Source organism: Podarcis raffonei, chromosome 13 (genome assembly GCF_027172205.1).
Source record: "Podarcis raffonei isolate rPodRaf1 chromosome 13, rPodRaf1.pri, whole genome shotgun sequence".
Lineage (NCBI taxonomy): Eukaryota > Metazoa > Chordata > Lepidosauria > Squamata > Lacertidae > Podarcis > Podarcis raffonei.
In genome coordinates this window covers 3,768,993-3,911,491 of record NC_070614.1, presented here as the reverse complement: position 1 = coordinate 3,911,491, position 142,499 = coordinate 3,768,993, and the positions used below count along the sequence as shown (strand labels likewise).

The 142,499-nt window shown below is 42.7% G+C and overlaps 3 protein-coding genes and 1 long non-coding RNA gene across 12 annotated transcripts; 3 read left to right on the top strand and 1 right to left on the bottom strand.

Annotated features, from left to right (window-relative positions):
• The first annotated feature begins 45,857 nt into the window (after window positions 1-45,857).
• LOC128399432 (uncharacterized) lies at window positions 45,858-46,798 on the top strand. The gene is made up of 2 exons (XR_008327227.1): window positions 45,858-45,998; window positions 46,293-46,798. It is a non-coding gene; the product is annotated as an uncharacterized LOC128399432 (long non-coding RNA).
• A 20,840-nt stretch (window positions 46,799-67,638) lies between these two features.
• On the bottom strand, window positions 67,639-83,131 carry TRIP13 (thyroid hormone receptor interactor 13). 2 transcript variants are annotated; one of them, XM_053360955.1, is made up of 14 exons: window positions 83,017-83,131; window positions 82,117-82,219; window positions 81,242-81,407; window positions 80,468-80,597; window positions 79,381-79,436; window positions 76,253-76,343; window positions 75,783-75,855; window positions 74,942-75,005; window positions 72,884-72,970; window positions 72,424-72,530; window positions 71,744-71,897; window positions 70,024-70,136; window positions 68,436-68,505; window positions 67,639-68,128 (listed from the first exon to the last, which is right to left on the bottom strand). In XM_053360955.1, the coding sequence occupies exons 1-14, from the start codon at window positions 83,108-83,110 to the stop codon at window positions 68,033-68,035; spliced, it is 1,404 nt and encodes a 467-aa protein (XP_053216930.1). In that variant the 5' UTR covers window positions 83,111-83,131; the 3' UTR covers window positions 67,639-68,032. The 2 variants fall into 2 exon arrangements, with proteins under 2 accessions (XP_053216930.1, XP_053216931.1); XM_053360956.1 differs by having other exon boundaries at window positions 82,117-82,223; window positions 83,017-83,125.
• A 110-nt stretch (window positions 83,132-83,241) lies between these two features.
• Window positions 83,242-102,030, top strand: BRD9 (bromodomain containing 9). Of its 5 annotated transcripts, none has more exons than XM_053360949.1 (17): window positions 83,242-83,429; window positions 84,423-84,643; window positions 85,956-86,088; window positions 86,451-86,508; window positions 87,099-87,243; window positions 88,308-88,418; window positions 89,586-89,761; window positions 92,612-92,744; window positions 94,205-94,280; window positions 95,333-95,428; window positions 96,068-96,200; window positions 96,558-96,669; window positions 97,730-97,768; window positions 98,225-98,296; window positions 100,094-100,196; window positions 100,387-100,554; window positions 101,197-102,030. In XM_053360949.1, the coding sequence occupies exons 1-17, from the start codon at window positions 83,315-83,317 to the stop codon at window positions 101,292-101,294; spliced, it is 1,989 nt and encodes a 662-aa protein (XP_053216924.1). In that variant the 5' UTR covers window positions 83,242-83,314; the 3' UTR covers window positions 101,295-102,030. The 5 variants fall into 5 exon arrangements, with proteins under 5 accessions (XP_053216924.1, XP_053216923.1, XP_053216929.1 ...); XM_053360948.1 differs by having other exon boundaries at window positions 86,448-86,508; XM_053360954.1 differs by having other exon boundaries at window positions 83,243-83,429; window positions 89,649-89,761.
• Window positions 102,031-105,326: 3,296 nt separating this feature from the next.
• On the top strand, window positions 105,327-137,270 carry LOC128399774 (palmitoyltransferase ZDHHC11-like). 4 transcript variants are annotated; one of them, XM_053361499.1, is made up of 11 exons: window positions 112,944-113,011; window positions 113,581-113,704; window positions 115,203-115,312; window positions 122,071-122,283; window positions 124,938-125,116; window positions 128,950-129,051; window positions 133,184-133,308; window positions 134,394-134,549; window positions 134,802-134,923; window positions 135,761-135,813; window positions 137,233-137,270. In XM_053361499.1, the coding sequence occupies exons 3-11, from the start codon at window positions 115,295-115,297 to the stop codon at window positions 137,246-137,248; spliced, it is 984 nt and encodes a 327-aa protein (XP_053217474.1). In that variant the 5' UTR covers window positions 112,944-113,011; window positions 113,581-113,704; window positions 115,203-115,294; the 3' UTR covers window positions 137,249-137,270. The 4 variants fall into 4 exon arrangements, with proteins under 4 accessions (XP_053217475.1, XP_053217473.1, XP_053217474.1 ...); XM_053361500.1 differs by lacking the exons at window positions 112,944-113,011; window positions 113,581-113,704 and adding an exon at window positions 105,327-105,919; XM_053361498.1 differs by lacking the exon at window positions 113,581-113,704 and having other exon boundaries at window positions 112,742-113,011.
• Window positions 137,271-142,499: the final 5,229 nt, after the last annotated feature.

Genomic DNA, 142,499 nt, shown 5'->3' with positions numbered 1-142,499 from the left:
GAGTGCCCCAGTAGAGGCTTCAGCTGCAAAGGGGCTTTCACAACGGTTGGGAATGGCTTATGTATAGTCAAAGCTTTAACTGATGTTGCTACCTGGCTTGTTTTAAATTTAGCCTGACCTTTTCTAACACCCACACAGGTTAATCTTTTAGCTCTGCTTCAGAGCTAGGTCATCTATATTTCAAATATGTATGTATTTCAGTGAATTTACGTATGCAACCATTCCCCTTCACAGACAACCACAGCTTTTGCTCATATCAATCATACATTAATCATACATATAACCCATATATTCTGCAAAAAAAAAAAAACCCAACACCTGGTTTTTCTGCTACTAGTGCCTGTGATGCTCTAGTATCACAATGCAATGGAAATCTCAAGAAGCACCGTAAAAATGACTTAGTATAGCAAAATATGGGACATTGTCCCTGCAGAACACCTTTTGCAGCAGCATCGAGTGAGCAGGGGAGAAACTAAGACTTATAATTTGCTTTATGGTTTATGATTTTAATGAAGGGTGTGGCTTCAGTTGTACTCCTACATCTCATTCCTCTCTATGGCTTAGTTATCTAAATATAATTTGATATGTATTGTGGTTTGGTCCTGTTTTCTAGACAGGATACGTGCTGTCTATCTATTCCTGCAGGTCTGTATTGTTACTTTCATTATTCAGTTGTTTTGATTCTATGCCACATCAGGTTTTTTAAAAAATGGAAACAACAATATAATAATATTAATAACTTTATTATTTATTCCTCCCCAAAATCTATAGTCTTTACTTTGCCACCCCCTCCTCACACCTCTCAGAGATTTAATTTCTGGAAATCCCAGGGAACAGAAATTGAAATCTGATGAATGGGAATTCCAGTAACTCACTGCACCAAACCGCTTAAAAGAGGAAGCTGCATCACTAAAAAAAAAGGAGGTCAAAAGATCACATGGATTTGCATAAAATTTGTGTGTGTCAATTTATATGCATAGATGCAAGTTTTAAAACAAATACCATAATTTGAATGGAAAAAGTATGTCACATCATAGTAAAGGGACTGTGGCCAGGTGACCTTCTGCGGTATGTACCTGCTGAGACTGTTGCACAGGTGCTGTCCACTGATGGCCAACACCAGGGCCCCCTTTCCCATCTCAGGGCTATCTTTAAACTGGGCTTGGCTAGCTCAATAAAGAGAGGATTCCTTCAAATATAGAACTGTCCTCTGGCCTCCCTCCCAATATAGGTCTGCCCTCTTTAAAGTCGAGCACGCAGCCACTCTGAGGGACAAAGAGGCTTTTCTAGCCTGCGGAAATGGATATTGCTGAAGGATTTCAATAGCACAAAACCCTTTTAATGATTAAGTAGCAGACGGCAGGGTGAGATCATATTTGGGTCAACCTTTCCTTGAGTATCTACTGTACTTCCTAACATTTGTTGCTTAAGGCATCCCTCATTCTTCTTCTGTCCTCTGCTGGACAGAAAAATAGTTTACACAGCAAAATTGCGGCTCTTTTAACTACGTTGTTCAAAACCTCCTTCCTTATTTGAAAGTCTCGTGGTGACCAAATGCATACCCTCCAACATTCCTCAGATGAAAATAGGGACATTTCTCACTTCCCCTCCTGAGACACCCCCTCCCCCATTTTTTGTCCCTCCTCCGTAGAGAAGGCTACACCAATGAGACACGGCACACACATCTTCCGCCATCCTGAAAAAACATCTTAATCCTGATTTAATTAAGATGCTTAATTTTTATATCAATCTCATTCCAGAAGTATCAGCAGCAACCATTTTGAAGTAAATACTTTTTCAGAGATCAGCTGATTCTCTGACACCCATTATAAAAAGGTATGGGACAAAAATCAGGAAAGACTCTTTAGAAAAAGTCAAGTAGTCTTGAAAACGTGCATCTGGAAACTATTCCATTAGCTATATAAACAGCTCAATGAAACAAAATTTATTGGAAAATTAATTTTGCAAAACAGGAGACAGTGGAATGGGGAAAATGAATTCAGAAAGCTATTAGCCTAACCATTAAACAAAGAGCAAAAATATAAATTCCTTTCATAAGGAATGGAACAGATTTAACCAAGTCCCCAGAAGAGCTATCTCAAGTATTTTTAAATTGTTAATTAAAAGTATATAAACTAGACAACCCCAGTACAGACAAGTACTTTCCCATCTAGGATACCAGACTCTAAAATTATCTTGTGACGTTCATATTGCATTAGCTGAAGTGGTTTTGTTAGAAGACACAGCTGACGCGGAGCTAGCTAACCCCAATGGAAGCTGTTTTGCTCTCTGGATCCTCCACAGCAAAGACGCCATTGTCCTTGGAATAGAGGAGATGGATCTGAGGTTTAGCTGCAGGGCCACTTTAGGGCAGACTGGGACCCAGTGAGCTGCCTGAGTAAAACCAGTGAGCCACTGGGGAAAAGCTGGGATGGGAGCTAGCTAGAGGAAGCTTGGGTCCACACCCCCAGTCCCCCATGGAAGCTGTGAAGCCCTTTGGATCCTCTGCAACAAGGATGTGCCTGGAATAAGCTGCTTCCCCCACTGGAAGGACGAGGAAAAAGAGGAGGCGGCCAAAGCTATAATGCTCGGGGCTTTCCAAGCAGCCCCACTGATCACACCGGTTCTATTTTTTAAATATATTTTTTATTAACAGGCCAATCAAATCACATTAATTCCAAATCACATCAGTTCCAAATTATACAGCCAGATTTTTAAATTTTTTGTTGGGGGTACCCATACTCCAAGCTCCGAAAGGGGACCAAACACCCCTCCTGCTGCTGCTTTGATTAAACAGTTCTATCCAGTTCTGTCCAGATAGTCTTTTTATTATTTTCTTCATCTTCTTGTTGTTATTATCATATATTCCTTTCTTTATGATCTCTGATAATCTTCACAAGCGGGTGAAAGACAAACATCTCCTGCGTGGGTTTTACACTCTCCAAAAGTCATATCACGTAGAGGACAGACGCCATTTCCACACCTCCGTTAGAAACATTCCCACAGTCTGTCCGCTGATTCACAGGCTTGCCAATCTATAATTCAGAGGGTTCTGCCAGGTCCAGATAACGTTCCGATAACCATACATTCGCATTCCAATGACCCTGGTCCTCCTCCCTCTCATGCTCTCGTCCTCCTTAGGCAAGCCTGTCTTCTCGAGACTCGATTTATAACTGCGTCATAAAGTTTTCCTTCCATCCACCAGTCCTTTCTTTAGTCAATAATTATTTCCCACACAGTTCTTAGTCTCCTGCTTGTGATTAGTAATGACAACGATTCTTCTCTCTAGAGGGGAGGATTATTGGTACTCACATAAGGCAAAAAAAAAGAAAAGTTCCGTTTGACTCCAACATACCAATCTTTTGATGATGATTCTTCACTTGATTTATTGTCCCGCCCGTTGCTCCGCTCACAGAGATCACATTATTCAGCAGTCTTTACTCCCGATCTTCGCTTGATGTATGTGCATTAGCTTCTTTCCAATTATAAATTTCCAATTATATGTTTCGAGCTAATGCGAACCAGTGCACTGATTGGAGATAGCGTCAGGAAGAGCCGACTTCACTCAAGGGCTTTTTGCCAAGTGTCCACACCCCCTTCTTTCGAATCCGGGGGTGAATTATGGACACCACTGGCAAGGCAGTTCCCCCCATCCCCTTGGGGGGCAGTGAAGGCTGCATACTTCCCATAGCAGCCTCTTAATTACCTCGTGTGGGTCGGAGAAATGTTATTGTCGGCCATCTTCCAATGCACCCCCTGGTGGCCCCCCTGATCACACCGGTTCTAATAGCAGTGGCAGTCTAGGTGAGATGCCCCCCGCAATACAATAGAGAAGATTTTTATTTTTTTAAAGAGAAGCACGAGAACTTAAGGTGAAGGTGTAGAGCACCTGAGTGTGTCAGGCCCTCTGGTCACCTAACTGGCCAATTTGAAATTCTAGGGGATGGTGGACTATCCTGTTTTCCTTTGTGGCCGGCTGGGGGAATCCCCCAACTGCTGGCCACACAATGGGGAGGCCTTTGCTCTGTGGAGCTGTGGGCCTGCCATGACGGGCCTCCACTGCCACCCACCCAGGCACTAGGTTAGTTGCCATTTTCACCCATCCTGGGCGATTGCAGGGAAAATATTCGTGCCAAAAAGCTGCTCTGTAAAAGCCCTTCTCTGGGACCTTTTCCATAGTTCCTTGTGTTTGGGATGCTGGGCAGAGGATAAAACCTGGCTGTGATTCAGTCCAGGAAAGTCCACATATTTATCTCGAGATCCTTGGAGAAGGGATGGGATAAAAGCAAAGTATAGAAGGCAGCCACAAGAAAAAGAACGATCCGTCCTGTGAGTCAAACCCCATTTCCTTCCCAAGGGACTTCTCTTCTTATTGGCCTCCGTCTGCCATGCTATGAAAAATCAGCTCCTCCTTGATAGGAATGCTCACGGATTAAAAACTCTGGGTTACAGATATTTCAGGAAATGGAACAAATTACATCTCAGTCAATTACTTTAGATCCCAAAATGACACTACTTATAGTTGCAGCACCCCTTCCTGCTGTTACGCACTGGAGGGCATTGAATACGAACTTATATGGCGTTTGTTATGCTGCTTATGTTTGGGACTTGTTCTTGATGGGAAAGTTGACAGAAAAGGTATGAGAAAGACAATGTAAGCATCTACAAAACTTTTACAAAACACGGTCCACTTTTATTTCACTTGCAGCAAAGAAAGAACATGTCGTGTAAACCACCCAAGACACACAGGAACCTGTGGAACGACACTTTTTAAATTGGCAGCTATTGAATTAATGTTTTATTTTAGACAGCAGGACATAGTTGGGGTTGCTGAGGGAGAGCACAGGGGGGAAACTGCAACTGATTGTATGTTTGTTCCTATATGCAAAATTAAAAAAGAAAGAAAGAAAAGATTTCCCTCCTTCCCCAGCTTGCCGACATCACAGATTTAACTGCTAGTTGACTTTGGCATGGGATTTTTCATCTTGTTTCCCTGAATGTGTGTTCTGAGCAGCCGCTCTGACTTCTTCAAGAAGGCGGCTTTGCTCCAAACAGACCGAGCTGTGAGCTTCCCTGCCCCCCTCCGCTGCCTCACTTAGCTGACAGATGCGGCCAGGCAGTCCACAGCTGTGCATCATGTGCTATCTCTCGTCTGCAGAATGAGCAATAGCCAGCAGGAGCCCCAGTGCCAACAGCAGGAGATTGCCAGCTGATTAAGTTATAGGAACGTTTCTGTTAGCCAGAGCTACATCTTGTGACAGCCGTGCTCAAAGATAAAGCTTGCAGATAAGATTTCCTACTGCAAAGAAAACATTTTATCAGTATATCTACTATTTAGCTATTCAGTGCAGCTATTTTTATAATGTCATCTAATAAAAGTAATCCCCAGGTGGTTTACATAAGAAAGAAAGAAATACAAAAATACACACACACAAAATGACATACAGATCTAAACAACCGAAACAAGAACCCAGGTTCACCTCCACCCTGGTCTGGTCTGACTTTAGCTGACCTCAGGTGGGCAGCCATAAGTGAGGGGTGCCTGGAGCTGGTGGGCTTAGTCTATTGAGTGAGTGGGAGAAGAGAAACGGGGTGCTTAACCCTTTCCCAACTGCTGTTCTCCACTCCAAATCCCCACTCACAGAGCCCCAATCCATGGAAATGTCATATGGGGGGAATTTGGGGGTGGTGACACATTCTCCTCACCCTAAATCTGCTTTTAAAATATAGGGAGCATCAGCCTAGAGATGCATGGTGCAGAGTTTGGCCCTAACAAATGTCACAGTCTAACCCTCCCAACTGGCAGCAATAGTAATCTGGATGCAGAATGCCTGATGGAAAATGCATCGCTGGGATGGAATCCTAGCCTGAAAGAAGAGGATGCCACCACTGTTACCGTGACAACAGACATAGGACTAAAGTACCATGGAAATGGACAAAGTGATTGCTGAGATGATGCAACCAAATTGGATAAAGCGATGGGCTGCACCTCACAACGGTTGGTAGGAATGTTTTTGCAAAAAATCTCAGAAACCTCATCAGGAGGGCTTTAAACTGACTAATGTGGGGGAGGGAGACAGTGCTCCTGAAGGTAGGAGTCTATCAATTGATGAAGATGATCATCCAAATGTCATAGACCGAATGGAGCAAACAGCACGCAGACCTAGCGGTGGGAGGAAAAAATCCTTAAATAAGAGACACGGGGGAATGATTAATGGACTTCAATGTCTGTACACTAATGCGCAAAGTATGGGAAATAAACAAGATGAGCTTGAGCTCTTGGTACAGCAAACTAAATATGACATAATAGGCATCACTGAAACCTGGTGGGATAAGTCCCACGATTGGAATGTAATAATGGAGGGATACAATCTATTTCAGAGAAACAGACCAGACAAGAAAGGAGGAGGAGTGGCGTTATATGTCAGGGATGTGTATACCTGTGAAGAGATCCAAGATTTAGAACCTCAAAGCCAAAGTGAGAGCATTTGGGTCAAAATTAAGGGAGAGAAGAATAACAGTGACCTCATTGTGGGAGTTTACTATAGATCCCCAAGCCAAACGGAGGACATAGATGATGCCTTCCTGGAACAGATGGCCAAGCATGCAAAAGGAAGGGAGATAGTAGTAATGGGGGACTTCAATTACCCGGATATTTGTTGGATGTCAAACTCAGCCAAGAGCATAAGGTCAAACAGATTCCTCACTGGCCTTGCAGACAACTTCATTGTCCAGAAAGTGGGAGAAGCTACAAGAGGAACAGCCATTTTAGATCTGGTCCTAACCAATGTTGATGACCTGGTTAGTGGGGTAGAAGTGGAAGGATCATTAGGCGCGAGTGATCATGCTCTTCTGAAGTTTACTATACAGCGGAAAGGAGCAGCCAAGCATACTAGGACTCAATTTCTCGACTTTAAGAAAGCCGACTTCATAAAACTTAGGGAAGTGCTGGGTGAGATCCCATGGACAGTAATACTAAAAGGAAAGGGAGTTCATGATGGCTGGGAGTTTGTTAAGAGGGAGATAGTAAAAGCACAACTTCAGGCAATACCAATGAGACGGAAACATGGAAGGTGCCTAAAGAAGCCAGGGTGGCTATCTAAAGAACTTTTAACTGAGTTAAGATTAAAAAAGGATGTGTACAAAAAATGGAAAAGGGGGGAAACCACCAAAGAGGAATTCAAACAAATAGCCAGCACGTGTAGACACAAAGTCAGAAAAGCTAAAGCACAGAATGAACTCAGGCTTGCTAGAGAGGTTAAAAGCAACAAAAAAGGCTTTTATGGGTATGTTCGTAGCAAAAGGAAGAACAAAGAAACAGTGGGGTCACTCAGAGGAGAAGATGGTGAAATGCAAACAGGGGACACAGAAAGGGCTGAACTCCTCAATGCCTTCTTTGCCTCAGTCTTCTCCGATAAAGAAAACAATGCCCGACCTGAAGAATTTGGAGCAAATGATTCAGCAGAGGAAACACAGCCCAGAATAACTAAGGAGATAGTACAAGAATACTTGGCTAGTCTAGATGTATTCAAGTCTCCAGGGCCAGATGAACTGCATCCAAGAGTATTAAAAGAACTGGCAGATGTGATTTCAGAACCACTGGCAGTCATCTTTGAGAATTCCTGGAGAACAGGCGAAGTCCCGGCAGACTGGAGGAGGGCAAATGTTGTCCCTATTTTCAAAAAGGGGAAAAGAGAGGACCCAAATAATTACCGCCCAGTCAGTCTGACATCAATACCAGGGAAGATTCTGGAGCAGATCATTAAGCAAACAGTCTGTGAGCACCTGGAAAGGAATGCTGTGATCACCAATAGTCAGCATGGATGTCTGAAAAATAAGTCATGTCAGACTAACCTGATCTCGTTTTTTGACAGAATTACAAGCCTGGTAGATGAAGGGAACGCAGTGGATGTAGCCTACCTTGATTTCAGCAAGGCATTTGACAAGGTGCCCCATGATATTCTTGTAAAGAAGCTGGTAAAATGCGGTCTTGACTATGCTACCACTCAGTGGATTTGTAACTGGCTGACTGACCGAACCCAAAGGGTGCTCATCAATGGTTCCTCTTCATCCTGGAGAAGAGTGACTAGTGGGGTGCCACAGGGTTCTGTCTTGGGCCCGGTCTTATTCAACATCTTTATCAACGACTTGGATGATGGACTCAAGGGCATCCTGATCAAATTTGCAGATGACACCAAACTGGGAGGGGTGGCTAACACCCCAGAGGACAGGAACACACTTCAAAACGACCTTGACAGATTAGAGAACTGGGCCAAAACAAACAAGATGAATTTTAACAGGGAGAAATGTAAAGTATTGCACTTGGGCAAAAAAAATGAGAGGCACAAATACAAGATGGGTGACACCTGGCTTGAGAGCACTACATGTGAAAAGGATCTAGGAGTCTTGGTTGACCACAAACTTGACATGAGCCAACAGTGTGACGCGGCAGCTAAAAAAGCCAATGCAATTCTGGGCTGCATCAATAGGAGTATCGCATCTAGATCAAGGGAAGTAATAGTGCCACTGTATTCTGCTCTGGTCAGACCTCACCTGGAGTACTGTGTCCAGTTCTGGGCACCACAGTTCAAGAAGGACATTGACAAACTGGAACGTGTCCAGAGGAGGGCAACCAAAATGGTCAAAGGCCTGGAAACGATGCCTTATGAGGAACGGCTAAGGGAGCTGGGCATGTTTAGCCTGGAGAAGAGGAGGTTAAGGGGTGATATGATAGCCATGTTCAAATATATAAAAGGATGTCACATAGAGGAGGGAGAAAGGTTGTTTTCTGCTGCTCCAGAGAAGCGGACACGGAGCAATGGATCCAAACTACAAGAAAGAAGATTCCACCTAAACATTAGGAAGAACTTCCTGACAGTAAGAGCTGTTCGACAGTGGAATTTGCTGCCAAGGAGTGTGGTGGAGTCTCCTTCTTTGGAGGTCTTTAAGCAGAGGCTTGACAACCATATGTCAGGAGTGCTCTGATGGTGTTTCCTGCTTGGCAGGGGGTTGGACTCGATGGCCCTTGTGGTCTCTTCCAACTCTATGATTCTATGATTCTATGATTCTAATGTCTGCTGGAACAAACTTGTATTCATGTGTGTGTGTGTGTGTGTGTGTGTGTGTGTGTGTGTGTGTGTTTCTTCTGAGTTAGAAAATACGTTGTGAGCAACTTTTCTTGCTGATTCAAGGTAGGTAGCCATGTTGGTCTGACGCAGTCGAAATATATAAAAAAATTGTCCAGTAGCACCTTAGAGACCAACTAAGCTTGTTCTTGGTATAAGCTTTCGTGTGCATGCACACTTCAAACCTTCTTGCTGATTTTAGTTATAGCTTGCTTAATTAAAATATTGCAAAAGTGGGTTTTAATAAACAAAGCATGATTTGGGACATGTGGTGTACAAGTGTTGTACTGACCATTCAGTATCTGGCCAGGCTGATTCTTCTTTTGCGACTTTCAGGCTACGCATCACAGTGGACTTGCAAGATGATATCTATTCACACAAATTTCCACCCACACTGTTCCCACTCATGCCTTTTCCAGCTGACAGCTGGGAAAGGAGGATAGACTGAAGTCCAACAAACACATCAGCTAAGATAGCCTCCGGCGCAAGCCAGAGATCTGACAAGAGCACAGATACGCTCCTCCGTTGACTGCGCCCAGCTTTGGAGGGACAGGGACACAAGAAAGGAAGTCATGCAGTTGTGAGAGTGTAACGAAGCAGAATGAAAATGTAATTAAAGGCAATAACTAAATAAGAAGCAGACAGGATACAGTTGTCTGTAATTGAAAAGAAAGTACCATTGAATCAGGGTGTTTACACTTTTCAGAGCTGTTGCTGGTAATGCAGTCATGCATCTTTACAGACATATTTTTATGGTGCTATAAGCATCCAACCTGTGTGGTCATGAAGTGCTTTTTCCAAGACAGGAGCATGATGAGGGAGATCTCATGGGGCATTATAATACGGTTATCATCAGGTACTATCTAGGCTTGCCATATTTCAAACAGTGAAAATCCAGACAGAAAAATTGTTGCGCTGACATGGGTTGCCATACGTCCGGATTTTCCCAGACATTTTAAGAGATTTTTGCCTGGAAACTGCTTCCGACTGCAGTACAGTAGTACCTTGGTTTGCATACGTCTTGGATTACAAACACATCAAACCTGGAAGTGTGTGTCCTAGTTTGCAAACTTTTTTGGATTACAACCCTTTTTGGGGGGGGGAATTACGAACAAATTTTTTTTGGAGGCCCCATTGGCGAAAGTGCACCTTGGGTTACAACCTGTTTTGGTTAACAAACGGACCTCTGGAACAGATTATGGTTGTAAACCAAGGTACCACTGTATTCCATATGTCTGGGAAATTCCAGGCGTATGGTCTTTAAAGTGTTATTTTGCTTACATCTCTCTGTCCGAACAAACCAACCACAGACTATAGAGGAGCTGTGGTTTCCAATATCCCCAAACATCAATTTTTGTTGAATCAGTCTTAATTTTAAATGTGAATAAGCCCTTCGTGTGGATGCTAAAGCAACTTCCATGGACTGAACATAATGGACCCCATTTGGTTCTGGATGTTCTGTTGCCATTACATGCCCTCAATTTTTCAGCAGCTGGAGTTTTGCACAAAACCAGATAGCAGGAATTTACACAAACAGCAGGAGAAACAAAAAGCCAAAAATGAAAATGCAACCCTGACAAAAATGATTTTATTTATTGCATTTACAGTATATCCCATACCTTATCTAAGCAGGCACACCCACACTTATGCCCTCACAAAAATCCTGTGAGGAAGGTCAAGTTGAGAAATAGTGAATGACCCAAAGTCATCAAGCCAGTTTCATGGTGGAGTGTGGATTGGACCTCTAGCCACTGCCTTTGTGTATCAAAAATCCAGTCTTCCTTCTCTCTGTCCCTTTCATAGAATTTAACTGCCCCATAAACTTTTTACACCATTAACTAGGAGATAGCAAGTCATGGCCAAAGTATCTCCCACACAGGAAAGCTCTCAGCTTACAGGAAATGCCAGGAGGAGATTGGCTCCATTCCCATCTCTTGTCGCAGCTTTGCTGGGTTGTTGGCAAATGTGGCTGGTCAAATCCCCCTCTGTGTAGAGGATAAATCTCAAGGATATGATGCCCAAGGGATATGGCCAGCTCTTACCTGGCCAGCCCCCCACCTTTCAGTTCACAGAGATGAAAAAAGATTTACGTTTTCTGGGTTCTGGCTCTCTCCCTTGAATCGCCTCGGATGACCCAGGATGCTTCGGAGATCCGCTGAAGATAATTTGGAAATTGCTTAGATGGGGAACATGTGTTTTCTTTCTTTTCAAGCCACTTCCACTTTCTTCCACTCTTATGCAAATTTAAATAAATACGTTCTTGTAATTTGGACTCTGGAATTGGTTACGTGCTGCCTAGCAACCAGAACTAGTCTGTTTACATTGACAGTCCACTTGCTCGCGCTCTGAGATTTCAAGGAGAGGTTCCGGGAAATGCAGTTTGGATTCTGCCTGCCTGGCACATGGCAGGAGTCTGGAAAATCATCCTGCCCCCCCCCAGATCACTTTAAGGACTGCAGGTCTAGACAGTGGAACGGTCGCCCTTGGGAGGAAGTAGGAACCAATTGGTGGTTTTGCAGCAGAGGTTGGATGGCCATCTGTCCGGGTTTCTTTAGCTGAGATTCCTGCATTGCAGGGGGTTGGACTAGATGACCCTTGGGGTCCCAACTCTACAATTCTATGATTCTATGATCTCGTTCCCATCCAGACCTAGGGAGGTTACAGTGGCAGGTGGTGACCACTGGACCTGGTGGGTGTCCTGAACGCACCTGGACCAACGAGAACAAGCTGCTAGATCTTTAATTCTTTACTGGCAAAGCACTCAGTTACATTGGTTCCTAAAGTGCAGGTGATATACAATGACATTCCCTACTAGTTCTCTAGGCAGCCTATGGCTGCAGACCTCTGCCCCCCTTTCAGACAGCTGGAGCAACAGCATAGAGCCCCACCCCTGCCTCTTTAACCCCCCCCCCCTTGTCTGATGCATCCAGACACCCAACTCCTCCTCAATGGCAGCCCCTCCTTGAGTGTGGAAAGAATTGGGGGGGGGGAAATGACCCAGGGGATTCCAAAGGAGCGTACGGGTGGGTGGGTGGGCTCCTATCCACTCCAAGCCAGAGTAGAGAGGCATGATATTGTGCCCCCCCATACATTATGAAAACCTATATTCCCATACATAATGGCACATCTATAAAGCACGTTCTAATTCAGTGATCTGCAGGTTATTCTAAACCTTTGGAACTTGCGTTTTTGTGAATGAAATAAAGTTCCACTTTCCTCCATGAAAGGTGTCTTTGCACTTCGCTTCGCTTGTCAGTCTCAATTACTGCATCAATTTTGGGTATTCCTAGACAACGCTTAAACAAGACTGCCCACTTAGCCTGTCTCACAGGGTAGTAGTAAATATGGAAAGTGATTTAATTAACAATTTTTTTGGGGGGGGGGACTTGTGGAGACACACAATATTGTTTAGTAGCCAGCATGAGAAATCTACTATGGGAAGGAGGTGGACTGTGGCAATATAGTCATTGGCCAATCGGCACTGAGCCCTCCAACTTCTGCTGTGAAAATCCATGGAAACAGATTAACTGTGAAAAGGAAGAGGCAGCCTGATCAGAAGGCAGTGAGCGATGTTCCAGCATGGAACAACTGTTGTATTTTTGTCTGTATTATGTCTGCACAAGGATTTTTTTAAAAAATATATAAATTCTCATTGAAGTAATTCCTTTACCCTTTGGAATAAACAGCATGTTTATTATGCTTTACACTTTGCTTCAGAATACAGTAAAGGTTTTGTTGGTGTCCGTTTGTGACAACTATTGATTTCTCTCGCATACACACGAGTGCTTGGTTATAACCATCAATGCAAAGGGCTGAAAGTTTGCAAGCTTGAACATCCTTATACAGTAACATGGTTTTTAGGATTATGGAGCTTTTAATATTGGCTCAGCAGGCAGAAGTTCAGTGGCTGCATTTCCCCCCACCATAAATGTATGGCGATGGGAGAACGTAACACCTTCTGAATCCCTGCATGTTGTGCAATTGTTAGAGGAACAGAACTGGAACTCCTGTAACACCGTCCTCTCCATTCCCATCCCAGAGAGCCAGCCAAGGAGGATACCACATCGTTGAAGAAGAAGAAAAGTTTGGATTTGATATCCGACTTTATCACTACCCAAAGGAGTCTCAAAGCAGCTAACATTCTCCTTTCCCTTCCTCCCCCACAACAAACACTCTGTGAGGTGAGTGGGGCTGAGAGACTTCAGAGAAGTGTGACTGGCCCAAGGTCACCCAGCAGTTGCATGTGGAGGAGCGGGGAATCGAACCCGGTTCACCAGATTACGAGACTACCGCTCTTAACCACTACACCACATTGGCTCTCACACTGGTACCAAAAGCTGCCCAAAGGTCAAGAAGCAGGCGCAAGGGGACTTCCAGGGGAGGGCAGACCAGCGGCAGAGCTAGCTGCTCGGGCACCCGGAGTGGCACACATGCCGTGTGATCTGCCAGGGGGCCGGGTAATCTGCCCGGGGGGGGGGGCCGATCAGTGATCCACCGGGGGGGGGGGGGCAATCAGCACGCATGGCAGCAATCTGCCCAAGGAGACCTTTGTCACTCACCTTCAGGGATGACACCCAGGGCAGACTGCTCCCACCGCCCCGCCTTCCAACGCCCCTGGGACAGACTGCCTTGGTGGGGGTTATTAATGGTAGTCAGACAGAAGGTTTGGCTATCAAATCATTCTGGGAAGAAGAGTGATCAAGGGAATAACCTCAAATGCTCTGATCAAAGCTGTTTTCTGCTGCCTGCGCCTGGGGCCAGCTAAAACGAGGAACTGACACTGTGTCCAGGGTTGAGTCCAGATGGGAATGTGACTAGATGTCATCTAAGAATGCCTTCAGCTACCCCACCACAACCCTCTCCAGCACCTTCCCTATGAAGGAAGTTTATTTGGTTGAGAGGTATTCTGAACCAAAGGGTTCAAGGCCAGTTTCTTTAGAAGTCATGGTACCACAAGGACTCCCCCCTCACACGATGAAGCATAGCGTTGTAAGCACCTTGTCCACAGCTGCATGAACTGAAACCGAGTCCACAGCCCGTCCCAGACTGTGGCAATGGGTGCTTGGACTCCAACAAATGTGGAGCAGAGCTCCCTCCAAAGTCAAACAAATTTATTTTCAAAATGTGCAGCCAGCTGGTCACATCAGGTTCTCCCACAATGGGAATCCATAACCTTTGGACCATCCAAATTAACTGTGCTCGCAGGCTACTAGAGGATGCAATGCCTACTGCAAAATGACCCTCCTTTGCTGTTGGTTCTGCCACTAGGTCAGCATGATTACGTACACTAGCGAGCACCTAGTCAGCTTCAGAGAACCTTGTGCAACTTAAGCTCTAGCTCTCAGCTGGCAGGCTTCCTGGCACACAGCTCTCCAGAATAACAAGAAGCTACTCAGACTCTGCAACCCTGGAGAGGACGCTTGGCAGTAGTCATGCCAACCACCCATGTCCTCTCTGATGACACTGAGCTCTGTTTCTCTATCACACCTGAATCAGGTGTGCCGTGAAAGACCTAAAACTGTTTCTTGGATTGGGAGAGGGATGGAACAATAAGCTGAAGCTAGATTCCAACAAGGCCCTAGCCCTGTGAGTGAGTGAGTGGCTGGGTCCAGGAATTGGAACGGCGAAATGTCCCTGCTTTTAAGGGAGATGCCTCACTCAGTTTAAATTATTCAAGGAAGCAAAGGGCTGTTTCTTTTTGTACTAGCTGTGACCTCCTTTTAAATGGTACTTGAAAATAATATCAAATTACACCTTTATAATGCTAAGATAATAAAAGCTTTCCTGAAAGGCTTCCTAACAAAAGCCTTGAAAGTCTGCAAAGGAAGCCAGCTTCCTAAATGGTTATTTGTTAAATAGACAGACAAAGAATCTTTGTATAAAGGGTTACTGGGTGAAAGACCCTTCTTGAAGACTGGTCTGTCTAGTCCTGCAATAATAATCAGAACAGCTAACAATTTCTTACAGACATTTTTTTGTCTGGAGTCATTGTGCTTCAACACAGAGTCCACTATATCCGCTCTAAACGCTGCACATGCATTGTTGCGGGAGCTCATCCATTACAGAATGCTACATTATCATCGCCAGTGTTGTGATATCATGTCTAACAAGCAAAAGGTTTAAGGTTTTGGATTTGACTCACAAGGCTGTAAACAACTCGGGTCTAAGCCACCTGAGGGAATATCTGCTCAATCACCAGGGTACTCCAAGGAGGCCTTACTGGTTGTGTTGCCCATAATCTGTGGAGACCTGTTTGGCAGCAACTGGCGGGGGGGGGGGAGAGACCCTTTTGACAGCAGGAATCACCTTTCCTCTGATTTAAGGCAGGCACCAGTATTGATGGCTTTGGGGCATCTGCTGAAAACTCTCATTCTCTCTGTTGCTGAATAATTTTACTGTAATAAGTTGATATTTCTGTTGTGACCCCCTGTTGGGTGCTACTTTAATGTAGTCTTTAATGTGGTGCCTTCATGAAAACTTTTTTATGGAATGCAAGGAATATTTGGAAAGGAAACTCTCCTCTTTGTACATATGTTCCTGCAGCCTGGAGAGTGACTCTTGTACATGCAGTTTCAGAGCCAGAAATGGGAAAGAAAGAAGGAAGGAAGGAAAGAAAGAAAGAAAGAAAGAAAGAAAGAAAGAAAGAAAGAAAGAAAGAAAGACTGCAAGGTCTGTGCATTTCTGACACAGAGGTGATGGCGTGGTTGAACTTGATGAGAATTTGGGAATTTATTTATTTATATCTTTCATAACTCCAGGCAACAGAGAATCTCCTCCTGCCTTTGAAAAAGAGTTGCAGTGTTGAATCGTGTATCTTGGAAGAACATATGTCTTCAAAATAAGATGGTAGCCTCCTTCAACTTCAACTTCCGACTAGAAGAACTTACTGCACTTATGCTTACAAAGCAGTTTCATTTTTTGTTATCGGATTTTCCTTGCGCAAATGTATCTAGAGTGATGAAAGCCAGGGCATGATCTTCTGGGAAGTTTGCCTGTGCAAGCCCCAATTGGAGCATGGGGCTCTTGTGCAGCTGCCACTCAAATTAATGGGCTGTGCGTGTGGAGAAGAACCTTCCAGAGGGTTGTCCTCTGTCCTCATCTCTTCAGTGAGTTTAAACAAATAATTCAATTTTTCCACAATGATTTTAGCCTTCTTACTGACACCTCTAAATATCTTGCTGACGTTTCCTTAATGTCCTCAAGGAACTGTAGAATCATCCTGTATCTTCCTTTCCACAAGACAGACTTGCAGTTCAAGACAAGAAGCAAAAGCAAGTGGTTTATCAAATCACCATACATGACTGGCAGGAGGCACTGGGCACGTTGAGTTCACAAACTGTGCAGGGTGTCATTTTGGTTATAGGCTTCTGAGCTCAATTCGAAATGCCAGTTATTAGTTTAACTGGAAGTAATAGGGCTAAGGGACGCAGGTGGCGCTGTGGGTTAAACCACAGAGCCTAGGACTTGCCGATCAGAAGGTCGGCAGTTCGAATCCCCACGACGGGGTGAGCTCCCGTTGCTCGGTCCCTGCTCCTGCCCACCTAGCAGTTCAAAAGCACAAAGTGCAAGTAGATAAATAGGTACCGCTCCGGCGGGAAGGTAAATGACGTTTCCGTGCGCTGCTCTGGTTCGCCAGAAGCTGCTTAGTTATGCTGGCCACATGACCAAGCCGGAAGCTGTACGCCAGCTCCCTCGGCCAGTAAAGCGAGATGAGCACCTCAACCCCAGAGTCATTCGTGACTGGACTTAACTGTCAGGGGTCCTTTTACCTTTACCCTAATAGGGCTAAATAATTTGGTCCTGGGCTGTTAGAAGGAACAACTTCTCCCCTGTGAGCCTGCCCATGCACCATGTTCCATGTCCTGCTCTCATTGGTGTGTTTGTTTGTTTGTTTGTTTGTTTGTTTGTTTGTTTGTTTGGGGTGCTAGATGAGTTTCCTAGATGACTTTTCAGTATATTGTAAAGTTTTTATTTTGCCAGGTCCTTGCCTTGATTTGACCTGTTAATTCCCTTTCAATGAGTGGTTTTAGATAGCAACACTGCTAGCTCTCTTTTACTACTTTATTATGTTTTTAGAGCTAGAGTTTTGCTTTTATGTTTCAAGTAAAATATGTTGCCCTGAAGTCTAAAAGGCAGGCTAAAAAATTTTGGATAAATAATAAATTGGTAAGCTCCCAAACTTGCAATGCTTCAAAACTTTCCCTCCTGCCAATACACAATTCAAAATTTAGAAGCTGAGTTCAGAAGAAATCTCAGTTTTAATTATTTGTAACCATCTCACCCGCATTGACATAGCTCAAAAGCATAGAATGAGAAGTCAATAACATGAGAAATTAGTTTGCATAATGGTTGCACTGAAGGGTGGGAGTTGAAATATCATTTTTTGCTGCCTGGATCTGCAGAAATGAGAGCATTTCAACACTTACCCAGCAGTTCCCAGGCATCAGTGGGGCTTTGTGAAGGCCTAGTAACATTGCTGCAATAAAATGAAATAAATTCCAGGCTTGGAAACTGCAAGTATGGTTAGGTTTTGTCAAGATAGTTATTTTCTCCTGCTGTGCCAATCTCTTATGCAGCAAAAACAGGATGAAAAAGAAGCCATTTGTTAAACTACATTTACAAAACTAGAAAGCAGAATCCCTGAAATAATTTTGGACTTCACTAAAAGTTGCCAAAAGTCCTTCTTAAAACACACACACACACACATACTTTTCCATATATCTCTTTTGTGTTTGTTTGTTTTTTAAATCAGGACTTCCAGCTGTGAGCAGAGGGACTGTAATCCAGTGAGGAAAGTTGATGCAATGGAATTCCATGCCCTAATTAGATTCAAACTGTATGCTGAAAATCTCACAAGAAAAGCCTCTTTTGGAAAGTGCCCCCCTCCCAGCTCAGTCTTATGACACAGAAAAGAGCTAGCTGGGGCGATGTGAACAGAAATTAGTTCCATATTTCTTGGGAAGGGTTCATGCATCAAAGGGGAAACGATTCCTCTGGGAGAGGCAGGGGAAAGCGCTCAAAACGACAAATCCTTAGTTCAGCATTGCCCCAACTTATTTGTCATTTGGCTGTTTGGGAAGAACAGCGTTGTTTGGAAGACACAGAAATATGGCTCATTTCTTGCAGATGGGGATTTACTAATCTGAGCCTTGACAACCTTCTCAGGGGCCTTGTATGAACTAGATATTTATATATGTGACGCCAGTTAATTTTGCATTTCAGTGTTTGCCTTCACCATGATGTTTCCAATTCCACATGCCAAGCAATCCAAGTAAATATTGTATCTTCTTCTTGAATCCCATGCAGAAGACAAGGGAATCAATTCTATCAAATGTATATTATGTGCAATACTGATGCATACATGGTGGACGCACAACTAGAGGGGAGGTGTAGCTCATCCATTATATATTTTGGAAAGTTGTTTGTCTGCTATGCATTTGGATACCAGATCCAAATTCTACCTGATGGTTCCTGAAATCAAGGAGCAGATTTTCATGTATGTTGGGATACAACTGGACACCATTTTGAATCAAGATGGCAAACTGCACTGATTTTTTTTGTTTTCTTAGAATTTCTGAGCAACGCAGGGCACAGGGTGGCTGGCAATTCTCAGACGAAGATCCTCTGAAAACAGGACAGCTTTTTCATTGTTTTGGTATGCCACAAGCTTCAGGAACATGATTATGAAAATGCTGATTCAGTATTATTTAGAAGCACAGAATAAAGGAAACATAATACTGAAAATGTAATCTGGCAGAACATAAGATATCTAGAAATCTCTCTGCTCTGACATTATGGTGCAGAGATAAATGCTTATATGCTACAAGCACTTTTGAATCCCAACCATTTTTGTATAGGTATATAGACGGCTAGAAGTTGTCTTGTAAGCCTCCTTCCGGCACCTCCTGCAGCCAAACTGGTGCCAAATGTATCGCTCTGCTTTCCTTTGGACAACATCAGCAAGACTGAGAGGTGGGTCTTGTTGCCTGGGCAGCCCAGGACCTCCATACACGCTGCTGAGGCCTGTGCTCCAGAGAGGTCACTTCAGTGCTGCTAACATAGCAAAAGCAACGTGGGAGCCAGCAGTTACGAGTTACCATTCTCTGCAGCCACAGCAAGCGCTGTGATTCTCCAGCGGTTTCACTTCACCTCTCGAGGTGAACTCCATTGTCTCTTGAGACAGATGAATGTCAACAACAAATGTGTATAGCAGAGAAAAGTTTAGCCCTACATTTACTAGCTGATGATTTTGTTATTTCTTTGGTGCTGATATTTAGAAAAGGCTCCAGAGATGCTACAGTTTGTTTACAGATGTCTATTCCAGCATTTACCAGACTTGGGAAGAAACTACAAGCTTGTGATTAATCACCTTATATATTAAAACAATCCAAGAGAGGAACAAAAGAGATTTCAAGATAAAAGCTCAAAAGAGCTTTGGTAAATATTGGAAATGTTTAAAATGTTGTACAAGCAAGACAACTAACCGGCAAACAATCTTCATCTCTAAGTGCCAGCTTTGCTTGCTTGTCTCCTTCCTCTCTTAATTCAGTTCCCGACATTCAATCATATGTCAAAATACAGATAATCTAGTTGCAATGCAGCAAGGCAATGGTGATGAAACCTCTGGCATTGAATTGTTCAATTGTCAATCTCTTGTGGAGGGGCTGGGTTGTCAGAAAGACCTCTGCCTGCCCCTGGCAGATCTGTTCCTTGTCTAAGAGAGCAGTCTCTTGAAGCTAAGCAGATTTGGCCCTGGAAGCTGCCTGAATGGACACCATTTGTGCTTGGGTACCATATGCAGGGCCGGATTTATGTATAGGCTAAGTAGGCTGAAGCCTAGGGCCTCTAGATCTAGGGGGCCTCACCAGCCTGCCTGCTCCCCAGCACTGCAGTCTCCCCTCTCCCAAAATTGCAAAGACTTCATGCGAGGGCATTTCTCCCCCATTTCAATGACATTTTGCTTCAAAAGGAAAGGAGGACTTGGACATCATCTTCCTCCATAATCCTCTAAAAGAGAGGTAATGTACTCAACTTGGATACCACCCTCCCCCATGATCCTTGGGATATACAGTCAAGTACACAATGAACATCCATTGATGGGTTTCCTGAGGCCAGGTGCTCCCACAGCCCATCCTCGGGAAGGCCAGGAGGCAAGGATCTGTGATCCACTCTGAGGTTCTTAGAGGAAGGGTGATTTACCAGTATGAAAGACAGAGAAACAGACAAGGTCAACAGGAAAAAAGGGACGGGGTCCTGCTTTACATTGGCTAAGCTGCTGTCATCCTAAATCCCCCCTACCATTGCTAGAGCTCAACAGATCCTGAAAGGGATGGGATGGGAGGAAGCTATGCAAGGAGGACTGGAACAAGGTCAGAAAGAATTGCAAAGAATCTGAGGTGAGGGTGGGAGAGAGAAAACGAGGACAGAGCAGGGGGCAGGGAGGACAGATAAAGGTCGAAGCTAACATGTTGATAACAAAAAAGCAGGCAGACCAAGGCTGTAGGCCTTTAGTCTCAGTATCAATAAATATTCTTGATATTTATCACCAGAGGCATTCTTATTCTGAGACAGCCAAGGATTCATGCCAGGTTTCCTCATGGTGCACATATTATTTACCCATTAAGGGTAAATTAAGGTTGGTAAGTCAAGCTTCTCTGAAGTGAAAGCTTTGCAAACTAATGAAGTTACCTGACCTACCATCTTCCTTCTCTTGCAACTAACTTGAGAACTTGAAGCCAGCTATCTGCATAATTGAGGGCAGGGTTGGCTAACATGTGGCCCTCCAGGTGTTACTTGGCTGCAACTCCCATCAGCCCCAGTCCCCACGGACCCTGGTCATGGAGAAGGAGAGCTCTGGTCCAGCAACATCTCAAGGGGGTTGACCTCACTTGGCTTAGGGGAACACGTCCCTAAGGTCACACGTCCATTGGAATATAATGAATCTCACTAAATCTGCCAAGCAGAGAGCAAAGCCATGCATGACTCATTGTATTAAGTCCAAAGGATTGCTGACTAGTGGGATATTTTTCAACTCAAATGCCTGGAAACTAAGTAGAACTCATCCTACGCTTTAAGACAGGGGCAGGCAACCTAAGGCCTGGGGGCCAGATGTAACCCAATCGCCTTCTAAATCTGGCCCGTGGACAGTCCAGGAATCAGCGTGTTTTTACATGAGTAGAATGTGTGCTTTTATTTAAAATGCATCTCTGGGTTAATTGCGGGGCATAGGAATTTGTTCATTTTTTTTCTTTTCAAAATATAGTCCAGCCCACCACATGGTCTAAGGGACAGTGGACCGGCCCCCTGCTGAAAAAGTTTGCTGACCCCTGCTTTAGGAGAACTGAAACTGAGTTTCTCAATACTCCCCAGCCTGGCAGTCAACAATTACACATGTGCCTGTGTATATATCAAGCTAGTCAAAACTAGAAGAGCACTGCTATGAACAGTGTGTAAAAAGCATAACCAGTGTGTTTCTACCTCATACATTCAGAGGTAGCAATCTTAAACTGTTGCAAGAAAGACAATTGAGCCCTCCTAGGGACAATATTATTATGAGTTGTTGTTGTTGTTGTTGTTGACCCACCCTTTACCCTAACCTTCCATTGTGGATTGCAACTTTAAAAAACAATGTTAGATACAGTTAAAAACAATTTACAATGACAAAAATAAGATGAGTCATAAAAATATATAGGATTGCACCCTAACGGATGGATTGTAGCATAAGCTTTTGAGGGTGAGAGTCTACTTTGTCAAATGAATGAAATGGTAACCTCAGTAGTTTATGTGATTGAGCCTGCAGATAAGAAAGAGATTTACTTATTTTTAAAAAGTGAGGCCACAAGGCAAGCAATGCAAAAAACAACTATGCAGAAAAGGAATAGAAAACGACAGCACCAGTTCTAATAAGATTGGATGTGACTATGATCCATCACTAGCAGATGATGGGCTGGCAAAGCAATATTAGTTAGTTAGTTAGTTAGTTAGTTAGTTAGTTAGTTAGTTAGTTAGTTAGCTAGCTTGTAGCCTGCCTTCCCATCAAGTGAAGCAATACAGTGGTACCTCAGGTTACATACGCTTCAGATTACAGACTCCGCTAACCCAAAAATAGTGCTTCAGGTTAAGAACTTTGCTTCAGGATAAGAACAGAAATCGTGCTCTGGTGGCACGGCAGCAGCAGGAGGCCCCATTAGCTAAAGTGGTGCTTCAATTAAGAACAGTTTCAGGTTAAGAATTGACCTCCGGAACGAATTAAGTACTTAACCCGAGGTACCACTGTAATGGAAATGCAGTTGAAGAGGTGAATATCGCTTTCAGCCAAGGACTAGATATGAACATTGCCGACGTTTTGAGACTGCATTCCAGTGGTGGGTGTCACCAAATGTAAAAGTAGGTTGGGCCAATGATAATGAAATGAAATGCTTATGAATGAGGGGTTCTCCTCCAAAACACCCACCATTTCACTCCCAAGTCTATTGGGATAGACTTGGCTATCCCAATACAGGAATGTTTCAAAGTCATGACCCAGTCAGAGTTGTGCATAGGTTGTCCCTGCCCACTTGGGCCTCCTGCTGCGACTTGAGATAAGTGAGCAACCCAAGATAGACACCTGCTCTCTCAGGGGGAGTGCTAACCCATCCAGAACATCTCCTTAATTCCTGCACCTGAGGACCATGAAATCACACCACCGCCATCTTCTAAATTCAGCTGCAGTTTTGAAATATACTCAGAGTCGCAAAGTGATTTCATGCTCTTTATTCAGCTCATAGTGGTGAGGAGGAATGAATGAATGTCCCCTCAAAGTATCTGCTTTATATACATTATTTACACAATGGGCTGCACATGACTGGCTAATTCCGGAATTCTACTGTAAGCCAATCAGGTTGTGGATTCACTTCTATCTGGAGCATGATTGGGTGGTTCCTGCCAACCAATCATACTGCTGCATTGTTCTAGGACCAATCAGACTGCTGCCTTTTGGATCCTATTGTTCTAGGACCAATCAGACTGCTGCAGTTTGGATCCTATTCAACTCAGTACATAACAAGTTTATTGGCCCTAATCCAGCCCGCTGCCAGCTCCAGACCCTGGTCCAACACCTGCCCAGCCTCTCTAGAGTCTGCAGTTCCGGCGTGAGGTCACTGGCAGAGGATGAGGAGTGGGGGGGGGGCGCACTGCCCCTGGCAGCGCAATCCCGGTGGCGCAATCCCATCATGGCTGCCTGCCTGCCTGCGCTGGGTGCCACACCCCCAGGATGCGTGCCAGCCTCGCCTCCACCTGCTCTCCGCCCCCTGGCGCTGGAGCACGAAGCTCCGCCACTGAGTGAGGTGACTTCAGCTTCTATCAGCTCCAGTCAGTATGGCCTGTGGTCAAGGATTATAAGAACTGGACTCCAGCAGCATATTGGAGAGGGGTGCATACTCTGCACTGCTGAGAAATGATTTTCAAATGTTCTAGCCTCATGGAACCATTTCAACATGTTCTTCTCTGCAAGGGACCCCAGCTCACAGCTTATGATCCTGAAGCATGTACATGGGTGCACCCTGCATGAACAGAGAGCTCACGCTGTAGAATGCACTTGCATCTGCAAATTACAGGGAAAGGTCAGCAGTGGTGTGCAGGGTGGCGCTGTGGGTTAAACCACTGAGCCTAGGACTTGCCAATCAGAAGGTTGGCTGTTCAAATCCCTGCAACAGGGTGAGCTCCCGTTGCTCAGTCCCTGCTCTTGCCAACCTAGCAGTTCAAAAGCACGTCAAAGTTCAAGTAGATCAATAGGTACCGCTCTGGCGGGAAGGTAAACGGCGTTTCCGTTCACTGCTCTGGTTCGTCAGAAGTGGCTCAGTCATGCTGGCCACGTGACCCGGAAGCTGTACGCCTGCTCCCTTAGCCAATAAAGTGAGATGAGCGCCACAACCCCAGCGTCAGTCACGACTGGACCTAACGGTCAGGGGTCCCTTTACCTTTACTTACTGATCTTCTCACTGAGGAGCCCCTGATAAGACATCCGCAGGCCCCAGAGTTCCCTGGAATACAGTTTCCACCATACAGTGCACCCACCAAAGCCATGGAGACTACTGAAAAAATAATACACTCCAGATCAGATCTTTTAAATTATTTGTGCTACACTTTTCTCCTTCTGGCAGATATCATTCTCAACTGTGATAGCATTTTTAATACTGTACACATACTCTCACACACATTGCTTTTAAAATATTTTCTTTGGAGAAGCTTCAAAAAAGGTCCCAAGAGTCATTTGCAGTTCAGCTGAGGAACTTAGCAAATACATTTTGTTTGTGTGCTTCAAGCATTGCTACACAAAGGCCAGCACGCAAACATAATCGATTTTGAAAACAGTATGTAATACGTTGAGTCTGCTTTACTAAATTTGTTCCACAGGTGTTATCAGAAACCCTCTGTTGCCCCCGATGCAGATTACACTTGGACCCTTTTCACCCCCAGATAATTGGCTCTCCTTTGATTAAGGGAAAGCATTTTAACGGCTATAAAACCAGGACAGGCTGTACAAGAAGCAGCAGCCAGCACAGCTGGGAACACCCTTGAAGATGTTCTGTAAAGATACAAAGGCCCTTGTTTTAATGTGGATGGCTGGGCACAAGTACAATATTCTATACGGAAAGGCAGCGGAATTAAAGGGCTTATCCCGTGCGTTTTAGTGTCAAAACATAATTGTACTCATTGTTTACTTTCTTGGAGCAGAACTGGAGATACTGGGCCCTTCCTTTCCACATCTGCTTCAACATATTTATGGATGGATGCCTGTTCACATTCAGAAAACGACGGCTTGAGTGCATTCTTATTTACACCCACTGCATTGGCACTGTGAAGCAAAAAAATAAAAAATAAAACGGCTCCACAATCAATCTGCTGCTCACCCACAGAATTCCATGAAGGTGACCAACGGATGTCAAGGCGCAGAGATGCAGGCTCCCTTTGGAGCAACTGCTGCTTCTGTCAGATAACTGAAGGAATGAGGCTATAAAGATAATGTGCGATTGGCGGAGCAAGCCAGGATCCGGCTGGGAGAAGAAAGGGGGTCTGGAAGAGCAGGTGGGTGAGTGGTCAGAGCGTTCTGCAGGGGGGAGAACAAAATAGCTTTGAGGAACTCTTAGGGCAGAGACTATTCTAATGCCATTCTGGATCCTTCCCTTCCAGCGCAGGCCTCAGCAGTGCAAAGTTTAAGTCAACACTCTACTGACCATTGCTGCATGTGCGCTTGGAAAAGACAAATATTTACTCTCCAAGACTGTTGCTGAGCTCTTTATTTACAGCAGGCTGCACAGGTTTGCTAATAATACAGCACAGATGTTAATGGGAAAGGATTTAAGGTCTTTGAAGAGAAAAGGGATTCATCTTATGGTGTGACACATCCTACAAATTAATACTTAACCGTCTTTTATTCTGAGCTGTGGAAGTGTATTAGCTTTGCGAGTGTGACTGTTTAGCATTGTTAAAGAAAATTCTGGGTTGAGAGACCACTCAACAGCCCAGCTCATCAGGGTACAAGTCCCCCGCGGGTCCGTGCGGTCAGTAAAAGAAGGAAATTCCAGCCAAATAATTTGGAACAAAACAGCAGTCAGTAGACATAGATCCTTTATTGTTGCGCAACAGGTTCAAACAGCAGTAAGTGAACCCAGAGCATGGGGCGACATTGACTTTTAAAACTTCTCACAATATCCCAGTATACAGTTCGTACAGCATCATTGTTACATCATTTTTACATCACTGACATGTCACAGAAGGGAAGGAGTAGACAGGAGTTACACTAGTTCAACATTGGTCAACATGTCCAGACAAGTCCTCGGTACAAGCTTAAAAGGTAAAGGTAAAGGGAACCTTACCATTAAGTCCCGGATGGCTCTAGGGTTGTGGTGCTCATCTCGCTTTACTGGCTGAGGGAGCCGACGTTTGTCCGGACAGTTTTTCTGGGTCATGTGGCTAGCATGACTACGCCGCTTCTGGTGAACCAGAGCAGCGCATGGAAACGTCATTGACCTTCCCGCCGGAGCAGTACCTATTTATCTACTTGCACTTTTGGGTGTGCTTTCGAACTGCTAGGTTGGCAGGAGCAAGGACCGAGCAACGGGAGCTCACCCCGTTGCGGGGATTTGAACCGCTGACCTTCTGATTGGCAAGACCAAAAGGCTCAGTGGTTTAGACCACAGCGCCACCCACGTCCCTTTTTGGTACAAGATTAGCACAGGCAAAACATGTCCAGGAACCTCTCAAGTACCCACCATCAAAGGACAATAGAGCTCCCTTTGCACATCCATAACCTGGGGCAAGTCCAGTGATGGGCTTTTGGAAACTAACTGCTCAGCAATTGTCACCCCTGGGCACTTCCCTGGGTGGGGTGGGTGTACATGTGGCAGGGAAGAGTCCTTTTTCCATGGGCAAAATGGCGTTGGAATGGAGGAACTTGGCAAAGGGGTTGCTTTTATATGATTTATAAAGCTAGGTATCTTCCCTGAGCTGTCAAGTCAAAAGGATACATTCAGGCATAATATTTGTAGCATTTAACAACTTTAAAGATGTGCCACACCCCCGTAATTTCCGTAACAGCATGTACTTGATTTACTTGGGGGGTTGTTTTTTTGATGGAGATTGAGGCCAAAAAAACTGTCTTTCCCATTTACTCATGTTTACAGTCCAATGGTTCAGATTCGACTGTGAGGCCAAGTAATAGATGTGTCCAACATTATGTTCTCTGTTTTTATTTTATTTTAAGCTATGAGAAACTGCACATCTTACAAGTTTATTTACTATTTCATCACTAATTAAAACACAAAATACAATAAGTCTATTGAAAAGTGGGCTTCATTTATAAACAATTAGAATAAGATTCAATATAATATACAATTGTATATTCTTTTTAAAAAAACCCATTATGAATTCACCTTCCTTCATCAATGAAATCCCACCCTTAACAGATAATCATCAACCTTCTGAATAACCATAATGTTATGATTATATCAGATAGACTAAGGAAATGGCCCTTATTTTGTACTATTTGAATTTCATTCAATATACTGAAGCTATCACTCTACATATACTTTATGCTTTTATGCTTTATACATTGTTTTAAACTTACTGTTGTGCTTATATTTTATAAATGTATATTTTAAAGAAGGCAATTAAAAGACATCCCAAAGGAGCACTGGAAGAAAACATGTTTTCACTGACCCCCCGAAAGGCAAAGAGAAGTGGAGCCTGGTGGACCTCTTTCAAGAGAGCAGTACAATTTTGGTGCCAAAGAAGAAAAGTATTTCATGTACAGTAGTTCTGTTGATGGAAGAACACAGAGCATGGTCCTCAATGATTGCTTCAGCCCTGAGCAGAGTCAAGGCAAACTATCCTGGCCCCAGGCTATCTGAGGCGCAGGTAGGAAGCCTGAACCCTCCAGGTGAGGCTGGACTTCCAGCTGCCCCCAGCTCCAGCCAGCAGGATCAGTGGTCAGAGGTGGAAGGAGTCCAGCAATGTATGGTGGTAAAGGTAAAGGTACCCCTGCCCGTACGGGCCAGTCGTGTCCGACTCTAGGGTTGTGCGCCCATCTCGCTTAAGAGGCCAGGGGCCAGCGCTGTCCGGAGACACTTCCGGGTCACGTGGCCAGCGTGACGAAGCTGCATCTGGCGAGCCAGCGCAGCACACGGAAACGCCGTTTACCTTCCCGCTATAAAGCGGTCCCTATTTATCTACTTGCACCCGGGGGTGCTTTCGAACTGCTAGGTTGGCAGGCGCTGGGACCGAAAGACGGGAGCTCACCCCGCTGTGGGGATTCGAACCGCCGACCATGCGATCAGCAAGCCCTAGGCACTGAGGTTTTACCCACAGCGCCACCCGTGTCCCTAATGTATGGCGGTACTGATAGTCAAAGAAGGCAACGTTTTTATTTATCAAATATTTATATTTTTCATATGCTCAGAGTGGTTTACAAGTCAATAATAAAAAATACAATAAATAAATGCACATAAAAACCAATATGAGTTAAATCCAATAATCAGCTGCCTGAGAAAGATTTAACCAAAAGGCAAACTAAATAAAAAAGCCTTCCATCCTTTCTGAAAAGGAAACAAAGAATATGCTTTGCATTTTGCTTGTGCCTTCCAAGATCTGTCAAAAAGCTCATAGCAACACTCTGCACCAAGTGAATCTTTCAGGGCATCTTTGAAGGCAGCCCCACATAAAACATTTGCTATTTTACTGCCCATTCACTCAGTTTTGAGAGGTCCTTTTGGAGCTCTTTGCAGTCTATTTTTGTTTTAACGATCCTGAAAAAAATGGTATCACAGACAAACTTGGCCACCTCACTGCTCACTCCCAACTCTAGATAGTTTATGAACAAATTAAACAGCACAGGTCCCAATACTGATCCTTAGGAGACTCCATTTATCTCTATTTGGAGAACTTCTATTTCAGGGGTAGTCAACCTTTTTATACCTACCACCCACTAATGCATCTTTCTTGATGGTAAAATTTCCTTACCGCCCACCAGTGCTTGATGGAAGGAGGATTCAGCTTGTGCCATAGAACCCCCTACCGCCCACCCTGAATCCTGAAACGCCCACTAGTTGCCGGTAGAGACCAGGCTGACAACCCCTAGTCTATTTAATCCTACTCTTTGCTTCCTGCAACCAATTCCTGATTCACAAGAGGACCTCTCCTCTTACTCCTTGATGGCTAAGCTTACTCAGGAGTCTTTGGTGAGGTACTTTGTCACAAGTTTTTCAAAGTCCAACTTGTTGTTGTTTAGTCGTTTAGTCATGTCCGACTCTTCGTGACCCCAAGGACCAGAGCACGCCAGGCACTCCTGTCTTCCACTGCCTCCCGCACTTTGGTCAAACTCATGCTGGTAGCTTCAAGAACACTGTCCCACCATCTCATCCTCTGTCGTCCCCTTCTCCTTGCGCCCTCAATCTTTCCCAACATCAGGGTCTTTTCCAGGGAGTCTTCTCTTCTCATGAAGTGGCCAAAGTATTGGAGCCTCAGCTTCAGTATCTGTCCTTCCAGTGAGCACTCGGGGATGATTTCCTTCAGAATGGATAGGTTTGATCTTCTTGCAGTCCATGGGACTCTCCAGAGTCTCCTCCAGCACCATAATTCAAAAGCATCAATTCTTTGGCAATCAGCCTTCTTTATGGTCCAGCTCTCACTTCCATACATCACTACTGGGAAAACCATAGCTTTTACTATACGGACCTTTGTTGGCAAGGTGGTGTCTCTACTGCAGTATGCCAATTACTCTGCCTGCTTCTTAAAAGGAGTGTAGGATCCAGGGTTGGCACTCACTACCAATAGAGCTCCTATCTGGCACAATTGCAATTTTAACCTATTCTCCCTCACCCACCTGACCATGACAACCAAATCCTAAAGAAGGACTGAGATAGCTGCTCCTGTATTAAAGATATGTAGAACTTATTTTCAAATGAAAAAAAGTGATCTCCTCTGGTACCTGTGGGTTTCATCTGTGCTCCTCAGTTAAAGCCCTAGCATCTATGTTACAGTGAGGAGAACCAGCTTTTGGGAAGACCTGGACTTAACTGTCAGGGGTCCTTGACCTTGACCTCCAATGACTCCTTAACTGTGTGGTAGGAAGTGGGGGCACAGCCACTGAGGGTAGAAGGAATGGCTCTGAGTGAGGACCTAGGAACTGCTCCAGAGTTCAAGGATTCAACTCTGGAAGTCCTCCTGTTTTGCCAGAGACTGAACATGTCAAAGACTGTGCACACTGCCTCTTATTGGTCTGGATCCATTCCTGGGAGAGAGTCAGTTTGGCAGCTGGTGGGCTGGAGCATCTGACTGAAAAGGCCTGGTAGTCTGTAAAGAGGTGCTTGCAGTTTCACCAAAACATTTTCACATAGGTTGAAAGTTACAGTGGTACCTCGCAAGACGAATGCCTCGCAAGACGAAAAACGCGCAAGACGAAAGAGTTTTCCGTTTTTTGAGTCGTTCCGCAAGACGAATTTCGCTATGGGCTTGCTTCACAAGACGAAAACGTCGTGCGAGTTCTTGCGAGTTTGTTTCCTTTTTCTTAAAGCCGCTAAGCCGTTAATAGCCGCTAAGCCGTTGAGCCGTTAATAGCCGTGCTTCACAAGACGAAAAATCCGCAAGACGAAGAAACTCTCAGAACGGATTAATTTCGTCTTGCGAGGCACCACTGTAACTTATTTTAGACTTGATGAAGGTTAGCTACTCTGTAATGCTCTGGGGGATTTTGCAACAGTCATGAAGCCTCTCAGCCGACAGGTTGAGCAATGCTGATGTCATAAAGTCAAAGCAGCAGTGATGTCACAGACAGACGGAACACCAGAGATGCTGAGGAAGGCCAGACTCAAGGTTGCTAATGGAAGAGAGCAGACTGGTGTATAGGCTGAGGATCAGGGCCTGGGTGAAAGAAGTGGGAGGAGGAATGGAACGAAAAGGGAGCATTTAGGAAGGGGGCAGGTGAAGCAAGAGGCCCTACAAAAGTAGCTGAAGACAAAAAGAAGGGGCAGAGAAAGGAAAGGAAGACTGGAGCAGGTCGAGGAGAAGAGAGTAAGATTGGAAATGTAAAGAAAAAGAAGGTAGCTTTTATCATATGTGGTGGACCTGCCCCACGGTGAAAGACTTCTGGGAGAAGATTTATAATGAATTGGGGGAAAATGTTGAAATATACATTTATTAAGAAACCAGAGGCCTTCCTTCTTGGAATAATAGATGCTGGATTGTTTTTGTATGCCACAACAGCTGCTAGGATTTTGTTAGCTAAGAAATGGAAAACACAAGAAGTGCCAACAGTGGAGGAATGGCAGATGAAGATGATGGACTTTTGGGAGCTAGCCAACCTGACTGGAAGAGTCCGCAACCAGAAGGAGGAGGAGTACCAGGAGGAATGGATGAAATTCAAAGACTATTTAGCTAAATATGCTAAGATAACTTAAATAGAAATACTTGCAAGTACCAGATTGGCTTAGGATTTAAATATGTGATGTTATAGAATAATATGTTTAAAGTTAATATGAAAAAATGAGAAATTAGTTTTTGAAATCCATTACAATGATATACATTGAAACTCAGCCAGGGGGATTTGAGGAAGTCACCTAACAATGTTAATAATAGTGGAGTAATTACAGTTAGGATTTGTGTGTGTTTGTTTGTTTATAAATTTGGAAAATCAATTAAAAAAGAGAGAAGAAGAGAGCAAGGAAGAAGGCGGCTTCAGAAAGGAGGCTTAGAACATGGTAAAGGAGATTTTCTGGATGCCAGGATCCAAGCAAGTACTCTTTTGTGAGAGAACCCCAGCAGAGATTTAAAATAACAAAATGTGCAACAAAGTAAAACATGGAAATATAGGCTTTTAGACCTTTACAATAGACCAAGTTCCTTCCAAAACTTCCCTATTCCCCTAGCATAGATTACTTACAAACTCTCAAAAGGTCAGATTCATGTGTTTTCCATATAGCATTAAGAAAAGTTGCACAGGCAGTGAAACTTGACTTAGTTACAGTGCTGAAAGTTCCTAAATCACTGGTACAGGAACTCAAAGAGTGACTTCTTAGAGCCCTGCGGCTAAGCTGTAGCAACCAGCTTAACCTCTTCACAGACTAAGCTCAGGTGGACTAAAGGGGAACAAAGACTTGATTACCTAGTTGCTCCCAAGGTGAGCTAAGCCTGGCAGGCAGCTTACTCTATGGTCTTAATCCTTTCGTGCAGTAATTAGACTTAAGCATGTTGGTTATGAGAGGCTGATTATCCCACAGTAACTAAGGCAAGCAAGAGAGAAGGAAAGGGGAAATCAGTTTGAAAAGGTGTATTTAGATCTGCTTCCATAAAAACGTAAAGGACCCCTGACAGTTAAGTCCAGTCACAGATGACTCTGGGGTTGCGGCGCTCATCTCGCTTTCCAGTTTTCCATGTGCCTCACTAAATATAAAATGTTAGTTATTAGCCATGATTACTTAATCTGACTGTTAAATTGATAAATTCAAGCTAGACTTTAAAAGGCAAGAGGTTTTCCTACCACCAGCTGCCCAGAGGAAGACAGCATTTTGGTGGTTTAACTTATCCAGTTGCTTGAAAGTTTGTGGTACTGAATCCTCTACAAGTTATTTTTATTTTGATGCTCAACCTTCCACAGACAACATCCTTAGCTACCGCTACTTAGCACCTTGCAAAACCTTGCTACTGTTTTACTGTATGGCTCACACAAGTTATCCTCATTGCCAAAAGCAACACAGAACTATTGGTTGAGCTAAGTGTTACAAACCATCATAACCAACTCCACACCCTCCCTATTTTCCCCCACTCAGGCATCCTCATGATGGGTAGAGTTCTTTTGAGCCAATAACCACCCAAGTTTTGTCTCCTTTCAAGTTAAGAGCTCTATTAACCTCCCTACACATCAAACCATTTTGTATTTATTATCTCAATAACCCTTACAGCAACACCATAAAGAAGGTCAGCATGAGAGTTCCGTCTATTTCAAATGTGGGAATGAGAGACTCCTGCATGCCCAAGGCTATCCACTGAGTTCACAGCTTAAGTGGGGTTCACCTCACCTGATTCTCTTAACTACTATGTTCTAATCCTATTTTGGGTGTGCAATTAAGCAAGTCAGGCTATCTCTATTAAGAGGCAGTTTCCAGAAACTCATAGCAAAACACATTTAACAAAAGTGTTGATGATGAATAAAAATGCACCAAGTGTTTAGCACAAATTAAAAAGAACACATAACTAACATTTCTATTTTCTGAATCTGACTTGCTGAGGTGGCAAGATGGCCAAAGAGGTGAAAACCTAGAAGATGCTAAGAAAATGTTTATTAGGAAGAACTGCATGTCAGCTTCGCCTTTGAGCCAGTGCCAATGACTGGGCTCAACCTCTTCAGCCCCGACTGGGCCAGGCAAGCTGGAAAAGCACTCCCAGAGACCTTCCACTGCAGGGAGCAGGTCTAAGTGCTGTGGACTCACAACTTAGAGCTGTGAGCACCAAACTCAGTTCCAAAAGTCAGCGGAGCACAGCAGAGCATGAACCACACGAACGACAGCTCTGAAGTATAACTTCTTTTATTCTCTACAGCTACTGCATAAAATAACTAAAGACTAATCGGAGTCGCTGGATTGCATGAGTGTTACAGCTGCTTGAGCAGTCACCTTACCTATATACAGATGGAGGGGTGAAACATCCTCACTGCATGTGACTTTAACATATGAGAGTGCTGGAGGTGAAATAGTTAAACAGGTTACCCAATCAGGACCCAGGGGGTGGAGTCAGAGGGACTATAAAACCAGCTCTGGGAGGGGCGGAAGGAGTTCGTTGGGAGTTGGGTGGTTGGTTGGAGTGGGAGTGAATTGGGATAGAGTCTGTGGGGAGGTTGAGTTAGTGTAGCGAAATAAGCTGAGTCAGGAACAGTTAGGGGCCAGAAAGACAAGTAAATATCTGAGAGGTGGTTCAGTGAGTGAGAGCAAGTAGCAGAAGTTATAGGTCTGGATAGGCACCCAATGAATGTAATGGACTGATACCGTTTATGAATCCACACACTTGTTAAACTGCCATAATAAACAGAAGTTTATGTTCCAATTTAACCCTGACTGGACTCAGTATTTTCCCAGGTAGGGCCTGGGTGGTGGCAGCGAGAAATAAAGTGGTGGCACAGGGATCAATAGATGGTGAAACGTCCAGGGACCCTGTGTGATCGCCACACTGCAAACAGTGGTACCTCTGGTTACGTACTTAATTTATTCCGGAGGTCCGTACTTAACCTGAAACTGTTCTTAACCTGAAGCACCACTTTAGCTAATGGGGCCTCCCGCTGCCGCCGCACAATTTCTGTTCTCATCCTGAAGCAAAGTTCTTAACCCGAGGTACTATTTCTGGGTTAGCGGAGTCTGTAACCTGAAGCATATGTACTTACTTATTACTTATTCAAACCTTTATTAGGCATTATACAAATAAAACGATAAAAGAGAAAGAAACATATAAAAGCCTTGAGATATAAACAGAAAGGCAGCAGTTGGCTACATACATATATATATATATACATATAAAATCAGTGGTTTTCCTTGTTAACCTGCTCCTTGGAGGACTGCTACCAAAAACTCGGCTACCCCCGCCGTTACCCTTTGGTCAACGTCGGATAGGCAGAATCCCACACATTCACCTTGTTGGGGCTCCAGACCACCCAGAAGAGGGGACAGCACGCGTTGACGGAGCGTACTGTACAATGGGCACTGAAAGAGAATGTGCTCTACCGTGTCCGGGACATTCATAGAACATCTGCAGAATCTCTTATTTCTAGGGATGTTTTGATATCTTCCCCTGACAAATGCTGAGGGAAAAACATTCAAACGGGCCAGCATAAAAGCCCTACGTTGGGCTGGAATTATTAATTTGGTGACGTAATTGGCTCTGCTATCTAAGATATTTAAATCATAGAATATGGGCGAACAAATTTTGTTTACAGCTGCCATAATATTTTGCCTCTCGACATCCTTTAGTCTAGTTAGGATATTATGGAAAATGTATTGCTCATTAGAATTGTACAGGGGCTCCAGCTCGATGCCTAAAGATTCAATCTTTTTTTCGAGGTACTGATACCATCTTGATTTGTAGGAGTCTTTGAGCAAATCAGCGAGCAGACTTGATGGAGGGCAGCGAAAATGGCAGCGTAACCAGTACTTTATTGAGGTGGACCAGGCCCAATATTCCATTGTGTGTATGCCTATTTCTGCACACATTGTTTCATATTTGATCACAGCTGGGAGTCCAAGAATACGTCTCAGAAAGCTGGAGTGAATCTTTTTTAGATCACTATTATATGCTTGGACCCATAGCGGGATTCCATAGAGTATCTGGGATTGCACTTTTGTTTGGAATATCTGATTGGCCGCAGGAATAAATTGATTGCCTTTCTGATAATAAAAACGGGCAACAGCTGATGAGGTGCACTTTGCCTGTTTTATGGCATTTGTGCAATGATTTGCCCACCCTAAATTGCTCTGGAATAAGATTCCCAGATACCTATAGATTTTCACTTGTTGAATTTCCTGCCCTCTTATTTTCCATTTCTCTAATTTCCAACCATTCGAGAAGACCAAAATTTTTGTCTTCTCGTAATTTATAGAGAGCTTGTTACATTCGCAGTAAAGGATCAGAGAAGATATAAGGCGTTTCAGACCCAAGCTCGTTAATGATAGTAGAACAGCATCGTCTGCGTATAATAATAGAGAAACTGGTTTCTGATTAAGTTTAGGGGCATGTGATTCTATTTTTTGAAGGTGATCTGGCAAATCTGATAAAAATAAATTAAATAGGAAGGGGGCAAGAATACACCCTTGTTTTACCCCTTTCGAGTTTGGGATGTCTGATGAAAGGTGACCTTTGGTGTTAAGTTTGACTTGACAGATATTGGAAGAGTATAAATTTTTTATTAGGATCAATAAGCGCTGATCAATTTTTAATTCTGCGAGTTTCCTCCACAGCTTTGGGCGGTCAATTGAGTCAAATGCACCACGAAAATCTACAAAAGCAGCATATATCTTAGATTGCCTTTGAGATCTGTATTTTTCAACCAAATGCATAAGTATAAGGCAATGGTCTAATGTAGAGCAACCTTTGGAGAAACCTATTTGTTCTTTCCCTGGTAAATTTAGATTTTTCATCCAGGTAAGGAGTTTAGATAAAAGGTGCTTAGCGTAGATTTTCCCTATCACTGATAATAGGCTTATCGGTCTATAATTCCTTGGTTCTTTTGGGTCGCCATTTTTAAAGATTGGGATAATTATTGATCTTAACCATATCTCAGGTATGATCCCATATTTATCTATGAGAGTAAACAATTGAGCTAAGGGTTCTGCCCACCAATCTATATAGGTCTTAAATAATTCTATTGGTAGACCGTCTGGCCCAGGAGATTTCCCCGATTTGAAATTTTTAACTATCTCTCTAATTTCCTCTTCTTCTACCCTTGGCCACTCCTGGAGTTTATTGATTTTATTTTTAGTGGTTTCATTTCCTTTAAGTTCACTGTGTAGATTGTTAAATACCGATGTAAAATATTGGGACCATTTGGATTCTGCAATTGGTGGTAGAGTTAGTTGATTTTCGGGTTTCAATCCTCCGTACACTAGGTTCCAGAACGCTTTGTTATTTTTACTCTGAATTGAGTCGAGTAATTGTAGCCATTTTTGGGTTGCATATTTCTGTTTCTTTTCGGCCAGAATGTAATGATATTTTCTTTTTTCATCAAGATAAGAGGGCTCTAGTTTAGTGCGATTATTTTTAAATGTTTGGCGCAGTTTTCTTTTTAGCTGGAAACATTCATCGTCAAACCAAGGGCTAGCGCTATGTTTAAGTACCCAAACTTTAGGTGGGGTACTAAGTTCTACGAACATTTGGAAGATCTCATTATAAATTTTCGGAATGTCGCTGTAGGAATTAGTGGTCTTTAAGTTGGATAATACTTGTTTTCTCAGGTTGGCTGTAAGTTTTTGCCCCACTACTGCACTCATTTCCTGGGACCATTTTAATTGGGTCATTTGTTTGTATTGAGAGGGTTCTATAATATTGTGCTTAGTTATCTTGGTTTCATCCTTTAAGTTAATAGACAACAATAATGGCTGATGGTCGCTTTCAGTACGCGTTCCAATTTTGAGGTCCATGATCGAATTTATAATATTATAAGGGACAAGAATATAGTCGATGACACTGCATCCTCGGGGGGAGAAGTATGTAAACTCCCCGCTTCTATCGCCTTTTGTTGAACCGTTCACAATCTGCAAATTAAAGTTGTTACATAATTCAAGTAGGCGTAAGCCTTCGTTGTTTACAACCCTATCTCTGGAGAATCGTCCTATTTTCAAGGCATGTGCGATATCATTATCAGTATTCCAATTTAGTTTGCTACATAGTTGTTCATTGTTGGTTCCCACTCTGGCATTAAAATCACCTGCTATTATCAATGAGGCATTTGGGTATTTATCGGTCAAATTTTCTATATAAAAGGTTAGTTGTGACCAATTTTCACTGTTGCTGTTGTTTTTGGATGGGGGGATATAGACATTTACAAGTAGCAAAGTATCGTCTTTTTGGGTTAAAAGTAGGGCTTGTGCAAGTGGCAAGCATTTTTCTAACTGCTTGATTTCAAACCCTAAGTTGTCTTTGATCATACAACAGAACCCTGCTTTCGGCCGGCCCTTCGTGTTTATTTTCAATGCGGGTTTCGTATAGGAGGAGAAACCATTGATTTTAATATCTCTAGTTGACCATGTTTCTTGTAGAAGTATTAATTCAAAATCTTTAAAGAAGTTCATTAGGTCTGGGTCTCCGTCTTTGTTTCCCCACCCTGCAATATTCCAGGACAGCAAGCGTAGGATCCGTTTTTGAGTTGGTGGCTGGTTGACAGCATTTAGTCATTCTAATTCTGTTATTGAGTCCAGCGAGGGATTTTGTCTTGTGCCGATACAGCCATTTGTCGCTACTTTCGGTGGGGAACATAATGGTGGATCTTTTAGATTCTTTTTTAAAGTGCGGGAAATTAGAATTTCCTCCCTTTCTTGATTTTCTTCCTTAGCTGTTCCTTGTTCCTGAGAGATTTCTGTGGTTGGTGGGCTATTATGGACAGTAGGATTGTTTTCGGTCTCTACTTCCATTTCTTTGGTTTCATTTGGTGTTGAGCTCAGTGTGTCAGGTCTGTTGGAGGTCATCTTTTGTTCGGCAATGTTAGAATCCTTTGTAGTACTTAAATAAGGGGTACCTATTTCGTTTGGAGCTAGTATTTGATATCTCAGCCAGGAATTTGTGGTCTCATTGCTGGAGTTTTTCCTTGTCATTTCATATTTTAAAGGAGGCTGGATTTGAAGCTCTGCATCTATACATTTGAAAGTTCCATTAGTAGCTCTCTTTTTGACTATGCATTTTGGGGAGAGGGCTGGTAGGTGTGAGGTTTGATTGTGTATTGTCTCTACTGCATTTTGTTGGCCTTGTTGGTGAATTTCGGTCAATCTGGCCTGTAGTTTCGTCAGTTTACTGAGTATGCTTGTTTGTTCTTTATCTGGTAAGTTGGTAAAGTTATTCAGCAGATCTTCTTCTTCTGGGACTGTCCAGTCTGTTGTGTCAAGGGCGAGGCTGTTAATTGATGCTACAATCGCATGATTTGGGAGCTTAGATTTTTCTTGCGTGATTTCTCGGGTAGCTGGCAGCGGTTTCTCCCATCTACTGGGTTCTTCCACGGGAGTAGGGCAGATATCGGCTTCTGTTGGAATGGCCTTGTTCAACTTGTTCTGTCTTTTAGATGCAATCAATGGTCTGAGCGATATATCTTCAAAGTGTCGACGTGGAATAATTCCTTTCTGGGCTAAATGAGCCTTTTCCCTTAAGATTTTGGTTGGGATTCTATGACTACCAAATCTTAGTAGTACTTTTTTGGAATATCCATCGTTAGTGAGCCTCTTGACTGCTTTTAAGTCAATCCTTCCCCCCTCAGGGCCTAGGAGCAGATTTAGATGATGTCTGGCCCAGGAGGATGACTCCCAGTAAGGTAGGGGCCCTCTGTATGGAAAAATGTGGAGAACAATCTCACATGGCCTCAGTATCAAGTTGACTGAGTGAGGGGGGCTTCCTCTGATTTTTGGTTGGTTTAGAGGTATAAATTTGTATTTGTTCTGTTTATCTCCAGGGCTTGTTAAGGATGGCAAAAAGGGAGTGAGTTGCCTCCTTTCATCTGGGTTATCCAGCTTCTTGAAGATGTTTTGTAATTGTTCAAAGATTTTTTGAACTGTTTGAGCAGTCAGTAGGCAGCATTCCTCCAGCAGCTCCACCTTTCTATCAATTAGTACTTGTGCCTCGGTTATGGGAGTAGTAGCCTTGTCCTCGTTTATTCCTAGGGATATCTCTTCAACTGTCTTTCCATGTAAAGAGTTGAGAGAGTTTTTGGGAGGAGATATGTGCTGTTTTTGAAGTAGCAGATACTTATCTAGATTACTCTGTTTGAAACCAGAGGGCTCTGCGTCAGTTTCTGTGTCAAGACACCTGAGTCTTTTGGCTCTTCTCATTGCAGATTCTTCTTAAATCAATGAGATCAGACTTCTAAATAGAGTGATAAAGTATTAAAGTTCTCAGGTCGCAATCTCGTTCAATTTTCATTCCCATGTAAATATCATAAATATCATAAATAACATAAGGGGAACATGGGAGGAAAGAGAGAGAGTGGGAGGAGAAAAGAAGCCAGAGGTTTATGAGCAGGACATAAATCCTCCGTAGTAAATTCCAGAGTTCAAGGGGTCCTAGTGTTCTTCAGATTAAAGTTCAAATAAACAGTCGTAAAATAAGTCCCAGAAACGTCAATAAGTTCCCAAAGTTAGGGAAAGTTAGAAAAAGTTCTTTTTCCGAATATTTCTTTAATTTCTTTGGGTCGTATTTCCAACTTGGTATTCACTCAGTCAGGCAAAGAGATACATTCCTTCCTCCACCTTGCGACTTTGTAGCCTGCGCCATTTTAGTCCTCTACCGAGGTGAACTCCTAAATTAAATCGTCTAACATCCGACGTTCTCTTAGTGTATTTTTAAATTTTGTAGCATTAAATGAGTCTACTCACACTAAGGGTTCCGTTCTTATAGTTTTGGAGGTCCGTCGCATTCTTCAGTGGGAGTCAGAGGCATCGTAATACAGGGTCTTTACTTTCCCTTTTGTGCTGCGGTTTCCAGCTGCTACTCCCCAGACTTAACTTCCAAAACAATAAAACAATAAAAGAATAAACTAATTAAAACGAGGCGACAAGGCAGACAGCCAATAGTCTTTAAGGTCCTTAAGGTGCAGTTTTGAGGTCTTGAGGAGGCTAAAACTAATAAAAAACTAGTAAAAAACGCTTAGTTGAAGTCGGAGGCTCTGATTAGGCTGCTACCTCCGTCGCCATCTTGGCCATCAATCGTGAAGCATATGTAACCCGAGGTACCACTGTATGTAGAAGTTCAACGCCTAATTTTTTTTGTGTGGTCCCCCCCCCCAAAGGCAATGTGGAGAAGAGGTGAATCTCTGACAACTGGTCATGGCAGCTAAATGGACCTTACAAGTTAACAGGCCATGTACCACTCTGAGCACCACTTGGTGATGAACAAACAGAAGGGGGTGCCAAATGATTCCATGTTCTGCTTCCAGAAACTTCTGTCTCTGGCTCTTGCTTGCACCAAAATAATGGACTACATGAACCCTTGGTCTGATCCAGCAAATCAATTCTTAGGTCAATTCTTTATGCTTCCCATGTAAGTGACCCAATCTAGTCCCATAAAAAATACTCAACTACAGCCCATCACAAGGAATCATTTCATTTGTTTCATGCTTCATATCTGTATTCCTCTTTTGCAGCAGTGTGCCTTTTCTGTGGCATGCAACATGCATTGAAACATTCAGCTGCCAGGGAGGCCATCTCTGTTATGATGTAGCTGACAAGGTGAAGGATTGTCCTTCACTAAACACTTTCTCTTGGGCCTGCAACTCCTGGCTCAAGAAACCATAGAACCACACCCTATCCACCACTCATCCACTTCAATAAATACAGAATTAGCAAGGTTGTCACCTGGAAAAAATGAACTATGTGAAATAGAATTTATACAGGAGTGACTAATCCCATGCTTTGGCTGACAAAAGAAAATAAACTCTTATATTCTCGGCTGTTTTAAAAATAGTCTGTAGAATATTGGGAGCACATACAGACCTTTAGGAAGGGTGTAGAGTAAGAACATTCTTCTATAGCAATGCTGTACACAGTTCCATGGATTCAAAATAAAATGAATGTTGCATTACCCTGGGTAATGCATGTTCCTTTTCTGAGGCCATCAGAATCTGCTAGCTAATGCATTTGAAGGATTTTAATTCCCAGTGTTTATGGCATGCCTTATAGCAGGGGTCAGCAAACTTTTTCAGCAGGGGGCAGGTCCACTGTCCCTCAGACCTTGTGGGGGGCCGGACTATATTTTGAAGAAAAAAATGAATGAATTCCTATGCCCCACAAATAACCTAGAGATGCATTTTAAATAAAATAAGACATTCTACTCATGTAAAAACACACTGATTCCTGGACTGGATTTAGAAGGTGATTGGGCCAGATCTGGACCCCAGGCCTTAGTTTGCCCACCCATGCCCTATAGGGTGTCTCCACCAACTGGCCAATGGGATTCTAATTTTGTTCTACAGCAGGTTGGGGGAAAGGTCAGAAAGGATATGACCATGGCAGGAAAAGGAGGTGATGTTCAAGCACAAATCAGGGCAATCTACTCTAAAACCACCTTTGTCCTTTGCTTATTCCATAGACTTATTCTCCCTGTAAATTATCTGAACAGTGTAAGTGATGTACATAATAGAATTGGCACAATTAAATCCACCCCCCGCAAGGGTAGAAGAAGAAGAAGAAGAGTTTGGATTTGATATCCCGCCTTTCACTCCCTTTAAGGAGTCTCAAAGCGGCTAACATTCTCCTTTCCCTTCCTCCCCCACAACAAACACTCTGTGGGGTGAGTGGGGCTGAGAGAAGTGTGACTGGCCCAAGGTCACCCAGCAGCTGCATGTGGAGGAGCGGAGACATCTTTAGGGTATCTAAAGATGGCATCTGTTACCCAATATACCGGTGATATGTGAAGCTTGGTGGACTAAAAAATAAAAGAGTATCCATGTTTTTGCAGAAAATTGCACAAACATTATCTTGCAGCTCAAACAATTAGCAGGATCAAGCAATACCAATACAATTTTTGTACCAGTTGTTGTGTTCATTGCGGGCATTAATGTTTAGTATTTGTCTTGTGGTCGTAAGCAAATGTTTGATGCTACAGCCAGTCACAAGCTCTGTCATTTGTAAAGGTAAAGGTAAAGGTAAAGGACCCTGCAAAGTTAAGTCCAGTCGCGAACGACTCTGGGGTTGTGGCGCTCATCTCACTTTACTGACCAAGGGAGCTGACGTTTGTCCACAGACAGTTTTTCCAGGTCATGTGGCCAGCATGACTAAGCTGCTTCTGGTGAAACCAGAGCAGCGCACGAAAACGCCATTTACCTTCCCGCCGGAGTGGTACCTATTTATCTACTTGCACTTTGACGTGCTTTCAAACTGCTAGCTTGGCAGGAGCTGGGACTGAACAACGGGAGCTCACCCCGTCGTGAGGATTTGAACCACCAACCTTCCGATTGGCAAGCCCAAGGCTCAGTGGTTTACACCACAGCGCCACCCGTGTCCCATATCTGTAAAGTTAGATGTAATGAAAAAGAAAGCACATAAACAAGAGTTCCTAGGAATTATGGAATCACACAGGGACGCGGGTGGCGCTGTGGGTAAAAGCCTCAGCGCCTAGGGCTTGCCGATCGAAAGGTCGGCGGTTCGAATCCCCGTGGCGGGGTGCGCTCCCACTGCTCGGTCCCAGCGCCTGCCAACCTAGCAGTTCGAAAGCACGTCAAAGTGCAAGTAGATAAATAGGGACCGCTTACTGGCGGGAAGGTAAACGGCGTTTCCGTGTGCTGCGCTGGCTCGCCAGATGCAGCTTTGTCACGCTGGCCACGTGACCCGGAAGTGTCTCCGGACAGCGCTGGCCCCCGGCCTCTTGAGTGAGATGGGCGCACAACCCCAGAGTCTGTCAAGACTGGCCCGTACGGGCAGGGGTACCTTTACCTTTACCTATGGAATCACACAGGGAAACAAGCGAGGAGACCTTTAGCGCAATAACAGAGAAGTGCAAAAAACTGGCAGATGAAGGGGATGTAGAACTTAAAGCATGTAGAGAAACCATTCAACAGAAATAACATGCCAATCATCACAACTAATCCACAAAAGAGCTCAACCAGTGGTCCATCTGCAGCCCCTACCTGGATGTACTTATTACCTCACTGAATATAAAAACCAACCTGCTTACAGTTTGTTTAGACTACCATCCCACACTGAAGAAAAATGCTTTCAAGCCCCTGTCAGCTCCGTTCTGGTACTTTTTAAATCTGAAAACTTTGTGGATGAATCAGTTTAGTATGAGCTGCGAGCAAAGAGATATACCAGATAAATACCCCCATCACTGTGTAATATTTACGACTTGAGCCTTACTGAACTATGGGAACCTGCTATTAAAATGGTCATCCTTTTAGTACTTTTCCTCCCAGTCACAACATGCACATCTGAATAATCCTTTAACACTTTGTGTAGGATGAAGACTACTGCTGGAAGGAAGATCGCTCCCTGCTGCAAGGCCCATTTCCACCTGGCCCAGGGGGCGGGGCCCAGACTCACCTTGAGCAGCTAAAAGAGGCTCCTGGGAGGCCAGAGGGACATTGCGGGAACAACTCTTGGGTTGGGGCAACTGGCTAAAAAGTTTTAAAATCTTTTAAATGGTTCTAATTTTGGTTCCCCTGTTTCATTTTTGTCAGGCTGGTGTTGGTTAAATGTTTAGCTGGGGTTGGCGGTTCTTTTAATTTGGGTATAACTGTAAACTGTTTGTTATTATTATTGTTGTTGTTGTGGTTATAATTATTATTGGTTTTTATTAATTTATTGGTTTGTTTATTGCTTGTATAGGATTTTTTTTTTTATGTTTGATGTTTCGTTGTGTTTTTATATATGTTGTAAGCCGTCAAGAGAGGCTGGGGAAACCCAGCCAGATGGGCAGGATATAAATTTTTAAAAATATTATTATTGCATTATGAAGACATGAGTGAAGTTCAACAATGAGTGAAGATAGTTGGACTGACTTAGTTTGTTTGGTCTCTCCCTCCCCGCCCCCCGCTAACTCTAACCCTGACTTGTGTTTGTTGAGCGTCTATATAAAAAGTTCATATAGAAGTTACTGACCATTTTGGCCAGGATCCATTTTTTTTCAATGAATGATCCACTTTGCATTACAGTGGCGCCTTGGTTCTCAAACACCTTGGTACTCAAACAATTTGGAACCCAAACACTGCAAGCCTGGAAGTGTTCCAGTTTGTGGACTTTTTTGTGGAAGCTGAACATGCTCTGTTTTGAGTGTTACGCTTCCGTTTTGATTGTTACACTGAGGTTTGTCTGTTTTTGCTATTTATTTTGTGTTTTGTTTTTGCGGCTCTTTTCGTGTGACTGTGTGGAACCCAGTTCAGCTACTGATTGATTGATTGATTGATTGTGTGACTGCAGTACATTGTTTATTGCTTTCATTTTATGGATCAATGGTCTCATTAAAATTCATGTTCAATTGCTGTTTTAGGGGTTGTTTTTAAAAGTCTGGAACGTATTAATCCATTTTGCATTACTTTCCATGGGAAAGCACACCTTGGTTTTGGAACGCTTTGGTTTTGGAATGGACTTCTGGAACAGATTAAGTTTGAGAACCAAGGTACCACTGTGTATGTTTCTTTATGGTATAGATAGACCAACCAAAAAAAGAGTATGACTGGTTTTGGACCTTATGTCTGGTATTTAGAGCAGCAAAGGCACCTTCCATGTAAAAGGTGTGAAATTCAGCCTTAGCAGGTATAGGTGTAGAGTCCTAGAGTATTGTTCAGTGGAGAGATTGAAACTGTATATATTTAGAGTGCCTTGCCCTGTTATTGTAAAATGGACAAAAAAAACCCATATAAAGACTGCAAATAGTAAAGTCAGCAATCTGTAGCCACAAGTTATAGACCTTTGCCTTCCGTGAATTATTTTTGTGGACACCCACGCTTGCCTCCCTGAGAAGGCCCAAGTCCACAGATGATTCACATTTGCAGCCTTAGCCTATAGTCTAAATGCCCTAAGGCTGGTTTAGTACACAACTTGTGTTGATTACTGTTGTGAAATACCTGGTTAATGTGACCTTGAATGTGACCTAATTTGCTTTGGGCTAGTCAGGGTGGCCAACCTGTGGTTCTCCAGATGTTGCTGGCGTCCAACGCCCTGCCAGGGGGCGGGGATGATGGGAGGTGCAGCCCACATCTGGAGGGCCACAGGTTTCCTAGACTTGCTCTAAGACTTAGTTCACTGCCTGTGAAATGGGAACAGTGGCTTCACTTAAAAAGTTGTTGCAAGAATGGATAAGAATTGTAAAGAGCCCGTGACAGGTAGCAGTTTAATGGGAACTGGGAATAGGGAGAGCCAGATTTAAAACTTTTATCAGCAGGGAAACAGCTGGCAATGCTGAGGCAGTTTCTCTTTCTTTTTGTCCAGCCTACCTTGATTACTGTGAGGATGAAGAGAAATAGCCTTCCCTCCTCCCCATAAGCTTCCCTAAAAGTCCAAGTGATATGCACAGTAATTTTTAAGGTGATTAGAGAATAAATGCAGGGCATATTCTGCCTGCCTACCCTTATTTATTTATTAGGATGACAGCCTGCCCCATCCTAAAATGCTGGGTTTGGCACACACACAGGAAATAAAATACCCATTAAGTATTTAAAACTCCACATCACCATGCCCCTAAAGGTCACTGACACTTTGAAAAATTCTTTACACCAAAGTGTTATACCATTTCAGGCGTACTTTTGGAATGTTCTGCATTCTCCGAGCCATGCAGAGCAACCCTTCCTGCTTTTCTGACACCAGAATGAAGGTTAAACGAGTTTTTCTGTTTAGCGAGCAGTTCTGCGGTAATCCTTCAAGTGCCAGAATGAATGACAGCTGTATGTTTCTGACATTCCAAAGACTTGATAAAGTTCTCTGGCAGAAGCCCTCAGCATCCCGTTTCCAAGCCTGTGCACATTTCCTGCTCACATCGCTGGTAAAAAGACAGATTTCAGAATGTCCCCTCTCCCCAGAACTAGGAAAGGGAAAAGAGGAGGTTCTTACCTTCTATGACCTGAGCTGGTAGACCGGCAGGGAGCAATGAACCCAAAAGCAGCAGGAGCAAATTGCAGGGCACCCTGGAGTGACTGGAGAAAATTGGGAAAGAGGGAGAGGAAGGAAGCCAGAGGTGAGGTGAAACAATTCAGTGCCTCCATGTGAGGGTTGCGAGGGTGAAGTTGGTGCTTCTTACCTGGGAAGCATTTTGCAAAAGCCCTTCTTCAGCCAAAGACAAGTTCAGCTGCTTGCATGGAGTTGGGGAAGAGAGAGGCGGCTGCTGAGCTGCTTTCTTCCCCACCAGCGCTCAGCCCAAGTGGAACAAAGGCAGCTCTCTCTCAGGCTGGCTCTCAGTGAGTCACTGCAAGCCTCCAAGCCGGGCTCCCAGCACTGAAATACGACTCCTTCTGCTATGTTTTCCTTACAGAACCCACCATCTTCCAGCTCCTCTTCTTCTACCTCACAGCTAAGTCCAGGACCTCATGCTCCTCCTATATTTTTGTCTGTCCTCAGATTTCCCATCAAATGACAGCAATACAATCACCACGACCCGGGAAGCTTCCTCAGCAACTCATTCTCCCTCTGAGGGCTGCATTCCCTTTGTGGTTAACATCCTCTGATAAAAAGCAATGATTCTTTTTAATGTTCACGGCTGTTTTGGGAAATTGCGGCAGCTCCTGTCTCAGCGGGGCTGACACAGGAGGAACTTCCCAAAAGGAATAGCAGTTTCACAAAAGAGCATTAAATCAAGTGTTTAAGTTGGGCTGACATGAGGGAGAGCTTTCCCACAGGATCAGACTCTTCATTCTCACTTGCATTTCTTGGTTTTAAGGATGCCTTCTGGTTTACTGAACATTGTCTAAAGTTGTGTATGTTAATAGGCAAATCATAAATGATTTTCTAAAAATTAAGTAAAGATTTATTCTAGCCTAAGTATTTTTGTGGGTAACGCTTGTTAAAGGTGGATGAGGGCAGATGCAAAATCTAACCGAGTTTTAATGTACTTGAAGCAATTGCCAACTCTGCTAGGAGAGTAAGACTCTCTCTTCCAAATCTTTCTCTCCAACACCACCCCACCACCAACCCAGGGGGTCTTTTGCTGTTGCATAAGGGGAAAGTATTCTAAAGGTGAAGCACCTCATGCTTCATCACTGTATCATACCACAAAAAGTTTCAGCCACTAAATTTATAGTTGAATATTGAGATTAAAAGCACAGAAATATTACTCCCTTCCAAAGATGTCAACCCAAGTCGCTTCTGGATATCACACTGAAATTGCACTTGATGCTTAGAACAACCGCCCAACTTTAAATTCACAAACACGGCTAAGTGGTATTAGCAGAATTATACACTTGCTGCTGGCGAGTTCTCTAGGGCTACTTCTGGTCCTTCCCCTCCCTCAAAGAATTGTCTTGATCTGGCTGAACTGTGTGTATATGTCAGAGTCTATGCATGTTTTAAATATCACTGCAACAGTGGCACCATTGATAAGCCTCAGAATTGTTTCCATGAGAAATATGGTTTTTTTTACCCCACCCTAAAGCATTCTGAATAGAGCTTTTTCCTCCCCCATCTCCCCCACATATAGCTGATTGTGTGCAACCCCTGCTCAAAATAAGTTGTTTTTAAAGTCTGGACCTAATCTGACGTCTTTGCTGATGTACATGACTTTGTACGAAAGGTATGTACCCACCCCCATTTTTGGAAAGAGGAGGAGGAGGAGGAGAAGGAGCTGACACACTGAGCACCAAAGAGAGTGAAAGGGGCCTGGGGCACAGAGGGGGGCTGGTTCCTCAAGTGCAGAATGATGCTGTGACCCTGCAGAGTGAAAATACGAGCTTTTCAATATATAAAAAGGTAAAGGGACCCCTGACCGTTAAGTCCAGTCACGGACAACTCTGGGGTTGCGGTGCTCATCTCGCTTTACCAGCCGAGGGAGCCCGGGTCATGTTGCCAGCATGACTAAGCCGCTTCTGGCTAACCAGCGCAGCGCACAGAAACACCATTTACCTTCCCGCCGGAGCGGTACCTATTTATCTACTTGCACTTTGATGTGCTTTCGAAGTGCTAGGTTGGCAGGAGCAGGGACCGAACAACAGGAGCTCACCCCGTCGCGGGGATTCAAACCGCCGACCTTCTGACCGGCAAGCCCTAGGCTCTGTGGTTTAGACCACAGCACCACCCGTACCCAATATAGTTGGGTACAATTCTATACTCAAGGGGTGGCATTCAAATAAGTCTTGGAGTAGATCCATTGAAATGAACAAACCTGTTAGTTGTGCCAATCTATTTCAATATGTCTACTCTTGAGCAGAACTAGTGTTCTAGGGCAGTGTCAGGGAACTGCCATCGGAGCCTAGAGTGGAGATAAGGCTCCCCAACAATGCAGGAGAAGGGACCAGCAGGGAGAGAGAGCCAGCTTCCTTTGAGGAAGGAAATAGGAGTGACACCAGGAAGCAAGGGGGGACTGCGGAGAGAGGGCTCCAAGACTCTTCCACAGAGACCAGCGGGGAGAACCCAGGACCCCCGTTGGGCACGCCCACTCTGCGCAGGAGACTTCCGCGCAGGGAGGCTAGGAGGAGACTTGGGGTCAAAGAGCTTCTATGTTGGAAGAAGTTCAGAAAACGCCCACTGACGGATTCTGCCAGCGACTGACACAGCCATGGAGAAAGGGCTGTCCAGCCAGGGAAAGGTTTAGCCAGGCATTGTTGCCTAGAGCTGCAGCACCCTTTACGCACAAGCAACCCCCAATTCCCTTTACAGGCAGGCATGTCCAACTTCCAAGAGACTGCGATCTACTCCCACTATAAATAAACTAGCAGTGATCTACCCATTGGATAGACCTGAATTGTTAAGCTTTTTGGGCGGAGGATGAGCCAAAGTTGTTGAACTTTTTTTGGGGGGGAATAAGCTTAGTTGTTGACCTTTGGGGGGGGAGGACGATTGATCAGGATGACGCAATCGACCACAGACACCCACAGACATCGACCAGTTGGACATGCCTGGTCTAGGGGTTGTAGGGCCCGCAGAACAGGGGATGGCTTGGGTTACATTTGACTGGCAACCTGGACTTTCAAAACATGCAAATGTTTATTGATAGGGATAATCTACAACTTATGAGTCAACTTCTCAGGGAGTGTCTAGGTGACTCAGTTTTGGAGGGTGCACACAGTTATCAAGAAACTAAAAGGGGGCAAAGCTCCATGTCTTCAGAGTGAGTTTTGTAAAACATGCTCACTGGTCCCACAATTTACTAAGCATTTAATTAATGTTATCATGGAAGGAGAACAGACACCACCTTCGTGGAAAGACACAAGACTGGTGGTTTTGGCCAAACTGGGGAAAGATCCTTGCCAACTGGGATCTCATCACCCCAAGATGCAAAGATATTGTCAGCCCTCCTGGCAGCTCGCTTGAACAACTTTGTAGGCCGGTATATTCAAAATGAGCTTTGAATGTTATACATAATAATATTTTAAAAATTAAAAAAAAATTCAGTCACACTGATCTCATTGACTATTTTGAAGATGGTTTAACCATGTAGAACGGCCATTTCTGCTGAATGTATCGAGGAAATTTAATTAATTTGAAAATTTATTAACTGTGATATGCCTATTCATTCATTCATTTATTTAATCTAGCAAAAGCAATTACAAGCAATAAAATAAATAAAGCAGAATAAAATACTGTTGTGAGTTGGGAGGGTGTTAGGCTTTATTACTGAGCCCAGTGCTTTTTTTCTTTAAAAAATGTGTTTAGGGGTACTCTCATTTTGACTCAAGAAAATCACCATTTTATAGTTCAAATCAGGGAAAATAAATACAGTAAATGGACAAAAGTACAAAGATTCACGAAATGTTTAGGGATATGCATACCCCAGGAAAAAAGCACCCTTCTGGTTCCTGGATCCAGCAAGGATTCAATTGCTAGTCTAGCCAGAACAGCTTCTTGGTAATGGCCCTCAACAGGCTGGTAGTTAAAAGGACAAAGACATGAGCTGAAGTGTGTGAGAGCTGGGCTAGACGCAGACTGCAGGCAGAAGCCTGTGGGGGGGGGGGGGAGATGTGCTTGATTTCTGCTGGAATTCAAGATGACTGTCAGGAATGAGCCAGCTCCAAGCGAAGGTTTGCAAACAACTGCAGAAAGCAGCCAGGAACAGAGAGGCTTAGATGTTAGTCAGGCAGGGGAGAGCAGGCAGCTGCAGACTTCTGCTCTTCCTTACCTTGACGGGCAGGCTGATAAGGCAGTAGCTGAGAGCAGGCTAGAACACAGCAAAAGCTCGCAGGAAGCACAAAAAGGTGCAAACAGTCTCAGAGACAGCCTCTCAGAACAGAAAGAGGTTGGAGCTGATCCACTAAGTCTGAAGAGTCAGCGAATGGGAGGGGTGCTAGATAGGAAGCAAAACAAGAGACGTAAGGGTCGTAAATTCAATAACTTCTGTCAACCCCGGAAGGAGTCTTCAGAAGGGTCATCTTGATTCCTTACAGAACCTGACAACGACGCCCCATGTAGTATGGATGGGACCTGAGAACAAAAGTTACATTCCTCTTTGGAAAGAGTGACTTAGGGCCAACCCAGACTTCCTTTTGTGCTGCGCTTTCCATGCACAGATCTGTACTTTAAATCGGTCTTGGGTTTTTTTGTCCCAGCACTTTTCCCAGGAAAACCCATGTCTTACCACTGAATCAGAGCAAACAGCAATCTGAGGAGAGCAGTGGTAAAATGCGGGTTTTCCTGGGGAAAGCGCCAGGACCGAAAGAGCAACATGCTTGGAGATGGAGCTTTAAAACCTGGACCTGTGCCTAGAAGCATGGCTCAAAAGGAAGTTTGGGATTTGGCTATAATGGCAAAAAGAACAAGAATGGCAAGTGAATATTGATATAAATTCTGGAGAAACCACTTGCCCTGTATACATTGCTGTAAAGAAAATAATTCATCCTGCAAAAGCATATTAAAGTAGGTTTAGAATTTTTTAGCAGAAATATTGGAATTTTACATTAATTTACATTGATTTTTATGGTTCTGTGATATGAAGTAATTTTTCCAGAGCAGAGGATTGTGTTTAACCTTAAAGCTGAAGTAACTATGCAGACTGTAAACAAGAACCTGGGCTTACAGAATTTTGTGGCATAAATTTCAAATGCTTAAAAAGTTCTTGCAAATTCTTTTCTTGTGAAAGTGTTAAGATCATCTTCCTCTTCTCTTCTCTTTTTCTTGCCACGTGGTATTATTACATAGGTTTGTTTAGTTGGAGAGTGAAAGACTAAACTAGGATAAAAACACATTTTTTAAAAACCTGCTGAAATACATTCTCATTTCATTGCCATGATTCTAACTGTAGCATTTGAAGATGTAGAATGTTACTGGGGGCTTTTTAACTGTTTACAAATAGAGTGTGATTGTTAAATGTACAGTTTCTCCAGATATTAATAAATCAAGACATTTTTGGGCTGCTTTCCATAAAAAGATTGTTACAGTATATGGTTTTTAAAAAATTAAATGCATGTGCATGCACAAAATTTCCCAGATTTATTTAGGGGAAGTCATGGCTGTTAAAGTGATCTTATTAACTAGCAACATTTAAAAATACCTCTGGCAATAGATGTTGACTATTATAAGGCCATATATTTCATTGAAAGACTCCATTCAGATTAAATGTCACATATACATTCCAACAGACCAAATAAAATGGGAGAGCACTATGAACGCCAAACATTGTTCTGCATACTTGACGAAATAAGGGATCTCCTTGTTTGCAAATGTGACACTGGCCACTTTTAGGAGTGGCTTTGCTATGGCTTTCCTCCTGGAAAAGCGAAGTCTATTGTCAGCCCGACATTGAAGGTGCAACAGCCCTGCCCTCCTGCCCAGCTGCACAGATGGCAGATGTTGTTGGTGCAACTCACAAACTCTGAACGGGGTGCCTGAAAGCTGCCTCTGCCCAGCGCTGTGTCTCTTTTAGAGCCAGAGTGGCAAAAATAACTTTTCCTTTTTTATGTTCCAACAATATTTTTTTTTAGTGCTCCTCCCTTCCTTTCCACGCGATGTTCTCCTGCCAAACTTCAGGCTCCCTCCCTAGTTTTTGTTCCATCCCCACCACTCAGTTTCCAGGTGAGGGCTGGAATGCCTGTCCCTGTGGAATCTAGTGCAGGAAACTAAAGAAACGTACAGCAAAATACGGTGAACAAAGCAACCCCAGTAACTTTGGTCAATGGTTTCTCATATTCCATTGTTTTATTGTTTTATTATTTATTAAATTTGTATACCTCCCGTCATCCGTAGATCTCAGGGTGGTTCACAAAATTCACGAGAACAAACTATTTGCAAATCATCTTGAGTCTTAACTGCCTGCTACCAGACAAAATATCTGTTTTGTACAACCTTTCACCAGCAGGAGAATGAAACAGCAATTAATATTAATATAAAGCATCTGTGGCCCAAGTGGAGAGTGGCTCACGCAAAGCACAATAGGCAGTTTTGGAGCAATAAACCTTCTAAGGAGGTTTCTTCGGTCAAGTCACACTTAGATTCCACTGAGCCTGCAATACATTCTGTGGAAACTAGAAATCATTGCTTCCATTGCAGCAGGAGAGAAAAAAATAGTTGTGGAAAACTGAAGTGTCCAGCTCATAGGTGTCAGTCAGTCTCTAGTTCAAACTATTAAAGTGCTCATCATCAGAATACAGAGCCGGCCTATCCATGAGTCAGCAGCTGCCTCAGGCAATGGAGTCCAAGGGTCCCCTCTGCAGGCGCCCCCAATGCCACAGCTGCTGGAGAAGCAAAAAGTGGCTGTGGCTGCTTCTGGGTTTGGACGAGATCTTGAGAGCACCCCGTGAGGTCACGGGAGAGCCCCATGAGATTGCATGGAGGGCTGTGTGCAAGTTCTTGTAGGGTTCTAGTGAGATCTCGCCAGGTCCTGGAAGCCACAGCTGCGCGATCCCAGTAAGTGAGGCTTCGGCAGGGATGACAAGGGTTGACGGACAGGGAGGCACTTTCCCTGTTAGAATGCATGCTTTGTGGACAGGCTTGTGTGCTGCACAGACCACTTGGGTGCAAATCCAGCCTCAGGGACAATAGCAGGCTTTGCTCTCATCACAAAGTGCAGCGCTGATTTTTCTTACATAGGAGACTTACTTCTTTGACTTGCTTCTTTGGAGGAAAGTCCAGACATGTTCTGGAGGACATCAACGGGGAAGAGGGACCAAGGGGCTCCCTGAGCCTGGGACTTCCAGTGGTGGAGACTCAGACATTACACACTCTTATCTCTGTGGCCTCATTCTGGAGGGATGTGATCTCATTATTTTTTAGTTTTAATCTAGTGTAATTCTGGATATTTGTCTACTGTACAGGAGGTCTCTGCTGCTTAGATGCAGCACTTTGTCCTGAAAGAAACTGGAATGTTTCCTTTGCTATGGCATTTGTGGTTAGACAACACACCCATCCCTGATCTCAGACTTCCCACAACAGCAACAGCTCATGAAAAAGCAAAAGCATAACTAGATATTGCATATTGGAACCACAGAGATGGACAAATCCTAAACGACAATTTCTAACTACATGAGATAAATATATTCATGTACAGGCTATGATTTCTGAGGCACCAGTAGCAGATGAACAAACATGTTTTTTTATGAGCTTGCAGGGAGTCAATCAAGTTTCCACTTCAGGCCTACCAGTTTTCTGAATTTCAGCTGGAACATATAAAACACTGGCTTCTGTTAATTTTACAGTCATTACTACCTGGTGAGGGATGCTGGAGCCACTTCTTCTTGGCATTTTGGTTTAAAAAAATAACAGTGATTCCATGTAAAAAGTAAAGGTAAAAGACCCCTGGACAGTTAAGTCCAGTCACATGTGACCATGGTGTACAGCGCTCATCCCCCTTTTCAGGCCAAGGGAGCCGGCGTTTGTCCAGAGACAGATTTCTGGGTCATGTGGTCAGCATGAGCACATTTTTAGTGTATCATGTGGCTGTCTGGGAATGAAGAATTTATTTTTCAGGCTGGAGTTACTGTTGTGGAATCATCTAATTTCTGAAGTTAGTACCATTGTTGATAATGTAAGCTACCCTGAGACGTTAGGGTATAAGTGCAGGTAATGAATAATAATAATAATAATATGTTTCTTGTCTATATTTAAACGGCCAACTTCGGTTGTTTTGAAGCCTCTTGTCGCTGCTCAACTTGCAATTGCCCAAAATTAGAAAGATATCTTAAATGTCGCAGAGGACAGTTGGCTTAAGAAAGTTCTACCCTTTGCTACCCTGGAAAAACTCACCCGCCCCTTGAAAGCATTAAGTGAAAACACAGATCTGACCTAAGAACCGTTTCGATGACTATTATGACACATGTGAAACAAAATTTTAAAAAATCCTTCCTGTAGCACCTTAGAGACCAACTAAGTTTGTTATTGGTATGAGATTTCGTGTGCATGCACACTTCTTCAGATACCACTTCTTCAGATGACACATATGAACAATCGTTTCCATTTGAAGATTGTACCTGCTAAACGTGACTTTATATGGAACTATTCATGACATCTACATATGTATTCACGTATAAATAGTTTGCAAAGTCCACAGTGTCTTTGGGTCTTCAGTCTTATCACATGGTGACCACTTGCCACCCATGTCCAGACGCTCCCTTTTCTTCCTTTCCTCCCCTTTCTTTTTCCACCCCTTCCTCAAATGGCAATGGAAAAGCCAGTAGTTTGCTTCCCCTATTTAATTACTTATCTAGAATTTAAACATGGTTATATATGGTATTTACAAATTGCTGCTGCACATTGTTAAGAGACCATGCCCCTTTTTTACCAAGTACAGTGGTACATCTGGTTACAAACTTAATTCTTTCCAGAGGTCTGTTCTTAACCTGAAACTGTTCTTAACCTGAGGTACCACTTTAGCTAATGGGGCCTCCCACTGCTGCCGCCGCACGATTTCTGTTCTCATCCTGAAGCAAAGTTCTTAACCCGAGGTACTATTTCTGGGTTAGCGGAGTCTGTAATCCAAAGTGTTTGTAACCTGAAGCATCTGTAACCCGAGGTACCACTGTACTTATATTCCATCCAAGTCAAGCAGTATTTTCTCCGTGATGGATTTACATTTTTTTTTCATTTAAATTTCTGCATTTTCTTTCTTGTTTTAAGATGCAAAACTATATTCTATGCATGTCTGTGAATTACTGTAAGTGAGCTCTCAGCCTTTGTACAGCATAAGACTTCTAAACTGAATAAAACTTAAAAACTGAAATAAATGAAGCTTTCTGCCAGTTCTCCTGGTTAGACGTTAAGCTAACCACTCTGTAATTTCCAGAATCTCTTTTTCAAAAAAACGATGTTATGTTGGCCACCTTCCAGCCCTCAGCTATGGAGACTGACCTTAGGGGTATGTATTTTTGTTGGGAGACCAGCAGTTTCTCACTTCTTTGTGAACTCTCAGGTGTACCTGCCGTTTGATTCATTTGCCTCAGTTCCTCAGACCCCCTTCCTGAGAAAGTTGGTTCAGGCACAGGGATTCATTCCCTACATTTTCTGCAATGAAGACAAATGCAAATAATTCATTCAGCTTCTCTGCAGTTAGTAAACTCTGCTACTTTGAATAGTGTTCAACATCAGAATTATTTTAACCAATTATTTTAACCATCACCTAGAGGGGGAAAATTTTGCTACATTTGAACGTTTGTTTTAAACTCAGAATCTTTATTCTACCACTCTAAAATTTCAGTCTTTTGAAAGGAATACAGTCAAGCGGAGAGATAATGAACGTCTGAGAAAATATTGTTGACAAAAGGAAGTGCTCAAAACAAAGTTGGAAAGAGCAGGAGGAAAATAATAAAGAGAAACATCTGTATAAGATTATGATACCACAGGGAAGAAGAAAGCACAAGAACTGCTATTCCTCTAAAGCTCAATGCTTTGCTTCCTGCAAGAATCATGCCCATCTCTGTCTCTCCTAATGACTGCTCCAGTAGCCAGTGAGCTTGTCTAGGCCAAGGGTTCTAACTGTAGCCACAGATCTGGTGAATTAGGATAGTACCTGCGTCAAGAAACCAAAATAACACTCCTCTCCCCTGTACGGAGAGACACTTTCTCTCTGGTTTGGTTTTGCTGCTGTAGTGCTTGGACAATGGGTTTGATTTGCCCCTCTTGAATCTGAGATTATTGCAGCCTATGGGAAGGCAAAACCTTGAATGCATTTTGGCATTTCTTTCCCAAGAAGCCACCACAGCCTGCTTCCCCTCCCCATTATCCTCATGTAATAAGACTAAATAATAAGCACTCAGCTTTCCCTTTGTGCAGCACCACAAATTCCAAAATAATGTGGTCTGATTTACCCAAAATATGCATTGCTTCACGTCATCAACCAGCAAAGTAAAGCGTGGATAATATAGGTTGTTACATCTTTAAAATATGCCCTTCTAAGTTCCTTCCAAAGTTTCCCTCATCCCCTAGCATAGAAAAAGACCACATTTGGCAAGTTAAAAATGGTTTACGTACAAACTCTCCAAAGGTCAAATTCATGTGCTTTTCCATGCAGTTTCGGAAACAGTTGCACAGGCAGTAAAACTCGGCTTCATTACAAAGTAGTGAAAGTTCCGAAATTATTGGTATAGGAAGTCAAGCGAGGTTTGTGAGAGCCATTTTGTAGCTAAGCTGCAGCAACCAGTAGAGCTTCTTCAAATGCTGAGCTTCTCGGGTAGACTGAAGGGGAGCAAAGGTTTGATTACCCAGTCCCTCCCAAGGTGAGCTGATCCTCTGGTGACTTCTTCCACCTTCTGGGAGATGACATTGCAGGTTTTCCACAGGCATCTGGTTGGCCACTGTGAGAACAGGAAGCTAGATTATATGGGCTTGATCCAGCAGGCTCTTCTTGTGTTTTTATGAAATAGCAGGGCAAGAACATAAGAACATAAGGAGCATAAGAAGAGCCTGTTGGGTCAGGCCAGTGGTCCGTCTGGTCCAGCATCCTGTTCCAGTGGCCAACTAGATGCCTGTGGGAAACCAGCGAGGAGAACATGAGCACAAAAGCACTCTCACCTCCCATCGTTTCCCGCAACTGGTTTTTACTGCCTCCAGCTGCAGGCATCGCTAGCCCTCTCCTCCTCTTTTAAATCCTCTTTAATCCTCTTTTAAAGACATCCAAGTTGGTTACCATCATGGTGAAGAAGCACTTCTTAAAAATCTGTCTTGAATCTTCCAACATTCAGCTTTCTTGGCTGCCCGTGAGTTCAAGTGTTGCGACAGAGTCCTTATATTCTAGACATGAATGCCACCCCACCATGTTTCAGTTATGCCTCTTAAATCATGCTTGCCTTCTTGCATGAGTCAAGATATCATCTTCTTCCTGTTTATTTCCCATTCTCTGCACACTGGTGTAGAGACAATGGGATTTACATCCTGACTTCTCCTTTATTGGTTTTTCCATGCATATTGTAATGTTAGGGTTGCCATATGACTTGCCTAAGATCCAGGACAAAGCGCCACCTTTCAAATGCTCTCCCCTGGACATCAATTCCGCCTTTGAAATCCTGGGCATATGGCAGCCATAGTAGTGCACTCTCTCCTGGCTTCACTCACTGGCCCCTGTATATATAGTATCATTCTCTCTTCTAGGATTTCATTGGTCTCCCCATGCAGGATTTAAAGTCCTCCCATCCAGGTGTGCAAAACACCTGCCAAGCATATTCCTCTTTGTCCTTGTGAGATACATTCAATCTCTTGCTGGAAGCCCTGCATCACAGCAGTGCAGAACTTGCTTCAAGACACACGCCGGCATATTTTGGCGATGAGAAAACTTACCTGTTCAACTGAAGTAAGCAGAGGGAAAATTACTCCAGCTGATGTGTTAATGATTTTGTCAGCTTTCCTGGAATATACTGAAGTTCCCAATATGCCAGGTTTGGCATGCTTCTGATCTGCATTTCTGTACATATATTTTTTATCATGTTATATGAAAGGGAACGGTTATTGTGTTCAAGTATTTGTTTGGCCCTTTATAATATTTTATTACTGTGCAATATTGAGTGTTTGTTGTGAGATGAATTCTCCTCAGGCGGGCATGGGTTTACTTGTTTTTGTAGCATCCACATGACGTGTTAAAAAAACCTGTTGCCAACAGACTGTTTGTGACATTTTAAAAAACCCTTTACAATATTAAGCCCCATCTAGAAGCAAATCCACACACCCAGACCCCGAAAAGGCTCAATCCAGATTAAACTGGGGGGAGAGGGCGGAAGTAAGAGCTGGCATTTTGATGCCCACTTTGTTGTGTGGGCACCATGAGAAGCGTGCATGAGGAGCACACATCCCACAACAAATGGGTCTGGAAGCAGCCATTGTTATTTCGTATTTGAAAAATAAAAATAAAGTTTTAAAAATACACAACTGTTTCACAGAAGGAAAACGGATGCCTGGGTAATTGCAGCAGTCTCTAACCTTTAATTTGAGCACTAACCACTTTGGGAAAGGCCACTCTCTGAAGCAACTAATTTAGAATCATTCAGAACCACCCTTTCCCTATCTATAAGCAAGAACTAGCTACTTACCAGGCTGCCACTTGAAAATTTCCCGACTGCTGGTTGCAAGAGATTTCTAAGAGCATTCAACCAAACACAGGTAGAATAGATAAACAAGAAAGAAAGGGCAATATCCAATGTTAGATATACACAGAGCAGATCCATTGACAGCAATGAACATACTTCCATTAATCCCAATGTCTGTTGTTGTGTGTAATATCTGGAAAAAATGTTTTCCAGAAATAAACTTTTTGTTTAGGAAATGTCTGCAGGGTTCTTCAATTCCAAGAATATCATTACTAAAAATTCAAGTACAAATTAAAGAAGGAGGATTTGGTATTTTGAATTTGGAACTACGTACATTACCAAGCTTATTTAATGTCACATGCTAAATATTTGAAACCAAAATCTGGGGTAAACTTTCTGACCTTGGCAAACTTAAAATATACATATATTGCTCCCCTCCTCTCCAGGGAAGAAAGGGTAGGTGAGGATCTACATAAGGAACAAAGGGGGAATAAAGATCTACATTGGGATCTGCTGCCCCTGTAGATGTTGCCACCAGAGGCAGTCCCTCACCTTGCCTCACGGGTGGGCTGGCCCTGTATGAATCGAACTTTTATTCAGCCGAGCTTATTCAACTGTTCACAGTGGAATGATTCCTAACTAAGGAGTGATTCTATGCCTGTAGCCACTGGCACGGGGGACTGTGGAAAACGGAGTGAATTGCTTTCATTTTTAAAATTAATGATTATTTTTTACTTCTTTTACTTTCACAGGTCAAATAGTGCGGAAATGTTTGCAGTTAGTGTCTTTCCTAAGTGAAAAATAAAACCAACAGCAAAATCACAGAGGTAATTAACAGGGTTTTAAAATGTTATAGAATAATTTTATCCATAATAATTTCGTTGTGTTAAAATTGATTTTATAACCCTATTTCATTTTATAGAATAACACATCTCCAGCTAATGTCCATATTTTATACCAAACTTAGGTTCCTCTGGCTGTAAGAAAACTCAAACAGCTGCATTAACTTCAAGCTCCCAAAAGTGAATTGTTTGTGCGTGTGAAATCTTTGTTTAGTGAGTGTTAAATTTCGGAGGTATTAATGCATATCACACATAATTTGTGCATCTGCAAACAAAAACCCAGTAATAACTGGCAACAGGTTAAGGCTGCTGGCTGTCTTTTTGGGGCATGGCTGCTGCCGTGGTTCTCATGGGCACTAACCCAACATTTCAAAGTTTTGCATCCCTGAGAGAGCAGAGGGAGGCAGAACCAATGTTACCACTCCTACACAAAGCCCCTTGGAGTAATAAACATCATCCCTCTATTAAGTCGCTACCCCTCTTGCCAGGCTAGATTTCCTAACACTTTTTTTTTCATCCAGAAAGTGTTCTCATCATCAAAGAATTAACTCATATTCTTGTTCATCAGACCAAGTAACTGGATACTTGCTGCTCACCGAAAAAGCTTTTGGCATTTGAATTCCTAGATGTGGAATCAGAAATTGCTACCTCTACTCTCAAAGACTATGCTTGCAGCCACAACAGTAGCATTTTGGGGTGCCATTCTCATACCCTCCAACATTTCTCCGATGGAAATGGGGACGTCCCATTCCACAATGATAATTTTACTATTTATACCCCACACATCCGACTGGGTTGCCCCAGCCACTCTGGGCAGCTTCCAACATATAAAAAAACATAATAAAACATTGAACATTAAAAAAAAACACCTTTCCTATACAGCATTGCCTTCAGATGGCTCAGGAATTGAATAACTCCATACCCTCCAACATTTCTCCAATGAAAATAGGGACATCCTAAGGAAAAGCGGGACATTCTGGGATCAAATCAGAAACTATAGGGACACTTGCATTCTAAGAGTGTTCAGAAAGTGTTTCATGTTCATTCTCTTAGTCGCCATGAGCAGAGCCCAGCTGGATCAGACTAAGGAACCTTCTTGCAAACCCTGACCAGACATTCAGAGGTGTAATGCCCCAGGGTTCAAGGTCTATTGGGCTGTTGTGGCTAATAGCTATTGAGAGATCTACTCTGTGAAGTTGTCTAATACCCCACATGAATACATCTATGTTGGTGGGCAATTAGGACATCCTATAGCAGAGAATTCCACAACCGCAGTTCAAAGAGGCTCCGTGGTGAATTTGCATTGACCCAGTTAGAGCTTCTTAGTATTTTCAGTTCTGCAACGTTAGATGGAAATATTTACTTTTATAGTTTCCACTTCTTACAGCTGAATCTTTTTTTTTTAAAATCCAGTACAAATGTAAGAAGCAAACAGTACTCCCTTTGTACCCCTACCCAAAGAAGAAGAAAATCTGTTAACTGGAAGGAAGCATTTTAAAACTAGGGGTGTGAGCCAACCACAAGAATTGGTTCAGACCCCTCTTCAGAATTTCAGAAAAGTGCAAGATTCAGTCTGAGTTCAGTTCAGGGTTCAAATCTACACCCTGTTTTGGAAAAATGAAGAGTGATTTCATTTCAGCTCAGACAAGCCCACAATCTCTCAAAGTGACCCACATTGGGGGTTTTCATTCCAGGATTTGTCCAAATCTGTGACACACCCCTAAATAAAATGTTCAGGGTTGCTTTACTTATTCCCTTCATCCCCCTCTCAACCGCTAGGAAAAAAATCGCATATACAAATCTAAACAAAAATGTAGTGAGGGGAGAAGAACTTTGCTGACTAGGAATGGAGGAATTATGACTACAATACACAGGGGAGAAGGTTTTCAGGAAGTCCAGGGTCAAAGGTCAGGAAAAGACATTAAAAAAATAAAGATCCTAACATATCTTCAATGCAGAGAAAGAGCCAACTTATTTTTTTATTTTCCTGTTTCAAGCACTGAATATTTCTTTTGGACAGGAAAGTTGCCAAGTTGCAACCCAGAAAGAGTTTCTTCATGTTTAAATCCTCCTAGTGGAAAAGGGAAATTTTACATTATACAATTCCTTTAAACACTGAGAGGCATTTGACACCCTTGACGGTTATTTAACAAAATGCATCTGTTTTTAATTTGCTATTTAACAGAATTAATCTGGAGGTCTGATCAGAGCTTGGGTTGTTTAGCCCTCCTTGAAATGCACATTCACACACAATTACTTATTGCCTTTATATATCACCTTTTCCTTGAAGGAGCTCAAGATGGCATGTACATGGTCCTCCCCCTCCTCATTTAATCCCCACAACAACCCTGTGAGGTAGGTCAGGCTGAGAACCAAATTCCTGCACTGCAGGGGGTTGGACTAGATGACCCTCAGGGTCCCTCCCAACTCTACAATTCCATGATTCAATGACTGGCCCAAGGTCACCCAGGGAGCTTCATGGCAGCTGAGTGGGGATTTGAACCCTGGTCTCCCAGGTCCTAATCCAGCACTTTTAACCACTACATCACAGCAGCTCTCAACACAAAGAGCATGGTCCCAAGCAAATCCTCCTATGGATCATGGCCCCAGAAGAGGGTTCCCACAGTAGCATCTCTCTTGGGACAAATATCCATCTTGGCATGTAAGGTGTGCGTGGGTGAGAGCTGGGTGGAGTCCTGGGCGAGAGCCAGGAGACTGCAAGGTGCTGAATGGGGAAGTGTGTCAGAAGAAGGGATTCATATTAGCATTGATTAATAACGTGCATGAATGGCTGTGTTGTATTTCTGCTAACATTTGTTGTTTTACTTTGCTAAGCAACCCTTAAAGAGATATTTCTTTATCTTAAGCAGTATAGAAATTGCCTAAATAGCAAGAGGCAGGAAAGTAGCAGAGAGGGTCAGCTCAGTGGAACTGAATTTTAACACAGGAATAATTGTGCCACCCACAATGCTAACCCAAATCACCAATTTGAGCCGAGCAGAAGATGTCCGGATGACGTCAATTTCAGCTGTTCCCTTTGGTTTTTATGGTTGTCCTGAGTTGATATAATCCAAAGCATTTCTGCCCCCCCCCCCGCCTCCCCTTATCCTGCAGAGGCTCAAACTCTGCATAGGCCGACATTAATCCATTATTTTGGCTCAAGCAGCTGGTGGAGTTCACTTTCCAAAAATTTCACTGAATCCGTAGTACTTGTTGAAGTAACAACCGACCGCGTCCTGCAGCCTGCTTCTTCACAACCTGAAAAGGCAAATGCTTCTCTTGTTATCCTTCTGTCTATCCACTATAGTATTGAAAATGTGGGCTTGCTTATAAATCAACCTCAGCCAGCACAGACAATATTCAGGAACGGGGGCTGGGGGCTGGATCCCAACATCTGGAAGACAATGCACCTTCTGCATTGTGGGGGGTTGGACTAGATGTCCCTCAGGACCCCTTCCAAATCTTTGATTCTATGTTCTCCTAGGGTGCCACCCAGCAATATTGCTAGTGGGTTCAACATGAATTTCAAGGGGTGTTGCCCTTGCACTGCTCTCACTCTCGGGGGTTTTCGGTGGGAATGCAGAGACTTCTGATGTTCTGCCTTGTCCCATCTTTTAAAGGAAATCCTTCCATTCTTAATGATTTGGGTGAACTTTGGTTTTTACTGCTTCTTGTGGCTTATCTTTCTGGGTTCTTCTTCTTCTAAGTAATGATGTTTTAGTCTTGACTGTATCTTTATTGTGTTTTTATCCATCTTGCAGTTATAGCTTTTACTGATGCTTTTAGCTGCCTCCGACTTATTGGAAAGGCAGGCTGGACACATTTTAATGACATAGATATAGCTAGTTTTCAGCAAGTTATCGGTATGAAGAAGGATAAGGTGTGTTTGTAAAAACGAGGCTTTGCATAATGAGGAGTGCTTTGCTTTTTAAAAGTGTGAAGCGGGTTTCTTGAACCCCAAATAATGAAACATTAAGTGCATCTTGGCCAGACAGTGTTCAAAATGTCGAAGGAATGAGTGGTGCAGTGCAATAACTGAGTCACTTCACAGCAGACAGCAAAAAACAAAGCCTCAACATTCTCAGTTTCCAACAGACTTCACATTCTCTGGCAATTGTCTCTTATTCAGTGGGCACCTGCCACCTAGTGGCTACAAGCAGGGAAAAATATTTTTCCGTAAGTGGAAAATAAGTGAGCAATGTGTTTGGGCTGCCAACGCTTCAGCCTCCCTTACTGCATGGATGGAAAAAACAGGTTTAACTATTAATGTGCTGTGTACTCTTTGGTAGCAGAGGAATCTGGAAATTACCTAAGTGTGTCTGAACATTTACAGCGGGCAGGGGACAGCTGCCTTGTACAAAAGAAGGCTATAACTTGTGGCAATAAAAGGAGAATTCAGGAACTTTGGGTTTGTGTATATTAGGGTTATAACTTTTTGACTCTTTTTAAAAAAGATTTCCCGTATCATAAAGGGATGAACTTTTGCTTAGAAAAAGGGAACTAATACTTCTCAGTTGTGAAGAAAGGTCACTGCAAAATGAAAAGTTGGAATCACTGTATATGTAATGTTACTCATAAGTATTAGCACTTTTAAAAACTTTATGGAACTGTTTAGAACTTTTACAGCTGTCTGGAACTTCATAAAACTATTTAGAATGTTCTAGAAGAATCCAAATATTGGTCTATAGAAAGAATGCGCAATCAAAGCGATGCGGGAACTTTATGGTGCTTGCAGCAGAAACAGAGGCAAACTGCAACCTCAATTTATTCTAAGCAATAAGAAGTGATGGACAATGTACAAAACAAGTACTGTATTAGAAAATTTGCAATATCTATTTTTCCTATATTATAATACGTACTGTACTATGCATATTACATTATACAGTTACATATGGTATACAAAAATTGATTTATTGATTTCGAGGTGACTTTTTTGAAAGCTTTGGAAATGACAGTTCATTCCTTTGTTTTTAGGCAAAAGTTCATCTAACTAAGCTACAGGAACATGAGGGTGAAAAGTTATAACCTAGTGTATATACCAAATTTCAGCACACACGAACTCAGTTTCCACATTCTTCATAGACAAAACCAGCTCATTATTTAAAGAGTTTGTTGGATCCTTACCCAATAGTTGTCCACTTAATCAGTGCTTTTTTCTAAAAAAATGTTTAGGGGTACTCTCATTCCGTCTGAGACTCAGGAAACACCGTGACAGGAAATGAGGCTGCCATTGGGGGTAGCAATGGAATTGACAAATCACCGTGCTAGAGAAGAAACTAAACAAAAATTAAATTTTTAGTTTCTTCTCCCGTTAGATTCACAAAATATTTAGGGGCATGCGTACCCCTGCGTCCCGTCCCGTCCCCCCCGAAAAAAAGCACTGCTCTTCATCATATCATGACCATGGTTTTCAAAACTAGGTCACACACTCTTTTTGTGAGTTGTGTCTCTTGTGTGTGTCCCCCCCCCCCACTTTCTCTCTTGTATTTAAACTGTAATCCTTTGGGTCCAGGCGGGCTGGTTGGGGTGGCACCTCAGATTACCCAAAAAACAACTGAGAGGTAAGGAGCCAAGCTGGCTGTTCTCAAGAGTACCACGCCAAACGACTGGAACATAGAATAACAGTCCAGGCCGCCCACCCTCCTCAATTTTGAGGGATAACTATCAAGAAGTTGTTGGAAAAGCAGCCATCTGGGAAAGGTTTGTTCTGGAGGCATCTCTTTATTAAAGGTTTTCCGACGGGGCCCTGAACTGCAGCACTCATGTTGTAGAGATGATAGTTAAGAGAAAGTGACTCATCGATAACGAATAGAGTTTATCACTTAGATTCCAATTTCGAGAGGGCAAGCTTTATATTACTGCAGGTCGGTGCTATTTTTCTAGAAATAGAGGAACTCACCACAAATACCTTCCTTGTTCTCTTATAATGGCAATGGAGCCCACCTGAGGTTTTTTCAGTTCCTGCTTTAAAAAAGCCCTGCTGCAGGTGAGGTTATGTTGCCCTCAGAAAATTCACAATCAGGAGCAAATGACTCGTCTCTTCAGCGCATTTGAAGTAAGTCCTTTGATAGACCTCCTTGAAGGAAACTTAATGTACTTTTGATTTGCTGGAATAAAAATGTATAGAGCTGACATCATGCCACAGACGTTATCCACACACTTGTTGGCATCTGTCTGTCTCAAGAGACAATGGAGTGCACCTTCAGGGGTGAAGTCAAACTGCTGTGCTAATAGCACAGAACTGTCCTCCTTGGGGTGCAAGTCTGGCAGTGTGTATGGAGGTCCTAGGCTGCCCAGACATCAAGACCTCCCTCTCAGCCTCGCTAATGTGGTCCAAAGAAAAAGCAGAGCAATACATTTGGCCCCAGCTTGGCTGTGGGAGTTGAGGGAAGGTGTACAAGGCGCCATCCCACCATCTTAGGGACTCTGCTGTTTTTGTGTCGGGTTTACTCCTGAGCCTTTTCTTCTCCCGAAGATATCCCACAAGGCAGGGGAAGATGAGGGTGGTTTTCCTTCTCCTAGATGGGCTCCCTGTTGCAGCATACCCTTCATTAACTTCCAGGATACATTGTCAAAGGCTTTCTCCGAGTCCACTGCCATTAAAACAGCCGGCTTATCTATTCTTAAATCCAGGTATTCCAGCAGATTTATAATATTTCTTGTATTACTCTGAATATGTCTACTGGGGATGTAATATGACAATGTTTACGGATGTAATATAAGAATGTTAAGAAATAAATAAAATGCAAATTCAAAAAAAATTAAATAGATGGGCTCCTTTCCCAGGTAGATGAACCTCACCTGCCCTTTATTTCCCTCTACAGCACGTACAGAAACCGTCTTCTTGACCGTTGGACCCTGAATTAGTCTCTTCCACTCCACCCACTGGAGTTTGTCTTCGCATCCCGGGGAACTCACCTAACTCCACACACTATAGCGCATCTTATTCTACCTACTGGGTAGTTATGATTGTTCCCGAATTACCTAAATGAGCACACTGCCTATTCTGATTCCTTAACACCACATAGTCACGACTCAGAAAGTGTGGATTGGGATAGAGGATCAGGCCTTGTGATGGAGTCTCTACTTGTGGAGCAATGTGAAGGGGACCAGGAGCCTCGAGAAGAGTAGCTGCACGTGACTATTACAAAGCTGTTGGGATGAGCTGTGCTTCTTCTGCCTCAATGCTAAGAAACTCATACAGGATTGGAAGCTGGGAGAAGGGACAAGCCCTAAGCCTAAGGCTAAAGGGTCTGTGTCTGACAGGGTGGATGAAAGTCAGATTTAAATTGGATTTTTCTAAAAATAAATAAATCGGAATTTAATTTCTTTAAAAATGTAAATAGTAAGGTTTCCTGTAAACACCAACTAGATTGGCATTAATATTGTGTGAATACAAATACATGCTAGCCCTACTGTTATTCTCTAAACCAAATCCCTGCCTGTACCAGATACACTGGGTTAAATATGTAAATGAAGAACCAATGTGATAATTTTTCCAATATGAACATTTACACTCTGCCTATCGGACACAGGCATTTCATTTTCACCTGATGAAAGATAAAGGGCTCCAAGTCTGCCCAGTAATTATACTAGTGATCCTATACACTTTTATATCAATCATTGTTAAATTGTGGCAGACTGAATAGCCACAATTATATCCATTTCACAAGGCTTCTTTGTCTGCTCAGGGACAATTGTTGCTCAGCACCAGAGAGCGACTATTTGAGCCTAATATGGAAGCCTTAGGGGTGGTGACATCCAAAGATGCTTGCCCATTTGCATGTCACCCCCATTTTCTCTTCTCCCCCCCTCCCACCACCACACAGGCCCAGAATCTGCTCCAGGGTTCTTGTTTTTGGGGAGGAGGGGGGCTGCAGCTGGGAGGAGAAGCCCCGTTGTGCAGGCAGATTCCCACTCAGACTAAGCTGGATCAGTTGCCAATTATCATAGACTTTTACTTTTAATGTGTTTCCCGCTGAAATGCTGTGAGGTAGATTTGCTGGTGTCCCGTATTTCGCATGTGCTAATCAGGAAGCAGAATGCATGAAGAACATTCTCCTGTCCTGTAGACTATAGAACCAGGCCCGGCAACATCTGATTAATCCACTAATGGCAAATCTACCAAGTAAATCTGCCCAATTCTGTGCCAAGTTCCTACTAGACGATAAGATTCCCAGTGTGACTTTGGCCGTTGCCAAGTTTCTGTCTGAGGTGGTCAGGATCAGAGATCAATTTGTATTAGACAAAAGTCAGAAACATGCCTAGTCTTATGATCTGTCCTATTAGCCTCTGTGCTTTTAATGTACTTTACTTGCACTGAATTTCATCTTGTGGGTCAAAAGAATGGACTGAAAGACTAAGCTGGATCTCACCCATAATCAGCACATCTGTTTCGGCAGTATTTTTTTTTTTAATTTTGTTGACAATATTCTAGTTCAGAAAAATACCAGAAAATGATACAAATTACAGGTACACAAAGTGCAGAATTTCCGATACAGCTTTAAAAAATGTACATGAACAGTGACAAAAATAGTTATTTTTAGGAATTAATCAGGTTTACAGCTCAAATGAAATAAAGCTCTTCAATGTATATAAAGTCTCTATGCCTAAACTGCACTTGGAAACATATCATTGAAAAAACTATACATTTCCCTACTTCTTCTTATTCAGGTTTTTACAGGTTCCTTAATAAGTCCTAACAATCATGCAGAAAGACAATACAACAGAGTAACTAATGGAAGTGTTCTACTCAGTCAAGCACTGGAGGAGGAAGGAGAATGTCAAACGCAGTCTGCAAGTTTTGCTCTTTCTTCAAATTGCTTGTCCACCACAAGTGACAAGGCTTGAAGGAAAGCTGTCGTTGTGACGTTAGGTGACTAGAATAAAAAAATAAAAGTAAAACCAGTGTCAAGGTAAGTGTATCCATCACATAAGAGAGGGAGGGACTGGCCCCATGGCATCAGCATTTTACAAGCAGAAGGTGAATTGCTAAATTCCATCAAAACTGGGAGAAAGCCCATGGGCAATAAATACATTAGAGCAAGTTCCAAAAGGCATATACAGAAGCCTGAAATGGGTCAACAAAGAGTAGGTGCCGTTGGCACCAAGTACCTGGGTCAGAGGAAGCCAGCAAGCGAACACGGCCCGTCCCTGCAGTAACAAGAACAAGGAGCAGGGCCTTACCTGAATGTAAAGTGCATGTGCCAGAAAAGGAAGTTTCCTTAAAACACGGCCGCTAAGTCCTTCACTTTTCCTGTATTAAAACAGAAGCAGGAGAGGCATCAGGCTCACGTTCACAAATACAAGCCCATAATCATAGAATCATAGAGTTGGAAGAGACCACAAGGGCCATCGAGTCCAACCCCCTGCCAAGCAGGAAACACCATCAGAGCACTCCTGACATATGGTTGTCAAGCCTCTGCTTAAAGACCTCCAAAGAAGGAGACTCCACCACACTCCTTGGCAGCAAATTCCACTGTCAAACAGCTCTTACTGTCAGGAAGTTCTTCCTAATGTTTAGGTGGAATCTTCTTTCTTGTAGTTTGGATCCATTGCTCCGTGTCCGCTTCTCTGGAGCAGCAGAAAACAACCTTTCTCCCTCCTCTATGTGACATCCTTTTATATATTTTATATATATCCATAAGGAAGTGCTAAGTGTGCTACGAATAGCAAAATTAGGATACAAGACTGGTAATTTCTACAACATCTCTTGTTGTTGGTAGTCAGCAGCTGTGGTGTTCAGAATTGAGTCTCCCTTAGACCTAGTTCTCACAAAGAGCGGGTGAGGAGATAAGACTGTACTTGTTCAGATTGCAGGTGGGAACTCAGTTTTCCTACAGAAATTTCCCTGTTTGCTGATATTTAGACGTTGGGAGTGGGGAGGAGTTCTAAGCCTTGTCCAGAACCAGGATGACTTCTTCCATTGCTTTTTGTAGTACGTGCCTTGATATATTTGACATGAAAAGCTGGTTTACTTTTTAAAAAGAAAAAAGTCTTCCTTTTGTTATTCTTGCAATTTACTTTGTGACAAGGAAAGGCATTTTGCAGATAAAGCGCAGCAACTATTGTTCACTATTGAATGTTTATTAATTATTTTAGAAAGTTATTCAAACACCACAAAACAAATCTACTTTCCCTGAGAAAGAGTGTGATGAAATATCAAGAAAAAGGACAGAACTAGCCTTAGATCACAGAAGCTCTTAGACCAGGCTTCCTCAACCTCGGCCCTCCAGATGTTTTGAGACTACAATTCCCATCATCCCTGACCACTGGTCCTGCTAGCTAGGGATCATGGGAGTTGTAGGCCAAAAACATCTGGAGGGCCAAGGTTAAGGAAGCCTGTCCTAGACCATAAAATGCAGTGGCCCACATACCTATGTTGATCACATGTGGAAGAAGATGACCAGTTAATTTCCCTTTGGAAAGGCTTCCCCCTTCTGGTTCACCTGGACGCAATTCATACTTGCCATAAGCACTTGCATTTTCAGTGCTGCACTAAGTTATAATAGTTTTCCTCTAGCAAAAAGCTCATTAAAAATCAGGGAATTTTATTACCCTATTAGAAGCTGCATTATTTGCTTATTTTACCCCCCAAAAGTACTAAACCTGCATAGATCCATCAAGAAGCAGCAGAGGCGAATTTCTCACTTTGGCCTGTATTCTGAAAACACAAGCATTTGATTTCATGGGAGAGTAAGTGAAGAACTACAACCTTCACTTTACATGTGAGGGTAAAATTAAAAGACAGATTAAATGAAACCAGGAATCCTACCTTGAAATTTCTCTCAATATGAGACTCAGTTTTGACACATCACTGTCTAAATAACCAATCACCTCCAGCTCACGGAGTGTCAGCAGCTGCTGTCGAGGATATATTATCTGGCACTTGGGAGGGAAAAGATCTTATCTGTAAGAAATGTATAAATCTCACAAGCGCATTACTACTCAAAACATAACAAAGGTTGGGGGGAATACACAGCATCACTCCAACTGTGAAACTCCCTCCCAAGGGAGGTGAGACTGGCCTCACCTGGGTTCACCTTCAGGTGGGAAGTAAAAACAATGTCTATTCCACACAGCTCTTAATGATTTGCAGATTGTGGAGGTTATTCCACTCCTCAGAATTTTGCTTACACCCACACACCCACACACCCACACACAGAGTTCTTTTCTCAATCTGGTTTGTTTGAATGTTTTGTATACCACCTTGGGGGCCCTGGTTACAACCCAAAAACAAATTACATTTTTTATTTTAAAAACTCCCCACATGCTGTCTACTAGCAGCTCACCAATATCTAGCGCAGGTAAGTAACATAATGAGCATTCAGAGGTAAATGATGGAACAACGATAATCAAACATCTGTAAGCAGAAAGGCAACAACAGGAACAAATATACTCAAGGTATGCAAACACCAAGGTATGGAGAAACAGGTTTTTATTTTTTGAAAAAACCAAAAGGTTTTTAAAACCCTGAAAAGTGGTAGAAACGAACTGCTCAGGCTTCCCTCCCTCTGCTCTGAAACAGATGCTCTGGGCTCATGTGGGGTGGAGGGAAGAGAAGGAATGTGTTCCATTTCCTTTAAGGGTCAGGTTGCTCATTCAAAGGGAACAATGACTTCCCTATTCCAGGACTGAGAAAAAGGGAGAGAGTTGAGGTGCCCCTAGGATTTTCCTCATGGCTCTGCTGAGCTTCAGCAGCTGCCCAGTCCTTTTCTCCTCCTTCCCTCAGAAGGTGGCAGGTGATCACAAGATAGCCCTCCCTTTATAGCTGCATGGGAGGTGGAGAAAGCCTGGGCACCCAATCGGACAGCTCAGCAAACCTCACCTTCTCTCACAGCCAGGGGAAAGCCAGAGCCAGCCTGACCACACTGTCACTTGCTAGAGGAGGGAGGCCTCACCAACACCCCCCTCTGCACTGACTTGGGGCTGGCTCCTGCTTGAGCAAAGAGGGCTTTGAAGTCTCTGTTGGGATGCGTCTGGGGAGACGGGGGCATTTGGCAGGCCCCAGCTGGCTTCAGCCACCGGCCAGCGGCCGGGCGAACTCCGGTTCTCAGAACAGCATCTATCAGCAACTCAAGCCTCAGAAGCCTTCAGAGACTGAGCACGCTCTAATCAGCAGAGTGAATAACTTTTCACAACGGAAGTGGCGGGCAGAGGCATATGTAAGCATATTTACAGGCGTTTATTCAGCATCAGGAACAAAGGGAAAACATGTCTGCTTCCCTTCGTGTCTAAGCAAACAGCAGCATAACAAAAGCAATATACAACGGAAGTCCCCAGCAGACTGTGCTGGAAGTAAACAGACATGTGACATACAACAATCCACACATCTGTTCTAAAGGTGGAATGGAACTATATCCTAACAGTCTCACACATACACAGCGTTTTACTGTGAGGGCCCACGTTCTAATGTTTTGTTGGAATTCTAGGATGCTAGTCGTGCCTCTAAGGATTTGATACAATGTGGATGATAAGAGCTTCTGAGAGCTTACCTTCATTAGTTCCTCCAAGCAAGAAAGATATATTTTGAACACTGCTTCAGCAGAAGGTGGGCCAATGTATTGCTTGATATCTGCTCTGTCCACAAAGGCCATATCAATTTTCTCCGTGATATTTGAGGTCGTCAAGATAACTACATTAGGATACCTTTAAGAAACACACACAGATGTTGTAACACTCATTTCATAGGTTCAACACATGAAAGTTTCCACTGTCAGTTACATTTGCATTGATAGCCTCTTGGGTACATGGCTGGTGACTGCACCTGAAGGATTTAATCTGAAATTTTTGCCATGCCACTCTGCGACTACAATAGCTAAGAACGTACTTTGAATCTAAAAGGTGAAAGCTGAGGTTTAGAGGACTCCAAAGGACACTGGGACTGCACATCTGTGTTGTGGGGATACCTACTGCCTCAACAACTAAAGGGACCCACTCAGAACTGGACAAATGAATCTGGATGCTTTCCAATGAAACCTGGATGGAGCAATTATCCTGTAAGAATGGCAAATATCATCTGATCATATTTTATGCCAGATGGGAGGATATAAACATTGCCTTATTAGGATCTACTAATCAGATCTTGTAAAGTAGCGCCTTTGCTTTTGTGCCTTTCAGTTGTTCCTAGGCAATTTATACCCTTCCAGAAAAAGTTATAAATGTAGCTTGTTACCTTTTGATCTGATCGATTTGTGTCAAGACTGCATTTACAACCCGGATGGCATCAGAAGGTTCTGTCCCTGCCCGAAAAGCACTACGTGCTGCTGTGAGACTTTCCACCTTAAACAAAAACAAACAAAACTAGCTCTCTCACAGATTTTTAGGAACAGTAATCACTGTAGCACATGTATTTAATGTGTGTACAGCTACTCTGTCCTACATTCAGGAGGCATCCATGCAAAACAACTCAGTCAGTCACATTTAGGACTTTCCTAAACTAAGTTGCCATCTACAGCAACTCTCAAACACCATTATCATAAATGTAAAAAGGGACTAAAAATAAGTTATGCTAAAATAATATGATAATCTTCTTGCCAATCAAAATTGCCCCTTCTGTCATTTTATCTCCCACCATGACCCAGAAATGTAATGCAGCCAGTGTTTTAACATTTAAAATGATGCTGTGGCCATACCTCATCGATCAGTACAAATACAAGGGCATCTTTGTCATCAATTAATTCTTGAATCTTCTGGAACATTTTGGTAACCAGTTTGCCACTCTGAGGGGGAAAAATGGATGTATATAAAATAATGCATTCCTTTCTGCTCTCCCAGCCTTGCCATTTGGCACTTTCCCAATCACCTCTGGTGACCAAACATGGGCACTTGCTGCTGCCGCCACAACAGCTATAGCGGCAGCAGAAACAGAACTGTTCTTGACCTGGGGGCTCAACCTCCCTTGGTGGGGATGATGGAGAACCTGAAAAGGGGTGTTAACATTCTAGCAGGGCGCAGGGCCATGAGGCAGATGGGGCCTCCAAGAAGCCTAGGTGGCAGAGGATACTCATGGAATTTGCAGGTGAGACTGCACACACAGTGCTCCCCATCTGGCTTAGAATGAACAAACATTTTTTTGCTAACAGGGAGCATCAGGCAGAGTTGCTGATTTGTTCCCACTGTAGTTCCTTCTCTGTGGTTTTAGGAGAAGGTAAGATAGGTTTCCTGCTTTGTTCCTCTTCTAGCACCACAATCCACTGTGTTGTTGGACTTATTCCCAGGTAAGCAAGTACAGAATTGCAGTCTTAGACAATATGCTAAATCAGCCATAAAACCTCTCCCTCACCAGATATAAGGTGGTGAAGGAAGTTAACTTTTTCTTCCTGGAAAACATAGCACCAAAGGAAGCTGGAAGGCGGACACTCTTTCCCACTTCCTTTTTCAGCTCTATGTGCTTTTCAGGATTCGGAGTAGGTCTATTGGATCCAGGCTTTACACAGATCCCTTGTATTTACGGAAATACCTTTGATTACAAGGCAGACAGACTAGCACTACTGAACTTGCAAAGTCACGAAATGTTGTAAATTAGAACAACGGACTCATAATACATCTATTAACCACTGCAAGAACAATTATTGTCAGGACATGGAAATCGTTACAGTTGTTACTCATGGACCAGCAATTTGCCAAACAGTGTTACTGGAAAAATTGTCGCAAAAATTAAAGAAGCAAGAGGTCAAAAGAAACATGAGAATTTTTATGTAGCCCAATGTGTCTTTATTGATTACACAAATAATGAGGTATATGGTAGAACAGAACCCAAAGCTTACAGCACAGTTGGCGTGCATGAAGTACACATTTTATTTTCTTCCTTCTTCTCTTCCTCACCCCCTTCCTAAAAATTCCTATGAATACTTATTGTTACTGATACAAAATACATTTTACTCATGGTCACCAATCTAAGCAATGCACAATCATTGCATATCTGTTATAACTAATAATTTTGCTTTATATACTTTGACACAACTTTGTCAATATATTTAGAAATGTGGGGGTTTTTTTTAAAAAAAGTGTTGTGTGTGCATGTTTTCTGTCTCTCAGAGAGGCCTGATCCAAGCGAGGGAAGGGGAAGAGCAGCGACTAGAGGGAGTAGTATCCATGGCACTTTCTCAGAAATCCAAATGTGGCCTAAAAGGTTGTCAATTGCTGCAATAGACCAAGTACATGTTGCAGAGATATCCTGGTGGTGCAAGAAGCAGAAGGCTGGAGAAAGGACAGGGTTCCTGTGCTAAAAGGAGGGTTAGCCATTCACTCCACATTAAGCCTCTGCAATTTTTCTTACTGTGCATTGTCACATGAGGCAGCTCCCTTTTTGTACAATCTCCACAATCCACTTCATTGTGTCTAAAGGGCTGTACTGGAGAACATTATTTTCATGGAGACAGTATTTACTTTTACACCAAAAAGTAAAAAGAACCATGTGCTAAAACACAGCATAAGAACCCTAGCTACTGGACAAATTCGACAGCATTTTTAAACCACTGCATAGGCAGGAAGTCTCCTTCTTTGGAGGTCTTTAAGCAGAGGCTTGACAACCATATGTCAGGAGTGCTCTGATGGTGTTTCCTGCTTGGCAGGGGGTTGGACTCGATGGCCCTTGTGGTCTCTTCCAACTCTATGATTCTATAATTCTATGATTCTAGGAAACATTCTCTGAATCACAAAACTGCTAAGAATGCTGCATAAATACTTACCTCAGAAAACCACTTGGAGAAGAGGCTATGGCTGTTTATCTCTATCAGCTGTCCATAGCGATACCTAAAATTTAAGTGAAAAATCAGCTCAGTAAAAGCAGGAGAATCATTAATGCTGCTGGTGCTCATATAGCTCAAAGGGAAAAATCCAGGAGTGCAGTCATAACCCTGCAGAAAGTGAAATTAAGTCGAGGGCAAGGGCTGCAGCCTGATGCTCCACTTGCAAACGGTCCCTGGGTCAGTCCTCAGTGGCATCTACAGCCAGAGCGGGTAGTCTGCAACACTGGGGAGTCACTGTCAACAATGCTGAGTGAGGCAAACAAATGCTGACGGCACAGGACAACTTGCTATGTTTCCAACTTATCCGTAAGGGCATTTCCCCAAAGACCCTGGTGAAATCTAAGTTCACACAGCATGGTCCAGCCTGTTAACTTTCCCATTAAAGCTGCAAGCACCTAGGTATGTTCTTAGATCCCCACTGAAAACGTGCCCAACTTGTCATTATAAAAAGTGCTCAACCTATCATTATTTGTTAAATAATTTAGAATTTCAATAGCTAAGTTATTTCAATTACTTTGGGGCATAATATTTTCTCACTTTCTAATACAAATGTATAGCATTGCTTTTAATTTCTTCCATCCAAGAGTTCATCTTGCCAGTGAAGAGGCACAAAACAGAGGGAAGATGTCCGAGGAACAATCTGCTGGAAAATTCTCTCCTGCAAGTCACAGGAAAATGGAAAGGAGCCGCATAGCACAGGAATAGTCTACTTTTGAAAAGCAGAGCTCTTAGACTAGGTACTATTTTAACTTTTAAGATACCAAACAGTTGTCTGAATTACCTATGAGAAAGTCTAATAGTCAGCTTCTGGGCCAGTGCTTTACATAGCGAAGTTTTACCAGTTCCTGGAGGACCTGCAATTACAGTACAGAAAACTTAAGTATTGAACACATACCTAATTTTGTAAGTTGCTTTGAGTTACTTTTTGCCCCCCCCCCCAAAGCAGGGGCTAACAAGTTTAATCATCATCTCCAACTAAAGTGAGGTTTTGGCCTTTGTATGCTTCACATGTTTGATGAAACTGTAGCAATTTACTTCTGTCTAGTATTTTAAGACTCGTTTCGTACATTAAAATATACACTAACTTGTGGTTTGGTTCAACAACCACAAACCATGGTTAAAGTAAACTATGGCTATGTGTCATATACAAATGAGGCCAAGACACGTGAAGTACTTTCAGCACTTTAAGGGTGCTATATAAAGCCTATAAGTACTTCAGTCCTGTATAAAACAGTAAAATTTAAACTTTACCATGCAGCAGAACAACTCTATTCCACGATATCAAGTTGCTGTTGACATTTCTGTCAGAGAACAGTAATGTTGTAGTCACATAATCTAATAGCTAATTGAGCAGAGAGAGAGAAAGGGGCCGGGGAGAGAGAAATAAAATTCCACATTATAACTGAATTATTCAGTTGTTGTTTTTAAAATGAAGCACTCTCTTTTTCTCAATGATGGCAAAAAGGAGGTGTGAACAGTAACCACCACGTTGGAACATCAGAACCCAGTATTGTATTTGTAGGCAAATAACAAAAGACTTTCAAGATCAGTAGGCAATAAAAACTAACATCTATAGCTGTGAAATTTGTCAGATATCCTGCTACCTCTGGAAATTCCAATATATTTACATAATCCTTGCACAAACATTCATTTCCACTATTTGTTTTGTTTTTTGTTTGCTGTTAATATCTTGTGTCTATTCTGGAAGACATTCCTAAAACAGTCTGTTGAAATATTAATGCAGTATTGCATCCCATTCAGAAAACAATCATGTTCAGAAGACTTTGTTCCTTGAAAGAGTCACAGGCAATTTCTCATTTACCATGATTAACTGTGTAAGGCTCTTGAAAGACATTTTCCTGCACACCAGCAAACAAGTTGGACACTTTGAACCAACATACCTAATCAATTAACTTGTGCATAACAAAAATATTGTTCCGTTGCCATGTTAATGCCATGGGATCCATGCCCAGCTATGTAGGAGTCTAAACAGCGGACAGGCTAGTAAGAAGATAGAGATTCCATACTCAAGTCTCATTTTCCAGCCAGTAAAAAGTTGCTAGCCTGCAAAGTTTTCTACTAGTCAACTTATGGATAGCACAAAATTTAAAACAAAGGCATAACTTATTAATTTGCTCAGCATCCCCAGTGCCACCTGGACATCCTGCTTTTCACTCTTCCTATCAATAGTGCAACTTTAAACGGTGATCCTATACCTGCATATATAGAGAGAGAGCATTGCACTGTTAGCTACTCCAGTCCTCAAGATGAAAGATCAACATATGGAGACCAAGGGGCTATTTCCAAGTAGTACAGGAACACTGACTATTACAGAAGATGGAGAGGGGACAGAACAGGACAGGTGAGGATCCTTTTGGAAACTCATTAAATGCAATCTACAGGTGTTTAAAACTAATGGGGACCCTAAAGGAAGCATAAATCCTCAACAAACAGCGAGAATGTTTAGGAATTACGCAAAACTACTTATATTTCTCATTTGCATAAACCTATGTGTACAGAAGCCATGCAAAATCCCAGAGCAATCTGTACATAAATAGCCCCACTAGAAACAGCTTGGAGAAATTTAAGATCCATAGAATCAGAAGAGAAAGAAACAAGGAGAGGAAATGCAACTAAATAACAAAACTGGTCCAGGAACAGAAGCAGTTTTTCCAGGAGCAGCCCTTAAAGCTGTATTTTCCAATCACATTTTTGTTTTTTAAATGGGTGGATTATCTGTCACATGCAGGTGTGATGAGCTCATTTTCTATGGTGGTAGGGAAACTTCTGTCCTGGTTTGGATGAAATGACAAGCTGCAGTTAACCAAAAATGGCACTGAAAGCTGCAAAACTCCTTGTGGTCACTCCTTGCAGTCCAAACCAAACCATTCTAAACTGCTTCTGAACCTGGCTTCCGGTTCCACTCTGCCTTAATGGAGGCAAGCCTCCATGACAGTGGGAGATTGTTGGCAAAGAAAAAAGGATTATTGAGGGTAATTATCCTTGCAAATTCCCTCCAGGGAATAGGCTTCACTCGCAGTTCATCTCGATACCTAGCTCTCGCTCCAGCATTGGATGCCCAGTGCAAAAGCACTTTGCCTGCTGAAAACCCTCTGACACCTCTATTAAGAAGCAGAGGTTCTCCTATTAATTAGAGCTTAACTGAACTAAAGTACAGGGGCATGCTATAAGAGATGAGATCACAAACTGCGGAACAAACCAACTGCAAGGACTTTAAGGTTTGAACTTGAGATAAGCCCTCATTTGGTGCAAAAGGTGTGGGAGTGGAGCCTACGGTTTCTTTATTTAAAGTTTTATTCTCTACATTTATGATTTGGCAACGCTCCTCTGAATGTTAGTTCAGATTATATTTGTACAAGCAAGGATGGAAGAAATTGAATTATAAATATGTAATATAGCATCAAACGGAACTATATGTGTAAGAAAAGGAAAAATGGATGGAAGCTGTATTTTGCAAACGGTTTACGATGAAAACTTAGAGCTGACTCTTCCCCATCCTTTATTATTTATGGAGTGAAATGAGTAATGCTAAGAGGACTTGGAATTTAATTTAATTGGAAGTATAATTGCTCATATATCTTCATTTGGAAGGAAGGATGAAAGGAGTCTGTGAACTGCAAAGGAACAGATAAGGTTCTTTACTGAGTCATCTACAGTTTGACAGACCGCTCTTCTTCCCAGGCTGAGAGGAAAAATGGTGAAAACATATTATCTACTGGGATAGAGTGACTTTTGCAGCTGTTAAAGTTGCAAAACAACGAGGCATGGGATGGAGCGACGGAGAAATTTCTGGAACAATGGGATATCATCACTGCCTAAGGCATGACGGATAACAGCAACAATCGGGGAAAGAAAGATATAACATCTTACAAGGACACGAAGAAACACCACAGACAGAATAATTGCCACACAGGAAGAACAAAGATATAGTTTGAGTTCCTAACTTGTAGTTTTATAAATCATTTAATGTGTCAACACAAATAGAAATTATTAATATTGCAGTTGTTGTATAAGGGATTATTATGACCAGAATGTAACTGAAATTAATAAGATTTTGGAATGCATAAATAAAAGAAAACCATCAAATCTAGCATGCAGGGGGGCCACTTTATCTAAATTATATAACTGGGTATTTGAATGATTGGTATTAATAATTGTATTATAAATTGGTACTATTATAATGAGACTATTATTGGACTGTAATTGAAAACTAATTAATTTTTTAATAAAAAAACAAATAAACTGCTTCTGAACTTGACACAAGCCTGAGTAAGAATGGACAACTCATCTAGTGCAGTGAAAGTTTACAATGAAGAACCGTTTATATCCCAGATAAAAACTTAATACTTTCAACTTACATCTGATTTTATCTCAGCATCATAAATAAGGCTCTCCCATAGACCATGGAATTCAACTGAAACATAGAACCATTATACATCATTTCCAATGTGTGGTTTTGCAAATCAAAATATCATTTTGAAACCCAACAACCCATTTGCTACTTAATGAATTACACCAACTTTGCTGGTGCTGCAGTGCTGCATTCTTTGCACTGAACATACTTATGAACACATATACATAGGATCACATAATATTTCTTATTCCAGTTAAGACAACACGATGCATTTCAACCTTGGTGTGGGACCTGTTCCCTTCCAAATGTTGCTGGACTCCAGCTCCCATCAGCCCCAGCCAGCATGGCCAAAGATTCCTCATCTGCAATCTAATCACCTGTACATTTGAGTCAAGTCATGGAAAGAGCTTTTTGAGCCCTCCACCTTGCTTACTGGGCTCTGGGAAGTTTGTGTGAGATCTAGGACTCCTCTCGCTCTTCATTTATTTTCATGCATAGCTGCAATTGTAGAATCATTAAGTTGGAAGGGACCTCTAGGATAATCTAGTCTGGGGTAGGCAACCTAAGGCCCATGGACCACAAGCGGCCCACGGGGGTTGTTTAACTGGCCCACAAGCTGTCCCCGAACCAAGTCGCCCACTCGGCACTAAACTGGCACAGTGTGGCACAGGGACTCACTTCCGCAATACTGAAAATCGCATCTGTGCAGACGCCGGAAATCGTGGGTGATACTCACACACGCCAGCAATCCGGCCCACGGAGGGATCTCCGCTGGAGTGAACCAGCCCAGGTGAGGTAAACCTTGCCAACCCCTGATCTAGTCCAACCCCCGTAATGCAGGAGTCTTTTGCCCAACATGGGGCTCAAACCCCCATTACAAGTAAGTGGCAGGACCAGTGTACTCTAATTTAGTGTTCTATGCAGTTTTCAATTTCTTGCTTGCTCCCATCACAGTTTTAATCTAAATCTGTCCCTGCCCACATAAATAATCAAACCATCCTTCTACTTCCTCTTGACTAGTACATTCTAATCCTATGCTGTTCCAACCCTATCAGGACCATCTTTAAAAACTATAAATAATTTTAAAATACCTGCTGGTAACACCCAGTGATTAGCAGCAACAATATTCTCATCCTCTGCCTCCAGATTTTCAGCACTGGGCCCTTCTTCACCGAGATGAAAAATGTGAATGGAAAGGCTGCACTTACTCAGATTTATTGCCTGTAATGAAGAGGAAAAACCACATGAGAACTCTCTGGCAAGCATCCTGGATACATCTTTTAAGATAACTTTTGTTAAAGCAAGGTAAAGTGTCCAGTTTCTCAAGTGGTGGTAAAAATGGTCTGAGGTAGTTTTCAAAGGAGTCTGGCCTAGTCTAACTAAACTTGCCATGAATTATAGCAAATAAGCCCTCATCTATACATGCAAGAGAATGAGGTGGTAGTGTGAACTTCACCTCTTCAGACTGTAGAAGAAAAATACAATTTTCAATGCTCCCTTTTGTGGGTAGGGGTATGTGCAGCGAACAATCTTCATATTAAAAAAAAAGTGGCACTTCTGGGAGAAATGCTGTTGTCCACTCATTCTCTGTCACGTCAGTTTTCTATCTGGCATTCTATTTTCACACGAGCATTCAAAACTGAAAACTTACACAATGCATGCATTCTCCAGTAGCAGTTAGAAAAGGGGAGCCAACAATACGGGGGAATTTGGATTGCAGAAAGCATTCATGGTCCAGACAAATGCACTTAACAGCAATTGTAGTGGACGTTACTTCCGCTTTCATGATCTTATTTAATAGTAACAAGCTGCAGCCTTCCACATCCCCCCATAAGTTTTGAATAAGGTAAGCCATAAGGTAATACCTGTCTTTCCTTCAACTTTAGCTCTGTGTCCACAACTGCAATGGACTGCACATTATTTGTCAGGAAATAATCATCAAACTCAGTCCATTTGTAATCACCAAAGACCACAGGATGCCTTTCTAGTAGTTTTAAGACACCCAGTTTGATATCCTCTTTCTTTGCAGTGCTGGGTAAAAGAGAAAAACATCGTAACTTCAGGCATAACCGTTACAGCTAGAAAAGACCCAGCAAGGAGACCCCACCCACTCAGAGGCTGTGAAAAGTATGCCCAGCAGCAAACCCTCCCACTCTTGAGCAAGCCGCTCTCAGCTGAAGGGCCTGCAGGAAGAGGAAAAAATAAAACAAAATCTACCTGCCTAAACCTTATGCACTAAGCTTCACTGTAACTGTACAGAGGAAAGGTCCCATGCCATCAGCCAAATGGGCACAGGTGAAAATACGCTTTTTAGCCACAAGTATACAAAAGTAAGAAAAGTTACCAACGTAACTGATTCTCCTCCTGAAAATACGATTTCCTTAATCTTTAAAATGCAGGAGATAGCAAAGTTCTGTGGCAGATCATTTACATTGTATGAAGGTCCTATGTGCAATTTTCAGTATCTCTGAAAGTTATCTTGGAGTGTTGGGGACTAGATGGACCAATGATCTGTATAAGGCAACTCACAGAACTTGCAACAACTTCATTAAGAAATAAGGCTGTTTTTTCTAAACCTTTTATACAGTGTGGATGAGATCTACACATGGTTTTGAGCCCCACCATGTCTAGTCAGCTTCTGGGACTTATTGTTTGTCCCCCCCACCCTGCTGCAGCACATGACATTCTGCTGCAAGTGAGGATGAAAGGGGCTTTCTGAAATGGAAATTTTTACACCAACCTGTCTGATTTTTGATGAACTTCTACATGTATCTGCAAGGATTCGCATCCATTGTGAAGATCCAGTTTTAAGTCACCTGCAGCTTTGTCCATTTCATAGAAACCTAACTGAAAAAAATAAATAGACATTATACTATGTCTAAGATCTGGGAGATCCTCATTGTCAACTGTAAAAATATTGGTTTATTGTAGTGCTAGTGTCAATTCTATCAAATTTATATCATTTATATCATTCACGTCAAAGCAACTGTGATAATAAATATGTAGAAAATGATGGCAGAATTGCAATGTTCAATCTGAGGAGTATGACTGAAAGGTAGAAAATAACTGATCACATAACAGAAATAGAAAAACTATATGGAGCTATCTCCCCCCTTCTGTTTCCTCTTGTATGTGATTCATGAGATGTAATTTTTGCACACAAAGGTACAACACCCCCCCAAAAAATGTGATTGAGTAGTAGTCTAGAAGTAGCAAAGCAACCTGAATACCAATGGCATCGTTATGAAAAATTTAGGCTAGCTGCGTTCAGGCAATACATGTCATGTGACTTTCCCCACAATAATACAGATGCTATCATCTATATTACCAAAATATCGCTTGTGTTAAGACAATAACGTTAAGCTTTCTGGGTTCATTTGTTAGACAGGTAATTTGAACTGCTTTATCGAAATGGGGGGGGGAGGGGAATCCTCGCCTTCCTCGATGCTTTTCTTTATATATTCTGTGTTTTCATGTTGTGAGCCGCCCTGTGATCTTTGTGTCAAGGGAGGCATGCAAATTTAGTGATGACAGATAGATAAAACAAAGCAACCACCAGCTCCCGACAACAACGCTATATTATTATTATTACTACTGGCCATTTATTATTTATTTCCATTTATATGTGGGGGGGGCTCACCTCGACCGAGAGAGAGGCCGGGGCTTCTCCGGGATTCTGTCGCCACTTCCTTCCGCCTTCCAACCTCCAAAGTCGAAATTCCCGCCCTTCTCATCCCCGGCCGCGTCGCCTCCCAGTTTCATCACTTCCGGCCACGCCCCCTCCCCCTGGGTCGAGAAGAGGCGGCTTCCTAGGCGGGCGGGGAAAGTGCTTCCTCTTTCCTCGCCGGGGCCCTTCCGTCACTTCCGGCCACGCCCCTTCCCCTGAGCGCGGAGCCTCCGCCTCCTCCCTCGCCTCTCGCCCTCCAGTCGCGGCTATTATGGGGAAGAAGCACAAGAAGCACAAGGCGGAGAAGGCGGAGTGGAGGTCCGCGCCCGCCCCGGCCGTCGTCGCCGCCACCGGAGGGGGAGGGAGCGGCGGCGCCGCCTATGACGGTGGGTGGGAGAGGGGAGGACCGTCCAGTATTAGTCGTGTCCGGATCCATTGCCTTTCCCCCCCCCCTCTACCCCCAGTTCCTCAGTCCCCACAACAACCCTGTGAGGGAGGCCAGAAGCCGCCCATTTCCTTCTCTCCCCCCCCATTATTTATGCATTTGTTGCATTTCTAGCCCAAGTCCGTCCCCCCCGCTGCAGGGCTGGGGCAGTGTGTCGGGTTTTCTATTGGGAGGGGCTGTTGCTGTTGGTTTTTTGGCATCTTTTATATTTTGTTGTGTTTTATGTGGAAATCGCCCAACTTGCTTTTGCGTATTTTAATGTTTAATTTATTGTGTATGCCGACTTTTGTTATGCCGTAGTTATTTATTTTTTTCTGAACTCCGTAAAGGTGGCATACAAATAAATGACGGGCTGAGCTCCCCTTGTTCGGTCCCTGCTCCTGCCAACCTAGCAGTTCGAAAGCACGTCAAAGTGCAAGTAGATAAATAGGTACCGCTCCGGCGGGAAGGTAAATGGCGTTTCCGTGCGCTGCTCTGGTTTGCCAAAAGCGGCTTAGTCCTGCTGGCCACATGACCCGGAAGCTGTACACCGGCTCCCTCGGCCTATAGAGCGAGATGAGCACACAACCCGCTGGACTTAACTGTCAGGGGTCCTTTACCTTTTACCTTTTTATGTATGTAACACAAAACCATATATGCTATAATAAATTAATAAACTTTATCTTGCTTTTAGCCACTTTGGGTGGCTAAAACACTGTTGTTTTTCTCTGACACACTTGTTGAGGGGGGTAGGTGCCACCTTCTTCCTGAAAGAGGATATCGGTGCACATTTGCTTCAGACCTGCTTTCGGCATCATAATCTGCTCTTACACATTCCTATGAATAAGGCTTATGTGATCAGCATTCCTGCTGAATGTTTGCTGTGCTAGTTTGATACTGTTTATTTATTTATTTATTGCTTTTCACTTATTTGCTGTTGTTGTCACCTTCTTAGATTATGTGGATAAGCCCTTGGAGAAGCCATTGAAGTTGGTGTTGAAAGTTGGTGGAAGTGAAGTGACAGAACTTTCAGGATCAGGCCACGATTCCAGTTATTATGATGATAGATCAGACCATGAGAGAGAGCGACATAAGGAGAAGAAAAAGAAGAAGAAGAAGAAATCTGACAAAGAGAAAGAAAAGCATCTTGATGATGAGGAGAGACGGAAGAGAAAGGTAATGAGTCATTGACTTATTTTCAGAGATACTGGTCAAAGCTTTAAAACGTTACCTTATGAAAACTGTAAGTATCAGTTTGAACAAATGCATTTTTTTGTGGCAACTCCAGAGCTTTTTAAGCTATTACTTAGAACTTTTGTGAAGCAATGGCAGAGGATGAGAATTTTTAAGAGTCCAGACTACAGAGTAAAGTAAACTCCATTGTATTGCCTAGTTACTTTTATAATTTAAATACTCCATCGCATCGCTGAGTTTTTATGCAAGCTCATCAAAATGCATTCACCTCATCTGTTTTGTTCAGAAGGTTTCAAAATCCCCTTCCAGAACAAATTCTGCTCCTGCAATAAGAAACCACCAGATACAGTGCATCACATAATACATCACACCCTTCACAGAGATCACCTAGTGATTCCCTTACATCTTAAAATATTGATTTAGAAAGAGTCTGTAATCTAATATTTGTTGAGGGGTGATACTACTGAAATTACCAAGATTGTTTCAGGGTATTTAGACGAGATCTTTAAAGCAGGAGCTAAAGTTTCCTGATTTATTTAGTGGTGGCTATCTAGTCTTTTATATATTGTATGTGTTTGGACTATCAATGTATTTGGATGACTTTGGATGATTTTATTATTTTATTGTTTAAATTTATGCCAATAAAAGCCAATTGGATTATTGCAAGGTATGCTGTGTGAGACTGCTCTTTTAAGACAACTTTGTATATTCAAGTGGTCCAAATGCGGCAGCCAGATTACTGCCTGGGGTTTCCTTTAGAATTCTTATACCCCCTGTTTCAAAACCATTGCATTGGTTACTAGGTTGTCTCTGGACCCAATCCAAGGTGCTCACATTAGCGTTTAAAGCCCTAAATGACTTAGTGCTACTACTTTATGTAGTTTGCTTGTTTCTTCAGCAGCTCTTTGAATTTTGAATAACCATTTTCCAACACACTCTTGAAAACCAACAACAAAACAAATAATAATTTTACTATTTATACCCTGCCCATCTGTCTGGCTTTCCCCGGCCACTCTGGGCGGCTTGCAGTACATACAAAAACAGTAAGCTAAATAAAATAGCTAAATAAAAGCAGGATGACAAATGCAAATGGAAATAGCCCATGTACTTTTTTTAAAGATCCTGTTTTCCTAAGCATTTGGAATCTGTTTTCCCGTTGCTAAGTATCCTGAATTTTTAATGTCACAAAAGACTAATTTCAGTGATGGTTTTGCGTGAATATGTTATTCTTTCATTTGTACTTGAAGAGGTTATATTGACTGTCTTTTTTACATTTCTGTTTCTTTGGTATCAGGAAGAAAAGAAAAGAAAAAGGGAGAAAGAACAATGTGATACTGAGGGTGAAACAGATGACTTTGATCCTGGAAAGAAAGTAGAGGTTGAGCCACCCTCTGATCGCCCAGTCCGAGCCTGTAGAACACAGCCAGGTGCGTTGTCAGTGACATCTGAAACTGATGTGCCATATATAAAGATTTGTATAGCGTAGGAAAACACTTCTCGGATTCTTGTTTGCTCTCAGCCCCTTCGTTGGTTAAGGATACAGTTTATTCATGTGGATAGAAATTCATATGATTCTTGTGTTATCCTTAATATTCCTCTATCATTTTCAGAAAGGCCAACCACAGAATGTAATGTGTGTTTTACTGTCCTATTCAAAAAAACCAGGATTAGTAGTGGTTATATTATTTTGTAGCGATAGCATCTTTATCATTTTAGAGCTGTGATATACAGAAGGCAGGAACTTTCAAAGTAGTGATCATTTGCTTTTCCTTACATTGAATTATAGCAGAAAGCGAGAGCACACCTATTCAGCAATTGTTGGAACATTTTCTTCGCCAGTTACAGAGGTAAGAATGATGCGCAATGACCTGGAACGCAACCCCCACGCAAATGGGTGAGTTGTATGTGTTTCAAAGTTTTCTGGAAAACCAACATCACTGCTTAATAATATCTAATTAGTTTAAGATTGGTACTCAATAATGTAAGATGTGTAGATAGATGTGCTAAAGCGCTGGAGTGCTGGATCTGTACGCCCCCTCACTTTTAGCACCAGCTCATGTTGGTATATACAGATGTTTCTATACAGCTTATCCTGGTGATTACTTGCTAATACAGAAAGTCCTGAAATCACATGCATTTCAGATACCAAGCTGTATACAAACAGGCTGATCATTATTATTTTATTATGATTACATTTCTATACTGCCCTTCATTGCTTTGAATACATATTTTGCCAAATGCGGAAAAACATAAAATGCTTCCCCCTCCCTTTTTTTAATGAAGCAAGACAGATGGTGGTTCTTGACTGATGGAAAAATGGCATTTGTTTTACATAGGTGTTTGGGTGGTGTATATACACACTACATGTATACACATACATACATGATTTTATCCCCAAATATAACATTCCCTATATGTATGTGTTTCCCTTTTATAGGAAAGATCCTCACGGGTTTTTTGCTTTTCCAGTCACGGATGCCATTGCTCCTGGATATTCCATGATAATAAAGCATCCTATGGATTTTGGCACTATGAAAGAAAAAATTGCAGCAAACGAGTACAAGTCAGTAACAGAATTCAAGGTGAATTAATGGAGATTTGATAAAACTTTTCACAGTGTGAATTGCTAATTATTATATTCGGTCAATAGAGGTGGTAGATCATGTAAATAGCTCCAGAAAAGGTTCTATCATATTTGTGCATTTCCTATGAGTGGGCAGCAATCCCATTATTCCAGTGTGAAAGTCACATAATTTTTATGTGATACCCCCAGAGCAGGTTGTGCACAACAAAAGTCTGTGGGTTTCAAATGCAGGTGTCGGGGGGGGGGTTGCCCATTGATCCCTGCATAACATGCAGAGGCCTGTGGAAGCTACTAAGTCAAGCACAGCCCAGTACACATATATGATGGTGCAGCAGGGGCTCAGTAAATCTCCTGTTTTTATTGCCTGCCTCAGACAATAAAAGCAGAATTTACCAAGCACATGAAAGGCCATAAAACATTACTGGCTGTACTTGTTTTAGCAGATCACAGATTGTGACGGCTTGCCCTGTAATAGATTTGCAGTTCTATGGTGTAGTCCTTGCAAGCAGCCAGTGAAGAGGGGAGCCTGTTTCTTACTTACACCAAATTACGTGTAGGCATTCATATAAACAAGTGCTGTTCCATGTAAATGAATTTCTGGCCTATAGAAAATTAGTATGCATGCAACACGCTAGTTTTCTCTGTGGATGAATTCTACCTCCCCCTTGCAGTCTGAAGAGGAATAGTCCTAATGCAGGCTTACAATTTCATGTGAGAACCAGGTTTTAAAAGTACTGAGAGAGAATATCAGTGAACCAGCCAGCTCCTTGTGTTAAACAGCAAAGCGCTCTGCAAAGTTTGGCATAAATGTTAAAGCCCTGATCAGTTAAATCAGTTGAAAGTCCTAGAGCAGCAACATTGTGATCTAATCTTTTCTGGTTTCACTGTTCTCCCTAGGAAACCGAAAGGGACCAGGGCCCCTTACAAGTCACCTGAGAAATAGTTGGTTGATATTCACCAACTGTACTATTCATTTTAACATTCTGTTGAATTTGGCCTGGCCTGGCTGTGACTGCACAACTGCAAAATATGGTAATGCTCATTCATGTTCATGTTTTTCAGGCAGATTTTAAGCTGATGTGTGACAACGCAATGACATACAACAGACCAGACACTGTGTACTACAAACTGGCCAAGAAGATCCTCCATACAGGCTTTAAGATGATGAGCAAAGTAAGACAGCTATGAAAGTGAACATGATGAGACCAAATGTGCACGTTAAACTAGTATAGTGGGTCAAAGTGAAGGATTATTTCATCTGTATAACGTGGCTGCTGTATTCTTATGCCCTGGGCTTAAAAAAACACAGTAAATCTGCACTTTTATACAAATAAAGCACTGTTAGGGGAAAATGCATAATATATTCTGCTTCTAGGTATGGAAAGAGAGAAGTTGCTGTGTAGGATATTGAAGCACCACCCTGTCGCCACTAGATACCGCATGGGTTTCTAGGAATCTCCAGACATTGGCCACACACTTTTGCATAAATGCTTACAATCACATTGCTCTTTTAAAAAAGAAAGAAATGAAAAGCTGAAATTATGAGGAAGCTGAATTCTGTGCCCAGTACCACATTCTGCACTTCTACAGAAATATGACATTCCCATAGCATGTTATATAGAAGGACATTTCCATTTTAAGTCGCTCACCTTTTATGGTAGATAACACTGGTAAGATTTGGATTCAGGTTGGAGACTTTGAACAGAAGCTTCCAGCATGGAAGCAAATTTTTCCATATTACCTTTTAAGTTCATTGGACTTGCTTAAGTTGTTTACAAGTGAGAAATAAATAAATTCTGAAACTTCTTTTGGAAAGCCAAGCATGTTAAACATCAAGGTGATGTATAGAAACATGCTTTCCTTTAAAACATTGTTGAAATGTTTTATGGTTATGAAATACAATTCATAAATCCTCTTAGTCCCCTTCTTAGCAGAAAACAGGCCCTCCCCTCACTCCTCACCTAAAATTTAAGAAAGAAACACATTAAAAGGGAAATACTTTAGGTAGGAGATGGATTTATGTATACTTTACATTAAGGTGTACTAGTACCATATTAAAGGCAGTCAAACAACTGATTTATCATATGAGCTACTGCTTCTAGCCTGTTCTGCAGGAAGATTGTGGTAAGTTCCACTTGTCAGGTAGGTGATGGTCTTTCTTTCCTAGGTTGCAGATATTCTGGTGTCGTGCTGCCATGACTGAATCATGTTGCATCATCATTGAAGGTGTAGCTCTTAGGCACAAAGCCATGGCCATTCCCATCCCATCCCATCATCATAGCACCTTGGCTATGAGGGAAAGGTGTAAAGTCCCTGCTGCTCTGTCCTTTCTAATTCTAGGAACGGCTGTTAGCTTTGAAGCGCAGCATGTCGTTTATGCAGGACATGGATTTTTCTCAGCAGGCAGCTCTTTTGGGCGACGAAGACCCAGCTGTTGAGGAACCTGTGCCCGAAGTTGTTCCTGTTCACGTAGAGACTACCAAGAAATCCAAAAAGCCAAGTAAAGAAGTCATTAGGTAATGATACAGATGGAATGCTTTTCTCTTTTGTGTATCTTAATTACAAATTTGAATTGTGCTGATATGAAGCAGACTTGAGTTTCCTGAGATTTCAGCGTACTTAGGCAGTCACAGATTTTTTTCCCCATTGCAGCCACACATTTTCCAAGGTATCTCAGGCAGCTGTTGAGGTATTTGGGTATCAAATTAGTTTTGGATAAACCAGTTCCAAACTGTTGATGAATCTGTTTGAAAATCTCTTAGTTCACTTCTTTTGCATTTTACTGTGACCCAAACAAGATGTGTTTTGATTTTCATTTGTAAGGCAACCGTACAAGTTGCAGTATTAAGTTGCACTTCTTTAAGGATTGTAGAACAGTGCAAAAAGTACAATAAAGATAGTAGACGTGCTCATTTTTTTCCTTTTGAGGCACTTAATAATTTCATTGTGCCCTGCCTCAGCCTTAACACAGCAGAGGCCATTTCTGTGATGTTGTCTTCTCAAATCCCAATACCCTCCAGTTGCCCCTCCAAGACCACCATTAATTCCCATAACGTTTCTGAGTGCACAGTGATGCTGGCTACATTGCAGATTCTTCCTTGAGCTTGAACTTTCCCTCAGGCTGTCTTGTAGCTGCTGCTGACCTGACTGCTGTTGGAGGCAGTGGTGCCATTTCCCCTGAAGCCAGCAGTGGCCTCCTCTTTACTGCACTCCCTGGGCTTATAAAAGGGTGTAAGATCCTATTTTTTGTGTTATGGGGGCTGATACAAAGCATATTTTGCGACCCACTGCTTTCCTTCTACAGCTCAAAGGGGGTAAAGTTTTTTGGCCCATCAGAGCAATATTTTTAAATGACCATCTTCATGTTCCGGAACCATGCCCTTCCCACTCCCAGCACAAGCCAAAGTTATGCATGTCCAGTGGCGTAGCGTGGGGGGTGCAGGGGGGGCCGGCCGCACCGGGCGCAACATCTGGGGGGGGGCGCTCGCCGCCTCCGGAGTCGCCGAAGAGCCTCGGGCGCAGGCTGTAGCAGAGCCCCATGTCTCACGGAACCGACGAGCTGTGCGCGCGTCCGGGCTGAAGGCGTCCGGCAGGCAGCGGCTCTCAGCGCTCGCGCGGTCCCCGCGCGTCAGGGCCGCGGAGGGCGCGCCAGGCAGCCCCTCCTCACAGCCCCGCCGCTGCAGCTGCTGGGCCATGTTGCATTTTCCTCGCCTCTCTGCCCTCCTCCGGGCAAGCGGCGTCGTTTGGGCGCCAGCGCCAGCGGCAACTCGCCTCAGATCACCTGACACGGACCCGCCGCCCCCGCCGTGGCTACCTTACCGTAAATACCCCAGCCCAGGCAGCAGCAAGAAGAAGCTGGCAGCGGCGGCAGGTTAGGGGTTAGGGGGCGCAAATTACTTGCCTTGCCCCGGGTGCTGACAACCCACGCTACGCCGCTGTGCATGTCTATGGTTTATATAGGAGAATAAAGCATGGACTTCACTCCCTTTCTCTCCTCCTCTCTGAAGCTATCAAGACTTTAAATTGCTGAACTTGTGTCCAGTAGTAGTAGTAGTAAAATAATAGATACAAATACAATATTTGCCTATATAGGGAACAGAACAATAAATATGGCATCTATTGTATCATATTTTTAATGCTTGCCTACATAAGACAGATATCTTCCCCCATGGTTCTTTTACATAGAAAATCTTTCTTTGAGTTGGTGTTTGATAAGATGGTCATGGATTCTGTTTTAAAAGCTGAAGTACTATATTCATTTAAGCATATTAACTTGTATTTGAAGTCAGATTACTTACACCTTAAACAAAATTATTTTTCTAACTGAAGGCTGAAGAAAAAATGATTTTTGTAAACAACAAAACTGATTTTTATTGACCTTGCAGTTGGGAGAAATGCGTATCTCCAATCACCCCTTAAGACAAAAGCAGGAAAGAGGGGTGGCTGGGGAGTATATACAATGTATCTGACAGAGTGGGCAGTTTATGCCACAGCAAATCTGCTAAATGAGACATAATTCTCATTAGGATGTAATGGGATCCAGACTCAAATTCCTCTTGGCTTGTAGGCAGAAGTGAGACCTGCTTTTTAGAGAATTAGGACTAAGATACGGACACCTCCTTTATCCTGTGCTTGTTTTCCCAGGGACATCAGGCTGTTCCTTGTTGGAAACTGAAAGTTAGATTAGTTGGAGCTTCTGGTTCAGCAATGCAATTCTTAGGTTCTTAAGCTGAAACAAAAAGCTGTGCACTGGCTAATAGTGTACATTGTATAAATGCCTATAAAAAGTGTACATAAATGACATGGTACACACATGTCTCGCTTTCCGCCTACTTGCTGTTTACAAATTCATGTATCAGAACACAAAGAATTATGCCCAGACCTCACTACACATGCACAGCTGATTCAGGCATCTGAACAGCCAGAGTTTGCCCCCTTCTGTACTTGTTTGTGCTTTGCTGGTCAGTGGCAGGCATTTTGGGACAGAAACCATGGAGTGTGGGGGTGGGGGGAGAGAATGGACAAATCAGTTTCTCCTTTATGTCTCTCTTGGTTGGCTGCAAAAGAAACCATGGAAGAAACCATTATGGGAGCAGGGAGAGAGATCATGAATTAGAAATTTTACCATAGGAATCAGTGGAAACTGAACTTATTAAGCGAACCCTCACCTAACAAATGATTTCTTGGGAACACACTGTATTTGGTAAGCGGAGCCTGTGTCTAATACACATAATAATAAGAAAGTTCTGATTAACCCTGGAGAATGCCCACAATTAGTTCACCGTCATAATTTGTTGCCTAGAAATTACTTGGAGAAAAGTAGACATGATTTCATATTTATTGCACAACTTGTAACTTGTTTGTAGCTGCATATTTGAACCAGAAGGCAATGCATGCAGCCTGACTGACAGCACTGCTGAAGAGCACGTTCTGGCTTTGGTGGAACATGCAGCAGATGAAGCTCGGGACCGGATCAGTCGATGTCTCCCAAACAGCAAGGTCGTGCCGCTTGATCCAAGTTTCCATTTTTTCGTTCTCCTTAACATTGCCAGAAACAATGTCCTCATCAGATTGAATAAGCATTTTTTGTGTGGCATCTGATATGTTAATTATATTTTAAGGACTGCCTCTTCCCGTATGAAGTGACCCAGACCTGGCACTCACCCTATGCCTGCCTCCTCCATGAGAGGTCTGGAGGGTGGCAACCTGGGGACAGACCTTTTCTGCAGTCAGTGGCTCCCCATATGTGGAAGGCTCACCTGGCGCCATCATTACATCTCTTTAGGCACCAAGTGAAAACATTCCTCTTCACCTAGGCCTTTGGCTGATTAAACCATCTCTGGCCTTTTAAACTGTGTTTTGTGTTTTTACACTGTGATCCTTGGATGAAGGGCGGTATATAAATTTAATAATTAAGTTTCACATGTGATTGCTCTATGGCTGTTAAATTTCCAGAGCACAGTTTCCAGTCCCCACTTTCAATATAACACAAATGAAGTGTCACCTAGGATTTGTTCCTCGGTATCTGCCTTGGTGAACCCCCCACCCCGCCGAGCTTTTAATAAGTTAATAATGGTAATAAGTTAATAATATTAGTTATTTTAACTACTAATGGATTTTAGTTATTTTAACTACTAATTAGTTATTTTACTAATTACTAATTACTAATTTACTAATTACTAATTAGTTATTTTAACTACTAATGGATAGTAATGGATCCAGAGTGCTGTCAGGATAGGACCTGGCAGGTGAGGGTTCAGAGCTTCATCAATGGGCCTATCACAATCTCTCATAATAGGCTATTCATGAGATCATTGTGGAGATAAAATAAGTGAAGGGGAAGTATGCACCTTGAGCTTCTTGGAAGAAAAGGACAATATAAAAGTAATAATACACTAAATAGCTTCATGTAATACTCCAGATTGGGGCAACCAAAAGTTGATAAGGTTCTCCATTTTGGCACTATGGGAAGATAAAAATAAAAGATTGTAGCCTTCTGATGAATCAGATCTAGCCTATTAAACAATTCAGGTGTTTATATTAAAAGCACAAATGCTCTGAACACACTTATGAAAACAGGCTTAAGATGATGCAGTTTTTTCAAAGGTGCTTATTCATACTCAATTATGCACCTGTAAACTCCCTTTCCAGGCACACATCCAGCATGTGAGCGTCGAGTGGCCCAGGGGGAGGCTGTACTCTGTCTTAAGCACCACGGCTGTGCATAGGCTCTGCACAGCAACCATAGGTGAATAAAGTAGAGAATAAAGGTGTTAAGGAAATAAGGTTCAGTTGTCACCAGAGCTCTGGAACATGCTATCAAAAAAGGCAGTGCTAATGTTGTAGATCTCAGTAGCGCAGACAAACTGTTAGGATCTGACGTTTTAAAATCTGGATAGGTGCTTCCTTTTGGTGAGTGTAAAAATAATTTCTATTTCTGCCATATTTTTTAAGTACAGATAGGCTACCTGAAAAAGAATGGTGATGGGTCTTTGGTCTTCAGCGTACTCAATCCATCAGATCCAGAAGCAGAAGGTAATGGTTGTGCTAACTTTTGCAAGCTTTGTTTAAAGTTGTAGGTATGCTTTTATTGCTGCATGGCTAGGTTCTCTTTTTAAATTTGCTCTGAAGTGCTTTCATCTTAGATTGAACAACCCAAACAAATATGAAGCTGTAATGATATGCGTTGAAATGTTTGCAACAGTACAGTAAGATGTGTATTCTGAAATACATTTTGCAACTCATCCTAAGCTAAAATGAATGTTTAATACAGACACGGTTGAAGGTTTATGGCTAATACTACAAATAGCTTCAAAATGAAGCTTCATTTGTCAGTAGTGTCTAAAAAAAGACTAAGGAATCTTATTGTTGACTGGATACCTGTGATGTTCCTCTAAACTCTTATTTGAATTAGCATAAATGCATCTTCTGCTTTTTTGACCTGATCTTCATCTGCTTAATTAAAACATGAATTGCCAGTCTGTGATACAACAGTGTGGGCTGTAAGACATTCTTGGACAGAAGGAAAAAGACCCAATGGTCTGGGCAGTGGTGTTGAAAAAGATCTGTATTCCTCTTTGCCTCTCCCTGTTTGCTGGTGCCCTCTCCACAGCCAAATAAACTAGAGGCTGAAATTGCAATAAAGTCTAGAGGGCTGCATGTATTGTAGTGGAATGGTGCCATCTCACGCCTTACTCAGTAGAAGAAAAAAATGCACATCAGTGAGGAAATTGACTTGTGTTTGTCTGCTTATACAGTGTATGGACTAAAATACATAATAACTGCTGAGTGTGATAAAAAAAATTCCATACTCAGGAATATTATCTATATGTGTTCCTCGTGTTGATTTTAGAGGTTTGTAAAATGTGTTGAAGGGACTTTAAGATCCATGCCAAATCAACCATGTAGTTCATGGTGCCTTGGTCTTCGTGGCAACCATGGGCATGTCTCATATGATAAAATGGATTGTTATCTTAATTATAATTATTATTTTGTGTTTTTCATTGCCTTTTGAACATAGTGTCCTAAAAAGCAGGATAGAAATTAATTACATAAATAAATGTAATGCACATTTCCTTTTAATACAGAGGAAGAAACCCATCCAGTGGATCTGAGTTCTTTGTCAAGCAAGTTATTACCTGGTTTCACAGCCCTGGGCTTCAAAGATGAAAGAAGGCACAAAGGTAGTTAAGGCAGCTAAATATTGTGTCTTCAGGATTAAACAATTTGTCCTCATATTAAACCATTCATTCAGAACTGAATAGTATTAAGAAGGTGATTTCAGTTAACTAGTTGTTTTCAGAACTTGATTAGTTGACTGTATATCTAAACCAAACAAGTAAAAAAAAAATCATGTTGGGAGAAGTAATTGGCCATGTTTGGACACTCATACTTCGGTTTAACCAGAAGTCTCTAATTAATGTAGTTCCTTGTTTTCTCTGAACCAGGAGAATATTAAACCACTTTTTTTTTCTAAGATCTTGGCTTGTTCTGAAGCTGGAAACCATAGTTTTTCAGCTGAGGCTTAATAGAAAACCATGGTTAATTTAAAGGCTTCCTGGTTTGCCTCCTCACACTGCAAAGGGAAGAGTGAAGACAAACAAGTTTGTTTGTATCTCAATTTAATACGCCAATATATGATTGTCAAAGCTGGGTGATTATTACAATTCTGTTTGTGGTGTCTGACTTACGATAGCTGATTCACACATGCATTATCAAGAGATGTACATGGATCTGTAAACAAATCCTAAGAAATGCAGTTGGGTTTGGAAGGGGACGAGGTTGAGAAGAGGATTTCAAACACATTTTTCTTATATTTCCAGTCACGTTCCTTTCAAGTGCTAATACAGCACTTTCGATGCAGCACCATTCTATCTTTCATGATCTGAAAGCAGATGAAATGGAACTGCTGTATTCAGCATATGGAGATGAAACTGGGATCCAGTGTGCCCTAAGGTAAAGAAGTTGTCGTGCACATTGAACTCTTATATAATTATATTAATTGCTTGTTTACCTTTGTCTGTCATTCATATCATGCTCTCCTTCCATCTTGGTGCCACAGACCACTACACCAGCACAGAAGCTTAAGATTAGGATATACGAAGAAGAACAATAGTTCACGTGGAAGCGGGAATAAATGGCATACAAAAATTTGTAGCTTCAAATTCCATCAGGGTGACAACTTTTTTGAAGAACCACGGAAGACAGCTTTTCAAAACCAAAATGTGTTTTGCTTTTTGCAGTGTTTACATTTAATTTAAAAGTATATATGCAGCCAACTGAACTGCTGGTCTTATGTCACAAATCTTCTAGTTTGCAGGAATTTGTGAAGGATTCTGGAATTTACAGCAAAAAAATAGTGGATGACTTGCTGGATCAAATCACTGGTGGAGATCATTCCAAAATTATTTATCAGCTAAAGCAGGTAGGTCTGCATTATGCAGAGATCCAACCAGTTTTTACACAGTTAGTGTGGGATCAGTAGTTTCCCCTTCAAAGTATTTTTATTAAAATCTTCAAATTATGTACGGTAGAATTGGTCAGTGGCAGCACCTGAAACCCATAAAGCCTTTTCTGGAACTCATGAATATGGCTACACTGTTTGAACACCTTACACAAATCCTTGTCTTGACAAACAATCCCCTTCAGATCTAGCATAGAGGGGCTCAGGGTGACAAACGTGTGCAGAAGAGATTGTCTGCAGAGGGCGCTTCTCATGAGAAAAGCTGCACATGTATGTTTCAGTCAGAATTAAAGTTGCGTAATATTACATGTTTGTAAAACTAATCCTTTGCGGGGGTGAGAGAAGCATGGTTTCTCAATCAAGCTACTCAGAAGTACCATATTCTTTCGTGTATAAGATGAGGTTTTTTGCTTAAAGAAATAAGAAGTAAAAAAATGGGGGTCGTCTTGTACACGGAACATTGGTGTCCAGGGGGATTTTTAAAATATAATATCTTCTTTCTTCACTATCCCATATTTCTAGTTTGAAAGTAAATCCAAATTATGACTGATTCAATAGAAACACTGTTTATTCTGCAGATGTCTCTCTCATTGGCCTGGTTTGCACATTGCATTAAACCACTGTTTAACGTGCTGGTGTACACAGCTCAGATGTTCCCATGCCACTTCTTCCTTGCGTCTCGACATCACAGACAAAACAAGCCAGAATCTGGTTTGTTGGGTTGACCAAACCCCAAGGCTCATGGTTTATTTCATGCGGAAAAACCCGCCAGCGGTAACCAAGGTTTGTTCTTCAGTTCTCGTGGTTGGTTTGAATAAAACAAACCTGGGTGCAGGCAGCACAGCAAGGCAGACTCTGGCTTGTTTTGTCCACAGTGTGGCAACAAGATTGGTGTGGAAGAGTCATGGGAACTTTTGAGCATCATGCACCAGCCCACTGCTTGCTCACATAAAACCATTAGTGTGCTTTACTCAAAAAAAGAAACAGGAAAAATGAACCATTTTAATGTTCTGGTTTTCAGAGGAGAAACATTCCAGTGAAGCCACCAGATGAAGTCAAAGTAAGTCCTAATACATTTTATTTTTAACCAGCCTTCTTGTTCATATGTAATAGTGTGCTTTTTCTTGGAAACCGCCCTGGGAATATGATTGAAATATTATTTAGTTGATATTCCTGCATTGCAGAGTATTAGACTGGGTGTTTTACATTTCTCTAATTCTACTGCAAATACAGAAATAGGAATTGCAATCAGTGTGTTCCATAAATCATAGAATCACTATAATTTAGATATTTTGGAAACCTCAAGATTTGTTTAAATTGGGTTTTCTGTATTATTTTCTGTTTCCTTTCATTTTGTATTTATTTGTTTTTAAGTACCAAGGGAAAAAACAATCCACATTGAAAGCTTACATTTTCTTCTTGTTACTTCATTGGCGGTGTAAAATAAAAGATATCAAATGGAAAATGAATACAGATTGTAAATTACCAACAATCTGAATGTGCTTTGATGTTTAAGGTTCCACCAGTCCTCATAAAAGAAGAACACAAATTGCGCAATACTTGCCCAGATGCCTCCAAGCAGAGTATGGTAAGATTTCTTGTTTAGCCTGTGCCTTGTAAATGGCCTAATGAACCACCAGACCACAGGCCTAATCCGGCCCCTGCCCCCCCCCAAAGCTTTTTTATGGCTTTACGAAATTTGGCAGTGTGGAATCTGCAGGGACACGTGGTTGGAGAAGTTGATCAGACGAAGGTGGCAGGCCGGCTGCAGCCGCATCAGTGGTGTTGCCCCTGCCTGCTGCAACTTCTGCCTCTGTCCTGCTGCGCCCTTGCTCCTTTTCGGCAGATTAAGGTTTCATTGGAAAATTCTGGTAACACCGTAAGGGCTTGCGTTTGATCAAAGCCATACTTCTCCTGCCTCTCCCCTTATTGCTTCCTGTAAGTTAGCTGAACAGCCTGAAATGTTCACATCCAAATCTTGGAGAGCATTGTTAGATCTTCACATCAGTTTGTGGGTGATCTTTAAAAAGCCACTTGACGTGGTTGTTGCTGTCACGATTAAGTAATTGTTTATTTCAGTTTATCGTGAGTATTACAAATATCGCAAAAAGGCATTAGTAAATCATGGTGGGAGAGGGTGCTCTGTTTATTAACTTATTTGATCTTTATCACAATGAAATTAATTTTCATTCATTATGGTGACTGCTAACTGGAGGATAGGGGTGGCAGGTAACATCCAGAATACACAGGTGCCTACTAAATTAACCTAAGTGGCAAAAATATAACCTCACCTGCTTTTTGGGCTTGCACACTTTTGGCATTTGAATTTGTAATGAGGAAATGCAGCCTTGAACTGAAGAATGTTGGCCATTATGAATTGTGGTTAGTTTTGCTTCAAGCAAACCACCATGATAAGCTGAGGTTCATTCTTGGGTTTCCAATTATGCTTTGTTTGAGCAAAACAAAGCACAATCCCTCGTTCAAATCTAACGCTAAGCCCAGGGATCATAGTTGGTTTCCTCCTAGCCTTTGTAGGAAGGAGTAAAGCAGGTGCAGTTCAGAGAGTCACAGTGAATGGTTTCCTGTGATGGGAAAGCAGCCTGCTGGATCAGGCCAAAGGCCCATCTTGTCCAGCATCCTGTTCTTGCAGTGACCAACCAGATGCTTAGGGAAAGCTCACAAACAGGACTGAGCACAACCACCACTCTCTCCACCTGTGATTCCCAGCCATCAGCATTCAGAATTCAGCATTCTTTGCATCCTCTTGTCTAATCCTCTTTGAAAGCCATCCAAGATGGTGGCCATCACTACGTCTTGTGGGAGTAAACTCCATAGTTTAACAATGCACTGTCTGAGCACTTTCTTTTGTCTGTCTTGAATCTTTCAGTATTCAGCTTCCTTGGATGTTAACAAACTCTAGTGTCGTGAGAGAGGAAGAAACACTTTTCTCTGCCCTCTTTCTCTAAACTAAAAAGCCCCCAAGGTTATAACAGTTCATCATAGATGAGACGTTCCATCCCCTTCATCATTTTAGTTGTCTTTTTCTGAACCTTTCCCAGTTCCACAACCTCCTTTTTGATGTGAGGATAATTCTAGGAGTTCCTTCTTAAACCAGTAAACAATGGTATTGGGTGATAGCAGTGAATCCTTTTTGGAATGCTGCCAGGATTAAATGTAAAAATTAAGATTTTCTCCTCCATGCAGTACACGTTTTCAACATGGTCACAAGTGTTTGCCCATTTGACTTCCTAGTGAAAGTCATGAAGGGTGCACTTAGCCTTGCTTGATAATGTGCTTCTACTGGAGAGGGGAGTCATGTCTGTAACAGCCATATGTAAACAGTGACTTACGTTGTGTAGCTGTCATTTTTCTCTTCTTTTTTCAGGTTGGGGAAGCCATTGGAGACAATACTAGTTCCGTTTTGGATTTTTTGTCTATGAAGCCATATTCAGACGTGTCCCTTGATATATCCATGTTGAATTCATTGGGTAAGCATGTTCTTAAGAGTAGTTCAGTGTTGAAAGTATGATTCAGTAGTATATTATATGTAGTTTGGTCCATCAATCAAATTTTATTCTAGGCCTAGTCTAACATGGTTTTGCCACAGATTGCCACCCTTTTGTTAAATCATTTATTCAAAAATCCAGCATGCACTGAATGATGCGTTGTTTTTCTCAGGTAAAGTAAAGAAGGAGCTTGATCATGAGGACAATCATTTACACTTGGATGAAACCACCAAATTACTGCAGGACCTTCATGAGGCTCAGGCCGACAGAGTAGGATCCAGGCCGTCCTCCAACCTCAGCTCCCTCTCCAATGCTTCTGAAAGGGATCAACACCACCTAGGTAAATCTGGTTGAACAACATGAGCTCCTGAGCCTTCTCAGTCCCACTGAAAATTGAATAGATTGTGAGATGCCCAAGATACTGACTGCATTGACAGTATTGACAATCACATAATTACAGTGGTGATAAGATGAGATTGCCCCAAAAGGTCCTTGGGAGGGCAGGATGAAAATACACATAGGTTGATAGGACCATTGCTGTGATTTATTGCAAATTTAAAATCCTTTGTTTGAATATATTTGACCTTTCAATGACTATTAAAAAACATGGCAAGAAATTAAACAGCCCAAAAGCAATTTTACAAAGATTGATTTCATGTTATGAGAACATGACATTGACAAGTTTTCATTCCAAGTCTCAGGGCCACCGCAGGAAGTGTCTGCTCATACCCAACATCAATCACACTTCTGATAGAAGGGACTAAGTAGATAGGCTGGGTGCGGGGTTTTGCCACAAATGTAATGAAAATTTTACATTTCTAAAATCATTGATGGAGAATATGATTAAAAACCACCAACTATAATCCTTTACCTATTTAGCTGAACTCTGTTAACTTGCATAAAATTGCACTGTTTCCTGAGTGTATGGAACTTTTCAAACTTGTTAATTTATCCTTTCTGGCCCTTTCCTTGTTTTCCACAGGAAGCCCTTCTCACTTAAGTGTAGGAGAACAACAAGATATGGTCCATGACCCCTATGAATTTCTTCAGTCTCCAGAACCTACAAATGCCAATAATTAACCTTGCATATATTGTATTTATTTTGTGCTTTTTATACTGTGTAAACAATTTATGTAGTTCTGTCAACTAGCATGCATTTCTATTTGCCCTTTTTATTTTGTATGAAGATTGCTAAATAATAATGCTCGTGCATATTTGTAAATATTACTTGGGTTTATATATCATGGTATTTGGACCTTTTCATATGGTATTTTAGGTGTGTACAATAGATCTGAAGAAGCAATCTCAAATTACGTATTTAAGATACCTTATTTATATTTTAAAAAATGCTAACCAGCTGTTTATCATGCTGTCAATCGTTTAAAAGTTTTTTATTTAGTGTGCCGCTATGGCCGTATAGGAGGAGCATTTTTTCCAGTGGTGATACAGTGTTAGTCACAGAGACCTATTAATACCAAGGTGGCTCTGCTGTATGACTGACTTTAGACATCACCCAGACATTTCAGAACCGTGGTTGTCCTTCTCCTTCTCTTTCTCCAGTTGCTCACTGCAAAGGTGGCCAGATTAAAAGTTATATACAGCCCAGATCCTCAATAGTAATATTGAAGATTTACAGCTTAAAAAGTTCAGCCCTTGCCAAATTATCCAGATTTTTAACACGTTTTAAATTTTAAATGAAGAATTTGAAATTTGACACTAAATGACTTTTTTAAAACAATTTATATTATGGATAAACTAGAATCATTTTGTTGTTCATTAACAATATTGTAAATATGAATAAAACTCATCAATGCAATTGTGCTCTGGTGTTCTTGGTACTTAGTTCTCCAGTTCTTCATTAACTTGAAATTTGGTGTACCAGAAACAGACCTGCCTGGAGCTCTCTTTACACTTTACACATGGAAAATATAGTGTGGTGAAAGTGATCAACTAGAGTTGTGGACTATGGGGGAAGAAAGTCTCTCCACTGCAGCAGTTCTGTCCAGTACACCAACAGCAGCAAGTAAAGGAGCAGCAAAACTTTGGGATGGGGCTAAATATACAGCCCTGCAGTCCCTTTCACTGCTTGTCCTCTACACATCAGTAATGAGTGAAGAGAACTAAAGATTAAAAATTGCTTTAAAACTTTGACCATGTGAAGTCCTATAGCAAATCTGTTTTCTGCTTGTGGTGATCCCAATTTTCTAGGCTAATGCTGTGTCACAAAATGTTCCCAAACAATTACCAAGCTCAGGGGAGCACCAACAACAGAACTTGTTAGTTTAGCATTTGACTAGGGTTAATACATCGAACAGCTTTGAGAGCTAATTCAAGACTTCCTTTTGTGCTGTGTTTCTAGGTATAGGTCTGGGCTTTAAAGGACTCTAAGCAAGTTTTCTGCAGATTGCTGTTTGTTCAAATTAATTGCTGTTTGTTCGAAGTAAAATGTGGGTTTTCTGGGAGAAAGTACTGGAACCAAAACAAAAACAAAACCCTGCTCAGAAACAGCTTTTAAAGCATGGACCTGTGCCTGGAAAACATGGTACAAAAGGAAGTCTGGATAAGGCCTAAATGATGAAATTCCGGGTTGAGGGCAGGCTGAGGAAGAAGCTGTCAGAGAAAACAACCAATGTGGTTAAAAGAGGCAGGGTAGCATTAAGGGTGAAGATAAGCAAAGGGAAAGGAAACTGGGCTCCAGGAAATCTTGGTGCACAGGAAACAGAAATAATGCAGGGGATGGGGAGGGTGGGATCACAGTGCCAAGACGACTTTGCTAGGGCCTGAATTTCACATATTTATTTGAACTAACCTACTAGTAAGGAACCGTTACTTTTCTTTTGGTGGCACAACTACTCAGTGCAGAATTGGAAAGTGCAGAATGGCAACAGAATGCATGGACAATTGCTTCAGTTGAAAAGTTGACCAAAAGAGTGCACGCTTTGGACTGCACATGTGACATGGATGGTTTTATTGAAATATGATAACCTTTTACTATATATGATTTTCTTTTTAAAATGCATTTATTATCATTTTTATGAAAAGTAAAGCGGCTATAAGCCTGAACTTTATTACAAAACAAAGACTGTTGGCAACAAGGTCCCCACTCACGTAACAAACAGGCGACGGAGGAGAACCCAGAACAAAAGAAGATTCTTACATTTATACCTTTTAATTTCCATACAGAACAATGAAAACAAGACGTCAGGCGAGGGATTAAACAGGTAAGTGCTAAGTCGGAAGAGGCAAATCCCTGATAACCGTTGTTTGACGACCCTTGGTTCGTGTTATTGTTTGGCAGGCAGTGTACACCAAGGTGGAGTAAGCAGGGGCAGAGCAAGGTGGGCGCGGGCCGCCCCACGCGCCATCATGGGGGTGGGAAGCGCCTGGTGGGAAGCACAGCCCGTCCCCTGGAGGTCCCGCCCCCTCCCCAAAACAACCTCCCCAGTGCGGACCGGTGCTGCAGGGCCCCCTCCCTCTCCCCCTCAGCAGCCCACCCTCCCACGCTCCCCACTGCTGCCCCAAATCGCAGCTGACTTCGTGTCAGCATCCCCAAGCCCTCACTCCCAGTGGCGTAGTAAGGTCAGGTGGTACAACAACAGGGAATGCAAGAGAATGGGCCACTGGGGGGGGGGGAGAAGCCCTGCAGTGCCAACCTGCACCAAAGGTGCCACTCTGGGGAGGGGAGTGGTTGGCCCCTCCCCCCGGCTCCGGCGCCCGCCTGCTTCGCCTTGCCCAGTCCATGGAGAGGCGGGCAGCTGCGAGCGCCCCGGATCACTCCCAGCTCTGCTGGCCGGCCGGCACCCACCGCACCCACCAGCCCTGTCCTAGGGGCACCCAGAGGGCTAGTGGCAGGGGAAGTAGAGGCGTTTCCTCATCCTCAAAGTGCCTCTGAGTGCACGCAGCTGCTGTGTTGGGGAATCCTCAGCCGCATGCCGAGCAGTCTCCTCTCTGCTTGCACCCCGCTGGTGCTGGGTTCAGGTGGTGGCGCTTTTTTGAAGACCTTCCAGACACAGGAGACGAGGGAATGGAGGCCAAGGCACAAGGGGGGTCTTCTGAATATTCTTTTTCACACTGGCCTCATTCACTCTGGGCTCCAGGTCTTCTTCTTTGTTGTCGCCAGACGGGGGCCAAAGCCCCTTCGCAGCATCTGCAAGTGAATTATTGTGGGGCTGCTATTATCTTCTGGGATGATGCCAGGCTGCTCTTGTGGAGACCCCATGTCCTCTTCCTTTTCCTGCAGCTGCTTCGCCTCCTGGGTTGTGGGGCAGAGAGCTCTGGTCTTGTTCATCTGCCCATTGAAGGTGTTTTTTCTTTTTTTGCACTTCCATGCTTGAAGGGCTGCTGGGGGATCCCCAGGCCTCAGGAGGGGCACTTCTCCTGGCATCCCCAGCAGCCTCCATGCTGTCAGTGTCACAAACGGGGGTGGCCTTCTTCCCTCGGCTGGTTCTGGTTCTGCAGCTGGGACTTCAGCTCCCCTCCTGCCACCTTCTCCTTCTCCAAGCCCCATCGATTTCCCCTCTTTTGGGGCCACTTCCAGCCCACGTTGGCTGCTGTGAGAGCCGACGGAGGCCTGTGGTGGGTTCCCTGCCCCTTTGTGGGGGATCTTCTTCCTGCCTGGTCGGGGGTCCCCACTCTCTCTGTCCTCCGGGCACCTGGGGGGCTGGTAGCGGGGGGGCTCCTCATCGGTCCCATTGCAGGGGAAGTAGCCCGTGGAAAGGCCTGAGCCACTCAGGGGTGTTTCCTCATCATGGACATCGCCCAGGGAGTAAGCCTTGTGATCTGCTGCGGCACTTTCCGGGCGCTCTGGCTCGGTAGCGTCAGAAGGGAGGCCCTCATTCACTCTGGGCTCCGGGTGTTCTTCTTTGTTGTCGCCAGACAGGGGCCACAGCCCCTCCACAGGTGAATTATTGTGGGGTGGCCCTTGGCTGCTATTATCATCTGACGCGCAGCGTAAATTAGTAAGTGAAAGAATAAGAGCTTTAATGAGCTCACAACTGAGGCAGACTGGGAACACAGAGAGAAAATGGCTGCCACTTATAAGGAGAATGAGTCACATGTCAGAGCGACTCAGCAGTTGGGCCTGAATAACTTTAGGAGGCCCAAATGACTGTGCAGTCCCAGCACTTCCCCGCCTGCTTGGCTGCTTCTGCTCTCATGGGTCTTTGTCACATGCCAGCTCTTGTAGAGACCCCTCTTCCTCTTCCTTTTCCTGCAGCCATTGAGGACTTAGTAGATCTGTACAACGTGGCCTCGGGTCTCCTTCTTGCTGTCGCCTTCCTCCTCCGGGGGCTGCCTGTTGGTCCTCTCGCCATTTCCCCAGCCATTAATCTTCAGACTTTGCTGATTGTCACTCCCGCTTTCTCGCTGTCTAATATTGTCGTGATTTTTAAAATAAATCCAGGCACCAGTTTTTCCAACCCAGGGGCTCTTGAGCCAAGGCTGGGAATCAGCTGCCAAGTGAGGTTGGGATTCTGAGCTGATGTCACAGCCAGGTTCCGATCAGTCCATTTCCTCTCAGGGGGGGACCTGTTTCCCCTGAGGGTGACCGCTGAACACACCAGCCAAGAGAAAAAGGAGAAAAGCGGAGAAATCTTTTAGTTCTGTAGCAAGAAAGAAGGAGTGCCAGGAGTTTTCTTTCCCCTGCCCTCCTCCACTGCAACACCTTTTCATCATCATCATTATTAAAGTTTTCTTGGTTTACAAAGGTATGCACAATGTCTCTTTTTTCAAGTTACATTTTCCATAGGTCAGTTTCATTTGCTGAGACATTAGGGATACATTAGGAAGAAAAGGGGGGAAGAGGTGGAGGGGGCCAGGGGGGTGGGGTCAGGAGGCGATGTTTCTATTTTACTTCATGTATGTGTGGGGTTTTGTGTCAGCATCGCTTGTGCGGGTTCTCTTTACTATTCGCTTGCATTCCTTTGGTGGTGAGAGAGGTTGGGGTTGGCCTAGGGTGCGGCTGCTTGTTTGGTGAACTTTGTTTTCATGTGTGGGTGGGTGGGTGTTTTTGAATCGGGTTAAGCCACATTGATTTGCATGCTGTTGGCACTGTGGCATTTGCCCAATCTTTGGGGATACCTTTGTATTGGGGGAGAGAAAGGGTTAATAGGTTGACCCGTAAAAAAGCCATTTTTGTCTGTTAGTTCCTTGGTTCTTTTGTGGTGGGGGGAGATAGAGGAGTCAGAGTGAGTTAGGGACAGGGACAAGACTGAGAGGGAATAGAGTGACAGCGTTTGGAATATATTTTAAAACTTGTTTGTGTTTGAAATAAACTTTAATCTTCAGTGTTAACTCTGCCTGACTGAGACTCAATACTTCATCGGGGAACCCTGGGCTTTTTTCCACAAAATTGGTGTAAGTGGAAGGATAAAGTAGTGGTGTACAGGTCAATAGTCCGTGAAACGACGGGGTCTCTACGAAGGCCACAGGCGGGTTCTTGTCATTGTCTTGTTGGGCTGTGTGTGTGATAAAGGGGAGCCATACTGGGGTGAAGGCGTCTTCTTCTATTTGTCCCCGTGTCAGTTTCAGTTTATTGGTTAATTTTTCTAGTCGGGCTGTTTCCCAGCTTACTCCTGACAGGTCTCTCCAGTGTCTGGCTATAATGCTTTTGGCTGCTGAAAGTAGGCGGGTTATGAGTTCTTTGTGATGTGAGTGGGCATTATTGTCTTGGAATATGTTTAGTAGAGCCAGTTCTGGGGTGGTTCCTAATACTTGCTTAGTTATTTGACACATTTCTTGTAATAATAATAATAATAATTTATTGTTTATACTCCGCCCATCTGGCTGGGCCTCCCCAGCCACTCTGGGCGGCTTCCAACAAAACATTAAAATACAGTAATCCATCAAACATTAAAAGCTTCCCTAAAGAGGGCTGCCTTCAGATGTCTTCTAAAAGTCTGGTAGTAGTTGTTCTCTTTGACATCTGGTGGAAGGGCGTTCCACAGGGCAGGTGCCACTACCGAGAAGGCCCTCTGCCTGGTTCCCTGTAACTTGGCTTCTCGCATGACTGTTGTCCAGAATAGTTGGATTTTGGGGCACTCCCACCACATGTGGAGGTATGTGCCTGTGGAGATGCACCCTCTCCAACATTTTGGTGAGGTTCCTGGGCGTATTAGCGCTAATTTCCTTGGTGTTACCGCCTGTGGGTAAGTTTCAGAGTTCTCTCCTTCTCATTGATATGGATTTAAAGGAGGGTTTAGACCACATTCTGGTCCACTGAGTGGAGTTAATCTCATAGCCTATGTCATCTTCCCATTTTTTTTTTATTATGTCTAGGGGATTCATGGGGTTTTGGAGTAATATTTTGTATATTGCAGATACCATCCCTTTGTCGTGTCCCTTTGTTGTTAGGAGGTTTTCGAAGGTTGTCAGGGGCCTAGTTTCTGCTGATTTTACTGCTGGATTGTTTAAGAGGGCATGTAATTGGTGATGTGTTAACCAGGGCAATTGGGTGTCCTCTAGTTTGTCTTGTATTTCTTGTGTTGACAAGGGTTTGTTATTTTTATAGAAGTCTGTTAGGCGATATAGGCCTTTGGTTTGCCAGGTTTTTATTTGGAGGTTTTGTGCTGTGTGATGGAATAGTGGGTGGTGTGCCAGGGGAATTAGTGGGGATGGTGTTGGACAGTTGGTCTATTTCTGTTTTCCATGCTTTGAGCATGGTCTGTGTGCACTTGGTGAGTGTTGTGGGAATTTTCTTTAGTTTGTTTGGAAGGAATGGGTATGCTGTGGTGCAGGTAGTTTCAATTGTGTCCCTCTCTAGGTGTATCCATTGTTTTCTCTCATCTTCGAGTATATATGGGATTATATGGCGTATTTGGTTGGCAGTGTAATATGCTTCTATGTTGGGCATTCCCCATCCTCTCTCTGAGGAGGGGAGGTGCAGATATTTGGGGCTTATTCTTGGTTTTTTTGTGTGAGAAGATAAATAAGTGTAGTTTTTTCTGCCATTTTCAGAGTTGGGTTGGGGGATCCAGATTGGGAGGGTTTGGAATAGGTAGGTTAGTTTTGGGAGGGGGATCATTTTGATCATGGCTATGTTGTCTGAGAGAGTGAAGTTTGTGTTGTTCCATCTCTTTAGGTCTTTGTTAATTTGCCCCCACAAGGGGTTGTAGTTGTAGTTGTTCTCTAGAGCTTCCACTTTGGAGGTTAGATCGTTGATTAATATCTGCAGGGGAGCCGCTGTGGCCTTCAGTATTTCTGCTAATCTCATTTCCATTTCCCTCAGATCTTGTTTTGTTGTTGGGTGGTCATCATCTTGAAGGGGTGCTGTGGTCTCAGTGGTTTGCCATCTCCCTGGTTGGTGTCATCTCGCTGTCCCACATGGTTTTGGTTTGGGATCTGCTTGGCATCCTTTTGGAGTGGGGTGTGTTATGGTTGGGAGTTGTGGTGATGATGGTTCCTGAGTGTTGTTGGGTTGCTGAGCTGGACAGGCATTGTTGACTAGTGGCTTTTACAGAGTGTTGGGATTAGGCGGTCATTTTTGTCGCATCTGGGCTGTGTTTTAAGGGCTTCTCTGGGGTTTTCCTAGATGCCTCAGTGGCGTTATCAAAGCAGGGAATAGACAAGTAGACAGACAAGTGGACTAACATACAATCAGTTAATGTAAAAGGGGTAACAGGCTGAGATGTAAGAGACCGGGGGTGGGGCCAGGGGGAAGATGGGGGGGTTATTTGTGGATATCCCTGTGATGTATATGATTTTCTAAAGAACTTTCTAATTATTAGCATCTGCCAAATTCACAAATGATAAACTGATCATTTGTTCTGGGAGGAAGGGAGAAGGGAAGGGGAACAGGAGAAGTTATGTGCTATGTTTATAATCTGCTGAAAACCAATAAAAGTTAACACACCAATACAGTATAGATGTGACATTTTAAATGCAACCTGGTACTGTACATACTAACCTGTCTACAGTACAGAATTGCATGAAGGATTATTAGATGGGGGAAAAGTCCTGGATCTGCAGTTGTTGACATGGGAATTATTTATTACTTTTTTGTAAATTATCTTTATTGCGTTTTCTTACACTTAGAAAATTGAACCCCAGCACACATTGAGTAGCCGTGCAAGCAATTATAAATCACAATAACTGATTCCAAAATACAGTGGTACCTTGGGTTACATACGCTTCAGGTTACATACGCGTCAGGTTACAGACTCTGCTAACCCAGAAATAGTACCTCAGGTTAAGAACTTTGCTTCAGGATGAGAACAGGAAATCGTGCTCTGGGGGCGCGGCGGCAGTGGGAAGCCCCATTAGCTAAAGTGGTGCTTCAGGTTAAGAACAGTTTCAGGTTAACTGGGTCTTCCCGCCACGGCGAAGGTGGGGACCCGCTAGAAATCCCAGGTGGAGGAAGCCTGGGAACGTGGGGTTTGGCAGGGCACCAGGAGCGCCTCCCCTACTCACGGGGAACCCCATTTTGGGGCTCCAGAGCGAAGTGGGGTGAGCAGCGCGGTGCTGCGAACTGATTGCTACTTTCACGGAGTGAAGCCGCACAGCCATTGCCGGAGAGCGCTGACTTTTTCCTGTGGACAATTGGACTCTAAACAAGTACCCATGAGTAGAAACGGAAAATTGGATCAAGAAACATACTAATTTGGCATCGAAGCGGGAAGGTTCAAAACAGGAAGTCCGCCTTCCGCTTTTTGTAAATAGACTGAAGCAAAACCTTGTAAGCTAATAGCCTGGAAAGTCGTTTATAAAGGTAGAAATTTCCTTCATTTATAACCACTAAAACCCCCCTTGGAAGCAGGAGAAAAGGGGGGGGGACTTTGACTGTTCAAGCCTGCAGGAGAGGGAGTAAAGAAAGATAAGTTTCCACCGTCTCGAACCTGGGAACAGGGTGTCAGAGACAGAAATTGTTGGAGACGTTCATTGACTGTGAATGGAACATTTTGACAGATAGCTAAAAAAGAGAAACAAACTGATTCCAATGTTGCCTTTTGCATTTTAAAGAAACAAAATATTTGAAAAATGAAAGTAACCTTCCTTTGTTGGACTTGCTTTAAAAAGATGGATACAAATAGAAATTGTCTCCTCTAGAGGGAGCTTGTTAAATTGTTGCTGCAGTCTACTTGGGGACTCTACAGCTGTAAGATTAAGATCGTGGGACCAGTCTTTTGACCTTGGACAAAAATGTGTTGGGAGGAAGCTTTGCTGCTTGCTTTTTGCAAGACAATTGCTCTGTTGGAGCAGATGCATGAGAAGATGGATTTGATGAATGAAAAGATGGATTTGATGACGGCTGTAGGGAATACTGACATCATTCAGGGACCAACTCAGGAACCTGTTTTAACTGGGCAAGTACAAGTGCAGAAGATAATGGACGAGGTTGCGGTAGCACCTCAAGTAATACAAATGGAGAGATCTGAGGCCCTGCAGGAGCATAAGCCGCTGTTTTTGAAGATTGAATTTGGAGTGGGCCAGGGGAAGTCTGGAGCTGAGGAGGCTCTTAATTTCGGAGGGACTTTGAAACATGCTGTTAAATATTTTTTGGATTACGCTGATGACTGCGGGGAGTGGGACTCTGGGGAATGGGCTGGCCTGATGAGGGGAGATAATTTTGGGCTGGAACCCCCCAGAGACCTACTCTTCAATGAGAAAGGAAAGAAATTAAGAAAGAGACCAACAAAAGACAAGGAAAAGTGCAAGTATAAACAAGAAGAAGAAGATCTGCAGAAGGGGCATGGAAGAGACTTAAGAGCCTCGGACATAAGATTACCAGGTTGATGGACTAGATGGAATGGACAGTAAGGACTGACATAACCCGAGACCAGGAAGAAGGGACGTTGGATGGAGATTGGAAAAAAGTTCATAAAGAAAAATTGTTATTTTGGGAATTAGTGTAAATTAATGAATATTTGGGAAAATGTTGGAATGAAACTATCTGGCTTTAGTAGAAATGATATAAGGAGTTATGTATAAATAAGTATTAAGTTTTAAGCTCTAAGGTATTTTACAGTAATAAATTAAGGCAAATTGAATAACAGAATATGGTGAAAGATGGAAAGGATCTGCTGAGTTAAGTAATAGGTTAGACTGTTAAGATAAATTATTTAGTAAAAATTGAGAAAGATGAAAAGAATTTGCTGAAACAACTAATTAAGCTAGAATACAAAAAGGGAGGTGTGAGGAGGTCAATGAAACAAGCAAATGAAAGGTAAAGATATGCAAAATGGAATTTGTATCTTTTTCTTTTTGTTGTTGTGTTGTTGTATTGGTTTTTTATGTATTTTTCTTTTTTCTTTTTTTATGTATTGTAGTGTTGTTTCTTCTTTTTTTCTTCTTTCTTTTTGTAATTTTGAAACTCTTAATAAATATTATTTTTAAAAAAAGAACAGTTTCAGGTTAAGAACAGACCTCCAGAATGAATTAAGTACTTAACCCGAGGTACCACTGTATAACCATAGAGCTGTGAGTTTGTAGAGGCGCCTAGCCTTTTAGCAACAGGTTGTGGAAAGTGAACCGTTTCTATTCCTGGAAGTGGAAGGGCACATGTTTTAAGTGTTGCGCTGTTAAGGTTTGTGTAGTTTGCTGCCTTCCCAGCTGTGTGATGTCATTTAGCCCAAAGTCAAACATTATGAAGTCAGCAGTGAGGTCAATGCACTCTCAGTGGGAGGTGACCCTTCCAGTGCCTTTGATTTCCATTTCATTTCTGTGGGACACAGCAAAGTAATCGCGATATTGGAGGAAAAAGGAATAAAGGCACAACGGAGAGAAAAGCGACCCAAGAGAACATAGCAGAAGAGAATGATATAACCAAAGCTCCGATAGATATCTTAAAGTGGCGTTTTGTGATTAACTTGTGGAGCTCAGTGAAAAATACCGCCTGTCTGTGTTTGAGGAAGGGAATCTCTCTGAATAAAAGTGAAGGAAATTAGTATTTCTAATTTCTAAATTCTATTAGTATGGCTGGGAATCAGAGGACTGGCGGTTCTCTTCTTTGCTTAGGAAAATGCCATAATGTGGTAAGAAGCACAGTTAAAAGTGATACTTTTGCTGTAGGCACTTTTTATTCTCAAGGTAACTGTAGAGATTCTTGATGATAATAATAATAATAATAATAATAATAATAATAATAATAATAATAATAATAATAATTTATTATTTGTACCCCGCCCACCTGGCTGGGTTTCCCCAGCCACTCTGGGCGGCTTCCAACAAAGATGAAAAATACACAAAAATGTCACATATTAAAAACTTCCCTGAACAGGGCTGCCTTCAGATGTCTTCTGAATGTCAGGTAGTTGTTTATCGCTTTGACATCTGATGGGAGGGCGTTCCACAGGGCGGGCGCCACTACCGAGAAGGCCCTCTGCCTGGTTCCCTGTAACTTGGCCTCTTGCAGTGAGGGAACCGCCAGAAGGCCCTTGGCGCTGGTTCTCAGTGTCCGGGCAGAACGATGGGGGGTGGAGACGCTCCTTCAGGTATACTGGACCGAGGCCGTTTTTTGAAATAGCAAGTGGTTTATAAACGCTTTTAATTAAAAACAAATATTTTCCTCAATCTAATTTTGAAAGATTGGTGCCCAAAGTGTCGCACTCCTTCATTTTGAAAAATACCAGTATTCCCAAGTTACGAGGAAACAGCAAGGTTTGCAGGACTAGGTGCGGTGTAAAGATTGAGGAGGTTTTTAATAGGTCACAAAATGTCCTGACCTTAACACCTTAAGTTCTTCAGGTAACCGGGTCCCTTGTCAGTTGGTTGCCAAGGCGACCGCTCCAGTTTTCACAGCTCCAACATTCCAAAAGGAGGCTGACACGGCCCTTCCGGACCAGATGGAGGTCTTCCAGTCACAGGTTGTTTTTATTCCACATTCAGTAAATTTTGGATACCTGGGGAGAGGAAGATTAGCTTTAGAGGTAGTATATAGGAGTTGCCTGGTAATAATACAGCTGGTGGGAGGATTAATTATGTCTAGAGACTTTTTTGGATCATTATTTGACACCTGCATTTCTTTCAGTGCACTTAGAACATCATACATGTATAGAGGTTTATTATCATGTATCACTAACAGATGCCTCCAGTCCCAGAGTTAAAAGTATATAAAGTGTCAAAGAAAATAAAGGTTTTATTCATTCAGGAGGCACAAACTGTTACACGCTTCCAAATGCTCATTAAATTAAAATTCACTTAATGGAAGGCAAGGAATTAGTACCCAAGCCTTGCTATAGACGCTGCAGATTCGGATATCCAAACAGTTGGACCTGCATATAATACTTGTAAACAAATAAGCAGCCTTAAACCAGCCTTACTTCTTTTGTGTTTTGCTGGTCTGCCAGAAGCAATGGTGGGAGGGAGGGAAGAAGGGGAAAGAGATTGGACAAATAACAGAGCATTTGTTCCTTCCTTGTTTGCCTTTTGCAAGGTTTCAGAGGATTTTCCAAGGTCTGCTCACCAGACAAATTTCCAGTCCATATGTTGTCACCAGATATTCCTGATATGTTACTGTGAAGCCAATATGATCGTCCTATAAACCTCATTTTATTAAAGTGAGCAGCTTTAAGAATCATTTTAGCTGAAAAGTAATACCCCAGTATTGTTACTGGGCTGATTCTGGATGAAACCCGTAGGAATTGGGAAGGGTCATAACTCAGTGGTGGAGCAAGTGTTTTGCATGCAAATGATTCCAGGTCCAACCCATAGCTGTCAACTTTTCCCTTTTCTTGCGAGGAATCCTATTCGGAATAAGGGAAACGTTGACAGCTATGGTCCAACCCATAGTATCTCCAGGCAGAGGCTGGGAAAGATTTCTGCCTGAAATACTTAGGAGCTGCTGAGCAAAGTGATCCAAGGGTCTGGCTGGGTAAAAGGCAGCTTCCTATGTCCCCGAACCTCTTTTGGGGCAGCTACCTGTTGACAGGATGTGAATCACAAATGTTTAAGTGGCCCTGTTAATACTGCAGTTCACAACCTGTGTACACCGAGGTAGTTCTATTAACTATAATACAACTACTCCAGAATAATATGAATTATGGGTTTCACCTCAAGATTCCAAACATTTCTCAGAGTTACTTAGCTTGGAACCCTAACTATGTAAGTCCTATTGAATTCAATGGGGCTCACTCATAAATAAGTGGGGTTGGAAAATTGAGATGGTCATAGTCCCTCAGCAGAATTAATAGGACTGAGGCTGTGATCCCATTCACAATTACTGTGAAGCGCTGGACTGCAAATCACGCCATGGCACAAATCCTTAGCAAATACTTGCAGAAGTCAGCAATGTATATTATTTTAAAGAACGCCAAAACAAATATTTAAAAAGGTTAAAGGCTTTAAGGCCCCACAGCTCACCTGTCGTTGCTTGAGTGGAAAGCTGGTGAGGAAAACACAGTCAGACTTGCTTCTGTGCCTTTAACAAAAGCTTGATCTTGCGGGGAAATCAGGTAAAGGGATTCACAGCACTCTCTTCTAATATCTGCATAGCATGCTGTTGTTAAAGAAATATAGCCTGGTAAAAACAAAAGAAAAAGCTAGCAGCTCTCCCCGCCTCCAGTCGTAGGTCTCCTGTTTAGAGAAGTTCATCTGAAAATCTTGCGTCAACTAATGTTTGTCTGATTTCGTATCAGAGAAGCACTCAGCAACCGGACTTTGGTGAGGTGGGTATTTTCTGCTATTTTGTATTAGGCAGTTCATCTATGGTGGCGGCTGGCTTTTGCTTGCTCAGAAATTTTATTAAAAGTTTGTTTTTCTGACAATTACCTCTAACAGGAAATCAGTGGGTTTCTGTCACAATCCTGACAAACCCAAGTTTTGCAGGTAGGTGACAGCAGGGCGGCTGCTTGAACCACGTCCTCTGTAGGACCCAGGAGAACCACGGCCTTGCCAAGAAGTGGAGTGGAAACGGTTTCCATAGCTACAAAGGGAGTTGCTCTGTTAAAAAGAAACTAAGCAACTCTTTCTAAAAGTTGTTAAGGGCCATGCTGACAGAGACAGATCCTTTAAATGCCCAACTTTCTGGTAATGTCTACATGACATTTCGACCCACAGGGGGAAAGATCCCACCGGAGTTGTAGAGCTCATCCAAACCTCTTTCTGCACGGCCCTGGGAAGCGAGGGAGCAGCGGCCTGGCCAGGAGAACATGCTGAACATAGCAGACGTAAGTCAAAAGGGAGAAATTATCCTGGACTTTGGGCTTTTCACTGTATTACTGGCACTGTATACTGAGGGCTCTCTTAGGACAGAAACAGAAGAATTAGCATTGTACCAATTATTTCTGAAAGTAAGCAAGTGAGACAGAAGGCAGAAATTTGGGGAAATCCTGCTTTACTTCATCAACAAATGTGTTTCACTCAGTAGCTGCTCACTTATAAACTTTATAAACTGCTCACTTATAAACTTAGTCACTCTGAAACATTACCATCTGTTTGTGGGCAGATACTGACATTTCCCAGCTTTTCCATATATTTCAACCATCAAGGAATACTCTCACATCAACTTGCTCGCTAGGAAACAGAAGCTACACATGTTACAGAGGGTTCTGGGAACAGATATACTAGGAGGGGTTAATAGGCTGAAATAGCTGCCTTTTCAGTTACATTTTTTTAAAAATTTGTGAGCTTCCATTGCAAATACCTGAGGAGTATCTGCACTTTCCTTAATGGTTTACCATGCTAAACTGCAGATAACTTTTCTGCCATACCAAGTTACTAGCAAAGGTTATGCAACTGACGCCGGGATACTTTTAAAGGTAAGAAGGTGCCTCTTGGTAAGATTCCACAAAGAACTAGAGAAAATTCTCCCAGTATTCAGGGTTTTCTTTTCCTTTCATTCTCTCAACAGTGGAAAAAATCCCCTTTCTGGAAAATAACACCTTCGCTCCAGAAAGACGAGTGCCCAGGGCAGCTTACAGAGTCAGAATACAATAAGTATGCAACAAAACGTACAAAAAGTAGACTAGAAAAATAGCACAGAAAGCTTCAGAAAAGGTACAAACAAGCTAAGATACAAAGGGCTGTGGAAAATAAAAGTGTGTTTGAAAACCAAGTCGGTGTCAGACAAACCTCCAGAACAGAGGTGCAGGATTACATTTCAGTTTTTAAAAGCAGTTAGTGAGTGTTGCAGTCGCTGTAGTTAAGAACAAAAATGAAGTGCCTTGGAGTGCGGGCTTTGTATTGAAACTGTCATTCAAGAGAACAAAACGCTTCCTTGCATTTGGCTGTAGCAACAGTCAATAACTTCCTCCATGCTCTTAAGAGAAAGACATAAGCTAAATGATCATCATATTTGACTACTTTTATGAGTTTGAAAGAGCTCTTAATTGGGGCAGAGCTGATGGCTTAATCTTCCCATAACTGAGGAATGTATGACTGACCCTTTCTAAGATTCTGTAGTGTTCTCATTTCTTGTGTTCATAATAACTCTGGATCTTTTTTTGAGGGGGGGGGGATAAATCATGCATCATCAGCACTTGTACAACTGCCTGCCAGATTCTTGTATACGGAAACTGAAATGGCATCTTGGGGTGGAAGTGCAGTTGCGTGTTGGACTCCCTAAAATGTCTGGTGCTTATAGCACACCAACAGTCATCTGCCAAGTTCCAGTTAAAGCACTTTACTCAGAACTGGCCTGTTACCTGTTTCAGTGCAGAACACAATCAAAGTATTTCACCTTTCCTGATGTTTAACCATGATGTGAGGGCATTTTTCACCTCTGTACACCACATGTTTGGGCACTGCTATGTGGTGTCAAGTTAATGTGAGGCATCAACACTACAGTGGTACCGCTGGTTAAGAACTTACCGTATTTTTTGCACCATAACACTCACTTTTTTCCTCCTAGAAAGTAAGGGGAAATGTCTGTGCGTGTTATGGAGCGAATGCCTATGGATGGCAGGGAGATCTGCTGCAGTCGTGAGCAGAGGATCCATGGTTCCCCTTCCTTCCCTCCTCCGTGGCTTGCTTTGAAACAGCAAAGCGGGAGAAGAGCCGCTGAGTGGGGAGGAGAGAGGAACAGAGAGCCTGCTCGCTTTAAAGGAGCAAAGCGGGAGAGGAGAGGAGCCGCTTACATGGGTCACCCCAAATTCACCAGCAGATCACATAGCATGTCCATGGCTACAGCTTGCACCAAAAAAATCACACACCCACTGTTGCCTGGGGCTGCAGTGGTGCAAAAACGTGGTTACAAAGCATGGATCCACATGGATCCTCAGGATTTTTGCATTGGGCTACCCCAAACTCACCGTCAGATCACATGTCTGTGGTCACAGCATGAACCACAAAAATCATACATCCACTGTTTCATTTAGAATTTTTTTTTCTTGTTTTCCTCCTCTAAAAACTATGTGCGTGTTATGGTCGGGTGCGTGTTATAGAGCGAAAAATACGGTAATTCATTCCAGATGTTATGTACTGAAGTTCTCACCCTGGGCCAGCAGGGGGATACTGTAGATAGTTATGCAAATGAAGGATCGAAAAGTGACGTTCAGTGATTGGATAGTTTTGTATGCAAATGAAGGACCAAAAAGTGACGTTCAGTGATTGGATAGTTTTGTATGCAAATGAAGGACCGAAAAGTGACGTTCAGTGATTGGATAGTTTTGTATGCAAATGAAGGATCGAAAAGTGACGTTCAGTGATAGTTTTAGAAAATGGCAACGGTTGCATTGTTCTGGAGCTCTATATAAGCAGGCTGACTGAGCTCCTCAGCCTAGTTCTGTTCTGGCATCTGAATAAAGAAGAGCTGTTTAAAGAATCGCTGTGTTGTCTGACATGTTCGCCCACAACCTAACACCGGAGGTCCGTTCTTAACCTGAAACTGTTCTCAACTTGAGGTACCACTTTAGCTAATGGGGCCTCCTGCTGTCACTGTGCTGCCGCCGCACGATTTCTGTTCTCATCCTGAAGCAAAGTTCTTAACCTGAGGTACTATTTCTGGGTTTGTGGAGTCTGTAACCTGAAGCGTCTGTAACCCGAGGTACCACTTTATTAAAAACTATTCTTTCTTTAAAATCTGATCCTGTGGTCTACATAATTTCATTTGCCAAGGATGAAGGGAAATTTCTGCCCCTTAAACAACTTATTAAAAATTGTTTTCAGATAGAGTCAAATGCCAGGTAGGGGTTCTTTTGTATTTCCGTTTTTTAACCAGACACCTTTTAAACCTATTGATTATAGGACAATAAAGGCTCACTATGTCAGGTTCCTATTGGAAGACCAGACAAATGCTAGAACATTAGCAGTGGCAAAGTTGTTATCGGTGGTTGCAAGAACCAATGATCCCTATCTTTTGAACAAAATGCTTGTTTAACCTGGAGGTAGGCTGTCTGAATTGTGCATTGCTTTGTAACGATTTGTTGGGTCTCTGGACCGTAATAAAGATTGATTTGATTTGATAAATGCTAACCAGAGTGTGAGAGAAAGAGGTGAGAGGCGGGGGGCTTGTGAGACCAACACTTGTCCGTGTGTGGTGTTCAGTCATAGTTTAACATTGTGTGTGAACCAGCCCAGTGACTATTAGGGAAATTTTAGGTATTTCACTTGGAGTGCTGAGACCCAAGTCTGGTTTGGGGAAGCTGGTTTGGGGAACTCTCTTCTGTCACAAGAGACTACAGAAACCATAGTGGTATTAAAGCATGCATTTTATGCAGAAGGAGATTGCATATAGTTACATGTTAGATATAAGAAGTTTTAACTTCTGCATTTTCATCACTGTGTAGCATGTGATATCTGTCTTGCAAAAGTTCACGCAGCTCACCACTAGAGGTCAGTAGCTCGCACAATTTACAGTTGTACGAATAGATCTCTTTTGCATTTTTGCAAGTGCTTTTGTGCAAGCTGGAACAAAACCAGTATCACAGGGATTATTTATTATGAGAACAATCTATTATTTTACATACGTGATTACCAAACTGGGTTGTACAAGAATTACTTTTCATTAAAGTTTTCTTTAACATTTTCACAATAACATAAAAGACACGCCAACCCACACAAAGAATATTGAAAAAGAAAAAAGAAAAGAAGATACAAGATTCTCTCTCACAAGTATATTCCAACGTTTGTCCCATGCAGAAAAAGACGTGTGTCCCCAGCTCTCCCCTGGGAGCATCTCCCACCCTAATTACAACATATGTAATTAGCCACCTGACTATTCCTAGTAAATTACTGTGGTATAACACTATAATTAAGCATTCAATGGAACTCTTTTCTAAAATCATATATGTATATGGACTACAATACATCTGAGACATCAATAATAATCTATCACACATAACCTGAGATATAAGGGAATTTTGTTGGTAGGAAGTTACTTTACTTTATTTTATTTTCATTCCAGACCCTCCCAAGTGTCTCCGTTTTCCAGGGATGTCCCAGATTTAGAGAAGCTGTTCCGGTTTCTGATTTGATCCAGAATGTCCCACTTTTCCTTAGGATGTCCCTATTTTTATTGGAGAAATGTTGGAGCGTATGGAGTTATACGGCCTCTGAGCTGTCTGAAGGCAAACCTGTATAGGGAAGGTTTTTTTAATGTTAAATGTTTTACTATGTTTTATATATATATATATATATATATATATATATATATATATATATATATATATGTTGGAAGCTGCCCAGAGTGGCTGGGGCAACCCAGTAGGATGTGTGGGGTATAAATAGAAAAATTATCATTATGAAATGGAACGTCCCTATGTTCACTGAAGAAATGTTGGAGGGTATGTGATTCTTGTTCTCTTATTTGTATTAAAAAGGGGGAAAGGTATTTATGAGAATAATAGCTGATAATCAGGTAATGTTGTGTATTGTAAACTATAGGGAAGACAATGGATGTATGTTTGGTCAATGCTTTAAATAAGAGAATTTTTGAAAACCAAAAAGTAAAAGAGAAAACCCACCACACCACCAGGGGACATTTGCTGCATTCTTGACTGCAGGTTCATTATGGTGAGAGAAATTGGCTTTTGAAGACATAGTGCAGGATTCAATCAGCGTAGGGAGAGGAGTGTTGCAAATGCTCGTTCTTTATTGTGCAGTAATTGCATCGGAGACGCATCTCTTGTGCCGTGGGGAGACTTCCAGCAAATGGGAATAACGTCATGTCTTATTGAACACAGAACAATGTAGGTATAGGTTTTAAAAGCACTGATGAGTCCTTTGGTCACTTCCTTGCATTATGCACCCAAAAAAATCTTTGTTCCCTAGAGCTACCTAGGCATGCTTTCTCGTAGATTGTCTAATCCCATTATGTAAACAGGAGAGAGCGACTCTCAAAGGCTTGCTGGTGTTCATTGATGAATGGTGGCAGGAAAATGTAGGACTAAGAACGAGGCTAAGAATCCTGCGCTGCTTGTTTAAAACAGGCTTGGGTTGCATGAGATGCTTGTCTTCAGAAGAGGAAGGGAGGCTGTTTACTATACTTCTCAAAAATGTTTGATTATGTTCTGAAAAAAGCATTTGGTTACCATTTTTGTAGTAGCATGTACAAGGAAGAATATATTTATTGCAGGAGAGCAGAGGTAGTCCGCATGGTGTCTTCCAGAAATTGCAGGACTACATTTCCCATCATCCATGACTATGATTGGCCATGCAGTATGATGGGAGTTCTAGTCCACATCTGGAGGGCATACACTGGCTGTCCCTGCAGGAGATAATACAATGATTTATGTAACATTTCAAATATCTTGTGACGGTGAGTGAATTTCCTTGACAATTCTTGATGAAAAATGTGCTGCCTTGATGGTGTTAGCACAGGAGCGAGAGAGACTAGGGAGGAACACAGCAGATGCAGGTTCCCTTCTGGAAGCCTGTCCCCGTAAGCCTTAGTTCACCCTACCAAGACATGTGAACCAGGCCTCTAGATCAACTTCCTGGCCATCTGTAAATTCAAGAGCTCCACCAGGGTTAGCTGGAAAAGAGGCGTCAGAAAACCGTCCAGATTCATTAGCCTCTAGGGGTGGACCATCCTAACCAGAGACGCCACCCTGCGCCTAAGATTGTGGGGCCCTGGCATGCGTTTCACTTGTGTGACATTACGCACACACACCATCATGTGCCCGATGTGCGTGTGTGACATCATGCATGCGACGTCACATCATCGGGAGGAGGCCGATGGCAGAGCCCAGTCCTTTCTCATGCTTAAGAGGAGTCACCCACTGAATTGCGCCACCCTTGGCTCCATGCTTGGCCTTCTCCATGCCCTCAGCATTGAGGGGGCCCAGCCCCCTGCCAGCCGATATTGAGGGGGCCGGAGACACTTCCACCCCTATCACTTGCCACACCTAATCCTAACTGAGCTTCCACAGCCGGATATGACCTAAACCTAATCAGGAAGTAAATGTGATCAGGAGAAGGGCAGAGTTGACCTTGAATTAATGTGTGACTTGAGATGACTAATGTGCAAATCACAATGAAACTTTTTATTCCGTAGTCTTGAATTTATATTCTTACACTCATCTTGGGAAGGAGCACTGCTTAGCTTTATTTTGCCATCTGCTTTAGGAAAGCAGATTTTTTTCCTTTCTGGATTATCAAAACCACAAGGAAATAATTAACTTTTAATTGCCATATCTCAAAAGTTTTGCGTTTACTAGAGATTTGAAAGCTTGACAAATGATGCACCCTGTGCCCTAAAGGTACCTGCCACATCAATAAGAGCATTTTGTGTGTCTCTTGGTGCAAGTGATTTATTTCTTAAAATTTGTATACCACTTGGTTGTGGAGGGAAACCTCAAAGCAGTGGTGGGACGTGGGTGGGTGATGTAACATTCTTGCAGAATTGTGACCGAGCAAGATGCAGTGTCTGAGATCTACTTCCCGTCCCACAGTGTGCCCTGTGTGCTGTTGCTGTTGTTTCTTTCTTTCTCAGCCTAGAAAGCACACTGGCTATTTTTAACAGGTGATTCTGGGTTCTGTCTTGCAGATGACCTGCTATGACAAGAAGGTGAGGCAGACAAGTCCTGAGCAGCCGAATGACCACATGGTGGTTCCACTGCACTCCAGAGTGAACGGCTGGTCTTTACCACTCCACACGTTCCAGTTGATCACCCTGGTGCTTTATTCATACTTGGCCATAGTGGGCTTTGGTATCTACATTCCTCTTCTCCCAGATGAATGGAAATTGGTCGCCTATGCTGTATCCTTTCCCCTTCCGTTTAAAATCCTGTGGTAAAACTAACAGTGCACATGAACTGCATATGCCATGTGTGGCGAGAGGAATAACCAGTGATTTGCCTAAGCCGCAATTCTGGATCCAGTTACTTCTGAGTAAGCTCCATTTAATGCAAGGAGACTTAGGCTGCAATTCTCAGCAAGCTTACTCCAAAGTAACTCCCTCTGGAATCAGAGGCACTTACTTCCAGGTAAGTAGGGTTACAATTGCAGCCTGCATAGGATTGCACTCTCACTCTCTCATTGTATTCTGAAAACAGGGGCAAGTTGTGAGTTGTTTTGAAATGTGATTGATCTTTTTTGCAATCCAGACCACATGTTAGGGGAGAACAGGGCTGTTCTGTTTTCACTCTTCTCCACCTCCACCTTTTCCACTTCCCCCTTCCTTCTCTCCTTCTGGGTTTCCCACCCTCATGAAATTAGGCCAAGCTCATGGGCCACATTTTGCCCACCCTTTTCAAGCACAGAACCAGGACATAAATTAGGTGGTTTATGTCCTTAAGGGAAATGTCAAAATGTTCATCTCTCAAGCTACTAAACATTTTCGTGGGCGACTAATGTCGGCAAACCTGCAATGAACAGCAACGTTCAGCAGTATTATTACAGCATTATTACAACCAATGGGCCTTTTTCCCAGTTAAGTGTGTGCATAGGATTGCAGCCTTATTTGAAACTTGTGGGGTTTTGTCTTTCAGGGCAGTAAGGTCTTGTCTGGATTGAACTTTTGGGGGGACCAAAATGTATTATCCCTCTGTTTATACTTTTAAAATTTGATTGTGATCATTCAATAATATATTTTAAACCAACAGTCCTTTGTAGTGTGTTTAGTGTTGCGTAATGTGGCTCGGCTGCTTCATTTAGCTGCTCTTTTTAAAAGGCTCAGTAAAGTTTTTCCCCTCTTCCTCTGTACAGGATGAGGAGTCCAGGGGTCAAGAAGGACACTAACATTGTGAATAGGAAACTCATAAATCCTGTAATTGATACACTGTTTGTGTACCAAACACATGATTGTTGCTAGGAAGACTTAATGGTGCCCTCAATTATTCTTGCACATGATGATCCAGTTTAAAGTGAGAATATAATTGTCAAGTTAGAACAAGTGTTCAACTGCCAGATGCAGTTTTTGGCCCTTCTGCTCCATTTGAGCATCAACTAGAAAAACAATTATTTTAGTAATAAAACTTTAAATCACAAATGAGAAATGAGAACCATTTCCCTGAACTTTAAATATCCTGTTCAAACAGATTTAAACATGATGGCCTGTTGATTTAATGGATTGATTAATGAATTATAGAATCGTAGGATTGTAGCAATGGAAGGGATCCAAGGGTCATCTAGTCCAACCCCATGAAATGCAGGAATCTCAACTAAAGCACCCGTTACAGATGGCCATCCAGCCTCTGCTTAGAAACCTCCAAATTGCTTGAAGATGAAGTTGTTGTAATGCTTTCTTATATATGATCTGTTTCTAGGATTCTTGTTGATTTTGCTTGATCAGGTTGCTCCCCTGATGCTGGAATAAAACTTCCATCATCTCTGACTGCCAGCCAAGCTAGCTGAGGCTGATGGCCACATAGAAAGGAATTAAAACGTTTGGTGATAGTTGTTATTGTATGAGTGGGAACACTTTTAGATCTGTGGGTTCAAGAAGCTGAAAGATAATGGGTAGATTTTTTTTTCATATCATGCATGGCTATTGAAGGACCTTGTCTTTCCTTTGTAAAAATGTTCATATATGGAACTAGTAAACTTTTAAATAAAAACAACTATAGTACATAAACAGGAATTTTCCTGTTCTGGGGAGAGTAAGGAGGGCATCTGAGATTGTTTGAGGTTGCCTTTCCTACAAGCAAGGGAGTCTCAAGATGTGTTGTCCAGGTGTGCTACCTTCTCTGAATAAATTATTGTACTGCTTTGATGTCTTCAAGACACTCAGTTCTATTTGTATAGAACTGTGGTGCATGGGAAATTCCTGACATCACTGGCAGAGGAAGAGGGGGGTGGGGGGAGCACACCGCCCCCGGCAGCGCGATCCTGGTGGGGTTCCATCGCGGCTGCACCCCCCGCCTGCGCTGGGCGCCCCACCCCCACAGGTGGCACGCCCCACCCCAAAAATGCACACCCCACCCCCAGGACAGGCACCAGCCCCGCCCCGCCTGCTTCCGCCCCCAGTGCCGGAGCATGAAGCTCCTCAGGTGCCTAACATGTCCTGGTTTTCAGGTGTAAAAATGGTGTCAAGGGGGAATTTTGCTGAATCTGCAAAATGTCAGGGAAATGTCAGGTCTCCCCAAAGAAAGCTCAACGGCTTTGTGGGTGTCAGGAATTTTACTTTTTGAAATATGGCAAAAATGGTGATGGTGCAATACTGAATCTATGACAATCGGACAGAAACTAGTATTTTGCTCTTCCGGAGACTTGCAAACAAATCCACTAAAACTAGTAGCCTTTGTTTGTGGCATAAGAGAAAAGAATACCAGCGACAGAGCTTTCTACGTGGCCATTTGAATACTGAAGCACCTAAGCAAATCTGGTGACTTAATGTAACAAATGTAAAAAAAATAATCCAGACTCTTCTATTCTCTTGTTTTTTGACTTTTCCTTAACCTCATTACAATGCAGGTGATTGGCTTAATTTTTGTGCATCACTTAATCACTCATCTTGTTGCAATCACTATCGATCCAGCAGATCAAAATATATTGAAGAAGAAAAATTACAAGAAACCAATGCCAATTTTTGACCGAAGCAAATGCAAGCATGTTATTCAGAACCAGTACTGCTATCTTTGTGAAGCTGATGTGTAAGTCACTCCCATTACAGCACAGCAAAGAAGAGACCTACTTATTTGCCTGCACTGATTTTCCTCTGCTATTTTCCTCTTGCTGCTTAAACTGCTCCTTTGTACTAGTTTTTTGTCTCTGTGAAATGACGCATATGCGTTCTGGGCCTGCAGGAAGCTCACTCAAAATTCGCCACCTAGGCTAGTGTTTTGCACAACCATAAAGGGCCATGGCTGTCATAGAATCATAGAATAGAATCATAGAATCATAGAGTTGGAAGAGACCACAAGGGCCATCGAGTCCAACCCCCTGCCAAGCAGGAAACACCATCAGAGCACTCCTGACATATGGTTGTCAAGCCTCTGCTTAAAGACCTCCAAAGAAGGAGACTCCACCACACTCCTTGGCAGCAAATTCCACTGTCAAACAGCTCTTACTGTCAGGAAGTTCTTCCTAATGTTTAGGTGGAATCTTCTTTCTTGTAGTTTGGATCCATTGCTCCGTGTCCTCTTCTCTGGAGCAGCAGAAAACAACCTTTCTCCCTCCTCTATGTGACATCCTTTTATATATTTGAACATGGCTATCATATCACCCCTTAACCTCCTCTTCTCCAGGCTAAACATGCCCAGCTCCCTTAGCCGTTCCTCATAAGGCATCGTTTCCAGGCCTTTGACCATTTTGGTTGCCCTCCTCTGGACACGTTCCAGTTTGTCAGTGTCCTTCTTGAACTCTGGTGCCCAGAACTGGACACAGTACTCCAGGTGAGGTCTGACCAGAGCAGAATACAGTGGCACTATTACTTCCCTTGATCTAGATGCTATACTCCTATTGATGCAGCCCAGAATTGCATTGGCTTTTTTAGCTGCCGCGTCACACTGTTGGCTCATGTCAAGTTTGTGGTCAACCAAGACTCCTAGATCCTTTTCACATGTAGTGCTCTCAAGCCAGGTGTCACCCATCTTGTATTTGTGCCTCTCATTTTTTTTGCCCAAGTGCAATACTTTACATTTCTCCCTGTTAAAGTTCATCTTGTTTGTTTTGGCCCAGTTCTCTAATCTGTCAAGGTCGTTTTGAAGTGTGATCCTGTCCTCTGGGGTGTTAGCCACCCCTCCCAGTTTGGTGTCATCTGCAAATTTGATCAGGATGCCCTTGAGTCCATCATCCAAGTCGTTGATAAAGATGTTGAATAAGACCGGGCCCAAGACAGAACCCTGTGGCACCCCACTAGTCACTCTTCTCCAGGATGAAGAGGAACCATTGATGAGCACCCTTTGGGTTCGGTCAGTCAGCCAGTTACAAATCCACTGAGTGGTAGCATAGTCAAGACCGCATTTTACCAGCTTCTTTACAAGAATATCATGGGGCACCTTGTCAAATGCCTTGCTGAAATCAAGGTAGGCTACATCCACTGCGTTCCCTTCATCTACCAGGCTTGTAATTCTGTCAAAAAACGAGATCAGGTTAGTCTGACATGACTTATTTTTCAGAAATCCATGCTGACTATTGGTGATCACAGCATTCCTTTCTAGGTGCTCACAGGCTGTTTGCTTAATGATCTGCTCCAGAATCTTCCCTGGTATTGATGTCAGACTGACTGGGCTGTAATTATTTGGGTCCTCTCTTTTCCCCTTTTTGAAAATAGGGACAACATTTGCCCTTCTCCAGTCTGCCGGGACTTCGCCTGTTCTCCAGGAATTCTCAAAGATGACTGCCAGTGGTTCTGAGATCACATCTGCCAGTTCTTTTAATACTCTTGGATGCAGTTCATCTGGCCCTGGAAGCTTGAATACATCTAGACTAGCCAAGTATTCTTGTACTATCTTCTTAGTTATTCTGGGCTGTGTTTCCTCTGCTGAATCATTTGCTCCAAATTCTTCAGGTCGGGCATTGTTTTCTTTATCGGAGAAGACTGAGGCAAAGAAGGCATTGAGGAGTTCAGCCCTTTCTGTGTCCCCTGTTTGCATTTCACCATCTTCTCCTCTGAGTGACTCCACTGTTTCTTTGTTCTTCCTTTTGCTACGAACATACCCATAAAAGCCTTTTTTGTTGCTTTTAACCTCTCTAGCAAGCCTGAGTTCATTCTGTGCTTTAGCTTTTCTGACTTTGTGTCTACACGTGCTGGCTATTTGTTTGAATTCCTCTTTGGTGGTTTCCCCCCTTTTCCATTTTTTGTACACATCCTTTTTTAATCTTAACTCAGTTAAAAGTTCTTTAGATAGCCACCCTGGCTTCTTTAGGCACCTTCCATGTTTCCGTCTCATTGGTATTGCCTGAAGTTGTGCTTTTACTATCTCCCTCTTAACAAACTCCCAGTCATCATGAACTCCCTTTCCTTTTAGTATTACTGTCCATGGGATCTCACCCAGCACTTCCCTAAGTTTTATGAAGTTGGCTTTCTTAAAGTCAAGAAATTGAGTCCTAGTATGCTTGGCTGCTCCTTTCCGCTGTATAGTAAACTTCAGAAGAGCATGATCACTCGCGCCTAATGATCCTTCCACTTCTACCCCACTAACCAGGTCATCAACATTGGTTAGGACCAGATCTATAATGGCTGTTCCTCTTGTTGCTTCTCCCACTTTCTGGACAATGAAGTTGTCTGCAAGGCCAGTGAGGAATCTGTTTGACCTTATGCTCTTGGCTGAGTTTGACATCCAACAAATATCCGGGTAATTGAAGTCCCCCATTACTACTATCTCCCTTCCTTTTGCATGCTTGGCCATCTGTTCCAGGAAGGCATCATCTATGTCCTCCGTTTGGGTTGGGGATCTATAGTAAACTCCCACAATGAGGTCACTGTTATTCTTCTCTCCCTTAATTTTGACCCAAATGCTCTCACTTTGGCTTTGAGGTTCTAAATCTTGGATCTCTTCACAGGTATACACATCCCTGACATATAGCGCCACTCCTCCTCCTTTCTTGTCTGGTCTGTTTCTCTGAAATAGATTGTATCCCTCCATTATTACATTCCAATCGTGGGACTTATCCCACCAGGTTTCAGTGATGCCTTTTATGTCATATTTAGTTTGCTGTACCAAGAGCTCAAGCTCATCTTGTTTATTTCCCATGCTTTGTGCATTAGTGTACAGACATTGAAGTCCTCCTGCTCAGTTCACTTTCTGTTATCACAACAGTGCAAATCCATATCCTGATTTTCTGAAATATTTCTTCACAAGGCAAGCAAATGTACTGCATAAAACTAAATTTGCAAGAACAATATAAATACATATAAATGTAACTTAAAACTTTGAAACACCCAGTAATGCTAAAATGGCCAGGACATTTCCTGTTTAGAAATTGCTTTTGTTGTTTTATTGTACATCACCTTGAGATGATTGCATAGAAGGCTAATAATAATAATACATGAAAACCCAATATGCTTGTAAAAACATCACATAATTAAAATAAAAACAGCATCATCTATTTCAGCAGCCAAATTAAAAGTTCAAGTACCTACTCTGGGAGAACTCTGGGAATTTTCTTTGTCTTTGAAGGTTCAGGGAGCCACAGTGGTTCAGAGAGCCTACAGCTTTCCCTGCTCCTGGATAAACTTCTTGGTTAGCTACTGTGATGAACTCTGTGTGAGGCTATCCTTAAAGATGGTTCAGAGACTTGCTATTCCTATCTGTATTTCTAATCCAGTGCCGTACTTTCACATTAAAAAAAATAATCTCTGACTTCCTGCATGGCTCTTCTGGTTGTGCATGGATGGCTCATCAGTTCCATGTACATTTTGTAAATGCAATGTATAAATATTTAGACTTACCATAAACATGAGACCGTCTTTATTTATGTGGTCTATTTTAGTACCTGAATTCTATTGTATTCTATTTAATGTATCTCTTCTTCTCCTCAGAGGGCCAAAAACCAAACACTGTAGTACCTGCAATAAGTGTATTGCGGACTTTGACCATCACTGTAATTGGCTAAATAACTGTGTTGGAAGCCGAAACTACTGGTAAGCTAACAGCAGCTAGCTTTGGAAATATGACTCTAAAATAAAGGCCCTATTTAGGAAGACAGAAGTGAAGCACCCACCCCATCTCTAGGAACACCTGTACTTTTAAACAATCTGTTAGTTTTGCATCCACAGTATCAAAACTGAAGTGGTTCTCTGCACTAAATAAGCATTCCTGAGGAACTAATCCGGTTACCTAAAAAGCTAAATGTTTGCCCTGAGTAAATAACTTTGACTGCTTCCAAACTGGCACTTTTCAGAGGGAACATCATCCTTTGTTTGCACACTCTTTATGTAGCATCTAGACAACCTATTTGGCAGCTTCTGGCATTCCAATGTCTTCTGTGTGGTCCTCCTGTCCTCTCTGAGCCCTGGTTTGTATATAATTTTTTAATGAAATGCAGTTGAAGTTTAGACATGGTTCCATTAAGGCTCCTGTGCCTTTAATTAAATACTTACTGTTTGTTGCCTCACCACATTTTATTGTTTCTTGTTGAGCATGGCTGGGAGGGGTGTGTGGAGTTAGTGAATTGCTCCTTGAATAGCCTCTCTCAATTTCTGTGCCTTTGGGTATCTGGATTCTTCTTATTCTGTTAAATAGCATATTAATGCTGTTTCTCAATAACAATGGAAGGCGGGGGTGGAGTGGACAATGCAATTGGTCAGTAAATCCAGGGGAACAGAAACTGAAATTAGAGTAATTAAGAAAGATTGTTCAGGGCAGGCTTCCTTAGCCTCGGCCCTCCAGATGTTTTTGGCCTACAACACCCATGGTCCCTAGCTAGCAAGACCCAGTGGTCAGGGATGATGGGAATTGTAGTGTCAAAACACCTGGAGGGCCGAGTTTGAGGAAGCCTGGTTCAGGGGATAATTAACAAGCTTTTTATCACTCTGTAGGAAAAGCACTGGAATGAGCCGAAACTGCAAGAAATAAACTTTTAAATAGACAGATTATTATTATTTTTTGCTGAATGGGACTTTTGAGTTAATATTATAGGAGGATGGCATGAGGAAGGTTATCAAGTTTAAAAAGAGCTGTATGTTCCATTTTTATTCCACTTCCAGCTCATTGTAGAAAAGCAGTGCCTTAGCAGCACTTAAGGGCTCTAGTGTGGAAGTAACCCGTCCTATTTTTATGAGTTATACAAGAGTAGCCACAACAAATCCTCTAAAAACACACTCCAAATGTGAATATATCTAAGAGCAGGCCACCTCTATTGAACTCTTTACTCCACACCCTGAAATCTTGGCTAGTTCCCCAGCTAGAGAGAGCTACTGGGAGCTGGGAGTGTTTTTGCTTTCTGCCTTCAAGCCATTGGGACATTAGCATGGCATAGAGGTGCATTAATTAGGTATTAAGAGAGCCAGCAAGATCTTAATCAACTGGACGGAACCTATTTTCAAATAAAGCCAAAGTATTGGTTTGCTTTATGAGAAATCAGTTTTGAATCTCCCCCAAGTTTTTATATGCTGATGCTGTACTGCATTTATTATAAATGAGCTGCCTGAGGAAAAGCTCATGAAAGGCTATTCATCCCTTGTGACACAGCTCTGGGAGCTGTGTAAGTCGCTCATTGCATGATAATTTCTCCTCTCCTTATGCTAGCTTTCATTTTATTAATGCAAGTATTAATTGAAGGATTTTATGTTGATGAAGATAGCCCAAAGTGGTCTGATCCAAGGCCCTACACCGTGGCCACCTCCTTTAACAAGCTAAGCATTATTGTTCCAATTAATGCACACCACAGATGGAGAGCAATTGCCTCATGCTAGAAGATATTCAAAGCAGACTTTCATTCTTTGAAAGGTTGTTGGTCTCCGTTTCTTCATTTATTGGCTTTCAGGCTGTCTGGACCACAAAGTGTGTGTGTGTGGGGGGGGAATTGTATAGAAGGGACAATTTCCTAGAGGCCAAAATCCAAGTTTGGGATAAGTATTCCTTGGTGAAAGAACCCCAGCACACAATATGTAGCAAAGTAAAGAATGGAAATATAGGTTGATAGACCTTTAAAATATGCCTTTTCAAGTGAGTGCCAATGTTTCCTCCTTCCCCTAGCATAGAAAAAGGCGTTTGATAAGTTAAAAATGGTTTACTTACAAACTCTCCAAAAGTCAGATTAATCTGCTTTTCCATGCAGCAGCCAGAAAAAATTGTACAGGCAGTAAAACTTAGCTTACTTGCACAGTGGTGAAAGCTCTTAAACTATTGGTAAAGCAATTCAAGAGTGGCTTGTGAGAGCCACGCGGTCTGAGCTGGAGCAACCAACTAAATCTCTTGGGAACTATTCTCGGGAGGAGAACAATGGCTTGAATACCTCATTCCTCCCAAGGTGAGGGGGAGGGACCCAGGTTAAGCCTGGCAGCACAGTTTATTCTGTGTTATTAATCTCTTCATGCATTAGACTTAAGCATGTCAGTTATATGAGACTGGTTATCCCACAAATGCTAGGTGGTGTGGGGAGCACTAGTGGCATCCCCTCTAGCTGTTTCTCCTGAACACCCTAACACCTCCCCTCTGTTGGCTGACAAAGCTGTGTGTGCCCCCATTATCTTCTCACCAGCCTCTAAGCTGGCCTGCTGCCACCAGGTGCACCAAAGGACACTGCCCTGTTGAAGTAAGAGTCTTTTCTACATGGAATGAGAGGTTCAATCTGCTACTGTGTCCAGGGTAGCAAAATAGTGTGGGCTGGCTCTCCTGTTCACAATCTGCCCTTCCAATTCCCTGTTCAAAATTATGTATGTCCAACACTGCTGGTTTTCCTCACTGATATTTGATTAAATCCTAATCTGCTCATTCCCTAGGAATCTGGGAATTTGAAAGGTGTCACAGCATCATACTTTCTCCATGGGGAGGGCCAACAGAGATGAGAAGGCTAATAGCTACTTCAACATTTTGGGCAAACTGTGCTGCGGCAAAATTGAGGGCCAGGCTAAGATTGTTAGTGAGGTCAGTCACACAGGCCAGCTGCAGAACCTTTTTTGGAGAAGCATAGTTATAGGGAGCAGCATCCTGAGACAAAATCGGTTGGTTTTGTATACTTCCAGCTGCGACAACTGGCCCTGTGTGCCTTCAGATAACCCTTTCTGCTTAGATATTTATCCCACAGAATCCAGAGCTTCTGGAACATGTTCTCTTGGGAGTTGGACGTCCCTGTTCTAGGGCATTAATTTAGATGAAGCACCAGCCCAAGCTCTTGGGCCTAGCTGTTGCCCTGCTTGGACTGATAGTACAACATAAAACACACTTGCCACTTCCTGCAGCTGAATGTTTGTGGAAGAAGGTTTGGTAGTCATGGGCAAGCTGTCTTTCAGGACAGCTTGTTTGTTCATGGAGGAACCTCTGGTAGGTTTCTAAAGAGTTGCGGAGTTCTCTGGAACACAGTATGAGAATCATTCCTGAGCATGGATGGGGAACCCCAGGCTTGCAGGCCTCATTAGATCTCCAAGGGATCCTAATTTGGCCCACAAGGCCGTTTCCCCCCAGCCACAACCCTGGATGTCATGATGTAAAGCTACAGCTGCAAAGGAACAAGCAGAAACCTTAGGATGGGTGCCCAGGTGTTCATCTACATGGGACCTGCATTCAGCAGCACCTTTTAAATCCATCAAGGGTTAAAAATCTAATGGAGGATTCCACTGTTAAACTAGCCAGGCAAGTTTCTTGGTCAGGTAATGGCACTATCTTCTGTCATTAGTATAACAAGGGAGGTTGCTTTGGCCTGAAGACAAGTGGGTGGGCTCTCCTCCCTCACTTGGCTGGTGGTGAGAAAGATAAAAGCCAGAGTTGTGTGTGCAGCTGGCATAGAAGCAGAGAGACAGAGCCATGCTTGACTTCGGCTTGAATCCAAGGCTGTGACTGGATGGGAGAAGCAGGACTTTCTCGGGTGCTAACGCTCCATTGTAGGCTAAGGTTGTATATGTGTGCAAATGACCCAACTATCACAAAGTCTCTGTTGTTCCTCATTACAAGGAAACCAAACCCTGGATAAGCACTGAAGCCCATGGAGTCTCACACCTCTCAGAGATTGATGTGGCGTGAAAAAATACAATTAAATACATTCATTCAATTTGTAATTGTACAGCCTTCCACAGATTATGGCTAACTGGAATCTTTCTGTTAACGTGTTCATAGGTTTTTCTTCAATGCGATTGCTTCTGCTGCTCTTGGAATCCTTCTGCTGATTATGGTGATGATATATGTCTTCATCCAGTATTTCGTGGACCCAGAACGGCTCCGCACATCTCCCCAGTTTGAAAGTATTGTTCCACTGACTTAAAAAAACTTTTTACACCAATGTGACCTAGTAGTACTTTTTCAAGGTAGTGCCTATGGTTTCTTAAACAGAAAGGGGTGGTCATTAAGAGGGAAAACCAGCTCATGATTGGTATAGCACTGACTAGACAGGCATTTGAGCAATGTCCTTCTCTCAACCAAAATTTGTATATGCAAACATTAGGGTTCATTTGTACAACTATTGTAATTTTGAGGGGTGGCCACACAAAGTAGTATAAACATGTACTTGTTCTTTTCAAAATATAATAAAGTAAGACCCCAGTTGAGAGGACTTTCACAAGACTAATTCACCATGTAGGAAGGAAGATATCATTCAGGTGGGAAGGTTTTCATCTGTGAATTTGTCAAGTCCTATTTTAAAGCCATCTAGGTTGGTGGCCGTCACTGCCTGTTACCACCCTGTATGCAAGATTTCTTAGTGCAGGCAACGGTGCCAAATGGTTCACATCAATGCAACATATAATAATGTCACTACTGTCTGAAATCTGGAAATATTTTATGAGAGATTCACCATGTACTTCCATCAGATTCCAGTTTTCATGTTCTACATTTCTGAGTTTGTTGGAAATTTCCAATAACAAAGGATATAAGTTTGTAATTATGTTTTCATTAGTAAAACTGCCCAGAGTGGCTGGGGAAACCCAGCCAGATGGGCAGCGTAGAAATAATAAATAGTATAGTAAGTAAGAAGAATAGTAAGAATGTGAAAAATTTCATGCAATATTCTTTGCTGAATTTTATTGTGTTATTATCTTCCTGATTGGGTCATGCGAACTGCTATTCTGAATGATGCTTTGTATAGGGCAGAGGGGATGAGTTTATGGAACCAAGAGGGCGGTAGCCCAGAAAACCTTGGGAACCACTGCTTTAAAAGTGTGTTTCAGTCAATATTTCTTTATTCACTGATATCTGGCTGTTTGACCAGCATAGACCCTTAGGGAACAGTTTCAAAACTCCTGCCATAGTATTAGTACAAAAGGGAATATCATTCATTTTATAATTGAAACCAGAATAAAATTACTTCTCTCCATTATTTTTTCTCCAATAGGTGTCACTAGAAATGGCACCTGGCTGGTCTTTCTTCCTGTTGCTCCAGTAGAGACTACAGCAGCTGGCATCCTGAGTGTAGCAATATTAACTGTGGTTTTGGGATCTGCTTCTTTCTTGCTGCTTGGACATTTGTTGACGTTTCATCTTTACCTCTGTAAGTAAAACAATTCTGAAAAACACAGGGCAGGGGAGTGCAAATGAAGGGCTCAGTTTATGCAAAAGACAGGCTTTTATCCCCAATCTTAATGGTGCCCTGAGTGTACACTATTTTCTCACTAAAGGGAACGATGGTCAAAGATAATGTGAAAGCTCACTGAATTTGCTGACACCCATCTATCTAAGCTGCAAAGCTTTAGGGATTTATAGTTTTTAAATCTTAAAAAAGCACAAACTTCCATGTACGCAGTGAATAAAAAGATGAACACATATGAATACATGACTCGACATCGACCCAGGCTGTCTACCATATCTCGAGAAACAAGCACAGAGGGAACATCAGATACAACACACACAGTGGACTCTTTACAGGTAAGATCTTCTGTCCTCCTTAGATTTGCCTTTCCGTAGCATACCTGCTTCTAGTATATATTCATCTGGAAGATCAAACGTGTCGCCCTACTCAGGTGTTCGCCTCAATATGTGTGAATGAAATGTGCGGAGGAGGCAGATGTGTGCATGAAAGCCCCACCTCCAACATCTGCACATGCCAGTTCCATTTGAAACCTTCCCACATTGAGAGTGATCTGAAAGAACACGCTTAGAATCCTCCCCATGAACAGGAACCATATATTTTCAGGGCTCTCAAATCACAATGAGGATTTTGAGTTCACCTGAATGTGGTTAGGCTCCCCCTTCAGCAAGGGTGCTGACTTGGGCCCCAGATTATGGGTGCCCAATGGTGCCCACGACAGAACAAGACGCCCTCTATGAGAAGCTTAGGTTCTGTTTAGGTGGAGGAGAGGGGGGTCCGAGTGCTGTGGCCTCCTCCCCATGCTGCTTAAATTGCTTGCTGGTCCACTTGCCTTGACACTTTGCCCGCTGGGGCTCATGGTAGGCCATGGAGCTGGTTCCTCTTGCTCAATTTATAGGCGGGGAAAGGGTTAAGCCCTCTTTTTCCAACGCCTTGATGCAAACGGCACCACCGCTGAGTATGTTCAATGCTTTGAAGCTATGAAACATTCATTTCATGGATAACCTGCCTGATTTCCAATTTGGCCTTTAATCTTTCAGCTTTTGCCACGTGAATTCTAGACAACATTTAGAACATCTCCCCCTCTTTAACGCGCATTTAAACTTAAATCCTAAAAAGTAGTATCTATCCGGCACAGGAGCAACTCTCTTATAGGTTTGTGTTCACATTCTTAGGATGTAACTGAAGTAAGAAAACCAGATGAAGTAGCACCCTCCTCTATATCAGGGTAAGTAAACAGATACATAATTATCATTTTACTGAGCCCAGTGTCCAATGAGCAAGTGAAAATGATTGCAACCAGAAAGAAGAAATCGGGTTTATTTAGGAATTTGCCTTTCATCAAACACCAGGTAAAGAAAACCATAGTAATAACGGCTGCATACACCTGTTTTCCATAGAAAATATTCTGACTCAGGCCTGATTGATATGTAACACAAAGCATGGTCCTGGGCTCAGACAAAACGCTAAGCAAACCCAGCTTAGCTTTGGGAAGAGTTAAGGCAGGAGGACCGAAGAGAAGAGAAGAGCTTTGATTTTTCCTTTGAGCATCTGCACGCCTGCTCATTCATTCTTAGCCGTAGTTTGGCTTAGTGTTTTATGAGAATTGGCCAGTGGGTTATTTCTGTTCCAATTAAAATCTTCTCAAGCTTCAACTGCTTAGTAGAAAACACAGCCATTATATATGATTGACAGGTTGTGACCATAATGTAAGTAATCCATCTTGGAGTTCATTGCTCAAAACACAAATCAATTAATAATAATAATAATAATTTATTATTTGTACCCCGCCCATCTGGCTGGGTTTCCCCAGCCACTCTGGGTGGCTTCCATAGAAACCAAAAATACATTAGGGGCAGATGAGAGCCAATTTTTTTCTGGAAACAGAACAACAGAAATATCAATCTGATATTCCTTCTACCATCATCATAAAGTTGGCATACTTTAGTTGCACTCCCAACAGGAATTAAAACAAGGAATAATGTGGAAAACACCACCAAAATGCCAAACAGCATGGTGTACCAACCATGTCCCCTCATTAGCCATATACAGAAGAGGTCAACCCATGCCTGGCAATAGGCAAATACTTCCATAGTGAGGCAACTCCATCACAGTCCATAGATATAATGATGCAACAACACCATCAACTTGTATGGATGCTTGAGTCTCCTTATCCTGCACACATAGTCTTCAAAGAACAAACCTTTAGATACCCACACAGCCACAGCTCATTTCAAAGAAGCATGTATGGAGAATTCTAGGAGAAGTTTTAAGTCCCGCCAGAGAGTCAGTGTCCCTGTGGATGGGAGGAACTTTCCTCCCAGAAAAGGGAAGGCGCAGGTGAGAACATAATTATATCTTCACAGAACCACTGCAGTAGCTCAGAATTAAACAGTGCTGAGACAGGAAGCTGGAGGAAGGGGTTTTAGGTCACACCAGGGAGAGGATGTGGTCGTTTTTAAAATATCCATTTTCCACAAGTTTTGCATAGTTCTGGAAGTCTGCGTGCAAACCAGCTGGAATAATTTCAGAAGGCTGCACACGGTCTATTGGCTTGGTTGCTGCATATGCTCATAAGATGCCATCTCTGCCCAAAGGGTATCTGCAAGAGAATAACTTAAGTCTTTAATTTTGCTTTGCTCCCTAGAACTCATGCCAATTAACTGCACTTGATCAAGAACAGCATCAGGAACAGCTGGCTTCCTCAGAGATGGCCTGTGTAGCATTTCCAGAAGATTGCTGTGTTTCATCGATGCGAAATGACCATTGTATGCACTTGATTCAGCATAGCTAAAGGAAAGGTGGAATGCCAGTTCCTGCTCTCAGTTGGGTCAAAACAGGACACTGAAATCACAAGAAGAGATGTTCCCTTCCTTATCCAAATCCTCATGCTTCTTTTGTCTCTGAGAAGGTGCTAATATGTGGAAGGCTATGGCTAGTCAAAAGACCACATGTAAAGAACATGGTGGACTTGGAGGATGCGCCAGATCATACTTCTAGACGAGGTCTGTGTGTACAGAACTGATGAAATTTTGGTCTGGAGGTTCTCCATTCTATGATAATGAAGGGCTTGAAGTGTTTTTCATCAGCTGGCAATGCATTATATGAAGACCAGCTGATAACAGCTAACGAGGAGAGGGTGAGGGTAGGCAGAGGGTGGCTGGATAGGATTGCAGTGACAGGAATCATTTTGAGGCCCATGCTGATGACCAATGTGTCTCCCAACTCTTGTCTCTATTTAATGGGAGCAGCGTGTGTTTCCTGAAGTTGTACTTCAAGTGTGAATGATCTCAGCTGAAGAGCCAGCAGATATCCACAAGGCAAGAGTAGCCGTTCACAGGTTCTTCCTTGCACAGAACCAGTAATAGCTACTGTTGTGAATGCATTTGAGTGTCTCTCCCTAGTAAATGGGAAGCTAGTAAATGGGTAGCAAAATATGTAGCAGATCACAGGATATAGAGAAGATAGCTTGGAGGGTAATCATTTGACATTGCCAAAAAGAGTAGTAAGTCTTAGAGTCAAAAGTATCCTCCACGTGGCATTGGGAAGGCTCCAATAAATTAGACTGATTTCTCCAAAATGTATTTATATAAAGTGTCACCGCAGAAAGTCCTGCTTATTAATGCCAGTTGGAAAATACTTTCCTTTTTGTCTCTACGCTGAAAACCAGTTTTTTTAAATAGAAAATGGATTGTGTATTTGATCCTTTTTTAAAATGCTATTTCTTATAAATAAATTATATGATTTTGTGGCATTACAGGAACATTTTAATAAACTACCCCCATAAAACAACGCAAGAGTCTGTCTATCCTAGTTACATATGTAAGATTGGGTTACTTGACTAAAAATTACAGAGGTTGATTCTCATTTGCACTTTACATGGGGGAGCGATCCTTTAGATTGGAAAGTTTTCTAGGTTTTTAATGTGTGTACGATGAAAGGAAAATGTTATTGAATGAAATGTACTTGTTTTTTAATCCTCATTCTTTTCATAAAAAGCATTAAAGATAATAAAATTATTATTTTAAAATTGCCTTTCAAATATGGGGAGGAATATAGTCTATGAAATATTGGTGGCATATAAGGCAATTGTGTCATAAAGAGCCTAACACTAGGCTGCTTCGTTCTGGAGGTAAAGGTTGGAAAGCACATTTCTGAAAAATGAAAGTCTCCCAAAGCTTATATTAAAAGAAACACAGGAAATTAATTGTACAAGTGCATGGAGAATAACAACTAGCCAAGCGGCATCAATTCTGACCCTGTGGAGTTAGCAGCAACCAGTTCTCCGTGACTGCTCTCAGTCTCTGGGAGCTTGCGACCAAGAACATAAGCAGGGGCTTTTGCTAGGGTGTTTAGTGAGCTGGTTTGAGGGGAAGCCTGGAGTGCTAGGACACAAAGAGACCTGGGCAGTGACCTGGAACACCTGTGCCATGTTTGTTTTCCTGCCTGAGGGAGTATGAAGTTACACCTGCAGCAAATGTAAGCTGGTTGCCTTGCTGGAAGAGAAGGTTCAGCAACTTGAGGCTCACCTCTCCAGACGTAGAGTCATCAGAGGAAGATATTCTAGATGGAGCAAAGCAGACTGTCCTGGATTAGTGATACTGTGGGGGTGGGACGCCCCTAGAGAGGAGGAAGATCACTAAATGCAGGAAGCAAACCCCTGGAGGAATGTGACAATCAGAAGCAGGACTGTCAAGAAATGTGTTGTGTCTTTGGGGCGGTACAATTGATTCCAGGCCCTCCCCTTGGACCCTTAATTCTGGGCCACAGGAACAAGGACAGCAGTTGCAGGACTCAGAACATACACAGATGGCTAGAGAAGGAGCAGTATATAGAAGGATTCCTGCCACTGCCCAGAGGAGGATGTGATGTGCTGTGGTGGCAGGTGACTCCTCTACTGATGGGACAGAGGTTGCAGTGTGCAGGTGTAACAAGACGTCCCAGGAGGTGTGCTGTCTTCCAGTTGCAAAGATTCAAGATGTGACAGAGAAGTTACCAAGTCTTATAAAGCCCATCGACCATTACACCTCCCTCCCTCCCTTGTATCCCATGTGGGTACAAATGATACCACCAGACACATATAGCAAGGGACTATGAGACTATGGGTAGGAAGCGGAAGGCACTTGAGGCACAGGTGGTTATTTCCTCACTCCTTCCTGTTGAGTGTTGGCTCTCAACAGGATGACCCAGGAAGAAAGAGGAAAATACTGGATGTAAGACAGGAGTACCTGGCGTGCTCTGGTCCATGGGGTCATGAAGAGTCGGACACGGCTAAACAACAACAACAAAAACAACTGGCTGTGCAGATGGTGCTGGGGAAATATTGGCTTCTTTGACCATGGTTCTCACTTCCATGAAGAAAGACTTCTGGCGAGAGATGGGTTGCACCTCATAGAGGTTGGCAAGAATGTGGATTAAATTAGGATTAAATTTAGGTTTGTTTCATAATCAAACAACCAGCCGAACGCTATTTTCTCCCATCAACTTGTTCTAATCAGATAGTTGAGGGGCAGAGTCCTTTGCCCCATTGTCAAGAACAGGAAGACTTTGCAGAGGGTAACTATGCAACTCAGTCATAACTTTTGATAACAGCAGCCTAGCAACTGGGATTTATAAACAGCAGCTGGAAAACACATTTCTTTCACCATTTTGCTGAATTATTTGTTTTTAAAGCAGGGAACCTGGCACTCATTTTACATGTTTGTTTTTAAAAACACGAATGTCTTTCTCAAAAGCTGATAATACAAATATTCAAATGTGAATGGGGAACTTAATCTTGGAGGTTTGCCCTGTGCAGATGTTGAGGGAAAACACAGAGCTTTATCTTCTCCGGATGAGGAATGATCTCAACGGTAGCTGTGTTTAACAAAGAGATCTATAATGACCAGTAAACATAATCCAAACAATTGAATAACTGAACAGGGAAACTTTTCAGGGGAGGAAAAGACATAGGCTTTCAAATCTGTTAATTTCCCCCTCCCTTTTTTGGAATCTAGTGTTTGGCCAAAGACAAAACTGAATTTTGCAATTAGCAAAAGCAATCAGGAAAATAACTAAATAATAATTAGTATGCAAACATTTGTATCACCACCATGATGTTTATGCTTGCCAGTTCCCAGACTGAAAGCTGGAAATCTGTCAGGCCGGGTTGCCATACTGCCCCCCCCACCCAGTGTTGCCTGCCTCAAGTTTTGAATTTTTTAAAACCAGAAGATTATGCAGCTGAAGTCTTCAGAGAACTAGAGAAGTCTGCTAGTGTTCCTGAGCAAAGTGACTATTCATAGAAAAGGAACATAAGCCCTTTTGCTAAGTAAGTGTAAGAGCTGGTGTAGCATACTGTCTAGGAGGCCAAAGATGCAATAACCCCATTTATCCAGGAGTAATTCTCACTGAATTCAATATGATTTACTTCTGAGTAGAAATGGTTAAGATTAGGCTATACATACATGAATCAGAAAGTCCTTCATTTAAATATCTCTTTGGCCACACACTCACTCAGTTGCCTTAGGCCAGAGATTTTTAATTTTTTTAGTCCATGGCTTCCTTGACCAACTACTTCCTTTTTGCGACACCCCTGTGGGGCTTAGCAGCCCAGTTATGGTCACCGCTTGCTTGCAGAGCTTGCAGCCTCTCACCTTTTTTCAAACACCCTCTCTCAGTGTTCCCTCAGCCTCTCTCCTCTCCTTGGGAGTCCTCTGGGCAGCTGCAACTGCCACCCCTGGTCTCTCAGCTGCCCCCTCCACCCCAAAGAGAGGTGACTCCTCACACTGCCCCACAGGGGCCTGGGAAGCACCCCCTGGCCAGCCCCAGAGGCACCATTCACCTGGGGAGCATGTAGCCAGAGCATGCAACAAACAGCCGTGCAAGCCTTTGGGAGGCAGAGATGCAAGAAGGCATGTGGTGGGGGGGAGAGGGACAGAGGCCCTGACCATCCTTCAAGGCACACTGGTTGAAAACCACTGCTTTAGGCACACTATTCTTCCTGTCTGCATTATGGGGCTAATGCTAATCTGGCAGAGTTGTTGTAATGATTGATGCTACAAGGTAATGTATATTACATGCTTTGAACATTCAAAAGCACTATACAAATGTGCATTTTTGTACTGCTAATATTGTATACCAGTTCAAATGGAGCTAATCAAACCTTGAATGTGCCATTGTAAATGTAAAGTTGCCAATCAGAATGCTGGTGGTTCAAATCCCCACAATGGGGTGAGCTCCCATTGTTCAGTCTCAGCTCCTGCCAACCTAGCAGTTCAAAAGCATGAAGTGCAAGTAGATAAATAGGTACCACACTGGCGGGAAGGTAAACGGGGTTTCCATGCGCTGCTTGTGTTTGTTGTCACCCATTCTTTTAATCAAAGATCTTCCTCCTGGAAACCTTTGAAGCTATATGGTTACATTTGACTTCAAACTTTGTAATTTAGTGTGCACTTATGAAGGATAAAAGGTAAAGGGACCCCAAACCATTAAGTCCAGTCGCGGACTACTCTGGGGTTGCGGCGCTCATCTTGCTTTATTGGCCGAGGGAGCCGGCATACAGCTTCCGGGTCATGTGGCCAGCATGACTAAGCCGCTTCTGGCGAACCAGAGCAGCGCATGGAAATGCCGTTTACCTTCCCGCTGGAGTGATACCTATTTATCTACTTGCACTTTGACGTGCTTTTGAACTGCTAGGTTGGCAGGAACAGGGACCGAGCAACGGGAGCTCACTCCATTGCAGGGATTTGAACCGCTGACCTTCTGATCAGCAAGTCCTAGGCTCTGTGGTTTAACCCACAGCACCACTCGCGTCCCTTGCCATTGTAATCAGAGCAAAATGAAATACAATCCATCCTGCCTTTTCTTCCTCTTTTTGATTGGGTGATATCCAGCATTGTATGAGTGGAATTCCCTTCCTATCCTCCTACCTGT

Excerpts from the sequence above, each read along its gene's own strand:
- TRIP13 (XM_053360955.1), bottom strand. The coding sequence starts at position 83,110 with ATGAGAAGGGCGGGAATTTCGACTTTGGAGGTTGGAAGGCGGAAGGAA. Across the intron at positions 75,006-75,782 it reads ACTATTAGACTTTCTCATAG|GTATCGCTATGGACAGCTGA; the intron begins GTAATTCAGACA and ends CTTAAATTTTAG. Across the intron at positions 71,898-72,423 it reads CAAATCGATCAGATCAAAAG|GTATCCTAATGTAGTTATCT; the intron begins GTAACAAGCTAC and ends TGTTTCTTAAAG.
- BRD9 (XM_053360948.1), top strand. The coding sequence starts at position 83,315 with ATGGGGAAGAAGCACAAGAAGCACAAGGCGGAGAAGGCGGAGTGGAGG. Across the intron at positions 87,244-88,307 it reads AGTCAGTAACAGAATTCAAG|GCAGATTTTAAGCTGATGTG; the intron begins GTGAATTAATGG and ends CATGTTTTTCAG. Across the intron at positions 92,745-94,204 it reads GATGTCTCCCAAACAGCAAG|ATAGGCTACCTGAAAAAGAA; the intron begins GTCGTGCCGCTT and ends TTTTAAGTACAG.
- LOC128399774 (XM_053361500.1), top strand. Across the intron at positions 133,309-134,393 it reads CACATCTCCCCAGTTTGAAA|GTGTCACTAGAAATGGCACC; the intron begins GTATTGTTCCAC and ends TTTCTCCAATAG. Across the intron at positions 134,924-135,760 it reads ACACAGTGGACTCTTTACAG|GATGTAACTGAAGTAAGAAA; the intron begins GTAAGATCTTCT and ends TCACATTCTTAG.